We start from the raw sequence: 141,169 nt of genomic DNA on the forward strand, positions 1-141,169 counted from the left end.
TGAAAGTGCGTGATGTGAAATTGTGTTCTGGTTTTGACTTTGACAATATATGAAAATAAAAGTCCTATTTCTGCTCAGTACTTTCTCCAGTCACTTCTGGGACATTAACACTTTCAGACATCCTCATAGTAGAAGCCAAGACCTTATGAAAAAAAGACAAATACTACCCATTTATAACCCACTCATTGCATCAACATGAGGGGTGAGGCTAGGAAATTCCATTTGCCATCTATGAGACCATTTAGGTGATAAAGAGAAGAGAACCTGGTTAGATATTTGGCAAATTCCATTTAGGGCAAGATGAGAGCTGCACTGTAACAATGACTCTTTTCCTCTCTTTAGGTTGTACAGCAAAGTGTGAAGGTATGATTAGCTGCTAAAATCATAATAATTCCATCACTTTTGTGGGGTACTGAAAGACAGGTATTCCCTATCACAATACTAAATTTACTTTAAAAACTTGGGAAATCATTGACTTGCCTCTTGCCTCGGTTTCCCACTTGTACCAATTGAATTATACGCCTGCCCAACCCATGGGGCTATCCTGCTTATCACAATAAACCATACACCTACCTGTTTCTGATGCATGCAAGCCATGGGTATATGCATAATTCATGGAGGACTTCACTTCTTTTCCCCAGCAATTCCCCCACATCCTATTTCCCCTCGAGTCTTCTCTTTATGCCTTACTAGAGGGTGAGGATTATCTGTGAATTTGTTTTAAAGGAAATTTTAAAGGGATTAAGATTATGTTAGCTGTGAGTTGTACATATGGAAATAGAGAATGAATATACAGACAGAACTCTGACATATGTGAAATGCAGTAGAAACATATAAAATGGATCGATTCAGTTCCACTTTGAACAAACTTCTCACGCATACATTCTAAAAGGAATATTAAAAGACATTTGTGTGATTGGATTATTTGGGGATTGACAATTCTACTTTACGAAAATGCCATGAGAAAGATCAGGTTAATAGTAAACCTCAGCATCAGGAAGAATACTTTGGCACATTTTAGTAGTGTGTGAAATTCTGCCTTGTTTACAGCTTAGTTTTTGATCTGCCAAAAACCCCCAACCTACAACAAAAACCAGATACATACACAAATTACCATGGCCTTACTATAGTAAGGAATACTCTTCAGTCATTATCCTACATTTGTGACTGTTCTCAGCAACCCATGGGGTACTCTGCTCTCTGTCACATGAAAACAGTTGCATTCCTTCCCCTAGGAACTTTCTACTGTTACTTTCAGGCAATTTCTGCTGGTTTGAACCAAATGGCTTATTATGCATCTGCATATATCAAGGCTGGAAAGTCAATCTCATTTAATAAACAAACAGAAATACAGAAATGATTACTGGTTCAAAATTGCACTTTGCCCTCTGTTCTTTACCCTCCAGCTTCTTACACATGATCCCCATGAATAGGCGAGGATCACCATTAACCACATCCTTACAGAAGGGTCAAGATACAATCTGGATGTGTAATGAACGGCAATTGAGTTGGTCTTTGCAGCAGACATATTATTTCATGATAAAAATCAATAGGAGACTTTCTATTGCCCTCATCTGGGCATATGAAGAGAACACAAATTATGTAGCATCAGTCTTGATTGATCTATGTTAATATGCTTTACAAAATAAATTATTGGTCCCAATCATTACAATGATTAGTTAGTTTGCTTTCATAAATTTATTTAGCAAGGAATGTATTCCCAAAGACTAGCTTTAAATAATGACAGTGATCTCTTCCATCCTTCTCTGTATATGGGAAGGAGTAAAACAAGTACTACCACAGGGTGATTCAGAAATCCTAACTTATGGTCCTCATCTGCTTGCTCTCTGGATATGTTAATATTTTTTGAATTACTGGAAAGGGCAACAGGCCTCGGGTATTTTAAGTTAGCCTTTGGATTGCCTTGCCCTTCCTGTCAATAAATAATTTCTCTATTTATTTCTATGACGTTCCTAATTATTTCTTTATTTATATAACCTAAACCAATTCATAGGTTATCACTTGAAAAAAAAATTCCAGTACCTGCTTATGTTCAACACCTGTTCATATTTGATCACTGTTTCTTCTCCACACCCAAGATGGAAGGATTGAGTTGAAACCAGTTGAAAACAGTGTTTTTTACATTCAAGGGACACTGGTTCAAACCCTCTCTAAAGCCGTGTTCTTGCAAACACAGTCTTTCAGAGCACATGGGTCCCAACTACATTAACTTTACCAGTAGTTTTAGCTCTGATAGGCTGAAGCATCCAGCCCTGTTCAGCCATAATATCCTTGAATCAGTGCCGTGAATACAGCTGGACTACCCAGACCCACAATGGGAGACCTTTGCACAAGTTTTGCTTAAAATCTAAAGGGCTAGTGTGATAAGACTGTTACACTAACAAGCTTATAAGATCTTGTGGATCTTATAAGAAAGATGGGGACAGACTTTTTAATAAGGCCTGTTGCAATAAGACAAGGGGTAGCGGTTTTAAACTAGAAGAGGACAGATTTAGACTAGATAAAAGGATTTTTTTTACAGTGAGGGTTGCCCAGGTTGGTCATTGGAACAGGTTGCCCAGAGAGGTGGTAGATGACCCATCTCTGGAAGCATTCAAGGTCAGGTTGGACGGGTCTCTGAGCAGCCTGCTCTAGTTGAAGATGTCCCTGCTCATTGCAGGGGGGTTGAACTAGGTGACCTTTATAGGTCTCTTCCAACCCAAACCACCCTATGATTCTAAGCACGAGAAAGCTAAATATTGTTCTACACATTTTAAAGTCTGAGTTTACATTTAATTTCAGCATATATTCCTTAAGCAACATTTCATCTGAAATTATTTTTTTAGTTAGCTATTTTCAAAAAATTGAAGCTGACAATGCACATTTAATAAGCATAGAAATGGCTTCTGGTTTCCTAAGTATCAAAATATGCTAATTATAAGTATAACTATTCATTATTTTCCTACTTTCTATTTTTACACACATACAAATACCTCCTAATTGTTAAAACTGAAAAACAAACAAATGTACCCATTATACTTTTTATGAACCCATCCCATTGTTCAAGGAAAAGAAATTATTCTTTACGCGAAGATATTCTCTGAAACTGCTGCCAAAGAAAATAACTTTATTTGCTGCATAACTGCCACATAAGTACATTAAAGGTGCCTAGGGACAGCTTTGTCTTGAGCATGTGACTTTTAAAGAAAAAGCTTTTAAGTTCAATATTTAAAAATCACTGCCATATCCCTTTTCTTTCTCTGATTTTTAAATTAAATCCAGTTATCACATATAGGATGAAGTCAGATGGTTTTTGTTTCTGTTTTCAGTCATTTATCTAATATTGAAGGTTTGTATTACCTGGCTGCAAAAGATTTGGGATATCATTGGGATGTTAACGAAATAGGTGTAGATATATATATTCATGGGTGGGTTTCCCCACAAAACTGGAGAATGTAGCCCTGATGCAATACCTGAATAGCTTTCCTGACCAGAAGGATCAAGGCTGCCCAACTGTGAAAGCCTAAAAGCTGAAGTCCTGGCATCAGGTCTTAAGGAGAGTTATATTTTTCACATAATCAAGGAAACGTTTAGATGGGAGGTCCATAACCTAGCAGAGACTGGGTTTCAGAACTGTTAGACTTCTGGTTTTTTTCAGAAAAAAATTAATATCCTTTTGGCGAGGTAATACAACTGCTCTTTCTCTCTGGAGTTGGGCTGACCTATCTGAAAGAAATGCTATGAGGACAAACAGGGCTCTCTGGCAGAGTTTGTGGATCCAAAACACATCTCTGAAATGAGTATTTTCCCCTGACTACGTTGTAAGTGTCCCCAGCCCAAAAGATATGTATGGGCAGCGCCTTATATCAATATCTCGACAGAAAAAGCCCTCTTAATAATTGCAGGACTGTTCCAAAGTCCATTAAAGTTAATTGAGAGACTCGACACTGTGTCCTAGAACAACTATAACAGGATTATGGGGAAAAATATTTGTTAATCGATCCAAGGCAAACATTCAGCAGGCTCTGGCTTGAATCAGAAACAGCTGCAGAGTCCAAAAGCAGGAATCAATTCAGACCACACTGTGAAGGGACAGCAGAAAGAACAGTAGCAGCAGAACTTGGTCCAAAGAACAGTACTGGTTTGGGATTTTTCTCCTCGATCAATGCAGAAAGAAGTATTTTAAGTGGATTATATTATACTGTAATTCAGAACTAGAAACCTGAAGGACAGTAAGAGCTCAGGCCCTAATCAAGTAAGATGCATTTTCTCTAAAAGTTACAGCCACAGGTCCATGCTATGAAAGATACACTGTCCATAGAAATGTGATAGACAATCATATCAAAGAAACGTGGCCTAGCAGCTAGATGAGCGTCCAATGCCCTAGAACAACCACAGCTTTGAAGCAGAGGCTCTTTAGATACACAGAAACCTCACCAGGAATCTCAAAAATAGAAGAAAATTTCTTTCTAATGAAACCAAGATTTTAGGTTGAGGGGTTTGGAATATGACGCTCCAATCTTTTGGCTGAGGAGGGGAGCTGAGTGGGAAGAAAGGTGGATAGATACATCTAAACAGTCTGAAAAGGCTGTTAACATTTACTTCTCCTGCCTGCTTAATTGCCCTCAACATGCTAAAAAAAACAGCTTGGAAGCCCAGGGTTTATTGATTTTTGTCAAGGGATTTCCTGGATGGCGATTTGGAGAACCTAAATACTCTGTGGGAGACCCATTTTGGTTAGATTTTTTACTGTTCTCTTTGGATTTTTCCAGTTTCTCAGCCATTATTGCTACTGTCAGCAATGTAGATTTTTGGAACAGCTGAATGACCCAATAAGGTTCCCAACATGCAAAAAAAAAAAAAAAAAAAAGTATTGTGCTTGCCCAGTTTGTCAGGAATTTAGAGGGAGACATGGATACACTTGAAACAGCAGAGGGCATTTAGGTTCAAATTTCTTGGGTTGCCCATGCCTCCCCAACCACCTATGACACAGACAAAATAAACCCAGTCAACATGACTTAAGTAACTCACTTGGGCAATGTTCTTTTAGGGCGTGATGATTACAGGACATATAGGTTGTGTATAATAATGAATGCACAGACAGAAAAGCAGAGTACACTCTCTGTTCTATGTTGTCCTTGAGATTTAACTGGATCAGTGCAAAATTACCAGGCACAGAAGTGATTTTGACCCATGATTTTAACCACACTTTCAAAAAAACCCAAACATTTTAGTCCTTTGACTAGGGCATTACTATCCCTCCTTAAACACATTATTAAGATTCATTATCTTGCAACTTGTAGTTTGAGAAGAGAATACACTTTCAGTTGCTTTAAGGTTCATCCATAATAAGAAATGGAGGTATAATTTGGGTATATTTAAACAATCTCCAATTTAATAAGCTTCTTCAAAAGTGGTTTGTGTGATATTTCATCAGTAAGAAAATAAAATAAACGTCACATTTTATCTCTGGATTATTTCTGTTATTCTGTTGTATCATACAGAGGTGACTTGGTACCATTGTTTTTATTCGTTAAGCTTCAGATTTTTTTCTGATAAAACTTTATCATTTTAGAGCTTTAAGCCCCCAACATGAAAATTTGTGTTCTTTTTTATTATTCAGCATTTAAGAGATGTAGTAACATTTTTATAGATGTATTACCTTTCAGATTGCAACGCCAAACACAAGGTTTATTGTCAAATAAAGCATCATTTTGGTTTTTTGATTGCCTGCTTTAGAAGAATATTGCTTCTGTTCTATAATTGCCTGTACCAAATTATTTAATTGGTTTTGTTGATATCTAATTCTGGAAAGTATCCCAACCAGAAAAACTACACAAAGTGAAATAGTGTAGCCAGGCAATATGAACTGACAAAAATTATTTTGGAAGTTTCTCACAATGAAAAAAGTATCCAAATAAAAAATCTAAACAAAAATCGTCAAGCAATAAAGTACCATCCTGGTTTGCTTCATTTTCTTTTAGGTCCCCATCCAGCAAATAGTACCTGTAGTGGTATTTCCTGATGGTATTCATAGACACCAAAATCCACAGAAGTCATTCAAAATCATAAGACACTGAACATTCTTTGGAAACAGAGCATGTAGGATCATAGGATGGTTTGGGGTTGGAAGGGACCTTTAAAGGTCACCTAGTTCAACCCCCCTGCAACGAGCAGGGACATCTTCAACTAGAGCAGGTTGCTCAGAGACCCGTCCAACCTGACCTTGAATGCTTCCAGAGATGGGTCATCTACCACCTCTCTGGGCAACCTGTTCCAATCTACCAACCTGGGCAACCCTCACTGTAAAAAAATTCTTCCTTTTATCTAGTCTAAATCTGTCCTCTTCTAGTTTAAAACCGCTACCCCTTGTCCTATTGCAACAGGCCTTATTAAAAAGTCTGTCCCCATCTTTCTTATAAGCTCTCTTTCAGCATTGAAAAGCCACAATAAGGTCTCCCTGAAGCCTTCTATTCTCCAGGCTGAACAACCCCAACTCTCTCAGTCTGTCTTCATAGGAAAGGTGTTCCACCCCTCTGATTTTTGTGGCCCTCCTCTGGACCTGCTCCAACAGATCCATGTCTTCCTTGTGCTGAGGGCTCCAGAGCTGGATGCAGCACTCCACGTGGGGTCTCACCAGCACAGACTAGAGGCACTGAATCACCCCTCTTGACCTGCTGGACATGCTTCTTTTGATGCAGACCAGGATACAGCTGGCCTTCTGGGCATGCAACAGCTCAGGTCCAGCTTTTCATCCACCAGTACCCCCAAGTCCGTCTCCGCAGAGCTGCTTTCAATCCCTTCACCTCCCAGCCTGTATTGATACTGGGAGTTGCCCTGACCCAGGTGCAGGACCTTGCACTTGGCCTTGTTGAACTTCATGAGGTTCACATGGCCCCACTTCTCAAGCCTGTCCAGGTCCTTCTGGGTGGAACCCTGTCCCTCAGGTGTGTCAACCACACCACTCATCTTGGTGTCACCTGCAAACTTGCTGAGGGTGCATTCAATCTCACTGTCTATGTCATTGATAAAGATATTAAACAGTACTGGTTCCAATATAGACCCCTGAGGGACACCACTTGTGGTCTTGTCTCCCACCTGGACATTGAGTCATTGACCATTACATCTGGATGCAACCATCCACCAATTCCTCAGGCACCAAACAGTCCACCCATCAAAACCATATTTCTCCAATTTATAGAGAAGGATGTTGTGGGGGACCACGTCAAAGGCCTTACAGAAGTCCAAATAGATGATATCCATATCTCTTACCTTGTCCACTGATGTAGTCACTCCATCATAGACAGCCACTAGTTTGGTCAGGTAGGACTTGCCTTTTGTGAAGCCATGCTGGCTGTCTTAAATAATTTCTTCGTCCTTCATATGCCTTAGCATAGTTTCTAAGAGGATCTGTTCCAGGATCTTCCCAGGCACAGCGATGAGGCTGACAGGTCAGTTGTTCCCAGGGTCCTCCTTTCTATCTTCTTTAAAAATGGGTGCAATGTTTCTCTTCGTGCAGTCACTAGGGACTTCACCTGATTGCCATGACTTTTCAAATATCATTGAGAGTGGCCTGGCAACTACATCAGCCAATTCCCTCAGGACTCTGGGATGCATCTTGTCAGGTCCCATAGATTTATGTATATTCAGTTTCCTCAGGTGGTCACAAACCTGATCTTCTTTTATAGTGGGAGTGACTTTTCTCCCCCAGTCCCCATTCTGCAGTCCATCCACTTGAGAGGTGTGGGCAGAGAGACTGCCAGTGAAGACTGAGGCAAAAAAGTTGTTGAATACCATGGCCTTCTCCTTGTCCATTGTTACCAGTTTTCCATTTTTGCTCATAAGGGGGGTACACTTTCTTTGACCTTCCTTTTCTGGCTGACATACCTGTGGAAGTCCTTCTTATTATGCTTTGTATCGCTTGCCAAGTTCAGCTCTAGCCACACCTTGGCCTTCCTGACCCCATCCCTACACAACTGGGCTGCATCCCTATACTCTTCCCAGGATACCTGGCCTGCTTTCACTGCCTGTGCATTTCTTGCCCTTTAGTTTGACCAGCAGGTCTCAATTGAACCATGCCAGTCTCTTGCCTTCCTTTCCTGATTCCTTAACCTGGGCATAGAGAGCTCTTGGGCTCTATGGGAAACATCCTTAAAGATCTACCAGCTTTGTTCTTCTCCCTTGTCCCTGAAGACAGTTTCCGGGGGGGGGGGGGGGGGGGGGGGAGCGGGTGGGGAGGGCTATTGACTAACTCCTTGAAGAACTGTAAGTTTGCTTTCCTAAAATTCTGAGTCCTGACTTTACTCTTTGCCTGACCCATATTCTCCAGGACTGCGAACTCCACCACTGCAGCCCAGGCTGCCTCTAATCTTGGAATAACTGATTAGCTCACTTGCATTGGTGACCATCAGGTCCAGTATCACATCCCCTCTGGTAGGGCTGTCTATTACCTGGCTTAAGAAGTTATCCTCAATGCGTTGCAGGAGTCTCCTGGATTGCCTGCAGCTTGCTGTGCTACTTTTCCAACAGATATCAGGGTAGTTGAAGTCCCCCAGCAGGATGAGAGCCTGCGAGTGCGACCACTACTGTAGATGGAGTAAGAAGGCTTCATCAATGGGATCCCCTTGATCAGGCGGCCTGTAGTAGACATCAATTGCAAGTTTCCTTTTGTGGTCTTGGTCTCTAATTCTTACCCATAAGCTTCCAACATGCTCATGGCTGTTCTTCAGAGACAGCTTTACACACTATCCATTTTGTGACATAGAAGGCAATCCCTTCTGTCCCTCCTTCCTCGCTTGTCCCTTCTGAACAACCTGTAGCCATCAATAGCCACACTCCAGTCATGGGATTCGTCCCACCAAATTTCAGTAACAGCAACTAGGTTGTAGCTTTCTAGCAGCTTGACAGCTTCCAACTCTTCCTGTTTTTTGCTCATGCTGTGTGCATTGGTGTAGAGGCACTTTAGCTGGGCTGTCAGCCATGTCACCTTCTTAGAGGAACACCCTTTAATTCCTTTGAGGTGTTTCACTGGTGTTTCTCTATTGGCTCCTGTTACCTCAGGAGTCCCTGGCTCATCTCCATAAGACTTCAAGTATGCTCCAGTGCGACCAGCATGACTCAGACCAACAGGTTGAGGGCCCTCACTAGCACCCCATCTCTCTAAACTTGGCGTGCCATCCCACAGCTTGTCACAGGCAAGCCTGATATTATCCCACTCCCTCTTCAAGTCTAGCTTAAAGCTCTATCAATGAGCCCTGCTAGCTCATAAGCAAAGACAGCCTTCCCTCTTTGAGAAAGGTGAATCCCATCTGACAACCACAAGCCTGGTGCCACGTAGTCCATCCTGTTACCAAAAATACCAAAACTGTGGCAGTGACACCAGCCATGCAGCTATGTATTAATAGACAAGGTGTATCTGTTTCTCCCAGTGTCACTGCTTGCAAATGGAAGGAGAGAGGCAAAAATAACCTGCGCTCCAGATTCCCTTACCAACCATCCCAAGGCCCTGAAGTCTCTTTTGATCACCCTTGGACTATCCGTTGTGGCTAACAGATTCATGTCAGTTTAAGGCAGTTTGTAGCTGATCCTGCATGTCATTGGCATCAATTCACAGGCATGTCATCACTTGATGTCTTTCAACATTTCCGTCATATTGCCTTATAAGTACAATTTCAACAGCAACCCATCAGCAAAGATACTAAGGTAGTATTGAACACACTCCTTGGATATCTGCTCTCCTACCCATCATGCTTGGACCATTCTTCTTCCTGTAACCCCTAATGCAGTCAAAGCTCTCGCTGCTTCCCATCCCCAAACCTATGCTCTGAGAGAGCAACTTCTGCCAGTAGAAACTAGTAGGGGCACTGGAACCATCATATCTGAAGCAAATATGGAGTCACAATATTAATACTTGGCCATTGCTATGCCATCAAAGAGCAGAGCAATCTAGTTTCTAAATGCTACACAAACATTAATCAAGGCTCACATCGTACCTCTGAGGTAAGCAACTATTATTCCCTTATGTAGCTGTGCAAACTACAGCCCCAAAAGGTTAAGCATTTCTTCTGGGGTTCCTGGTGAACCAGACCTAGGTGACTGGGTCACTGAATCAAGCCACTCCTTGCTTTCTGGCTTCACCCTACTTGGAGGCAGCCTCTGAGTTTTCATTTCACTGTATCACTTCACATGAAAACCGTGCTAAAGGGAGAAGAAGCAGACCATAGTATCCAGGATACAACAACTCCGTGTTCACCACCTCAAGCTGCACAGGATGTGAAGATGTACCATGGTACCATTTTATTTCAAATAACAGCATTCCTCTACCCCATGGGTAAAAAACCAGCCATATCCAAACCACTTGCAGGAATTCAGCAAAAGCATGAAACAGAGTTGATGAGAGCTGTTATCTTCTTCAAAAGCAATATTTCAGTGGTCAGATGGTTATCAAGGTCTTTTATCCAGTGAGAGGCAATAGCTCTCCGCTTTCTCCACTCACTGATCTCAGCAGGAGTGGGGAGCTGCTTTCTCATTCAGAAGCCAACAATTTCAAATTGGCTGTGAAAAGGAGGAGGTCCTGGCTCCCATAGGTATGTCCTGCACACATACTTTGTTCTCTCAATATATTGGTTCTTCTGAACAATATTTCAGAAAGACTTACGTATATCCTATGTCAGCCAAAGAAATGGAACAGGCTATCCTAACACCTCTTACAAATGGAGTAAGGAAATCCTTTCACTTCTTCCTCTGAAGGAGCCTCTGGGGTTCTCACTGTCTCTTCTGTTCAGCTTTCATTGTGGAGTGGACACTAGCATCTCCATGTAGACTTCTCAACACTGTCCTGGGTCCGAGGCCAAGGACATCCATCCCCAACATCATGATCTGAGACAGCAAGCAAGTAGAGTCTCACATTGCCCCTTTAGTATCTTAACCCCCATCCTGACAATCAAGCTGAATAGGATGAATTCTCATGCAGGACTCATCCCTTTAGAATGAATTACCAACATATTTATCCTTGCATACTATTGCATCCATTTATTCAGAGAAAGGCTGAAGGCCACAACTTGCATACGGAAGATAAACTGGCAAATTAGCCTGCTGCAAGCTGCCTCCAGCCACTGTCATTCAGAAGACCACAAAGGCCCAATTGTTATTATTACTTGCACAGAAAAATCATGGCTGTCTCTTTACTCACTTTTTGAATTCCAAGTCCTTCATCCTAAAACAGGTGATCTCCAGAATTTGCCTTAGTGTGTGCCTCTTTATCCATCCTGCGTGGCTGTAGTCAAAAAGTCTGCAGCACCCAACAATGTTTTTCACTTCCTTTGCAATCTGCAAGTTACAATGAATTCAATGATCTCAATGAACAAGAAACCAGTAATGACACAACTGACACAAATGCAAGCACTGGAAATCTTGGCTAACATATAATACAAAATGTCATTTTATACCTATTTTGATAATACAGGACAAACTTCCCTGGCACAGTAGAAAATGTTACAATAACATTCCACAAGAAATGAGTATTTGGAATTTACTCAATGTCTAAGGCAATTTCCTCTTCAAATGGCATAGTAAACTTCAAAACTCTTTTAGACAAAGCAATGTATTTCAGATGTGATTCATATATTTTGAACAGAAGGAAGAGGATGATCTTTCTTCAATAACTGAAACCTAAGATTTGCTGGAAACCAGATATCAAAGATCAAGGCAGGTATACATTTAATAAGTATCAATGAAGTCCAGAATATCAGTGAATTATTTGTTCTACATATACCAAAGCATTCTCTTTTTTTTCTTCACTTAAAAAAATTTAAAAAGACCAAGAAAATTTAGGTGCTGAAAGAAAATGTATACTTGGGACAAACTGACAAATATATTAACATCCTAGCAATTGCAACTGTCTTCTCCAAGTCTGTCAAAAATCTCAGCAACTTGGACCTTAAAGTAAGCATACAAACTGAATGGAGCCAGGATTTCATATCTTGTTTGTTTTCATCAAAAGAGTTGAGATTCCAGGTCTGGTACTCCCACGATGGAGCAATTATGCAGAGTGAATAGCCTATTTGTGGCTATAACCATCCACTGATGTAAGCAAAGGTTGCCCAAAGTAAGCAGCTATGACTGGTCCTTGGCAACTCTTCCTGGCAAAAAAGGGTGGAAGAAGATAAAGCTTTTTATGTAGCTAAAGACATGAAGAAGAAAAAACAGTTTTTGTTTGTTAAAAAAGTCTTTTCCTATAGTGATGGATCTAAATCAATGGAAATTCAGATTCAAAGAAAGGATTAGAATTCACCAGAGTAGGCAAGGATTTTTCTTCCTTGCCACAACTGCCAAAACATTTCCACCACAACTCCAAGCTTTTCATGGAGAAAGAAAAACAGCAATCTTGATTAATTTATCCCTATAACCAGATTTAACTGAAATGTATTATTTAATGAGTGAAGCACACGTTTGGATACTGTGGTGTCTGGCACCAGTGGTACATTTTTCTGCCAGCTTGATATGACCATTTGTCCTTACAGGTTAGATAAGCTACATACCAACCAGTTTATGCTATCAGAATCTTTCAGCAGAGACACTAGAAGCAGTGTTCCTGTTTGTTCTCTGGAGTATTAGGGATATCACAGAACTTTGAGCAACCACAGGGCCTTGCCATTGTGTCTTTGGCATAACGTGCTTTGTTGTCACTGACACATGCCAGCTGGCTGCTGCTCCCCACCCCAGCAGTGACTGCATTTCAGCAGCATTTATGCATGTAAAGCACTTGGGGATCCCTTGGGAAGAAGGAAGACAACGAATATTTTAAATATTTTCTTATACTTCAGAAGCACAAAGGATATCCATTGAAAACACATCCTCTACAGGCATCGCAACAGGAGGAATTTCCAGACACTCCCTTATGCAGACCGCAGCTCACTGTGAGATGATTTCCTGATACGAATCACTGAAGTTCATTTTGCTACCCACACAAGTATTGCCAGTTACTGTATATCGAGGCATTTTCCCTGCAACTGTGCATCCCATGGATCTGGGCTTCTAAGGTACCACCTGCGCCATGCATTGCTTCCCTCTCCCAGTCTTTATGGAACTTGCTTGGTGGCCCAGGGTATTTGGCAATGGTGCAAAGGAGATCTGGAAAGTGGCTTTCACGCATTCCCATTACCCACCCCAAACTCCTGAATTCTGCCTACAACAATATATACCTCCTTTCTGATGCTGAATGAGTCTGAAGGAGGTTATAGGGAATCCCTGAAACAAACAGGCCCCAACCATTACAGTCAGAACAAGAATTGTGCTTTCAAGAGATGGCAGCTGGATGGCTGGATAGGGAGGCAGAGAAGTTCTGCACAGCTGTGATACAATGGCTTGCCTATGCAGGGAGATATGCATGGAGGAGACTGGGAGAGATCCAGTGTTACTTCTGCAGGAAACAAAAGCTTCTTGCCCTTGACATGAGGATCAGAAGCAAAATCTGTGTTCAAATTTGTGGTTGCTGCCCCTCATTAAAGCCATACAGTCACCCTAATAAACAACATATGGGAAATCTGGGGTTATTATTTGCCAAGAAAGCAAAATAACAAAATTTTAATGGCAGCATTAAGAAATATGCTGCAAGGAATAAGTTGAGGACAGAGTGGTAAAACATGCTGCCTTCTTCAATTTTTGTGAAAAATGTGTCAAAAATGCATAAATTAGTAAAGAAAAACACGTGCTGTAACACCTGGCACTCTCTCTGGTGAAAGAACTAGAGCTCAGATGTGCTTTCAAGGCAAACCCTGCAACACAGGACAGCTTGGAAGCTTACCACCCCACTAACTGTCCCTGAAGGGACTGCATCAGATCCACAGTCTCCAAAACACCCTTCTCAAGAGTGGAGGAGGTGCACGTGCAGCAAGCTGGCCAGGGCAGGAAAAGGAAGACCCTCAGCCACTTGGCTTCCAGTCTGTCTCAAGACAGTCTGACAGCAGTCTGCAGCAGTCTTTCTGCTTGACTGTCCCCTTCCCGTCAGCCAGCACACCCATACAGAGATGTACACTTAGATTTCCTGCCATTCATGGTACCCTGCTGTAAAAGGTACCAGGGTAAGAAAGAGGATGATGGGGAAGCTTTTAGAGCTATGGTTATATACCTCATGACCAAATGAAAGATTGCAATCTGCAAAGATCTATCAATCTAGCATATTACACACAGAGAGATACATACATCAGATTTTGTTTGTTTTGTTAAAAAAAGAAAGAAAGAAAATAAATGCCTGAAAAATATTCTTCTCTTGCTATAAACACATCAGTGCTCATTTTCCCTATATTCTACTTTGGGCCATTCTGTGTAAAATCTTTAATTAAAGTTTTTCTTTGAAATTGTCATCATCAAACCAGAAGAAAGAAAGTAAAAAACGGAAGGACACAGCTGTGCATATATGAAGTGCTATTCAGTACCAAATGAATTGGAACAAAATAAGTATCATGACTGTTATGCTCTTAGTTTTGGCTCTGTATTCTCAGTAGCACAGTCTAACTTGTCACTTTATATTGATTCCATCTGTTTACACTCTGCAGAGTATTGGCTTCCTACAGTGAACATTTCCTATTTACCAGCTGGTAAAGATAGGCCCAAATCAGATAGAAAAGAATTAGACTATTTTCAGATCCTCATAAACATAAAATCAAAAATTAATGGGGGAGGGGAGATAAGAGTAGGGGGAGTGAGGAAGATACATGGGCCTGATGCTTGTTCATATTGATAGCCCTTTACAAGCCATTAACAATTTTCAGAGACCTTGAAATTTGTGCAATCAGTAAACAAAATAAATCAATTTTCAGTCCTCTTTACATTCTGCTTTACATGAGTGGCCTTATTGTAAATGTGAATCAATCCCAGTACTTCAGTAATCTTTAAAGAGAAACAGTTGGGGTCTGAACTTAGCTAACATAATATTCCCACTCCCACCAGCCAGCTACGAGTAAAAAACCTCCATACAAAATGGATGTGCACATGCAATACAGAGCCATCTTTGCACTCCACCAAACTGAATTTCTTTCTTTTTCATACTTGCTGGATTCCTTTCTTAAGGAGACTACTATTTGGAGGGGTTGACTCACTTCAGAAGAGTCCTTTCATTGTCATTAAAAAAAACTGTTGCAGGTTGCAACCTTGTCTTGAACAAAGTTTTCTTTTTTAACATTCAAGAATGCAGTGTCATTGAAGTTGAGGATCCTTTCTATAGTCCCATGTCCTTTTGCAAGTATTACTGGGAAACAAATCCTGTCCCTATTTTTGGAGTCCTGGCAGCCACATCAGTGAATTTGCAGTCTATAAAGAAAAAGAAGGCAGATTTGCATGCTTAGAAGACAAGCTGCCTTCTATTGAATAGGTCTCTGCTGCACTAGGGCAGAAGCATAAAGCCAGGGCATCAGCTGGCCAGATGCATGGAAGAGTCTGGGCTTCTATTATGGTATGAAAGTTCTGGTTCTTGTTACTCACAGCACATAAAGTGCATAAATACCCCAACAACATTGCTGCCTTACTACCTTGAACACTCACTGAGTCAGCAGAAAAGAGCCCTTTCATGCGCCATCATTTATATACCCAGGCACACCTCCCTTCAGCATTTGGCCCACCTTCCCAGGCTGTTCTTTTCTTAGGAGGCAGCACTGTGTATCCTACACATTGTGGCCATTTTCCTACAATTTGCTGTTACTTTTCTTTCTTGATCAGTTGTGGGTTTTTTTTCATCTTTTCTTTAAACCTGCTTTTCCCAAGACAGTGACCTTCAGGAGTAACATATTATTACATTTGGCTAGAAACAATGGAAGGACTTCTATAGTCAAAACTAAATTTAAAGTTTTACCCTGGCATTTGAAATGCTCAAAATCTTTTCCTAGATTACCCACACTTTATTGAACAAGTAAGAATGACTACAAAGGCAGGAAGGCTCACTTCCAACAAATACAACAAATAACTGGTCTCATAAAGAGAGGCAAGGTCAGCCCTGGACCACCTGGTTAAGTAAACTGTCAGCATGGCTAGAGTTTCTAAGTGCAGGGCAGTGATGAGAAATCCAAGGCCTCCTGTCAGATCTTGGTTCCCCTGTGTCTCTTCACTGACTAGATGATGCTCTGAACCACCTGTTGCTTTCCTTAATTGTATTGGGTTTGCACGGCAAGGTTTTGGTAGCAGGGAGGCAGGGTGGGAGGGCAGGTGGGCAGCTACAGTGGTGGCTTCTGTAAGAACCTGCTAGAAGCTTCCCCTATGTCCAACAGAGCCACTGCCAGCCAGCTCCAAGATGGACCTGCCACTGACTAAGGCTGAGCCCATCAGCGACAGTGGTAGTGCCTCTGGGATAATGTATTTATGAAGGAGGTAAAAAGCCTACAATTGCAGCCAGAGAGAGCAGTGAGAACATGTGAGAGGAACAGCCCTGCAGACATCAAGGTCAGTGAAGGAGGGGAGGGAAGAGGTGCTCCAGGTGCTGGAGTAGAGGTTTGCCTGCAGACTGTGGTGAAGACCATGGTGAGGCAGGCTGTCCCCCTGCAGACCGTGGAGATCCATGGTGGAGCAGATAACCCCCTGCAGCCCATGGAGGACCCCACGCCAGAGCAGGTGGATGCCCGAAGGAGGCTGTGACCCTGTGGGAAGCCCGTGCTGGAGCAGGCTCCTGGCAGGACCTGTGGGAAGAGGAGCCCATGCTGAAGCAGGTTTGCTGGCAGGAGTTGTGACCCCTGTGGGGGACTCACACTGGAGCAGCCTGTTCCTGAAGGATGGCACCAAGTGGAAGGGACCCACACTGGAGCAGGGGAAGTGTGTGAGGAGTCCTCCCCCTGAGGAGGAAGGGGCGGCAGAGATAACGTGATGAACTGACCGTAACCCCCATTCTGCGCCACTCATGGGGGAGGAGGTAGAGAAATTAAGAGTGAAGTTAAGCCCAGGAAGCAGGGAGGGGTGGAGGGAAGGTGGTTTAAGCTTTAGTTTTTATTTCTCATTATCCTGCTCTGATTTGATTGGTAATAAATTAAGCTAATTCCCCCAAGTCAAGTCTCTTTTGCCCGTGATGGTCATTTCGGAGTGATCTCTCCCTGTCCTTATCTTGACCCATGAGCCTTTCATTATATTTTTTTCTCCCCTGTCCAGTTGAAGAGGGTAGTGATAAAGCAGCTTTAAGGCACCTGGTGTCCAGCCAGGGTCAACCCACCACATTGATCTTGGGCTTTATAGTAGTTATGTTGTCTAAATACAGCTATGTGTGTTTGGTGGTCCAAATGTGGCTTTCTGCCTATACAAGGAGAAAAATTTTATTCCATATTATACTGAGGACATTAGGAACTTTTTCTTTTTTTTTTTTTTCTCCAAACATGCACATACAAATTCAAAACCCAATCAGAGTCACGAATATAAGTGTATCCTTGACTGATCATGTGCATCCAAACTGAAGCAGAATAAGGTTTGGCTTGGGAATAGCCATTGCAATATTGCAGATAAATATTTAAAAGAATGCATGAACTCTTAAGCGTATCTGAATAATTATCTGTGTACATCATGCACTTACGTATCTTGCAATGCTTCTTTAACTGAATTGTTCCTGGGATATATATGCAGCAGTAACCTTGCCTTAAGTTAATGATTTTTTTTCTGTTAATATAATAAAATATACATAACAGCTCTATTTCACAATGCTGTTAAAAAATAACAAAGAACCTTGTAAATTAAATATACCTCTAATTAGGACTTTGGAGGATATTTTCAATTTATAAATTCTATAATAAGAAGATATTACAGCCATTTCTTTTGTGATAGGAAATGCTTAACACGAAAACATAAATGCTACTCTTCAGTTAGTTGCGTATAGCCAAATGAATAAAAGCTATGACATTAATAACAACTATACCAAGTCATGATTGATAGGCTTTTCTACAGCGAGAAAAGATTGTCTTGGATACAATCTGTCCTAACAGCCTTGTGATATGTTAATATTTTATTCAGACTAGAGTGAGGATATATTCAGATGTCCTACTCAGTGGAAGGGAAGCAAATGCGTTGCAAATACTGCTGCAGCCCTGAGGTGCAATAACAGCTGTGAAATCAGAAAGATTTTATTTCCCCCTCCCAAATTACAGGCCAAGCCCATGCCAAGCACAGCAGGAGGTTGGATTTTCCTTGGAATTTATATCAGGTTATGTTTAATGTATTTCTTCTTCTATGAAAAGTCTTAGGGTAGAGCCAACAGACTGTCACACAGTACTCTAGAAGGCATGGAATACTCTTCTGTGTCCTTGTAAATAATAACTACTATTAGCCATGATATATGACATTAGGTTAACTTGCAAATGCCCAAATATAATAAAGTATCATGATGTTTATAAACAGATTTTCATGGCTCACTTTGTGCAAAAATAAAACAATAAAAATCCAGGTTTCCCAGACTCACACCACCACTTCCTCCTCTATTTTAAAAAAAAAATCGTGCAGAGAGCCTTGGAGAGTCTACTTTCTTAAGTAAGTATTGTTACTCAAGCCACAAGGCATCTAGTAACTAAGAAGTAAAATCACAGTGGGACTGTGCCAGTCCTACATCAGAGATTTGTTGCAAGACTGCTTGAAAGAGAAGAGTGCTTATGGTTTTGATGCTGTAAGTGATTCACATTGCGGATTAGAGAGGCTTTCAAAATACTGCTTAATACTTCAGCATAATTAAAAAAAGCGAAACAACAAAAAAATCCTAAGCATACAAGTATGACCAGATATTCATGATACAACAGTGCAACATCCTTTTAAACATGTTACTAAAGTGATATCAGTACATTAAGAGCATCTTCTACTTACCTGAAATGAATTACTACCCCAGCCTGTGGTTTCTGTTTCCACCCTGGTCAACATACTTTCTTCCTGAGCAGGGATTCCAGCTAACTTAATGTCATTGGTTGGCAACTGTGGCTAATTTGGTTTTGCATGCATACAAAAATGTAACCATGGATCATTGTTCAATCTGAAAATAAATATAATAAAAAAGATTAGATGAACATAAAACACGAGTGCATTGATGAACAGAAACCACAAGTGCATCACAGTACCATTGAAGACCACTGTAAGGACATCAATGGGAGAGTCTTGTTTTAGCATCTGAACAACTACAAATGCAAGAAGGTGGCTTGCTCCTGCCTTCACTGTGGCTAATCTTCACAGCCCTGCACTGCTTTTAGAGAAAACCATCACAGAGCTGGATCTCTGAGCAGAATAGAAATGTAACAGCTGCTCCTCTGCCACAACCACGATGACTGCTAGTGTAAAATATTTTTTCTTGAAGGATTTTTTTTTTTTGGCTGCCATAGGGGATACAAAGGGATGCTAGCAACTTGATCTGGCCCTTGGGATGGCAGAGTAGTCCCCCCTCCTCTGCTCCTATCAGATACTCTCCAGAGAACAACAGGCATGTCTCCTCGTCCCCTTCTCCCCCAGCACAAATCTGAGATGCATTTGTCACCGGTAACTTCTAAAATTATTTTTAAAATTTGAAAACATTGCCTCGCTTTTACTTTTGTTTCTTTATCCTATTGGCTTGCATCAAGCACCAGAGCAGGTCATTTTCAGAGTTATCTACTGGACAAGTTTACTTTCACTAGTGGTTTCTGCAGGTGCCAAATTCCACTCTGCACATCCTTCTCTGCTTTCAGCCTTAACTAACTGCTTCTGAAAAGCTTTGTGCAATTTTATTCATAGCTGTATTTGTGGGATCAAGTCTTAGAAACCAAGCTCTGCCATCATTTCAGCCTCTGAATTTAGTGGAATTGCTGGAGTTTTACAGAGGGAAAGTAGCTCTGACAATGCCTGCCACCGAACTTGCCAGAAAACAGCACCTGCACTGCCCTCCCGTGGTGCAGTCCCACCGCCGGTGCCCGGCAGCTCCGACCGACCCACCGGCGCTTCTGCTCCTGTAATCGCAGATGCTCTCCGACAAGTTCCCCAACAAACCAGCCGGCCAAAGGACAGCACGGTCTAAGCGCAGTGCTTACTTTCCACATTTTAGTAAGTTTAAAAGGAAATCAAGAGTAACGTTTTATATATTCTCTTTGAACGCTGGAAGAAAATCCAACCCCAAGCAAACAAAAAGCTTTACCATTTTATTATATTGCATGTAATAAAGAAAAGATTAACCTTTTATTCCAGGAAAGATCCCTCATTTGTTATTTAATTAGTTTTCACTAATTAATTAGAATTTTTTAAGCTCCCCTGTCTCTCTGGGAGAAAGTGGCTTAGGTGCCTCCCTTTTTCTTCTTTTCTTTTGCTGCTCCTCTTCTTCCTCCTGCTTCCTTTCAAAGTCCTAATCCCATTTTTGTATCCTCAGTATTACACTCCCTCATTCTCTCTTTGTCTGGGAGTTTTCTTAGCTTTGCACTTGCTGGGAACAAACTTGGTCTGGAATTTACAGAATATTTTTTGAGGCAACTCTTTATTGAAGGCCAGATCATACAAACCCACAGGACAAACTGCAGGAAAAGGAATTTCCCTGCTGAATTTCACCCTTTATATTTTATTGGGTGGGGGGGTGGAGGGGTGGGGAAGGTGTGTGGTGTGAAAAATATTTAGTGCTCCACTAAGAAAGCTACTGTGAGAGCACAGATTTGGGGGGGCAGCTGTGGGGGTTGTATGTGTGTATGTATGTAGATATTATTATTTTTACATAGAGTATGGCTCTATTTTCCATTTTACTTCACTGAAGGTAAGAATCCAAATCAATCCCAGTTCACACACAGCTGGTGTCTTCTCAACTTTACTTTTGAAAAATTACCTGCACTGGAAACCAAGATGAATGCAATTTATTTAATCCTAAAGGATTGAATCCTGAAACATTATAACTTTCCCATTACTGGGTCCCTTGGCTTAGCTTCTGTGTTTCACTTAAAGACATGTCAAGCCAAGTGGCATGTTTTCAAATCCCTATTCAACAATCAGTTATAATTTCTTTCATACACAACAACTTTCATTGTTAACTTAGAGAACAGACTGACTAGTCTTCAAAGTTCATATTTTTCCAGTAGCAGATTGGCGGCTTAGCAGACCATTCCCTTCCCTTTGCCAATCAGGTAACATTCCTATGGCAACTATGCCAATTACACATACAGAAAAAGCGATTTTAGAAGAAAGCATATTGTATCTCTATGACACTAGAAGCTCACATTAGCAGCTAGATTCTGCCTTGAGAGCTAGATAATTCACAAGTGATTCATGACTGCCTACAATTTAGGAGCAATTTGACTACATAAGAGGGAACACTTACCTTCTGAGCACGTTGGTACTTCTGGCAATTTTAGTGAACTTTGACAGGAAGTCAAGATATGGCCCAGTAAATGTGTCAATATTTGGGATCTGTATTTCGATATACATGGATAAGTCCTAGAGTGATACCAGATTTTTTTAAATACTTCATTTGCATTACTTATTCTTCTCTTAAACAGCAAAAACGGATTTCTCTTATAATTTTGGTTTTGTTTTGTGTACTCTCAACAACTTGTCTAGAATTAAGCAGAACATTAATTTAATATCTGGTAAATCCCTCCCCAAAAAAGTTACAACCTACATGTCTTTCCATCCTGCAAGATAAAGATTTCTCAACTCTCTAGCTCTATGATCTCTCACATGTATATATGAAAGTATATTCATTCTCTGATGCATCCTTCTCTTGTTCCAAAAGACTACTTCATGTGTCTCCCTAATGATACTTCAGTATTAGCAAAGAATTTAACAGCAATCGTAGCTGAAATGGGCTTAACTCGTTACAGTTTAAAATGCAAATGTAACAGATAGGCTCACCCAAATTAAACAGGCAAACAAGACTCAAGTACATTAGAAAAAAATAATATATATATATATAAAACTTAGCCACCTACACTTTCAGGACAGAAATTTAAGTGTACAATAATGCCGGTGCAGGCTGCACGTCAGAATCCTCCCTTAGTTTTGGTAAATGTCAGTCTTGATGTCATATAAACACCCTATGTTCCTTTAAGTCCAATCTGACGATGGTTTATAAGGTAGCAAATACCAAAAGTGAGCTGAGAAACTCCCCAGGCAGACAAAAACCAGCTGATCTCTAACTCAGAGTTCACAACCTAATGTATGCATATTTATAACACCACCATGTATATGAATTGAAGCTGTCAGATCTTTTTGTTTTAATCTAAAAAACTGCTAGTAAATGGCAACTCTTTCAAACAGTGAGACACACTACACAGACAAAATCCTTATATAGACATCTAAACTGTCAAATTTAGCTCTTTACTTTTGCAAGTTTTCTATGACTTTCACTTGAACAGAAGGTTTTGACCATGTCTAGCATCTTTTTGATAATATTGGTCTGGAACCTGCTCCCATTGAAATTTTACTCTTGACATAAATAGAAACAACTTCTAAATGATTATGAACAGCAATGACGTAGCATACCTCTGCCAGCACAGCATCAAATTCAGCTTCTATTAGATGAAAGATTTCAATCACTCCCCTGAATCCACCCTTTGTGACTCTCAGGGTCTGACCAACATCAAGCACCTGAAATGCTTTTTTCAGCTCATCTTTTTCAGCTGTCTTTTGAAGTAAGATCTGCCCAATGTCCCAGGAGAATAATGCGGGATCTGGGACAGAGCTCATAGGAGTATCTGATGCCTAATATATTTTACAGCTATGCCTAAGTCTGGCAAAATCACATATTTTTTCTCAGATTTCAATACAGATCAGTTCATTCCCAAAAATATTCAAGTAAATTGGTTATTGCTTGTCCACTGATTTGAAAGCAATAAATAACCAAACACAATGGTAAATATTTAAATAAAAGATTCTAGGGTTTCTCTTTCTGCTACTACAGCCAAAACAGCAAGTTGGAATACCCACTTAAGATCTAAAAGTTAAAAAACAATAAATAAAATAAAGTTACAATGGATAGATGTGTTCTATCACAGCAGACCTCCCACTTCAAACTACAGAGAGGATCTCTTTGCCCTGTAAAATTTAGAGACTTTTTTTAGTTATTGAGCTTCGGTTAGAGATACCAAGAAGTAGTGGGGTCAATGTTCGCTGTCTGTATATGGAGTCTATAGCTGGTAAGTATTTTTGCACATGCCAGCCCCTTTCCCACTAAAAATATCACCAGCAATGGAGAGTGGAAGTCCCTGACAGTGCAATGTAGTGTACAGCGATGTCTTATATTACTTAAGACACCTCTGACTCTCATTAGACTTGAATAAGAACTAAACACAGACCAAAAGATTTGGCCTGATGTTTCTTTTGGATTCATAATGAGCCAAATTCAGCAACAGTTATGAGGATTTAATTACCTTCTACTTGAATCAAACGAGGTTTTGTACACAAGTCTGAACACTGGGGCTAGTTCATAGGCATTTTTTCCAAACTTTAATCTAGGATCTGCTCTTAAACAAAATGTAACTGCCTTCAGAAGCAGCTTTGTTTACAAAAAACAAGATGGCAAAATACAGCTTTTTGTTATTTACAGCTTTGCTGCAGTTTTATGAGAGCCAAATTTCTTCTTATGCTCATCTCTTCCTTACAATGAAAGTATACAATCATGGATGCCTTGCACATTTCATTTCAACTTCAAGCCATTCTGACAAAAGAAAGCATTCAAATTCACAGCTGGATACAGCTTTGGTGAAATCAATAGAGCTGTCACAGCTTACTCCTACAATGAATCTGACCCTAAATCTAAACCTACATGGCAGGGAGAAGAGAAAAAGTGACAGGAACCATGATGGAGGAAGCCTCGCATGATAATAATTAAAAATTACTTGCAAGAGGAATGTCCACATTGGGATTAACAGCAAATTCTTACTTGATTGGAACAAACTATAAATCTTAGTGCTCCAGAAAATGAGCTTTCCCTGGTAAATCATTTCAAATGAGCTCCCAAAGGATAAGATGTATATCAAATCTGGTAATGTGTTATAATTGGAACCAGTGATCTTGTAGTGACTTCAGAACATAAGTGAGACAGTAGCCCCAAGAAGGCCATCTCTCAAGTTCCAGTGGACTTCAGAGAAGGGAAGGAAGACCCTGTTTCCTCATATGCAAGCAGGAGGAACAAGAGTTGGGTGAGAAGGGCCATGGCTCCCTCTTCCACCCTTTCTCCATTAGTAGAACTAGACTGATTTTGTTCATGTCCACAGTATCCAGCAAACATGGTGTATCTGTGACAGATGACTTCTCTCCAAGTATCAAGGGAAATAGACCCCAAATCCTAAATAGTACAAGGGCTTCTTGCCTGCTACAGCTCGCTACATTGAAAGGCACCACTGAACCCCAAGAAAGCAATAGGACAGTGTCGTGGTTTAACCCCAGCCAGAAACCCAGCACCACGCAGCCACTTGCTCACTTTCCCTCACCCAGAGGGATGGGAAGGAGGATCAGAAAGGAATATTACACTCAAGGGTTGAGATAAGAACAATTTAATAGTTAAAGCAAAAGCTGCGCACGCAAGCAAAGCAAAGCAAGGAATTCATTCACCACTTCCCATGGGCAGGCAGGTGTTCGGCCATCCCCAGGGATGCAGGGCTCCATCACACGTAACGGTTACTCGGGAAGACAAATCCCATAATGCCAAATGTCCCACCTTCCTTCTTTTTCCCCCAGTTTATATACTCAGCATGACGTCATATGGTATGGAATACCTCTTTGGCTAATTTGGGTCACCTGTCCTGGCTGCATCCCCTCCCAATTCCCAGTGCCTCTCCAGCCCTCTTGCTGGCAGGGCCCAAGGAACTGAAAAGTCCTTGATTTAGTATAAACATCACCCAGCAACAACTAAAAACTTCATTGCGGTTATCAACATTGTTCTCACATCAGAGCCAAAACACAGCACTGTACTAACTACTAAGAAGAAAGTTAACTCCATCCCAGCTGAAACCAGGACAGACAGAAAGAATTCAGAAGATAATGCCACCTACAAGTTACACAGTACTCGTCCACTGAGCAATAGAAGGATTTTGACTTAAAGTCCCAAGACTGCGAATGCCTAGAGTTCAGTACAAATCTGCAGTTGATTTGAGCGCTGCCTGCTGTCACGCAATTATGCTCAGTTTTGTGTAGAATGAGGTCCTGGGGTAAATGTCATGCCTTGAGAGGAGGGGTGCAAGGCACCCTTCTTCTGCAGTTGTCACTTTGGCGATGGTCTCCCCTGGATTTAAAACAGGACTACAAAAATATGCTAGAATATGAGACACAAAAAGAAGCAGCGTGGCTGGCAAACAGCAACAAGAAAGACAAAAACTGATTTCTTGATATGAGATCTAATTTGCTGGTAAAAATATTGAATGAGATAACTCTTGCTCACTAACAGTGGCCAGATGAGCGGAGTTCACAATTTCTGTGGTTGTGCTGGATACTATCTCTTATGTCAGCACTTTCAGATGTGTAGTTCAGAGTAGACTAGAGTGGTAGACTAACTCCTCTACCAAATAACACGGAATTATCTCTGGAAATGTTTTTGGCCATTACTGAAGGCTATGCACATTAAAGTACTCTAAAAATCTTTAAAAACACAACCTTTTAGTTAAAAAAGCCTGCTATTTTATTAAACAGTACAGTTGCTTAGTTGTTTGTTTAGACTTTTAGGCTTTTGCAGGAGAAAAATACATGTACCAGACACCAGCTCATTACACTAATTAGTCTGTTTTATGAAGAGCTATTATTAATTTTCTGCACCAGGAAATCTGAGGCAAACTATACTGTAAGTGTAAACAGAAGAGCTAACTGGGAAAATAACAATCAGACAAAGATAGTGTTGCATGGCATATGCAACAGTTCCATAAGTGTGGCTCACTGGTGACCTGCTAGGCAATGTTAAACGGTCTGCATCTGCTCTGTGCAACCATACAGCTTGAACAGCGCCTGCGACTGCAAACGCCACCATGTGAGCTCCCGGTAGGAATGCTGAGAGCCGACTATGCTCTACCACTCGAACCGATGGGAGATGCCACCCTGGGGCTTATTCAGGTCTGATAGGGCATTTGTCTTTGCCCATGTGGAACGTGTTTTGAGTGCTAATAAAATAAGGGTGATCCAGGCGATGGTACTATCACCCAATCTTTTCCATGCCATTTTACAGTCATTAGTCACAAAAATACTTTCAAATATTGGCAGTCTTATGCACGGGATCACAGGGTAATTCTGTGGATACTTAGGTAGTTAACCCAATCAGACACTTCAAAGGAAAGATTTTAAAAGGCCCTGTTTCCTCTGTTACAAACATAATTAGAAATTTGGTTTCTCCCCAGACCGCGCGGCAGTCAGCTAGTAGAATGCATTTCCTCTTCTCTCTGACACGTGCCAATCAATTGCACTGTGCTCCTGCCATTCAATTACCACAGTATAGAAAGCAAATGTTAGCACAGGGAATTCTATGAGTTCTGTAGCCTTCTGAAAATCCAGCATGCTATGAACAAATGACAAAAGCTATATAAGGAGGTTCAGTCAATTCTCTGTAAAGGGAGTTGAGAAGTAAAATAAAGCAGACATTGCAGGGCCAAGTGAAAAACAGCAGGACAAGAGCAAGACTCACTAGTCATCTAGCAAAAATGCAGCACTGTGCAGCATTTTACACAGATAGAAAAGCCCTTCTTCATCTTCCCCCCACAAAAAAAAGCCCCAAACCAAGCCCGTCCAAAATGAATAAACAAACCCACCATAGTTCAAACACTCAGAGTTGTCATTACCTAGCTCAGTGCTTTGGACTACTAGGGAGAACGCAGGGCAGGAAGGGGAGAACACCACCTTTCTGATAACTTAAGCCATCTTCATGTTATCAAACCGAAATTAAGTAGATCTGAGCAGAACATCCTCGCTGTTTAACACACGGCAAATTAAGCAGTTGCTGGGTACTGCACTGCATCTTCATCCTCTGTATGCTCAAATTGTTAGAATAATCTCTGACTGGGTTTTAACGCGAGCTTGAGTCAAGCAGCTTCTTGGGTGCATTTCAGGAGTTAGCTTGGTCAGGAACCATTCCCAATGGGCAGTCTGCATGCAGCCATCCTGTTTCAAAGGCTGAGAAGTGTTTAACAGTCTGGACATGGGCTATGCCATGCCAGTTGGCCTCAGTGCCAAGAAACAGTCACAAGCACACTTAACTTACTAGCATAGCCCTTCTACAGCAGTAACCCCTGGCAGATGTCCTAGCTCTGTAGTCATCCATTAAAAGAAATTAGCCTCCAAGCATTCTTTCTCCACCACTCAGGTGGAAAACAACCTTTTCTTTTTCATCTGATGCATGGCTAAGCATCACCATTACTACAGTCACTTGGCTGAAACACTTGCAGTGGCAACCATGCAAGTTTGGCTCCCTAGAAACCATAAACAGGGAGGGTCCATTTCTCAGAGGCCAAGAGCTCAAATGAATGGGTTCTGGCTGCAAGATCTACCTTATCATAAATACAGGCAGACAATAAGTGTATTTGAAACAAACAAACGCAAGCCGATTCTGCCGTTGCCTCCTCAGGCACCACCAAGCTTTATCTCAGGTACTGGGGGGTTGTGCCAGCTATTTGTATCATGCCCAAGCCAGAGGGAAATTCACAGACCTTTCACTACTACTATACCCTTTTTACAGGTTCAGCAGACATATTTAAATCAATTTGTTGGCAAAAGGACCATTGCAACCTCTAAGGCAGCAACAGCTATGCGGCTTGTTAGCTAGGCTACAAAACAGTATGGTAGGTAGAAGCACATCCTGCTGCTGCTGACTTCATTAGCAAAGCTTTCTTTGACTTCAGAAAATTGGGTTGGAGCTCTGAAGTACTCATAAAAACCAAGTGCAACTGGTATTTTTGTGGACTCTAGACATTTTCTGGTAGAAATGTATGTGCATCTGGTCTATTAACAGTCAGCTTGCCTTTCTTAGCTACCTCTCACAGACCCTGCAGAAATAGTCCATAGTCCATAACAAGTCCATACACTGAAAGTCAAAGATTACTCATATAATCAAATTTGAACTTTCATCAGATACTGAGCCTGGTTCTCTTTCCACTTACACTGCATTTACACCTGCAAAATATCAGTGCCTGTATCAAGAATAACTTACCTGCACTGAATAGCTCCTGATTTATATTTCACTTGGAATTCACGCTGGTGCATAAAAAGTCATAAATCAGATCCATTGCTTATATTTTTAAGTACACTACTACTAGTATGAGGGCAAGATCCTCAGTTACCATAAATCAGAACAGCTCTGCTTGCTTTCCCATCTTCAGAAGAATTACAGCATTTATAGCCACTAAGGGATTTGCCCCTCATTTCTTCTCATTTCAATAATTTAATTGATAAGAGTTTCCCAAGTGTCTATACCAAGTTCTTGCATCTGAGGCATGTTTCACTATAGTTACAAGATGGATGTTCTTGCAAATGGCATAAACATATTTCTGGCCAGTTTAGATAGAAATGTAGAAGGCGGTTTCTAACAGAATAATGAGGATGTCTTACAGTGTTTCAGTCAGAACCATGGGACTACATCGTTTTCTTTTCTTGGAAGAATAAATAAAGCTTTAGAATAGAATTCTTTTTCTATTTATATATATCTGAATATATCTGAAAGCTTCACGATTTTGTATTGTGTTTGGCAAGACAGATAGCAAGTCTCACCTTCATTTTCTCTTAGCTCTTTTTCTTTAAAGCCTAATACATTCTATTTTATGTAACCTAAAGTAAAAGGATCACTGTAACCTTGTCCTTTATTTCATTTTATTCCCCTTGAAAGAGTGCCAGTCTCTGCAATTGTCAGGGAACAATTAAAGCTATGAAATCCCCCACGCAGATGAAGGGTGAACAGTTTATGGCTCTAACACAATTTGTTGTTCTCATGATGGGGTTATAGTGAACAACCGGCAGCAGAGCCACACCAGACTAAGTTCCTGCATGATCTGAAATGGGCTACCAGAGGCTTCCATGGTGTGGTAGGTTGACCTAGACTGGCTGCCAGATGCCCACACATCTGCTCTCTTATTCCCTCTCCTCAACAGAACAGGGGGTGGTAACAATGTGGAAAAGCTCACAGGTTGAGATAAAGACATGAAAAATCACTCACCAATTATCATCACAGGCAAGATAGACTTGATTTGGGGAACATTAATTTAATTTGTTGCCAATTAAAAATAGAATAGGATGGTGAGAAACAAAGACAAAAAACCTAGAACACCTTCCTGCCACCCTCCCCTTCTTCCCAGGTTCAACTTCACTCCTTCACTCCCAGCTCTTCTATTCCCCTCCCTGGAGCAGCACAGGGGGGTGGGGATGGTGGGTTGCAGTCAGTCCATAACAGCTCCTCTCTGCCACTCCTTCTTCCTCGCACTTTTCCCCTGCTCCAGTCTGGGCCAGTCAGAAGGACTGCTGGCTGCGGTCCTTCACAAACTGCACCTGCATGAGCTCCTCTCCACAGGCCACAGCTCCTGCTGGGAGCCTGTTCCAGCATGGGCTCTCCACAGGTTGCAGCTTCCTTCAGCGCATGCCCACCTGCTCTGATATGGAGTTCTCTGTGGGCTGCAGTGTAGATATCTGGTCTGGCATGTTTCTCTTCATGGGCTGCAGTGAAATACCTGCTTCACCATGACCTCCTCCAGGGGCTGCAGGCAACTCCGCTCTGCTGCTTGGAACATCTCCTTCTCCGACTTTGGTATCTGCAGGACAGTTTCTCACACTTCTTCCCTTCCCTTCTCTCTCTCTCTCTCTCTCTTAACAGAGCTGTGGTGCACTTTTTTGTTGGTTTTTTTTTAACCCTTTCTTAAAGATGCTTTCACAGATGTGCCCCAGCTGATGGGCTCGCCTTGCCCTGCAGTGGGTCTGTTGGAGCTGGTGGGAAGCAGCTGTATCTGGCAAGGGGCAGCCCCTTGCCTCTCCTCACAGAGGCTGCCTCTGCAGCTCCCGCTACCAACAGCTTGATGCCTACACCCAATACACAGGGCCAGTCACCCTGGCACCTTCACCAGTGTTTGTTAGCCACAGGAAAAATTCTGGCGTCAGATCACAGACTATCCACTGTAAAATGGTGTCTTTTGATTGCCTGCCTTTTCTTACTTCCCTAACTCCACTTATGAAATCCTTAATTAATATATTCTCAGTTTCCAGTTGTTACTTCTCCCTATTTTCATTCCATGGCATGGGGGGTGGGAAAGGCTGATGCTAGAAGAATCAACTACCTAGAGCCAGTCTTCACCCTACTCAGTGGGCGACCAAAGAAGTTTTCTCCTTACTCCATTCAATCCAGGGAAAACAGTAGTAGCACTTGCTTTATGGGAAATGCAAAACAGAAGCAAATAAACATAAAATCTCTCTCTAGAAAGAATGAGCAATCACTTAGATATGACATCCTCTCCTGTATGTAAGCTGTCCTGTGTGACACACTAAGGCAGAGCTTTCTGGATTCCAGCATGTGTGTCTTTTACATGGACAAACCACCTCCAAGAGCCCTGCCCCTTAAAAGGTCTAATGTTATTTAAGTGGCTGAGCATGTTCATTTGTTCCTGTGTTTATCCAACAAGGTGGTACAGCCAGAAGCATACCTCTGACAAATCAGGCAGGGACCTGGCACCACTCTAATCTGTAGCAATAACCTTCTTGCTATGGCAAATGAGGCTTTTCAGCAAATACAGAAATTTCCACTCCAAGATTTGATAAAATAGATCAAGACTGAGATAACCGACAGGATGTGCATTTATTTTGCAAAGAGAAAATTATATGTTATGAGCTCAGGGAGTGTGTAACACTGTGTCCCAAAAGCAGAATTTCCCCCAAAGTTAAAGCCAACCTGCAACACATCAAACAAGGAAGTTCAATAGCACACAGTCTGCCTCCTATACTGCCCTGTCCACAGTGTGGACACTTTAATCACTTATTAATCACCTTATTTTTCTGTCGTCTAATAATAAGCACAGCTTGAACCAAGGCAGAAGTGCTGCGTGGTTTTCTTTCACCAAACCGCTTTGGAGGCTGGAGTCAGGGACTGTGCTGGTACAAGGGCTTGCTGCAAGGGTGGAGGGAAAAGCGCCTCTGAGCTTCGTGCTCTGTCAGGGTGAGGCTGCAGGTTTGGTCTGAAGAAAATACAGTGTGGCTGTTTAAATTCTCTGCTGTTACGTTCAAGGGGAGTAAAGAAAGAAAAATTATCTTAGGAGGGAGGCCATCCCTAACTGCCCCTGATAAAGAAGAATCTGGTTTACATGTGGTTTATTCCACAGTTCTGTTTGCCAGGAGTGCTTTCGCCTTTTCTGTGAAGTACCTGAAACAGAGAGGTTTTATAGTGCAGGACCTTTTACAGGCCGGTAGTCTGTCACAATAGCTCAACTTAGAGCATGTTCTGGTAATCAGAATGACCAAATGACAGCCACACTGTATTTTCTTCAGACCAAACCTGCAGCCTCACCCTGACAGAGCACGAAGCTCAGAGGCGCTTTTCCCTCCACCCTTGCAGCAAGCCCTTGTACCAGCACAGTCCCTGACTCCAGCCTCCAAAGCAGTTTGGTGAAAGAAAACCACGCAGCACTTCTGCCTTGGTTCAAGCTGTGCTTATTATTAGACGACAGAAAAATAAGGTGATTAATTAATAAGTGATTAAAGCCCTCCCTCACGCAGGGAGGCAGGTGCCCCGCTAGCCGCCCCACGGGGACCAGCCGCCCTCACGAACAGGGCCCCGACACGGGCCTTCTGCCGCTGTGCCAGGCCCCGCTCGGCGCTACGGCGGCGCAACGCGGCTGTTCCGCCCGGACGGCCCCCGCTGCTCCCGGCCACGTCCCCACACAAAGCTGCGGCGGCCTCCGGGCTCCCCAGCCCCGGGTCGTTACCTGCGGCCCGGGGCAGGAGCGCGGCGCCCACCGGTACCGGCCCGGCTCCGCACCTCTTCGAGGCCCTCCTGTGCCGGGACGCTGTTGCCGCAGTAACAACAGCCTTCCCACCTGATTGGGCAGAGCCGCCGCCGTTCGCGTGGCAACAGTAAGGCAGGTCCCTATTGGGTGCTCGCCCTGCCGGCCCGGCCCGCCCCTCGCACCGCCGGCGCCCGGTGGGGGCGGGTAGAGGGTGGCGGGAGCCGCGGGGCCGCGGCAGGCGTTAGAGCTACCCCCGGCCCCCGCAGGTCAGGGCCGCCGCCGCCCTCGGGAGCAGGCAGGGCCCAGGGCCCGAGCCCGGAGCCTCGCGTAGGGAACCGGGGATGGGTCCAGGCGCGGCACAGGGGCCGTGACCGTGGGTGACTGTGGCCATCCCCGTGGCCGTGGCGTGCCCGCTGGCCAGGCTCTGAACTCAGGAGCAGCTGAGGGGGTGTCTGTACCTGCTTGCCCCCGTCGGTGCATGAGTGCCTTTGGTTAAGATTCCATGGAGCATTTCAGTGAGAAATTGAGCTCTTTAAGGCTTGATTCAGTAAAAAAACCCAGACCTTTTCATGGTAGGGTGTACCATCTTGATTTAAGCCCTTTTTGTTAATTCTAAAAGGACTGCGTAAATTACTGCAGTCCACCATGAGAAAAGAGGCCTTATTCTATGACATTCCCTAAGCTTTGGTGTCTTTTTTGTTCTTATTTTTTTTCTTTCCTTTTTTTCCCCTCAATAAAATGAATGAGATTTTTTTGGAAATTATATTGTAGCCATTGTCTCAAAAAATGACAGTTATCTTGCAGAGTCCAGACACACTGGCCATGCATCAGCAATTAAGCAATAACGTTTTCTGTTTTCAAAAGTCCACAAACAAGTTCAGTATTTCAGTAGTTCTTGATACAGACTAATGCCCTACAGGACATGTTAAAGCTCTGAATCCCACAAATAATTGTGTACGTAACTTTCATGTGGTCCCTTTGAATTCAGTGGCAGTAATTTAGAGACAATAACTTGAGCAGAAGTATGTAAGATTGCAGCAATGTAATGGCTGTACATAGCATCATAGTTATTGCTAGGAAAAAAAAGGAATAGTTCTAAAATTATTTCTTCATTTCAAAGACTTCATGTAAATCTACTCCAGATTACTGGGTATAAAAGTGACCAAATGGTCCATACTTGCATGGTTCAAACCCAAATGCTTACAGCTTGAATTGGCCTTTATCATATTTTTCTTCATTTTTTTTTTCATCCTGTTCAGAATACACAATCTTACCCATATATTTAATACTAAAAACAAAGTCAGAACTAGTTTCAGTCTCTAACCTCACTGGGATTTACTGAGGGAACAATGAACGTGTCCAAAAAGGTCTGGCTGTTAAGAGAGACTAACCCCTAAGCAGGGGCAGCTGAAGCAGGGTGGTTAAACAACTGAACTGGAAACCCACTGTGGATCTTCCGCTGTGTGTTTCAGTCTTGCCAACTATGGAGTGTTGGCATTCCCAGGAACTGGAAATCTTCTGCAGCATTCCCAGTATTACCTGTTTCAATAGGGTTAGAAGTGCCTTTTTTTGGGGGGTTGCAGCACCAGAAACAAGGTGCAGAAGCAAACAAGAACGGTACATGAATAACCTGGGAAAAGTTAAAATCTGGAGTGGTGCAAGCTTTGAGTAGGAAGCATTTGCAAAGGATGCAAGATGCAGAAAGAACGGTAAAGTAATGGCAGCTGACTGATTCCAATCACAGTCACCTTTGTTTCCTCTGGTATTTCCTCAGTATTTATTAAGCCCCAACCATTTGATTGTGTGATGTATGGGCGAAAATAAAATACTGCCTTCCCAGTGGAGTTTGAAATCTAAACATTTTCCTTGGTTCTTGTTTTGTTCTAATTGGTTCCTTCATGCTGAGTTCTTAGAGCTCTCACATATTTTATGTGACTCTTTTCCAAAGCCGTACGAAAGCAGATGTAAGGCCTGCGAGGGCTGAAGCCTTAGCACACTGTTACACCAGCTGTGTTACTGTTATCTGCATGTGAGGATTAAATTGTCATCTTACATTCAGTGCTGGCAAAAGCTGAGTATGTGACAGAGATGGTGACAGTGGATTTAACGTCTGGGTGGCAGTTACTTTGAATATCACTCGTACCACACATATCAAGCAAGTCAGTGTATTAGCGACTGTGATTGGAATCAGTCAGCTGCCATTACTTTACCGTTCTTTCTGCATCTTGCATGCTGTCACACAGCATGTCTTGCTGCAGCACTCCCTCCTACAAAACAATACTCCTTCCAAAAGTAGGTTTTCGTTAATTCATTCCATGTGGCAGTGTGGATCTGTCTCCCCTTCTTGCCAAAGGACACGAGTCCACCTTTGTAGACCATCTTTCACAGGTTAAACTTGGTCCATATGTGAAATAGACTGTTGCCAAGTGGAGACTGCATTCAGCCGCTTGCAGAGCTCTTTCTGAAGAGCTCTGACAAGGCTTTGGGAGATCACCTCCAAGCCAGGGCAGCACCCAAGGACACACTTTGGCTCCTTGCAGCTGCAGTTCACAAATCAGCCTATTATCTGAAACCAGCATCCCTATCAGTTTAAGTTAATATGTCAGCCTGTAAACTGCAGCAGCTGAGGAGCCAGCACACATTTGCTTCTGCTGTCTCTCCTCCATGGTGGCCATTTCTGGCAGAGAGGCAGAGTGGACAGCTGGAGGTGGTAGCTTCTAAAACTACTTGTGTGCATTGCCAGGGCTTGTCATCTGTGCACGGTGAGAACTCCAGCAAAAGTTGTTGCGTGGCTTTACAATTCTATCCATTGATCGAATGGTAAAATCCAGAAAAATGATACCGGCACAGCACCGCTTACCAAAAGAACCTCGTGTAGGTTCCTGCATTAGCAGGGAGTACAAAGGCTTCTCCTTTCTTTTCTCTATTTCACTGGTGTAGACAGCTTCAGTGTTTCTAAAACCAATTTACGGTGAGGAGTCCTATGCTGCAAACAGTAATTCCTGCATGCTGGCATCCCAAAGCACAGAAAATTGCCCTGCATTTTTGTAAACTTTTCATACATTCATTTTTAAAGACCACAGAGCTCAGATGCTTTCTGGAGGACACTGGATGTTGTTACATGCTCCTATGGATGATTCAAGCCTGAGAGCTGGAAAGAGGCACGGTTCCAGTCTGCCTGCAGAACTTGCCATCGCTCTCCCATCTTTTAGAGGGGCGATTTATGTGCAGCTGGACCAGGGCAGAGTGGCATCAGCGCTGTTGACTTCCTCGCCACTCCCTGAAGATAGAACAGCAGTTTTTTACTGGAGTATGACTCAGCATGCGAGGTCTAAACCTCATTATGCCAAAATCTGAGTAAGTTTTATTTTTAAATTAAGGTGCTCATTTTTGCACTCTCTTTCCATTGCCAGCATGAAGCCGATTATTGGTTGCATTTATTTCTATCTGTGTAATACACACCATGACAGGTAGCAGAAAATATTAATCTGCATGTTTTATGATTCAAACACAAGAGGACACCAGTCTGCAGATCCTGCAGTAAAGGCATCAAATGGGTCATGTAGTGAGATTACATATCCTTATTTCTGTACTGTGTCCTTCCGATGGGTGTGGTCACTGGTTTGGGATTTGTTATTATTTGATTCAGCTGAATCTCTGTTTAGCCTCTTTCCTTTGACTGAAGAGGCAAATGCTGTTCCTTAATCCTCCTCTAAAGCTTTGCTGGTAGCTACTAAGTGGTGTTATTTATAGCCCAGGCAAGACTGAATGGCTTATAATAATGGTGACTCAAGCCTATAAATCTTTATAATTATTGCAAGAACTACTGGTGCCATGTTATGTGGTGATGCTTACACAGAAATGCTGGGAATCTTTAATGGTTACACATTAGCTTTCTTTCTTTCCTCTTTACTTCCCAACTTCACTGAAATGAACACTTAAACCTTTTGTATAGAAAACCATGCAAAAATTTCTTACCTAGATTAGTTTCCCCCCAGTTCCTTCACGTTAATGCTTTGGAGGGCTCTTGTTGAGGCAAGTCACTTAACGGTGCTGGCATTTGAGGTGCCTCACCAACTGAAGCTGCTGAGGTGGAGAGGCAGGAGTCACAGCGGTGCTCAGCACAGCTGGGGGGCTGCTGGGGGCCTTACAGCCAAGGCTTCCCAGTACAGCGCGATGTGTGTCTGCTTGGTGATGGGCTCATCCAGTGAAGTGGTGTATTTGGTGTTTCCACGAAGGTACATGGCCAGTGATGGCTGGTTTGAACGAATGCTGAGTACTCGGTGCTTCATAGGAAAGGGGGCTACCTCTTGGTGATCTGAAATACCATTGCAATGAAGCCATCTGAATCCTCCCTGTATCTGGCAGATTTGTATCACTACATGGGCTACCAGCTGCTAACTATGATAAATCTTGCTAGCATGCTAACTTTGTGGCAGATACCTCAGCAGAAGTTTACCAAATTTGAATGCTGAGAGGAGACAAAAATAAGTCTCTTGGCTTTATGGTATTTTTGTGCTTCATTTGCAGTGCATTTGCATCAATGAGGCGTTCTCTCCAGAGACAATTTGGGGCACTTGGCCAGGGGGTGCCTGTGTTTGTACAGAAAGTCATTTGGCCAAGTCCTGGAAGTTCAGGTTGTCAAACTAGGAATGCGCTTACTACCTATGGACTTTAATAGAAAGACTGAAATGCTTTCAAGGACCGGGTAGGTCCTTTCTACCAAGGAAAAGTAGAATTTCAGCACAGCTTATGTGGGAATGGGCTTTGACCAGACTTTCTACTCTTGGATAGATTTCACCTGATAGCACAGAAAGCAACAGTCAAGGGGTAGGAAAGAACAGCTCTGGCTAAGGACAGTCTTTCTGGTCATAGTAAGCAGATTCCTAGCACACAGCAACTTTCTTGTCTAAAAGGAACACCAGCACAGCAGTAGGTGCACAGTGGATTGACACAGAGGCTATTACTCTCTATGATAAGGAAACTTTTTTTTTTTGGCCAAATTAGCAGTTCCCTCTCCAGCCTGGTAGCTGGTGGCCCTCTGTACCAGCTCAGTTTGGCAATGGCATGTGTATACACCTGGGTGTTAAAAATGTGGCCTTAGAACATTTTTGGCTTTGGGGGCTGGGGTGGTCTCCTGCTGTAGCAAAGGAGGCCAGCTGTGCCTGGGAACAGGGGTAGGATTCCCTGGTGTCTTCAGAAATAAAATACAAGAAGCTTTTTAGGCAGCCAGTAAGGATGTATTGCTCATACATCCTCGGGATTAAGTGACTTAAGTAGATTTTTGGTACTAATGAAATTTTCTTCTGACTCTAATCTGCAGGAACTGTGGGGTGATTTTGTCTTCTCTGTGGTAAGAATGATTTCTCCTACTCCTATCTTCTTGCAGTTTGTGGGTTTTGGTCTCCTATATGACACAGACTAGTAGGACTCCTCAGCATGGAGTTGCCTGAGAGGTACAAGATAGAAGTGTGTAAAACCTTGCATGGACTGAACAGTGACTGTGTCGTGTGTCATAATGCAGGAACACAGGAACACCAAATTACACTACCTGGTGACAGTTCGTACATTGTGTATTTAGATGAAGAACTCCTTGCCATGGGATGCTGTTAATACCAGCATGAGGGGAAGAAAAGCCTGCAGAGGGCTATTAAAGCCAAAGGTGCTTACAGAGTCCTGTGCTCTCTGCTGTACTCTGGCACAGGCATTAGGGACAGCTCACTGGGTCAGATGGTGGTTTGAGTTGATGCCAACTTTCTGTGGTTATTTTGTCTTAACTTAAGAGATGAGGGTAGGGGAGAGGATCTGTGGCTTGTACAAAGACCACCTGGCCTGACTAGGAGGTCTAGAAAAATCAGCAAACCACAATGCATGGAACACATCTTTTATTCAATAAGCAAGCAAGCACAGAAGTATAATGTGTAGTGCTTAATATTCATACAGTACTAAAAATATAAAAATAGAAATAAAATTTCACCAAAAGCATTTTCACTCACAAATATACAAGGAAAAGTGCTGTCAAGCCACATCATGCTACACCACTTGCCAGTTGCTGAACTGACAGTTAGTTTCCCAACAGAACTGCAACACTAAAAATCTGCTAGTCCTTCCTCACAACTTTTGGTGAGCCTGAATATTTGACTAGCAAAAATGGGCCTCCTGCAGCTGAGAGCCTAAAAAGCATAGATGTCATTACCTAACGGAACAACAACATAATTCTGGATAATTTTATAGTGATAGTAGCCTGCTTCAAGCTCTTTGTGTACCTGTCGTAGAGAATAAAAAATTTACAGAAATAAACTTGAATCCTGATTATAATCCAGACCAGTCATGGCTACAATTATGGAAACTATTCTGCATGAATATTTGTGCAATACTCCCACCTGGTGGCATATTTTTAAACTCCCTTCCTTCAGTGCTGCAGTTTCCTCTGCCTGCTTACTCTCACAGGCATATTCATCTTCCACTTAGGTTTGGAGTCCAGTAGCACAAACTGCAAATAGTGCTAAGCACCCTTAACTTCCAGTGGAACTAGAGGACATCCAGCACCTTATCTTACTGTAGCTATTGGGTAGAATTCACATCTATGCAGGAAGGTGACGTGGGTCAGAGAGATTCCTCAAGGAACACCCTGCACCAGATGCCTTGCTTTTAAGCCCCATTTTGAGGACTGAATTAAGAGTTGGGGGCTTAAGAAGCTTCTGTTCGCTGACCTTCAGCATGGAGCAGAACTTCATCTATCATGAAGACAGCTGTGTGCTGTCTTCCATGAAAGCACAGGTGGGTTTGGGGATTACAGTGACAATCACAGCTGTGTATCTTAACAAGACCTGTCTTGCAGAGTATGCCAGTGCACAGAACCTACTCAAATCATACAGATAAGGGTGTGCAGAACCTAATGTGAACCCCACTTGTATCAGTTACTTTTTTGGAATGGGATTTATTTATACTTGATATACCTGCTATAAAAATAAATGTGACGATTAACCCCTGAGATCATTCTAGCATAGTTTTGGCCTGTTACTTGTTTCCCTCTGAAATATTTTTTTATTTGGTTTACGGACGTTTATTTAGGTTCTAGTGAAAAGGTTTTATAAAACACATTAAATAATGTGGGGCTGAAAAGGTGTACATTCTAGTTGCATATATGATACATACCTTATACGTCTATAATACATTCCATAACAGCTGAATATTCTAGTATTGTCTAAGAAGTTCTTGCATGTGGATGAAGGATTAAAATACTAGAAGATAAACAGCTGTTTAGGATCAAAGATAATTGTTTTTCTTTCTTTAAATCTTGTTACACATAATAGCTACAGTAGTTTGTCCAGCAGGTAATAAATGAATGCATAAAGCACTTCTAGCTATATTTGGGTATCATATGCATGCATTTTTTATAAATAAAAATCAAATGTGAGGTCACATTTTCCCATCTTCTGTTTATAAACTAAATCAAATTTCTCATTCATCGAAACAGTGAAGATGTCTTTCCATAGCCCAACTCGTCCTGAAACACAGACAAGGAACACAAGTCAGAGAGTGGACATCACGGGACACCAAATATCTACAGTCTTAATCATGCAGAGCATGAAGTATCATCTGTGAGATGCTAATCAGTCTTAGTTTTCACTGAAAGTTCAGCAACACCTAAGGCTGTTCACTGTCTTATCCAATTCCCCTGCTACAACCCTTGCAAAGCCTTAAAATAGCCTTAAAGTGAGTACCACACACCTTGTCATCTCTATCAGCTGAGTATTATACAGGAAGAAATCAGATTTTTGTGAGATTTTGCTTTAGCCTTAATCAGAAACGAATACAGATTTTGGTTTGGGTATTCTTTTAAAAATGGGTTTCTGGTTTCAGTGCAAGCTATGGCTGTTTAATAACTTCAACAGCTAACAATAATACATTTCAAAATTGCTGTGCCTCCAGCATACACTGGTTAGAGAACTATCAGAAAGGCACATGGAATGCGAGGTTTTAAACCGATTATTTTATTCTGATTATTGAGATGTAATATTATCATTACTAATTTCTACTATTTTATGTTTACAGATAAGAAATGAATTTACATTTCTCAATATGGAGAGAATTCATGGTTTAATACAAGTGCCTGGATTATATCTATGGAAAACATAAGTGCTATGCACACAGTTCGTGCCATTTAAATTCTAGTTTTATACACAATAGGAAGCTTTCAGCAGATGAAATACGGACACTGAACACTTTATCCTTGTATGGAGTATTCTGCTACTTCACTGAACCCAATTAGTAACATAACCTGATGACACTTTTGAACCCACCAGACAAAGGTTGTGGCCCCCTTAACCACTGTTTCACTGCAGTGCAAAATTTGCTTAGCTCTGAGTCATCCAGGGTTACTTGTTAGTGAATAAGCCTCATGGAATAACCAGGCTGAGAGGCCCAATTCTCTTCTCATTTATGTTAGATATAAATAAAGACAAAATCCAGGCTTGTTCAACTGGAATAAATGAAATGAGAATTGGGACTGTGCTATCAGAGAGTTTAATCATAACAGCAAGAACAAAACTACATGCAGGGAGCTTAATTATGCATTTGATGCATAAGAAGAATACCCATTTAATTTAATTACCATTGCTTTTTATGCAGCAACTCTATAATTGCGTCCAAAGACAAAACTGTCTGAAACATCTACAAATTACATATTAACGTGATGGTGTAGTACGTGTGGCAAGGGCCATTACACGAAATCAGGATTTTCCTATAACTCCTGAAGGTATGATAGTGTTCTGGTTTGTTTTCAGGATCCAAAGATCAAAAGAACCTTAAACTGACTGAAAACACATTTATTGTTTTCACCAAATTTCTCCTGTATAAAAAAAAAAACATTAAGGAAGCACTTGCAATCATAAACATCTGATACCAATTTCCATTTTGCTCTGGGAACTATAATTGCATAAAGTACAGCACAAAACATAAAAGCCTGTATTTCCCTTTCAATAACAATAATAAAACATTTTCTTCCTCTGCTTACGGAAGATAAGCCTTTTATTTCTGAATCTCCCTAACAACATGTGTGGACAAATGACAAGTTTTATGAAGGACATATGCAGTGGATTATTTGTAGCATCTTTTTTTTTTAACCACATGAACTGATAGCTTGTCAAAAAGTCACCCACCTGGTTTATGATTTGTATCATGCAACTGTGTAAATTATGATGTGATAAGTCAAATATAAGTAACATATCTAATCATTGTTCTGCTTTCACAGCAGCTCAGGGTTATCTTCAGAGTAAAGATCAATGTGCTAAAAGGAAAAAAAATGAAGAACTAAAATAAAGCAAAATAAAGTAAAGGTAACTAATGACAAATTAAAAATATTTAAAACAAATTACAATAAGCTGTCATGTTATTGCCACCATTCTTTGTCACAGAAACTAACAGAGAACGAACAAAGCACTGTTAATGAAGCTGCATTCTGAAGTAACAATTTGTTGTAAAAGCCAGGCAGCAAAAAAATAAAAAAAAAGAAATTCAAAATAAGGATATTTTTAATAAAAAGCACACAGTGAACAAATGACAAAATATTACATTAAAATATTAGATTAACTGCTCCCTTCCTTCTCTATTACACAGCAGAGGCTTCTTTCTGAAAGGTTTGTAGGTGGTATAAATAAGAGGCTGTGCCCCTCGGCTGGGAGGTTGCAGGCTCCCCTACAGAAAAACGAACTAACACCATGTACAGAACAGTACATGCAGCAAAAGTCGGCATCACTGTTTATCTGGATGGAGATGAACTGGCCAGCAGAGACAGCAGTTAGCCTCTCTGCCTGTGGAAGGTCTCACCAGCAGCTCTGTTCTCTCTTCTCTTGTATTACAACCTCATCTGTCTTTTACAACCACCCTTCTGGCTTTCACTGGACAAGGAGAGGGGATTTTGACTGTGCATGTGGCAGTGCTGCTGCTCCACAGACCTCCAGATCATGGAAGTTAGGACAAACCTAGGTTTTTGTGTTACATGCAAGTCAATGGAGGAGAAAGCGGCTCTGTTGCTTGTAAAATCTTGCACTGACATAGAACACTTCATCCAAGGCCCTCAGGATGTTTTACCGAACTCATTATCTTGTCTTCATAGCAGAGAAGTGGGTTGCTAATCAGTTAGGCAATGTGCTGTAACATCCTACTGCAAATGAGATGGTGTGTTGTTTTCACACAAGATACAAGTTGTGCTACATGATGAATTTTTAGTTGGAAGCAGTAAGGGGAGGTTAGGATGGGAGTTGAAAGCAAGGTAACTAAGAGCAGGAAAAGACACCATTCAGTGAAGAATCTACCAGAAACATATAGGGAATATATCAGGTCTTTCAGTGACACTATAAACTCCTTTGTCTTCTTTGGAATTTTACCTCAAGCCAGCAAACTTGAGATATTTATTTCAAGAACTCATCATTACAATAACATAAGTGAACTGGGGCAAAAAGATGTGCGACATCACAGTTATGATGGAGTCTGGTTTCCAGGTCCTACTGTAATAACTGGAGTGTACAGCCCCTACAGAACATACTGAAAGCCTTTCCATACCAGGTGTGCAAAGTCACATACAGAAGCAAGGCGGTGCAAGCAATGGCTTTTTTCCACATATGACATTCTGAAATGTTTGTGCCAACATACAAACAGGACAAATCATACTGGGTCAATTATTCTGATGATAGTTTGAGCCAAGTAATGGAAAACTGACATAAGGGTCTGCCAAGAAAGATACAAAGGTAGTATAGAATACCAGTGAACTTGCTTTCATGGGAAAGCAAACCTTCTTTCAAGCAAACCTGACTGAGTGTTGGTAAGATAAAGATTTCAGTTTGACTGAGCAAAGGTGAATGCAAAGATACAATAGACTTTTGTAAGGCATGCAATTTTAGTGTTTTTTAACAGAACCGTATAGTGTCAACAAAATGCATGACAAATGAATAAACAGCTGGCTAACTCAGAATTAGTAGTCAAGAAGGACGGTCAATACTTAGTATTTTTATCAGAGATTTGAAAATGATTATAAAAATTGGAGCTGACACAATTTGCAGATCACATGAAGGTTGGCTGAGAGGTAGCATGGAAAAGGCTCCTACACAGAAACTTAAGAATGAAGTACTCTGGTCATGATCCCCAAGTAAGAAAATAAGCTGTAAATCAGTCAATCAAAATCCTTTGAAAAGGCTTTGTGGTCACGATAAACACATGCTTCATGTATGATGCTGTATCAAAAAAGTGCTAACATGGTATGGATGGACAAAAAAGGGAGGGAAAGTTCTAGTTAACACTGGATTAAACTAGTGGATAGTGATTTTATGTCTGGGTAAGGCATTTGTGCGGCTGACATAGGAACTGACCATTTTGATCTTATTCCCTCATTTTAAAAAAGAGCCGTTAAGTGCTGTAAAGCAGCCTACAGAAAATAATTTGAGGGAGACTTACTGAGTTCCCTCTTTTATGCTCATCAGAAAGACAACTGAGAAAGGACTTGATTTCTTGACATTATTAAAGGACATATGTATCAAGAGATCAACGTGCATTTCAAGTTCCTAGAGAAAGGCCTCACCAGCATAAACACCTAGAAGCTAAACGCATTTTGCACAGCTGAGGTAGACAATGAAAGTTAAAGGCTCATAAGGAAAACTACAGGTCCTCGTTGTTTCATGTCTTCAAATTAGAATTATCTGCTATTCTAGAAAATCTGATATACTTAAAAACAAGGGCTGAGGCCAGGTTAAACTGTATGAAATTGTGTGGGCTTTGACATGCCAAAGGTTAGGAGTGGTGCGGTCTTCTCAGCATGAACAGCTCAACCTGTTCAAGTAAGCCAAAGACTCTCCAACAGAGTGGTTTGCATAGTGTTGAACACAGACTGTTGATCTTGGATGTTTCCATGCTTTTCAGTCACTTCTACCTAACTATTTCAAAACAAACAACCCCCCAAATAGCACCAACAGTTGGTTTACCTCCTATCATTTACACAGCAATATTTTGCCAACACCTTAACACATCCTGAAGGTTACTAAGTTGTCAGTTGCTTCTTGCAACATCCACAATAAGAGTGTTACTGTGGGTTTAAACATACCCCTGCCAACGGGAAGTGCTTCTGCATTACAGCACTGATCAATGAGTTGATGGCAGTGTTCCACCATGGATTCCAACTGTGCTTTGTCGTAAGAAACTCCTAAGAACCTCACCAGTTGCTCAACCATTGTGGCTAGGTCCTGTAAGAGAGTATTTAAAACCAGTTTATTTTACAATATTTTAAGTGACCTTTTTCAATGAGTTTAAATACTTCAAAGTGTTATATCCTGATGAGTGTGAAAAATACAAATGCAGAAGTTGCACAAACACCACTGTCTTACAATTTTGCCACTTTCCAATCCGATGAAAATAAATAGATACCAAGTAATTAGGGTAAGGTCAGCAGAGAACATGGTCATACAAGCTCATCCCTTCAATTATTAGAATGGAGAACTGCAAAGTAATTGTGATGCTTCCCATTCAGACAACACCACACCCTTAGCCGATGACTTTGGAATACTAGTTTATTTTGGAGGAATTAAAAGTTACTTTTTTATTCTGGTAAAATAAATTACCACAAATGTTTGGCCCTTCCTTCATCGTTAGCTTTTGGGACTGCATTCATGTAGATGGAAAGGATCTAGTGAGGTGGCCTCTGAGACTAAACAGTCATTAATTTATATATCCAAACTCCAGGGTTCCTCAAGTATGAGTAAGACTCCTGGAACTGTAAGGACAAAATAGCAATATTTATCAGGAAGCAGAAAGATACTGTGATGCTACCAGATTTCAACAGTATCCTTCAATGAGCACAGCTAGGAATATATCTTTATTCAAATCCACTGGTTTGAAATAATTTCTTCTAAACTTTAAAAATCATTCTGATTGTATTACATCTTTTAGCATCCCACTCCATCAGAAGGCTCAGTAAAGCTGAAATTGTAATTCACCCAGCTTTATGGAGTTCTACTGGGATTTTGCCTTTTGGAGGTTTAGAGATAGGAGCTGGGATGTTCCTATGTTGGCATTAATTTTCCCATCGAATAAACACTTTGAAGTATTTTCATTAATTCTTAAAAATACACGATTGCAATAGGAAATAGAAACTAATGTTCTATGTATTATTTCCACTATCAGCCAGCATACTATAAGGACCCAATAATTATGGTCACCTTATGTTACACAATCACCCCTAATTGTTTTCAATCTTGTTTCACAAAAGACAGCAAGAACAACCTAACTATCAGAATAAATGCCAAATATATAGGACAAAATACTGATGCTATAGTTTTTTTCTCATTGATACAGCACACACAGCAAGACATTCCTTTTAAATGAATGCCCAGGGCTGAGTGTAGCAAGCACTGAAAAGTTACACACCTCTGCCTCCTCCGTGAGTACTTCGGTGCCTATGAGATGCAGGCAGGTTCCCAAGTAAATTACTAAGTTTGTGAAAGTGCTGAAAGTCCACAGAAGCAATTGAATACCAGTACTTTATACAAGGCATCAGACATTAGGGAGCACAAATAAGGACATAAGCAACAAATTTTGTATTTTATGTATTTTAAACAGTACGACGCTAGACATAATTAAAATACCTTTTTGCTACATGTAACCTACCTTATGCATATCTTCATACTTGAGAAAAAGTACATTGGCATCCATGTGATGCTCCCAAAACTCCTGCACGTGTTCAAACCATGAACCATATCCTACTACAAAGACATTGATTAGCATGAGGAAAATGAACATTTTTGTTACTAAGCCTTTTCAAAAAGGAAAAAAAAAAAAAAAAAGATAAAAAATAAACTGGAGTGTTTCATAGCCCCAGAGAACAGTATCTGGTTTTGACACATTGCCATGCACAGCAAGGAACTTAATTAAAAAAGTTTTTCTATCAGTTTGGAATATTCAAAGGAACTGATTTACCATAAAATGTTCAACAGAAAATGCCACCATACTTCATAATGAACCTCTTGGAGCTCAGTATCAACACCACATGACTACTGAATGGAAATTGAGCCAAAATAAAAATTACACAGATAGATTTGCAGAAGGCAAGTTTCCAGTGGCTCCAACCTGCATGAATTCCTGCAATTAACTGCAGCTTCTTTCACCTAGAAGCTAGACACAGCGTTTGTGGAAAGTTCCATAGTGCATCCTCCATTACGGACAAAGAATGGCTAACAGTCATTTCCTTTCTTAATTATAGTATTGAGGACACAGACCTATACAAATGCTTCACGGTCATTCCAAAAAATGGAGGATGTACTGACAGAATATCCTGTTTATTATTACATCTTCTGCTCCTCCCCGCTAAAATCTAAGACCCATTCTCTTCCATTGTGAGTTTCTGAACGCTTCCACACAACTTCTGTAGACATGCCAGAACAGTTTCAGTTATCTCTATTGCACAATAAATCCAGACTACAACCAGATGCCAACGAGGTGTTGAGTGCTCCTGAAAGCCCAAAGGGATGTGATGGGGTAATCACAAGTCATGAGCAGGCCCAGCATGCAGGATTGCTAATGATGAAAAGCTTATGCCTTCTACCTGCTGCGTGCCACCAGCAGCTTGTCTTCGGTTCCCCATACCGTTTCATGGGGTTTAGGACTTGAAGAGAAGCTGAGGTGCTATGCTGGGAGAGCCTGTGCTCCCAGCACCGCTGAGGCAGTGGTTACTGGAAGTCTTAACTCACCCCTCAAAACTTTCCTCCTTGTTTTTCACTTCTCTGATAAAATCCACATTTGTACTGATTTCAGTCAATTTACATGCGTCTAGCAGAGGTTCAGACACTGGTATTTATTATTTAGAAACCGTATCTTGCTGCCAACGTTGCCAGAAAGACAACATAAACAGATATGCGTTCTGCATATTTGTTACCAGTGATAAATTTCCCCAAAGTACTTCAGATAATCAAGACAGGACTTAAGCAAATATGGTGAGCAGTTTCTCACATTCTTTCCCAATTTTTTTTTGGTCAATTTTCTTTTCAGCAAAGTGGCTATATATTAGGGGTTTTAGTTTTGCATTTTGAAGCCACCTTTTCCCTTTGAAAAATAACTGTTTAATTTTGGTAAGTGGAACATTTTCAACGGACAAAGAGGTCAGTTTCATAGGAAAATTATTTTAATCAGCTGACTCAGTTTCAATTGTTAAATGTATTGGGAAAATTCCATTTTTGTTATTCCTATTCCATACATCCCTAAAGAAATTCACACATAAAGCTAACACATCAGTCAAGCAAGAAGCGTTCCTAGCTGCTCTTAATGGTGCAGGGGAGAACCCATTAAGATCTTAGCACAGTTTACCTATGCTTTATGCAAGATATTCCCTTAAGCTTTAGAGGATAATTCCAAAGAATTACACATTCGAGGCTAATCCCTATCCACCCGTATGCTTTCAAAAAAAATAGCTAATATACACTGGATTTGTTTCAAGGTGGTCAGGTATAAGGAGGGGTAAAGAGTGGGATTGCATTATTTGAACTCAGTGCTTCTTCCTCTAACAGTACTTTGACTTCTTATGAAGTTTTTTTTGCTGCTGCATTGCTTCCATGAGATGAAAACATTTAGCTAAATGCTACATTTACTGCATTACACAACACTCGATTTGCCCAATTATGGACACAGAACATGCTGTGATGTTTTACTAACTCTAGGAGGTTGTGATAAACCAGCTGCTACAAGATATAAATAACTCTTGGAATACTTATATGAAAAAGAGTAGAGAACCTTCCTCCTATCTTAGAAGGCCTTATAATGTGTCTTCTTTATATCTCTGGTCTAGAATTTCCTGATCATGGGCTACAAACAAACATCCCATTCTCAGGGAATGCAAAAGAAAAACCTGAAAGTGGACTGGAATGGAAGGAGAGCATTAACTTTCCCTGCACAAACTTGCAGGAGAAAGTAGCAATGGTTTTTAAGGCCTGTTAAATAACCTCCATTGGTAGGTTTTTATGTTTTTCTTCCCTTCAGTATTATACAGCTCTTTCAGCATCAAGTCCTGCAAATTCCAGGCTGAAGGAACGTTTGCTGCGCTGGATGTAGAGGAAATCCTGCTCTCAGAGCACAAGGCACCTGATGACTTCTTAGTGTCAAATTATGGTATTACAGGGAAAATTTTGTAGAGAAATAGAAGGCAGTAAAAATTTTCTCTTCCCAGCTAGAAAGTGTGGCAATCCATTGGCAAAAAGCCCAGTGGCAGCCAGTTACATGAGAACATGGGGCTTGCCCTCCCTCTAAGATTACTGAGCTAGTGCAATGGAGCTACTTAAGGCAGTGCAGCCCGAGTGGGATCACAGTGGGTGGGTGGGTCATCAAACAGCCCTCACTCAAAGGAGCTCCTGGGTGAGCAGCTGTTGTTGTAAAGCAGGTTACTGCATTCTCATACAGCCGCAACCGCCTTCTTACAGGGGCTCACTTCAACTTACTGATGAACTCCAGATCAATCTCATGCAAAGTAGAGGGTTTTGTGTGTTAACTGATATCTTGCAAGGGACAAATCTTTAGGTTTTGGATGAAATCAAAATATTAAAGGGATACCAGGAAAAAAAAAAACCAACGAACACCTGAGGAACAGAAAGACTCCTGAGAAGTAGCCAACAGTGTGGTACAACTAAAATCAAATGATGCTGGGATACCACTTCTCACAAGGTACCTGGTAACTTGCAAGCTGAATTTTAGAAAAACAGACCAGAGTTTTGCCTGAGCTAAGCAAGGAACACTGCTGAGCCCATGGGATCAAATATTGTAAGGTGATTATTTTTTATTTACAAGGCATGGCCATAGTTTGCATGGACAAGTCCATGCAGCGCTATCTGTAGCAACCTCCTTGCTGTATATGCAAAACAAATGCACCTTTATCCAGTTCATTTCTGTACTTGCAGAAGGAATGCAGAGATGAAAATAAATGTGTAACAGCGTGTGCAGAGAGAACAGCTCCTTACACTTGTCGTTCATAAACCTTCTGCAGAACTCCTGAAACGTTCCTCTGTAGCTCATGGTCCTTAGGGAGCGGTGAAACTGGTAATAAGACACCACCAGGTCTTTGGGGTTGCGAGCCATGTATATTACCTATGATGGGGTGGGGTGTAAAAGAAAAATAATTATCTTATTGAAAGCTTTTCCCCCACCCTGTTTCCCAAAGCACTTAAACAACTGCTGCCAATATAGTTAAAGAAACATGATTTAATTTCATTTTTACCTTTGAATTGCCATTATGGAGGTCCGAAGGCAAAAAACGATATGGTAGATGGCTTTTTATGAGGCGAGGAGATGTCAGTTCCTAAAATAAAGCAGACATGAAACACTTCTTACTGTGCATTAGTTTTTGGCACATCCTGAGCTGTCCTGAACTGTCATACTTGAGGCTCTTTAATATACTGAGTCACATTTACAAATTCACTTCTTAAATTAATAGGGGTCTGGGACTAGTAATTTGGTTGGGGAGTTACATCTGTTTTAAATATCAGAAGGCTGGATAATGTGTCGGGGGGGTTGTTGGGTTTTTTCCTCCCTTTTGTTTTCAAGGTACTCCCATTTGTAGGACCTTTTCAGGGAAAGAGTAAATAGCTGAGGATTCTTAGTGTCAAACTAACTTTGTTTCTACTGATACTTCCACCAAAATTCCTTGAGAAATATTAGAAGCTCCGAAAACCCCACCCCTAACTATTTTACTCTTGCAATTTATTTTATCCTCAGAATTGGGCCCAGACAATCCAAAGGCTTATCTGAGTGCATGAACATCTTTCAGAGTTATTTTTCTGTATTTTGAAACAAAATCGTCTTATGACACAAATCATCTTCTAGTAGCTAAAAACTGCATAAATCCACATTGGATCAAGTTGCTATCACACAGCATAGGTAGCAACATGCAATCTCAGACTAAACCTCTCACTATTGCCAGCACTTCTTTGCGTCAGGGTAGCACTGACATCTCATTGGACTAGGCATCACACAGATGAAAAAGAAAAGCAACTTCTGACCCCTAAATACTCTCGAAGCTGCAGTTATCATTGACCAGAAGCAGCTTAAATCTATTCATGCCAGCCTTAGCTAGCGCAATTCAACAAGCACTGTAGCTGTTAACAGGATGGAGCCCAGTATTTTGCGTAATCATTCCAAGATATGCCTATATCAGAAGTAGTTACAGCAATGAAAAAAAAAAAAAAAAATCACACTTATATGCCATGCCACTAGTCTCTAAGTGGTTCTTAATAGTGTGGCAGTCATTTCATGCAGAACATTTCAGACTCCTCAAACTACACCTACAGAGTCTGTAGATCCAGAGATCATGGGTCTCTTAAGGATTTAGATGTATAAATTCAGAGCAGTGGGTCTACAGATCCATAGATCTCTGTATTTGTAGTTCCTCTTTTGCAAATTCAGGGAAGGAATCAAAGCAAATTTGCCTCATTTGGACAGCTTCTGTTTACGTAAGCAAGGGAGCCCTTGAACTTTTATTCAGAAAACCCACTGGCAATATATTTAGGACATGGAGAAACATCTAGAGCATTACATAGATTATAACAAAGCTTGATAAAAGCAATTTTAAAATAACCTAATAATACTTCGAATCATTCCCATAAACTGAGCAAGTCCAGTGATGAAAAGGACAAGGACAGGATGAAATGAAATGCTAAATATGGAACTGAGGAAAAAGATATCCAAATGCTGAAAGACTTTCTTTGCAATAAATTGTACCTTGATGATGTCCAGACCAGGCTGAGGGTACTCTAGGACTGGAAGTTGTTCATCTATATTCATTAGTCCAATCTCATCTGGATCAGCTCCCTGACTCACTAGATATACCACTTCCTGTAGCAAGCCTGTGCCTGCATAAACCAAACAATGAAAGAGAACAGATTGTATTACAGTTCTTATCTAAACAGAAGCATATGAAGGGAGACCTAGACATAGAAATAATGGTAAGTTTTGACCTTAACATCTGCTGCGGACTCAGGCTGTAACTACTGTTTTAACATAGCATGTCTGCACCCTCAGTTTTGTTTTAAAACACATGAAGATCTCCTTTCACGTAAAAGACCTGAGATTTTTCTTCAGTAATAACTTAAATATGTTGCTGTCTCCAAATAATTTTACCTGTGAATTGCAAAGCATTTTTAAAGAGTTCTTCCCCTGTGAATGTTAGCTAGGCAAAATACTACTATTTCCATTTTAGAAATTAAAAAAATTAAGCAGACAGATTATACAAGTTCACAAAATGCCATTAGTGGCCATACTGGGAAACTGCCAGTGTCATCTATTCTAAACTGTAGTCAATGCTGCTGTTATGCAATGATTTCAAAGTCTATTTATACCTCCACATTATGGACTGGATAAACCACAATGCATCAATGCATAGTGAGTTAGTCATAAGCTTTAGAGGCCCCAGTTACATCTCTCTCCAGTCCGAGGACATTTACAAAGCAAGCATTAGCTATTATAGCCTTAATACCTATTAATTTTCCAAAGTCCAGTTATTCCAAATAGAAATTTGAACAGGGAAACTATTTCAAATGACTTTACCTTCAGGCAGGTAGGAAACTTTTACAACAGGCAAAGGTTCAAAAGTACCTGACAGAGGCTTATGAAGAGAAAGGCAGAGGCTTTTGTTGAGACAGAGGAACAGAACAATAAGAGAAAAAGCGAACTACCAAGGAAGAGACCCCACAGTTTAGACGGCAAGTCACACAGGCATGGGACATCCTGGATACTGTGACACATGTGACAGACTAATTATTTAAGAGTTGTGAGCAGTAAGGAAAATGAGACCAGGATTTATTCTCTCATGTCGCCTAAAGGAACCAGTAATTGTTCCAGAACTCTTTAGAAAGCCCAAGCCCACCTCAAGATCTCATGTCCTTGGAAAGATGAGCTGCAAATTCTGCGAGCACACTTTTGTTCCCATTTTAACTTGAAAATAACTTACAAGTTTTAAGTCATTTGTAACAGTCACTAGTTAATTCATGTTAACTAGCATGACTGTGCACACTAGCAGACATGTTTTGTAAAAATTCTGTAAGGTGTTCCAACACAATGAAAACTAGTGTACCGTTATTCAGATATTTTTTTTTAATCTGAGCTAGAAGAGTTAAAAAAAGCTGATGTACTTCAGAGGCTAGTTAGAGTGAACAATCAGGATGCAATGTCAAAGAACACACACCTCCAAAAATTGCTTTGGAGAGCAAATACTTTAAGATTCCTCTGTTTCCTGACTGATTAGTGGATAAATTAAAATGGGTTACAGAAAAAAAAAAAAAAGAAAAGAAAAAAGACACTTTTCCATTACCATCACCCACAGAGACAGATGTCAGATTTAATGCATGCTTGCCCCTGAGGCTGTTCACTCCGCATTTTTAAGTCCAAGCATATATTTTATACATTAAAATTAACACACATATAGTACTTCAGTATCAGTCCTTGTGACTCTGAATAAGCACAACCCTTGTCCTCATTAAACATTTATTCTGACAGAGGACACCCTGGTTTCCATAATTTATTTCTGTATTTCCAAATCTACCTGCAAAGAAAAATGCTATTACAGCAACCCTGTTCCATAAAAAGAAAAGGAATAACTGCATGGAGATAAACACCACCACCAGGATTTTCTAATTTTTCATTACTCAGCTGATCTCTAGGCAAAAACCAGCCATCTCCATTGTGCCTCTGAATACAGAAGGGCCACAGGGTTGAGGCAGAACTATGCTGAAACTTCTGAAGAGCAGCATGTTCCCTAATAGCTCTCCACAAAATCCACCAGTTAAATAGGAGGTGAGAGCCAGGGAGCACAGCCCCCATGGCCTTACCTAGTTCTGCTCAGACCCGTGGCCATGTGCTAGACTTGGCTCGATTGCTAGCAGATCCATGGAGCACTGCAGAGACAGGAAAAGGCGTATTGATAGGGAAGATGGGTTCTGATTCAGAAGGAAGTGGGCCTTTGGAAGCTCAGAAGTCTTCAACTAAATGTACATCCATCAAAAACAGTGAATCACTGAAAGATTAATACTGGGCACATGGCAGAAAAATAAAAATCTCCATCAAGTACAGGTTCTTTAAAACAGTGCTTTAAATCGGTGAACCTCAGTGCTAATTATTAGTGTGCACATACACAGATTACTGTAGTTATGTACGTAACGCTGCACATATTCCAGCACCCTATTCCAATCCACACAGCAAGCAGTATTTCTGCAGTATTTCAACAAAGACGACAACAAGTGGATGGTTTAGATGTCTGGCTTCTGGCCATTCAGCAGGTTAAAGTTTCTCCTCCCTATACCTGCAGCAGGACCACTGATCCTGATTTCTCCCACCCATGAACTCTGTTCTAGTCTTCACTTTTGTCACTCACTATATTAGCTGATTTTTTCCCACATTTACACTTAAGTTACTCTGCTTAGGATTTTCAGGGTCTTATTGCAAATGAAAACTAGCGATTTAAGTTTTGAGGGAACTGTGATTTTTTAACTTGTCACCCTTAATCAATTATCATTTATCCCACACACACATTCCCAAGAGCCCCATACAAAAAATTATGACTGACCTGATCTACTGTTCTAAAGAAAACTAAACCACCAGATGCTTATTTGTTTAAAAGAAAAAAAGCTAAAAGCTTTTATATATAAACCTCCTCACATCTCTATTAGGATTAAAAACAACTCAAGTTAAATCACAGGTATCTGAGCTGAATGCTTTTCCAGTTTAGAAATGATGGCTTAACCTAGCAGCAGACAAACAGCAGCCCGAATTCCAGACCTAGCTGCTAGGGCAAGATCGTCTAGCCCCTGGGAACACGAGCTCCAAACAAAACTGGGATACTGTACCTATGCACGTGATGAGAGGCCCAAGCCTAGACTGGGGCTAGCAGAATTTACCAAATTTGCCTGGGAGATGAATGCAAGTCTTCTGCTGTAGCCCCTGATTCTCCATCTGCATATAAAACACACAGTAATTTGCCATTTGAACCAACTGACTTAAATCAATGTCTATGGAGATGTTACGGGTGGAAGCTAGAGTAAATTGCTGAAACTAAGATTTTCAAAGATTACAGGAATAACCTCCAATAATCCCAGTCTATCACAAACCTTAGCCAGATCTAAATAGCACAAAAACTCTCTTAGTAAAAGGGAAAATACTTGTTGGAGAGAAGGAAAGATGAAGGAAGCTAAATCAAAAAAAAAAAAAAAAAGATGCAGAGCTTATCTTTATATTCCCTAGATTTTTGGCCTGTCTGCCAACAATGATTTATTGTCCCTTGAGGGTTACCCGCTTTAAGTGAAAGTAAAGGAAGGATTAGGTCACTAAGTGGAAAAGCTAGCATGTACGCACATAAAGCCAAGTTTTTTTCTTGGAGGCAGCGGATCTTATGCGTCTCTACTATTTTCCATTGTTTTCTCCTTGCATTGCTGAATGTGTGTGCATGTACATACATGCCTCTCTTGGGATGGTACAGAAAGAGTAAACAGTCACTGATAAACAGGATTAATTTGTCAGCGTTTGGGCATGAGGCACCAGATGCAACAGGCATAAAGACCCAGCAATTCTACCTTTCCTTCTTCCAGCTGCGACAGATCCACATTTCATCCTGCAGGAAGACTGCTGGTCTTGCTACCTCCAAGGTCACGTTGCCAAAACAAACATGGAATTCATCTACGCTTATCCAGTTCAAACTAAAATGGAGTCAGTCAGCATCTGAGGAACTTCAGTGCACTGTACCTGAGAAATGCTTTTCCCTGACAAGCTCTTCTGTTACGTCAATACAACACCTCAGGAGAAAACACAGTGTTCCAGTTTATCACAAAATCTCCAAAGCGACAGGATGGGAAACAGCTGTGATAAGCTACTGCCAGAATTTGCAGGTTTTTAGGGAAGCCTTTCAAATTATCCGTGAACCTGTATTTCCACTCTGTATAACACCATGTACAAAAACAGCCCAGTCACAGCAGTTTGACAGCGTGTTAGTTGGGCTGCACTGTCCTTTTCTGTGGAGCCTAATGATGCACAGAAATCAGGACTCATTAAGAATCCTATCATGCCTACAGCAGCCCCTAAGATGACTGGGAATCCTTCATTTGTACCCTTTTTCATGGCCAATGCCTCAGCAACAATAGCTGAAAGTCAGTTCATGGCCATACTGCCTCCACTTAACCAGTAGGTATTCTGCTGCAGCAGCAACCAGACAGCACAGCAAGACAGCTGAAACTCTGAAACACCGCCAACTACTCCTTTATGCTTCTATGTGTTAAATGTCTTTTGACATCAAATTTAGTCTCTATAGGAGGGAGAAATATTCCTTAGTGCAGCTGTTCTCTGGCTTCTCTTACTACTTTCTGGCCACTGACACACTCCCCTGTAGCCACTGAACCTCACAAATTTGTTCAAAGTGAAGTACCAGATATGGAAACATAAGATTTCCTGTGGAATTTTGCTTCCCTGCATGGTTTCTAATGTAGTTTCAGTTTTCTCCCCTCCATATCAGCTAACATGGGACAAACCCGCAGCTCAAGGATGCAAGGGTCTTTGGTATGTTCCTTTTATACACCCCTTGTCTGGAAAACTCATGGAAAAATAAAATAAAGAAATACTAATGTTAGTATTAACAGTCTTCTAGTGCTCCCAGTTAGGTGCACTTTATTTGATCTACCAATGCTTGATCAAGTGTCAGCTAATACAATGCAATGGAACCATTATGACTCATAATTTTTTTATAGCATTGGTAGACGCAAGTACTTATTAAAAATGAAGGTTGCTAAAGCTGTCAGATTGGCCTAGCAAGCACTGTAAGGCGATTCCCCACACAGTTGTCCTAATTGCATACAAGCTCATTCCCCTTTAACCAATTTCAGTGTGTATCTCCAGGTAAGTATGACAGATTCATCTTCACCCTACAATACTGAAGGGAAAATTAGACTTTTCCATTAGAAAACAATTTCCAAACCATAAAAATATCTCTGAAGTCCATACGTTCAAGTTCTCCTACATCGTGGAATTCCAACTGGCTTAAGAATAGGGTTTTTCATTATCATTAAGGGTTTTAATAATAACGTATTTTTATACATTGATACTGTATCTTCCAATTCTTCTATTCCTAGATGAGACTCATAACTCAGAATGAAAGCTGAAATTGTGATGTTACACTGCCAATATTTTTGACTGACCTATTAAATATGTGTTAGAAGGTCTGATTTTCAGAAAGGACTGAATACTCATTCTGTAAGATTAATGCCCCTTTTACATGGCCTAAATGCCCCTAAATTCAATAGTGACTTGTCAAGGGACTCTTGTGGAACATGAGAAAACAGAATCCAGATCTTCTGAAACTGATGGCAACAGCTTAAATAAGACTGGATTTAAAACAAGCGTTAACTGTGTGATTTCCAGCAACATTCAGTAAGCATATTAATCAGTGTATTTTTCCACTTGCAGCTATTAGCTTTAAAACTAAACCAACAGGCTAAATTCTGCTTGTCTTTCACTTGACTTGCATCAAAGAATGCAGACCATTAGGTCTGAGTTGCATTTTGAATGTTTTTCACCAGAGACTGTGAACAGCAAACTATGAAAATCATAACCTATTTAGAACTAAAATGTACTTTCCATTTGATGAAAAAAGCTGTCACTGAACTGTTTAAATACATGTATTATCCATAGAATTATTGCTACTATGTATAATACATTAACCTAAAGCACCGCTTTAGTGAACAGGTTACAAAACAGTGTTATTTTCAGCTAATGCATTAGTACTATTTTTAAAAAATGGCCTGAGTCCTAATTCTCCCTCACATTAGCACACCAACTACTCAATGGAGGACAGGATAAAAAGTGTAGAATCGACCACAGTGCATCTCAGATCATGCACCAACCGTTGAGGCATCTCCACTCCCATGCAGCGAGGCAGGCGATGCGGTATGTTTCATACCTAACACCAGCAGAAGCAGCTTGGAGAAGGCGGCCTGCTGACACTTCCGAGCACGCTGGATGCTAAAGCTGGAGCAACACTAGTAAACAGAACACACCAGGGCCTGTTCTCTGGAAGGACATGGGGGACAGCTGAACCCACATCCACAGAGACTGATTTCCCAAAACAAGGCAGCCTCATCCACAGCTGGAGCCAGGGACTGTTCCTAGGAAGCTATCTCCCACACCGTGCTGGGGAGCGCACTGTCTAGGAGAGAGCAAAACTGTCATGGAACATGCTAGCAAGGAAAGCGCATGGATGACATCCTGTCAGAGCCTCTGTCTAGTGAACTAGTTTACTAGTGTAGCCATGGTGAAGTATCTGGAATGTCTGTGTTGCCTACTTTAGACTTCGTAAAACCAGAAGAAAAATAAGAGTCACATACTCCCTTAACCATTGCATCTAACCCATGGCTACCCCGATCTGTTTCAGCAGGCACAGGTCCACAAGACAAAGGCTTCTTGTTGAGGACAGCTAGGGCAAAAAGTGTTTTTCTACCCCCCTTAATAAGCCACAACATCCTCACATGCACTGCAGCAAGGTAAGTAGTATACTAACAGCTCTAAGAACTAAGTCAGTTCACAGATTACTCAAAACCTAGGATTAAAAACAAGCCACAGGTTTGTCTTTATTTGCTTTCTGTTTGTTAAGTCATGATTTGTGTTTTCATGCTTGTCTCCATGTCCATGATTTCATCATATCTAGGTGTTCCAGATTTTGTTAGAAGTCCTTCCTTGACAGCTAGTATCTGTTGGTAACTAATATTTCTTGGTATCTCATATTCAAAGGGAAAAGTATTTCACTCTCTAAGCTTTAGCTGGGCTGGTAAGTATGTCCATGTCTATGGATGCTCATCATGTCCGCATCAGATGTCATCACCAATGAAGCAATTTGTGTGAAGTTACAAAATACTCTGCAGGTGGTTCTTTAAGAGAAATGACAAACAGCAGGCTAAGGACACCCACATCCCACACTAGCACAGAGCTTTTAGAAGAGGACATCTACCATACCCTTCGACTGTTTATCTTTCAGTTCCTATTCACTAAGCACGTTCCTGTGGCATAAGAGCACAACATCTATCATGCTAAAACAGAAAAAAAGAATGTAGAGTATAATATACCAGGAACATGAAAATAACAGATAAGACTGCTTGCTCTGTTACCAACTATGACAGAATGACATCCCTTTTCACCCTTCCCACACATATTCAAGGCTGACCAGGTTAAAGTCAACCCACTACACTCAGTTGTTTCCCCAGGTTCCTCCCTTTGATGGACATCCTTATGACCCAGTTCAGCGATACCACACCTTTCATGATAATACTGCAAGCACGTAGGGTCATACCAAAGGGTTGTCCAACAGGACAGTAATTCACAGGGGAAGAGTACTTTGATTGGCCAATATGTGCTACAGGGCAGATTCTGTCTCAAACATCTGAAAATTATTTGGCAAACTTCAGCCGTGTCATCTAACTCCTCACACTGATGGGCAAAAGGTGTATTGGCAAGTTTTCAAATCTCACCGCCTCTAAGGAGCATACGTAAGGCGGCACATGCCCTTACCCCAGTCTTACCTCAGTTGTATCCTGCCCTTCTGCTTCCTCCAGCAGTCCTATTCTCCCAGCCTTTTACAGCCTATATAAAACATATGCCTAAACTGCATCACACATTACCCCACGAGGAGCTCATAATTTCTAACAGAAAGTCTGCCCACTGTGTCTAATTTCCCTTCCTTTTCGTACAAGTGACACAACACTGTACCAAGGATAACAATGCAGAAGAGAACTTTGCTGTAATGGCAAGATGTTTTTTAAAATCACTCAAGGACTTCCTTACATGGAAGAGAAGCGCATCATTACCCTTAGTGCCACTGATTTTTAGGACAACTATCACTTTGTGTTCTGTTCTAACTATCACTTTGTGTTCTGTTCTACAGAGTCGTAATATAGTCTGTGGCTAAATGCAGAGCCTCAGTGAGCTCTGCTAGCTGAAGCAGAATCAGAAGGCAGGAGAAAACAGGGCACCCATATTAGAAACTTGTGTTGAAGTAGTTCTCATACTCTTTGTTGTGAACAAGTTCCTCACCCCATATGGTAAGCATATTTCAGAAGATGTCTGTCACTACTGAAAATGCAATTCTATGCCTCAGTTTCAGTCCTTTCCAGGAAAATTGTTAGGCAAAACCTGCCTACGCATTAATGTACATTTGCATATATTAGGTAGTTAAATTGCAAGAAAGCAGTACACCAACAGTATAATGTGAAACCACTGCAGATAAGTGCTCTATATTAAAAAGAAGCAGCACATTTTAGTTTCAGAATTTCAAGAAACACTGTTTACCCTCTATGCATGAAACTATGCAGCCTGGTCAGGCAGCTATTGCTTGTTTAAGGTCAGGGAATAAAGCATTTTGTGTCAAACAAAATCCCCCTCAAATTACAGCTGCCTTCAGCAAAACCATTCTTTGCAACGTACCTATCCCCATTCATATTTAGCATACAATCATTCCCTCTGTCTGCTAAATCGCAGTTTTAGGCAAACTAAAGCCATTTCTAGTCTATTCCTATTGCTGCTCTTCAGAATTAGTAATGGAAATAGATCTAATTGGAAATACAAAAGGGGATCAGCCAATCTATATCACCATGGGTTTTCTCAGTACTGCAGCAAAATCCTTGAAGAGGAGACACTATCTCCAATAGAAAGCACTGGTGATCCAACAGAAGCACTGACACTGATCATTATTAATGTGCACTTCAGCTATATATGCATAGAGCAATCCAATTTCAGCAAAGTCTGTAGCTGTGCTGTGCCACTTTGGCAACTCTGATCAGCAGTAAACATGCCTTTACCTGGATGGTTAACCTGGGTTTATGATTGCCTTGAATCAACAAGACACTGCAAAGCAACCAACATACTGCCAAATCTGGACGGCTGTATGTGTAGTCAGTGCATCTTCTAAACATGATTCTCACCTCACCTGCTTCACACTTGTCTCATTTTGTTGCCTTAGATTTATTACTCATGCAACGAGTGCAGTGAAGGGCTAATTCAGCACCATTGTCTATACAGCATATGGTACTCTAATGTCATTATACATCATCTAAGAACTTGCAGCCTTATAAAGGATGATGGCCTTCACATCCTGTACTATAAACAGCAGGAGGATAAAAGCATATGAAATCAGCTTGTCTTTTTAAATTATAGATTTTGGCATGTAGTGACAAAATTCCCTCCTCAGTTGTTTCTCCAGCACTCTTTGGTTTACTTTTCAACCTTCCTGACATTCCTCAGTACCCCTTCACTCCCCCCACAGGGGCTTTCCTAGGCCTAGAGCACAATTTGGCTGTAGTGTCATAATGATAGACCACTTCCTCTGCCATGTTGTCTTGTCTGCGCACAGACACAGCACAACACTTCTCTTGCTTCTGAATTTGCAATATTATTACAGGATTAACACATGACATAAATGGTTTATTTATTTGTATGAGTCTGTGAAAGACTTTGGTAGACAGAGCCGTAATTATTGCAGCTGCAGTACCCCACCTTCCTGGATTCTCCAAGGTGTTACAGAAACTCTGAATAGGGATGAAATGATGAATGCTGGGTGCTTCACATGATTAACCCTCTGTTCATTGCTCCATCCCACTGAGAGGTAAAATACATTCCTACATACTAGCATTATGTGCTCAGCTTTAATACTTAGATGCTTAATTCAATTTCACAGCCGTAACTTGCTAGCTTCTCTATGAAAATACAGATAGTAGGTGACACCCTTTGTCCAAGAGACATTTCATGTCACTGTACATGAAAAATTCTGATAGAGGAGAAATACCTCCACATGCCTCCAGTGGAAAATGCAGACAAAAAAATATTATACGACTTAACCAAGGTCACTGAATCTCTATCCAAAAAGTCATTATCACATGCCCAGCATACCAAACCTTGCATCAATGACGGGACAATATGGGGGTAGTTCTCTCCCTGCAGCATAGGGTATATGAATCCCTACTGTACCCAACAAGAAAAACATCTGCATTTAATAAAAGACTGCATAGTAAGAATGAAAAAATTAAGCGTGCTTAATCTAATTCAGTCCAATGTTCAAGCATTTTGCATCCTTTAATTAATATCTTTATTATAAAAGATGAACATTACTATGAAGTCAGAATGACTGGCTGTTGGGTTAGGATGATTCTAATCCAGTCAACAGTGATTTCATATGTCCATAATACACTTTTCACAAAGGGTAAAACCTTCCCCTCGCCGACTGCCCCCCCCCCCCCCCCCCCCAGCCAGCTTTCAAAACAAGTTCCTAGTCACAGCAGGGAAGCAATTACGCTACACTTGCAAAAGACTCAGCAAAACCTATTAGTTAGCTGGAGAATTCTTCTGAACCATTTGTCCTGTCTCTAGTAACATCTCTTTGCTGGTTTGATAAAAGGCTCATGAGAGAAACACTGCTAGCAGATAAAAATAAGTTTTCCTTAACAACAGATTTTTCTTTTCCACCTTTATTTCCTGTTTGAGGCACTTAAGGACCTATTCAATTCTACTCCCATTGAGATCAAGTCAAATGCATCAGTGGCAAACTTAACATTGCCTTCAATCACCTATTATTTGATGGTTTGATTTATCATTTCTTTGCCTAGAAGTATTTAAGACTAAGTCAATACCAGAAGGTATTTTGAGCTATACATAAATAAAACAGAAGATAGACCCAATTCAAAGGGATTTTCAAAGCACAGAAACCCAGTGGCCCTAACCCCCAGCAACACATACAGGTGTTACTTTCTGCATCTGAGTAGTCCTCAATGAAGTGAGTTTATGCAGCAGAGTATTTACTCTTCTAATTGATGGAAGGAACATGACTTAAGTCAGCAAAAGCATGAAATCAGATTAAAATATGGACCCTGTACATCAGTCCCTAAAAGGACAGCTCACAAAAACGTGTCTCCATCAGCCAATGCAGTTGGCTGCTCCCTTTCTGTTTGCCCAAGTCTATACTCTTTGGCCAGTTGGTATCAGAACTGATGCACATTCGTATCGCATTAAAACAGAATGGTATCTGAGCTTTATAAATTACTTAACATAAAGAAACCAAGTAACTGTGATATTAATGTAAAAGAAAGAAGTTAAATACCATATTCTGATTTTAAAGACACTAACTTGCTCATTCACGTTCATGAAACTAAGAGGATTCCTACCATTCCATGTCATAGGGAAAAGCTTTTAAGTGTGCATAATATTGCCTCAAAAAACAGAGGTCAAAGGAAAAGAATCCCAAATGTATTTTGTGTAAAAGTGTTTTGATTTTTACACCAGCTTCATAATTTCTTGCACCATGCCTCCAGGCCAGTAACATTTGCATACATTCTTTAAATGAAAATGGATTAAGCTCAAGGCACCAAAATCCTGCAGAAAGAATAGGACTATAAATCCAGAATAGCAGAATCTAGTTCTTTTGCAACTGCAAAACGGTTGTTACAAAATACCAACAAAACTCTTGGGAGGAGTTCCATATGAGAACAGTAGAAATTAAGGCAAATCAGCTAATTTAACATACAAATATCCATGTGGATGCTCATGTTACCTGAGGAGCCTTACCTACAATTGCGTAAGGCCATCTCAGACTTCCCATTACCAGGGTAAACCTCTGCAATCCACCACAGTGGCCTCATGTCACTACGTCTGATAGCTCCCAGCCTAGGAACTCCCACAACTTGGGCACATCCTTGGGCAACCCTTCAGTCCAATTCTCCTCTCATTTATGACTGCAAATCAGGACTGACTGTCAGCAGCGTCAGACCTATGCATAGCTGGGTAGGTGAGAATTTGATTCCTTGTGCTTAGGCTTATCAGTCTGTCCCATCATGCAGAGGCCACTACTACATGTTGGCTAGTCATGCAGCAAGCCAGGGCACTGCAGAAGTACAACTTACAAAGCCATAATGAGGGTACGCTTACAGGCAGGTAATAGGCCACTGGCACAGCAATTCCCTGACATAATACTCAATTGACACACCTCCATACAGACCTGTCACCTACTCACTGATTGCTATGGCAGAGAACTGCAGGCATGTTAGCTGTTGGGTTAGATGTCCATAGACTGCAGAATGATCCTTCAAGCATAGGTCATGTGTAGCCACATAATCTTAGTCAAGCAATTAATACTCTTTATATTGAATAGTAAGTATTATTGTGCAGTACAATAATGCTTAAAGAATCAGAAACCAATTTTCCTGGTAAATGTAACCTCACTGCCAAGAGATCATATTTAATAGTCTGCAGAAAACCATGAAGGGTAGGATTGCACAAGACAAACAAAGCAAGATTTCATACAAGGCATAGTTGTTTGGTACATTTTGTTTATGGTGTTTTTCTTAGATCAAGACATTTTGCTAGTATGTTTTTATAACATGGTCCCACAGACAGCTAAGGCTATAGGAAAGTGAAGGGGAAGAAACAAGAGGCCAGCGATAAGAAGCCCTTATACCAATTCCACAGCCAAATAAAAACTACATGTGTCTACATCCCCAATGGTTCAAGCCTCCCTTTGCCTTAAGTGTAATAACTTAAGTGCTGTGTCTGATCAAAGAATATTCTAGATATTGATAAGCAGAAGTCTATTAATTTTACTGGAGAATGAGACAAACAAGAAAAGTGGGGTTTTCATTGTGGCCTCTATATCTGGTTCACAGCCCAGCAGTTGTGATTGTCACTGTTGTAATGGTCAATGGATCATACAACTGTTTCCCCATAACAGAAGAAAACCCTGGGGCACATAGTGTCCCTGGCATGGAAAAATTAACAGGGATTATAGTACCAGGGAAATGGGCCATGGAAGAGTGCAGACAGAGCCCCTGGCAGAGAAAGAGGAAGGACAGCGATTCTCCCATCAGACAGGGAAGGGATAAGGGCATGCCAGTGTCCCAGCAAGAGGAGGTGTTGGATTCAGGAGTGCTGGAAATAGAAGAGGATAAAAAGAGCGGTATGCATGCAGTGGGAGAGGCACACGAAACAGGAGGAGACAGAAAACCCACAATGCACGCAATGCACTCAACCAACAGTTGCAATGAGAAGCACGACCTTCTTCTGTACATAGAGAATGTTTTAAGCAAATAAAATAATGGACAGCTCGATTTAACCTTCTCTGGTTGATTTCATGTAACACCAGAGGTAAGCGCTAAAGAATTTGAAAGAGGAGAACTCAATGAATGTACACACACAAAAGCTGTCCTTGAACTGATCTGCAAATTCACTGCTGGCACTTCATTAAGCCAGAGGCCTAGAGTCAGCCATCATATTCCCTACAAGCTAATGGGTTGTTATAAGAATCCAGTGCTGCAAGGAAAATTCAAAAAGCTGTCTATAAAAAAAAAACAAACCACCTCCAGGCAGATAAAGACCATATCCAGCACTTGCTCTTCTGACCTGTTGTCTGGTGCTAAATGCAAGAGTTCTCATGAACTAGCTGGACTTGAAGCTAATACTTGCCCAACAACTGACATTTTCCCACACAGAATCCCAGAAAATTATTTGGCAAAATAAACAACATGGGAGAGACAGCTTCATTACTAATGTAAATAGTTCACTTTCTCAAATTACCAGTTTTACAAAAGGCATTAATTTGTGGGCTTTGACCCAAGAATGCAAAATGCACATTCATTCAGAACAGATGCAGGATGGTGTTGAGAGCTATTGTACACCACTTAGGAGTAAAGCAAATGGACAGATCATGTACAGTAGCATTGTAAGATACAGCAAAATAGTAAGTGAACCTGGACTTAATACTATACTTCAGGGACTGATTTAATTCCATTGAAATTATTGACCTTAATAGACAGCTAATCTAGCTCTTGGCATGGTGACTGAGCGAATACTGAAAAAATTTTGCTTATTCATTAATTCCACAGTTTAAGTTCACAGAGGAGAATTTTAATTTTCATGTAGGGTACAAAAAGCACACAGTATGAGAGGATCCAAGCAAAGCTGTGATAGAGGTACAGTGTCTCCTATGAACACTGCATTTGTATCTTACTTGTGAAGCAACCTGTTGTATGAGGTCCAATTAATTAATTTTAGAGTGGTATTCCATTTTACACTTACAGCTGCTGTAAATCTCAGTGCATCCCATTCAGCCTGCCCATTCTGTACTACAAAGTTACATGAAAGACACAACTTGTGACTTCCATTTCTTCAAGAGCAGTAGCACACCTGATTTTAAATGATACATCATGATAAAGTTTTCTGTAATTGCAGTTCTACTGTATGCATACATAGAAGTATAAGTACCTCCACATATTCACATGTCTAAATGAGTCTCCGGGTTTAGTCCAGCAGCTCCCAAAAGCTGTTACCATTGATTGGACACAGGTGTTAAGGATAATTAAGATACAAGGAGTATCATTACTTAGCCATCCATCAGTGGAAATCACACTAAAGCAGAGCCATTTCCCATTAGGCTTATTACATTATTCCCAGTAAGGCCACTGGTACATTCAATTTTCTACCATTATTGGACCAGCTTTTTCCTGGGTCACTCCCAATTTACCAGTATCGGTAACTATTTCCAAGCACTATCTCCATTTCACATTTAGAGCTGTATTGTGTAGTCTTGCGGAGTATCACATCTTCAAAATGGCATACATACTACTTCATCAGTCCCTAGGATTACTGAAGCAGTCCTGACCCTATAAGCCACTTGTGTAATTTGTATGTCAGATAAACCAACATACGGTCACAACAGCTACTGATGGAGCCTCCTCCTATTAAATTCTAGCATAGGGCTCCGAAGAGCTAGAGGCTCTGGCCTTTCACACTGCTAGCAGACAGACTTGTTTGCATCTTCTCCGCAGTCTGAGCAGATGGAGAGCTGGTGAAACACTGAACAAAACCAATTTCCTTAGAGAACAACAGAAGTTTTCCATTGAACCTGTCTGACATTGGTGCATGTTTCACTTTCCTAAAATTCTATCAGAAATATTCTTGAAATTTTGTTCAAATTTAATTTATTAACAGAAACTAGATCAAGAGTTCCAACCATGTTTTACCTTTAAATATTACCAAAAAAAAGCCAAAATATTTCACCCCAAATATAATTTGTGCATGAAATCTGTTTTGTAAACTTACTTTTTTTTTTGATGACAGCAATGTTACGAAAATTTTCATTAGCTTCAGTAAACAGAAAAATCTTTGTCAGTGTTATGAGAGGCAGTAGTAGATGTATGATGAAGTTGTAGTTAAGGAAATACAGAGGTGTTTGGGGTTCTGGATTTGATTTCTGGTTTTGTTGTAGACTTCCTGCACGACCTTGGCTAAATCAATGGGAACCATATTAGGGCAGCCTAATTTCTACTGAAATGCCTGTCCCTAGTCAGCAGACCCTTTGATAATTGATTTAGAAGCCCTAAATAAGGCACTGAGCTGTAACCCACACAGGATCAGCTGACAAAACAAGTTCCAAGGGTCTCTGTAGACTTCAGGCTACCTAAAGGTGGAGCTTGCAGGCTTTATTACTGTCTAGAGCCTATTCCCATGACAAGGGTATCAGATTCCTCAAGACTTCAGTATTGCCTTTCCTGGCAAGTAAAATAATACGGCATCTATTTTGATCCCAGGGCTGTTCCCCCAGCTCCTCCACACAACACTGTACCTTCAGGTTTGGTGCCCCAGTTCTCAATCTTCCTATTCTCTCTTTCACATTGACTGTTGGTAAATCCTCTTGTAGCAAGCCCTGCCAGTAAAACAGTTTTTAAGTGGACAGTTCCCTGCCACCAGCCTCAGCCAGGGTCCCAAGAGCCCTAGTCTGATGTTGCTATATTCACAGCAAATTAAATATGATTATGCAAGCTGGCTTTCCACAGCCAACTATATAGCCACCAAAACTAAGCTATTGCCAACTGATTTATTAGCTATATTGTGCCCAGCTGCTGAAAACCGAGGTTAGCTGAGGATATTTAACAATCTGCCAATATGAAGTTGGGGTGCAATACTAACACAGGAACACCATAAATCTAGATTCAAAAACCTGAGATCTTAAAACGGAAAAACTTAAATAGCATTATTGCTGTATGCTATAAATCTTGAAGAAGACAGTTCAAAAGAATGATAAAGATGTGGCTGTCTGCTCCTAATACTAGCATTTCGGGAACCATCTGTCTACATACTATCCCTTATCTAATGTATGCATCTATCAAGCTCTAGCCAGTCTTTAACAGCATCATTAGTAATGGAGCATCAAAAAAATGTGAAGACAAATATTTGAAACTGCTTGAGAAATGGTAACATAAATAGATGCTGCATTGTAGACAATTTGTTTGAAGCAGCACACCAGGACACTGAAAAGCATTAGCCATTCATACAATAAACAATGAAGAATGTCAGAAACCTACAATACTGAAAGATTGTTTTACAAGAGTATTTACAGAGCTAACATCTGTTATCTCCAGCGGACTTTGAATTTTCTAGAAAGACTCCTTATTATCAGGAAAAAAGTCACTCAACGTGCTTAAGAAAAGTATCTGGTTTTATCATGTGGGTTACAAAGCTACCATATTGTCTGCCTCTTCGCAGGCTGCACTTTATCCATGTTAATTCTGTTCAAACATTTTTGCCTGGAAATGGAGAGGGCAATAAATAGGACACTAAAAGCAGACACCCGAATGGTATAAAACGACCAAAGGATATGCCTACATGAGAACTGCACAATTGTACCGCCTAACGGGGGATATTTCTGGTAATTCAGACCGTGCAGCAAGGGTTGCACTTGGAGCACATGTTCTCCCAGAACAATCTGGGCGGCCGGCTCGGGAGTGCAGTACGGAGGGCTGCAGAGCTGACAGCAAACCTGTGTGCCACATCAGAAATCCGCACGCAGGCATGCTACACACATTCCCGCTTTTCCGCATCTACACCGAGCAAGACCTCACATCCCCGAGGGAGCGCCTTTACCCCCGAGTCACCTGGCGCTGGCTCGTACCTCAGCTCGGTGGGCAACCCTGGGCAGGGCCGCCCCAGCCGTGCCCGTGGCCCAGGGCGGGCGCCCCCCTCAACTCAGAGGGGCTTCCGAGGCCGCCGGGCCCCCCCCAGCCGCACGGGCGGCGGGCGCAGGCCCGGGCCCGGCCTCCCGCGGGGACACGCCGCCGCTGCGCGCTGCCGCCGGGCGGGGACGCGGCCGAGCGGGCACCTCCCAGGGGCGGCTGCCCTGCGAACCGGGGAGAGCGGCCCCCAGCCCGGCGGGGAGGGGAAGGGAGGGCGCCCGCCCGCCTACCTGATTTGGGGTAGGTGACAATCCAGACGTCGCTGTCCCTCACCGGGAAATTGGCGATCTCCTCCATCTTCCCCCGGCAGAAGGGCGGCAGCCGCACCCCATTGTACTCGAAGTACTTGCTCTCGAACTCGCCGGGCGTGCTGGGGGTCTCGGCCTCGCTCTCCGCCATCCTCCTCCCTGCCGGCCGCGGGGGCGGGCCGAGGTGCGGGGGCGGCGGGCGCTCCGGCGGGGCGGGCGGGCGAGCGGCGGCGGGCGCGGCGCGGCAGCCCCTGCCCCCGGCACGCCCCCACGCACGCGCGGGGAGGGGGCGCGGGGCTGGCGGGGCCGCACCGCCCGGCGGCGCATGGGCTGCGCGCGCGGTGATGTCATGCGCGGGAGCCGCTGTGGCGGGTAGGGGACGGCCGGGTGCCTGGCCGCCCCTCGGCCCCTCTGCGGGCTGGTAGGGGACGGCCGGGTGCCTGGCCGCCCCTCGGCCCCTCTGCGGGCTGGTAGGGGACGGCCGGGTGCCTGGCCGCCCCTCGGGGGATGGCCGCCCACCCCTCAGCCCCACTCCGGGCAGGCCGCCTCAGGTGCTCAGCGCAGCGGCCGCAGCCGGCAGGGGACGGAGGGCAGACATGCCCTCCCCGCTTCACCTCAGCCCGCGGCTCCACACTGCTGCGGCAGCGGCTAAGGCCCGGCCTCAGGCGGCAGATGGCCGGCCGGGGGGGGCGGGGGGCGAGCAGCTCCGCTCAGGTGCACAGGGACTCATCCCCGTCCTCGCACTGCGCCCAGGCACGATGCGTGGGAGGGAGGTGGGTAAGAGCCAGTAAGGGAACACACACACACCTTTTTCAGCAGCACAGATAATTTCTCCAGATCAGTGCTCGAGTTTAAACCCATACCTGTGTTTTAACACAGCAAGCTTTTCACTCTGGTCCCCACCTCCCAATCTCTTGGACGTGACCTCTTTGCATTCTGTAGGGTAACAGCTTTCGTTACAGCATGGGGCATCTCACAGGTGGGGTCCAGCCCGAGCATCCAGCCCCTGCCTAGGCAGATAGCCAGCACATAACCTGCCAGCCCTGACTTGCTCACTATACTTCCCAAGCTGGCATTAGAACTGATTTATTAACCTACCTTGTTTGGTGGTAATTAGGCAGCTGAAACCACCCCTGTCCCAGCACTGCTGGGGGCTTGGTTTGTGAGGTTACAGCCCTGTCTGCTCACCCTTAACACAGGAGCTCTAACCTTGCTGCTCCTGGAAGTTCAAATGAGGCCTGGAACAGAGCTCAAATAGCACTCCCAGTTGGGTTTATGGGCAAGACATTCCAGGTGCTGCTGTTCAGGGTATTTAAGGCCTATTTAGTATCTGATGGGAAGGCATAAAAGCTCTAACCTCTTCTTAAGATCTGTTTGTACTAAAGAAATCAATGCTGTTTGGTTTGGCATGAATGAAAAGCTAACAGTTGTTCAACAAAGTTAAGACTCCTATTGCTTCCAGAAAGGTCAGTGAAGAGTTTTGGTTAGTTTACTTTTAGAAACCTTTTAACAGTTACTTTATTTTGTGTTTAGTTATATATGCTTTAGTAACGGTGCTAAAATACAATCGGAGAGGGTTTTTTGAAAGCTTTAGATACAAAGTGCTTATATTAAATGTGCGTTTGAGAGAAAAAATAAACATACGAAGAAGCATTAAAGTCAGGGAAGAAGGTACAATGGCTTAGAAACTACACATCTCTAAGTACTAGAGAGTAAATCATAGCTAATTTCAGTTGAGTTTACTGAATTGCAAACAGCAACCAGCCAGAGGTTGTGTCCTGTCAAACTGTCTATTCTACAGGAGCAACCTTAGGAAAAGCAACAGTACAAATAGTTCAGGACAGTCATTGATTTCAGCCTTTAGAGTTCCATCTACTAGCATGCGTAGATGAACACTTTCTCTATAGCTTACTTATGTTTGTTCACATGAATAATAAACTGCAGACATTAAAACTATGGTTAGAGCGGGTAGGAAAAGTACACCAAAAACTAACATCAAATGTGTTGTTTCATTGAATGAAAAACCAACCTTTGAGAGAAAAATTCATCCTAGAGTCAGTGGTTGACTGGTAGAGACTTGCCCTACAAACCGATAATGCAGGTTCAAGCCCCTGTAATGCTATGTTTAGTTTTGAGTCTACTTCTTCAAGACACTGGAATCAGAATTATCTGTTGATACCTAAAATAAGTTTTCCAGTTTTAAAAAAAATTTTTTTTTGAGAAAAATTGACCAGAATAACAGGCAGCTGGGCAGTTGGTGTTTTGTATTTTAAGGCGATATTGTAAACCCAGAAGCAACTGGCATTCTAGCACTGATGCCTGTTATTCTCTTTCCTATGGTGTTTTAAATGGCCTGATTTCTTATTTTCATTGTTTAACAAAATAATTCAAAATTGCAGTTTTCCATGGAACCTAGAGTTGTAGGGTTTTCTAGCCAACCTTTGAAGCAAAATGTATTTATTAGTCTTCTGATGTTCTAAAATATTGAGCTATACCAGTAATAAATAACTTTAAAGTCCAACAAAACTGGTAGACTTGAATTCTAGTTTCTATTAATATTTTTTTTAATTTTAATTTTTTTTTTTAATATTCCTAACTTTGTCCTTCAGGCATGGATATGGTCTCTGCTCAATACATCAAGTGGAGGAAGCCATATTGACAATTGAAATCTTCAGTTTCTGTTTTCTTTTTAAGTTAATAAGAGTTGTAGAAATGTGTCTTGGGGTGGAGTATCAGCTTATGTAGAGCAAAAAGCCAGGCAGGCATTACGGGATGCAAAAATAATTGCAGCTACCTCTTTAGTAATGGATGCTTTCACTTCACAATGTTTCAAATGAAGGAACAATTGGAGCCCAATGTGGCTGAGAAACCAGATGCCCTGCATTATTGCACTTGGAAAGGTCATTCCTGTGTTACCAGTGCAGTAAATCCTGACGTAGGGATGTTGGACCTATAGTGCACAAATTGCACAGCTGATCTATGTGTGTGGATATTAAGCATACAGGATTTGCTGCATGCAGGCAGATCACCAGCCCAGTGCTTACTCAGATCTGACATATCTGAGACACATCAGATTTGCTGGAATTCAAATACAGATGAACCACAAAATGCATGAAAGCTGTTTAGGAATTCCCTGTAAAAAAACCGCTAGAGTCAGTACATTGTGCTCAGAGGCAGTGCATCATTCAAAAACAGGGTAATTACAACAAAAATAGTGAAGCTGGTAGACCATCATTCAGTTACTCAAGGGTATATGCAAACCACCAGAGGATGATTCAGTATTAAAGCTCAATAAAAGTCAGATACTCTGTAACAGATGAACCATGCTGGAGTGTTTCACTTACCCTCAAACCAGAGAGGAGTTGTAGAGGGAATCAGAACATGTACCCTGCAAAATAATTTTTGGTGGATTGACTTTTTTCTGTTTAAAAAAAAATAAATGTTTTGACAGTATCTTGGTCTGTTTGAATGTGTTCCCAGCCTTTTCTGTAACACTTAAGTCATTCTGTAATGTGATTAATCCCAGAATGTATAGCTATGTGGTGTCCTCACGAAGCAGGAGGGAAAAATGTACGTGAAATTTTTAGATTCTCTCACAATGATGTAAACTGGAACCAACTTCACGGAAATCACTGAGCTCCCCTCCATATAAAACTTAGGTAAGAAGAAACTTGGGAAAAGAAGGTTTTAGAAAAAGAATGAAGCTGACCTTAGGGAAATGTTGTCATTTTAAGATATGCAAAACTAGGTTTTAACCCTGGAAACAGACTGTTCCTATGCTGTTTTGGTATGTCTGTATTTCTGTGGTCTGTCACTACAAAGTCCACTCCTATCCCTTTGTATTCCTGAAGGGTTTGAAGGTGTCTCCTTGTCTTTGCTGTTGGATGTGCCTACTTATTAGCTGAAGATCTGTAAAGAATGTCCCTCTCTTGAGATGTGTGTGTACTGTTGCATACACAAAAATGGAGTTTCAGCTTTCAAAAGTCTGTCTGAGGAAAAGAGATAAAGTTGGCAATGTTTTGTTTTACCTTTTTATTAAATCATTTTAACAGCAACCTGCATCAAGGTTGGAGGGTCACATTCAGAGGAAAATAAACTTGTATTCACATGTTGAGGTGCCAATGGCAGTTTAGGTTTAGACATGAAATCTATAAATGCTGTTGTACATATTGCATGAAGGTGATGTAGTGATACCCTAATAACACACGTGATACTGTATTAATGCAGTAAACAGCTGTGTAGTAGATTGGCATTTATGAAACACTGCTGTCTGCTAGTTGTTTACGTTTGTTCAGTGAGTACACATGAACTTTCAGGAATGTTTCTTACTGACACAGCCCAAATATGACCCCTGGCTGTGTGAGGTTGGAGCACATGATCCTGTCACAGCATTTAATTCTTCTACTGAATGGGGTTGAGGATCAAGTCATTAATCAGCACTCACCATCTTTTTGTTTGTTTGTTTTGGTTTTGCTTTGTTTCTGGTACCTGAAACCAGGAATGATTGCTCTGGCCTCATAGCCAAGATGCTAAGGAATCTGATCCATTTTCTACTAGCATTTCTATGGAACCCTAACTAATTCAGTCTTCCCGTGCTTTAATTTCCACCTGTCAAGACACTGCTAGTACTGTAATCCACCTCACAAGGCTATAAGAAGATAAATCTCTTGCTTCCCATTACCCGAGCACAAGATTCATGGTCTTTCTTGGAGGCAAGATTGATGCAAATCATGATTTCTTTGATGTGATCCTGATGAATACAGTCACGATCAAGGGTCTGCATTTCTCTCAAAGGTGTTCATACCTTGTACTTGAAAGAAACAGTTGCTCAGTGTCCCAGGCTTCAGAAAACCACTCAGCATTAAATTCAGCAGCAATGTCAATCACTCAGTGTACCAACTCTGAAGCAGGTCCTTACCATATGATATTTTCCACAAAATTATAGTGCTTCTAATACTATACCCTACAGCATTTCAGATTCAGAATACTTGGATCATGAGTACCTGTAAATCTCATGTGTCATCTTTATTCTTAGCACTATACTTCCCAGCAGGCCATGTAGGGAGACACTTTCAGACAAGATGAGCTTGCCTTACCACCAGCCTAAGCAGTATAAGGAAATGTGTGATCACTTTGGTGATGCATCATATACATCCTGCATGAAATGAGAGCAGGAAACACAAAAAGGCACATAACCAAAAATAATCAGCAAGGCTTGGTATCGCTTCAAGGGAAAAATGCAAGAGGTGCACCAGTATTTTCAGTGAGTTAAAGCAAAGATCACATGAGAGGAAGATGAGCAGTAAATAAGTCAGCATGGCAGATTAATAGCTTTGCTTTCCTGAAAGGTCAGAACTGCAGTTTTGTAAACCCCCACCACAGACTGTGTGATGATAATTACGCTAAATAAGACAGTAGGGGATACCTTGCATAACTTAACTAGCCACACTGTAAGTATTTCTGCACTGGGTTGTAGATTGCTTTAGCTATCTGCGCATTTCTTTTTCTATCTCTGTTCCATCCTCCCACAATTTTGAATTTGTGGCTTTCTTTAACAGCAACTTTTATTCAAACAAAAAGGCTAAGTTTTAATTTGGAATAATTTTTGTAGCATAACTGTTAATGGCAGGGACTGAGCCATAAAGAAGGAAAATTTCTAACTTAATCTGCCCTAGGTTTCATTGGAAATGTTCACAATGTGGCCTTGTAGGCACAATGCTGGCCTGGGATGTAGGGTACCTGGATCCCATTGCAAACTTGCCACTTCTACAGGTGAAGTTGGGTGAGTTACTTTGCCACCCTTCGCTTCAGTCACCTGTCATTTTAAAGGAAGACAGAGACAGTTGATCATAGTTGTGTTCATGGGAGAAAGTAAAATTCAATATTGATATATAACAATACTATCAATTATGCCTATTAATTATTAGTTTTATGTTCATTATTTGTGTCATTATTAATTTTGAACAGTTAAGACATAACTTCAATGATCACTGAGATTAGAGCACTGACGGCAAATGATCATTTAAAGGCAGTAATCAATGTGGCTTTCACTGTATTCTTATAGGAACTATTTGTTAGTGTTCAATGAGTTAGGAGAGCCAGATATCCGAGTGGCCTTTGGATATGCAGGTTTCATTATCTCTGTGTAATAAAGGTTGTGCAGCTATCTCATATAAACCTGGTTTATTTCTGAGGGACCTGATTTCAGTGATCCAGCACCACAAAACCAAATTAGTTTTGCAGGAGATTTTGTGATTGTTATGGTTGCAACACCATAGAAACAGAAGCCTGATAGGTGATGAACTGGATGTGGCTGCTTTAGTGCTCTGGAATGAGAGTTATTTTCCCTTCTAGATGACTCTGAATTTATCTATCTCAAAGCAAGCTGCTGTAGAAATGGCACAGATACAGTTGTCCCTGATGAGAATCAGTGAGAAAAATTCTAATTTGTATTGTGCTTCTAAAAGTATATCAGTATTTTTTATTCTAAACAAGCACATAGAAGTATGAGGATGGATTCTCTTCAAGTCATGGGCCACACAAGACTTAATGAATTTGTGAGTGGACTTTAAAGTGCGTGCTCTTGTATCAATTTTCTGCTGTTCAAACAGCTGCAGAATGTCATGTCCAGCTAACTGGGAGCATGTGTACATGAAAAGACAACTCTGAGCTGAGTCTGCAGAAGTCACTTCGTAGTGTATGTAGCCAGGTTTGTGTAGTGGTGCAGGACAGCTTCACTGTTTCCAGACAGCAGCTTCTGTGTGTGGTTGAGCAACTGTGTGTGAGTTTAAAGGCTTGGGATAGTATTGGACTAGGGACTCTGTGCTGTGCTTTGCAGTGCCTACCCTTCAGGCACTTTTGTAAAACCACTCAGATACCTGATCAACATCTAGCAATTACAGCTTTATAAATCTGGCCTCCAGGACTGAAATTTTTTAAAAAAAAAACAAACCATTAAACGAAATTAGCTACTATAGCTGTGCAGTCATTTTTACAATGAGGATGTGTGTAGCAATAAAAGGTCATAGCAAAGAAAGCTGCTCAGCCAGGCTTCTGAGAAGTGTCTAGAGTTGCTTTAGTCATCAGCAGGTGTTGATCATGGTTCTAGACTACTTACCTCAGAAGATCGTAAATATGTCATCCTAGACAATCACCTGATTTCAGAAAGGTACTGAACAACAGTCTCTGCTACACATTCGTTGCATCGCATCAACACAGGGAACCAAATGGATACACTCAGCTGTGAAGCCTCATTTACTAATTAATTTCTGTGAGAGGAAAGGCCAGGAGGAAAGAATTACAGAGACTGAGAGGAAAGCATCAAAAAAAGAGAAATAAATCTCTGCCTGTTGAGGTGAGCAAGCTAGAATGTCAGAGAAGGCACAGGACAATCACAGAAAGGCAGTGTAAATGTAGTCAGTCTAGGAGGAGCGGAAGCACTTACCAGAGAGAGGTGGAAGGATCTGGATGGTGAAATGAATGTGCTGGGTTGTTTGCAAGAGTAGGTAATGGCTTAGTACTGAGCCTGCTGCAGGCAGCAGCATTAAAGATCCCAGAAACATAAAAGACAGAAATTGAGGGGGGTGGGAAATGGAAGACCACACAAGGGGCCTAAAAGAAGGTAAAAGCAGATTCATATACTACTGTGACCCATACTAAACTACCTACATGTTTATTAAGACTTAAGATGCAGACACTGAAGAAATATGTTACTTGAATTACATCAGCATTAATACAACTTTTCACATACTTAAAATGATCATGTGCTATAATACTTTATTTCACTGATGTGTCAATAATAAAGGTGTTGAAATAGATAAACTTTGAGTGGGAAGTGGTAGTAGTAATGTCATTAGTGACACAACAGACATAATGTTCTGTATGTTCATGCCTCTGTGTCATGTACATATTAATGTATACATGTACACTTAACTAGTCATCTACTACTTCGGAATGGTTTTCAGTCAAGCTAACTGTGATGATCAAGAAAATAGTTGCTGTTGATCTCAGTCCTGGCAGTTCCTCTGTCAAGTTGTTCTACTGTATATTCTGTCTGCATGTGAGCACATACCCATGACAGCTGTCAAGGTTAGACTTGTTCTCAAAGGCATTCCCAGAGAATCCGGTATTGTGAGTTGTATCACCTGAGCCTCAAAGCATACGCCTCAGGAAGTGCAATGAGAAACACTTTATCTAGGACACTAAGCAACTGGCTCACATGGTTCTCACAAATATGCCTGCTTCTTATTTTTAACTCCTGGGGCAATCCTGTGGTAAAGGACTACTTTTGTTCTATTTGAGACACTAAACAGTGAAAAAAATGTCTATCAGGTAGACAGCCTGTTTGTAAGAACATACAAACATGCTCCTTCCTTCTCTTTGGTCAGCACTTTGGAGCAGGTGGTACCTAGTAAGTTGCCTGTGAACTTGAGCTACAACAGTATTGCCATCCAATATTGTCCTCAGCTGAACATGTCTCACATTCTCAAGACAAAGTAGGTAGCACCATACATGATTTATCATACAACTAGAGTAGTTCTTTTCAATATTCAGAGGAAGCTTTGGATTTTTTGTTGTCTGAGTCTGAAATTTGTCTCCTGAATTGTTTCCTAGTCACTTGTTTGGTTCCTAGGCGTGTGGTGGAGAAAAAGGAATTTTCAGGGACGATTTCCTCTTCTGTAATTGTAGGCAGTCCAGGCAGTCCTAGCAGCCTCTGTAGGGTGAGTATTGTGGACACTTACCAATTACTGCTGCTGGAGCTGCTCTGAGAAAAAGTGGCTGCTAGATTCTAGCAGAACACTCAGCAGTGGGAAAGCGTAGTGGCTCGAAAGAACTTGAGAAGGCAGAAGGAATTGTGGTGACAGATGCCTTGAGGAGGATAGCTACTCAAAGCATCAAAATGTCATTTCTACAGCTCACAGTGCAGAGAGTACAAGTTGCAGGTGTGGACCATGATCTCGCTGCTTGGTGAACACAGGGCAAAGTAAATTCCCCCCACAATTATTCCAGACACTGGTGCAGTAGCAGGCATATACTGGTGAAAGGGAATGAGATATTTTCTCATACAAGTGTTTGAATGACATTTCTTATTATGCAAATGGAATGCAGACAGAATAGCTGTCAGCACTTCAGAAATTGTAGCCTAGACTTTCCCCATGTTTTGCTAAGGCTTCTTGTGTGAGTGGTAGCAGCCACTGTAGTATTCTTCAGACGTGTCTTCTTTTTGATCCTGCCTGTTTCTTCTTGTGCAAAGTGCGCTCCCTGAAGGCTTGTGTGGCACAGGAAGGAAGAAGCCAGGCTCTTCCTCTATTCCTACCACAAAACGTCTGTTCAGCAGGGAGCAGGAAGAGATGTGAGCAATACCTACAGCATTGCCTGCATGGATGGTGTAAGGCATAGGGAGAACAAGCCTCAGGTACCCAGGAGTGGCTATACAAAACTGACGGAACCTTCCCTGTGTGTAAGACTCCATGAGTGGTTCTGTCAGAGCAGCAATATTGATTCATAGTGGCCTAATTGTGCCCAGGTGTCTGTAACAGATTAACAAACCACATTAATACTGTGCATTACTATATGCCAGGCTCCAAGGTCGCTCTGCCTTGAAGTTGTGAAGTGATATACAAGTGGAAGAGCAGGCTCTTTTAGTGACAGTATATTCTGAAATGAAGCAGTACACCTTTCAGCTGCCAAATCCACGTGTTGACTATTGCATCCATCAATCAGGATTGTTCCATCCCGATTCTAACATTTAAAGCTAACAATATGGTTCTTCAGACAGTCACAAGGACTATGGTACAGTGCCTGCTGTCATGTGGCCATCATGATGATTCTGGATGTATCATCAGCTGCATCATGAAAGCTCCTATGAATAGTTCAGCTGTAAGATGTCTTCTGCAAATGGCTGCAGTCATGTCCTGTGGGTGGACCTGTAGTGAGGACAGAGGTCACAATCTTTCAAGAGTATGTCATATGTTCAGGTGTAATATGACTTATCTTAACCAGACTCATTAATTAGGCTGGCAAATAGCTCTATATGTTTTTCTTACACTGTATATTACACCTCCAGTAGCAAGCCTACCTGTTTCCTAACACAATTTGGAGCCTTTGGAATATAGTAACCTGCTATTATTCCTAATTACCTTTATTATCATAGTTTAGGTACTGAGTGCTAAGAAAGCATAGGTGCTGGGTTAAAAAAAAACCAAAACAAACCAACAAAACCATGACTGCAATTTAAATGCTTGATCTTGACTCTTTTCTTACTAGTTTCTATGGGACTGATCATATGAATTAGAGATGTAGGCTTAGTCTCTAAAAAGAGAAATAGTGCAAGTCAGATGTACTCCAGGAGAGAGAGCATTGTTCTGAAGTTTAAACATGTGGATGGGAACTAAAGTCTTACTTTCTTATCCCATTTTTGCTCTAATTTACTTGACAATCCCCACTCAAGTTCTTAAACCTCCTCTTCCTGTGCTTACAAAATGTAGCAAATGTCTTTGTCTTAGTGTCTTAGAGCCTTTATGATGGATTTACTAAAGCTTCTTTCCTTATAGCAGCCTCTTCTGAGCTAAACGTGTTTACACATGTCCAGTGCTCTGTGCTTCCCACCATAAACCCCAGCTCCCAATACTTCAGACTTGTTCGACCTTCAGTTACACAGCAGAGCCACAATGACTTTGCAAGACTGTTACAACTTATTTATCTTACTTGTCTTCTCCTGCAAGCTTAGTGACTCTGCCACTAGGACATGTATGTGTGACCAGCTAGTGAGATGAACGGTACAATTCCACTCAGGGAACACCTGATGCCCACACATTTAGTATAGTTTGTGTAAGGTGAGAAGTGGTCATCAGAGTAATAGGAGAAATTAAGACACAGGGGAGCTGCTTTGATGACTTAGGAAAACTGAAAAAAACCCTACTTCTGGTTGAGAGGCAGCTGCAATGAGCACGTAGTTAAAATCTTTGGTGAGAATGATTTGGAGGAAATTAAGTTTGTTTGTGTCAAGCACTGACGGAGAGGACAATTGCTAGGGACAGTGGCTGTTAAAAAGAAGTTATTGCCCAATGAGATCTGCACTGACAGGCCTGGGAGTTTCTGACCTAGTACTGCAGGCTGTCCTGGTTGTGTTCAGTACCTCGCGTGGCTCGTGCAGGAAGCCGCTCCAGGAGCAGAAGGCAAGGTGTCTGAGCCAGCCTGTGTTCAGTTGCCATCTGAACCGACTACATTAAGCCTCACAAATAACTCCCACTGTCTCACAGATGAGCCTTTCTTGTGTTTGCATTGAAGGACCTTGAATAAGGGCCTGGGCAAACAAAGATGAAAAACACATTTGTGAGAAAGCTTAAAATCCCCATCATCTGTCTCCTTGGACTGCAGCCTGGTCATTGGGTTATATATTGGCTAAGAATGAAGGCCCCTGCCCGCTTCCTGCGTATGCTGCAGACCAGAAGAGTTTTGGGGCCAGGAGGAGGGAAAACATCAGAAGTACATCCCAGGATCTTTGGCTTCTTTCCCCTGGTACTGGGCAAACAGAGCACTGGGGGCATTGGCTGGCTTAGTGAAATGGTTGTGATCAGGCTGGAATTTACTATGCAGTTCTAGGGCCCTACAGGTAATGCTTTTTTATTTAATTTGTATTATTTTTTCATTCTCCTATTCTTAAAAGTTATGGTAGAGAGTTTCTCAAACAGACTGTCTTGAATTGCACTGAATAGTCATAATAAATATACCTCAGGCCATAACTGAAGATGTTCTGCACATAATTGAGGATGATCTATTTAGCAAAGTGTTAAATAGCAGAGAGAAATCAGGATAGATTGAGCTGTCACTGAATCTTTGCCACTCCTTTGAAACAGGTAGTAAAGGAGACTTCTTTGGATGCGTATGAGAAATCAACATGAAGTAAGACAGAAGCCAGTCCTAAAGGAGCTACGTGCAGGTGAACGTGAAAGACTTTCAACTGTTCTTAGTACAAACAAAAGCCTCCTGGTCAATTTAACTCCAAGCCAGTGGCAGGAGGAGTAGTTTCATCATAGAGGTGATTTTGTGAGAGGTTCACTCCAACTGCAAAAGCAACTCCAAGGGTCTTACACACTTAGGAATGTGTCAAAACCAGAGAAATAGGATAATATGAAAAAAGCTTGTCAATCCTCATTCAAGCTAGCATGCTATGGAGAAATTTGTTCTGTAATTCTCTAAATACCAAGCCAGTGTGCCTTAACTTCTTATATCATAGCTGTGATGTTCACATTGCTAATAGGTAGTGAGATGCAACTGGCACTGATGCGCCAAGCATCACATTTTACAAGTTATGTTTGATTTTTGGAACAGTCATGAGGGGAAGGAAATGCACAGGGGCACTCTCTAAACATTTAACAGTAAAATTGTTCAAGTCCTTACTATTCTCTTGCTCACCTATAGTTTTCCAAAGTACACCTGGGGGGGGGGGGGGGGGGGAGGTGGGGTTTTTTTGTTTGGTTGGTTGGGTTTTTTTCTGAGAAGCTCAAGCTGAAGGTATTATTCTGGATTGCTACTGTATGTAAGGCGATTGTAACAAGGTTGTAACAAAGGATGCAAAGGCTTCAGCTGTGGGGGTACAATTGGGCAGGAAACACTCTTTGAGAAGGTCTGCTCTGCCTTTCACATATAGACCCAAATCCATTATTGAGCTTCAACTTCTTATTCATAATGGAGGGCCATATGTTCAAAAAACATTAATGTTTCCTAAACTAGTTAGATATATACATTGAGAATTGCATTGAAACTGTAGATAGCCTGTAGAGGTTCTCCAAAGCACCACTATACATTTGCTACAGGCTGTGCTGAACAAGTAGCATTATTCTTGTCAAATTTCATTTTCAAATGGAGCACTATCTTTGACCAGAGTCACTGTTTACTCATTCCTGATGTGACCTGCACCTGAAGAAAAAGCCATTGTTTCCAAGTCATGGGGAGCTGCCATGTTTTGGATGGGTGTTCCTGCTCCCCCAGCCAGAGTCCCGCAGTAGCAACGTACACTCATTGTCTGAGCACTCCTTGGTCTGCTTTACTACTAGGTCATCCAGGCTAGCTCAGTCACTCTGGCATTTCTTTAGCAAAATAAACCAAAATGCATGGCTCTGCATTGAAGCAAATAATGTGTGCTCCCATTGCTTTTACCAGCTTTGCTGTGGGAGCAGTGTTGTCTAGAAAGGGGTAGCAGGGAGATGAACAAGACACAACTGCTCCATAGATTTACACTGTGAACTTGTGGCCAAGCTAACGTTTTCAAACTAAATAACACATCCTTGGTCTTCAGTGATTCCATTGCTTTGGGTTTGCACTGCAATAGTCATTACCAGAGTCAGAATTGCTTTGTTTCAAAATGAATACTTTTTTCAAAATGAATACTTTTTTTTGGTAAAAATTAATAAGGAATTATTCACTACTCGTATTTAATCTGGCAATATTTCCAGTACTAGAGAATACACTTAATAGCAGTATAACTCCAGGCAGTTAAAAAAAAGATGTACATTTTCCTACACTGTAATTTCAGACAATGCAATTTGCATTCAAAGACTGAAACTGCAATGACTGATGGAACTTCAGATGCTTCTTTCTTTTTCAAGGGGGTGGCTTCCAACTGAGGGCTACAGCTGTGACTACCAGATGTCATCCTTCAACACTAGGGACATGTTTAGCATAAACTGCATTGCTTTTCATCTCTCTTCTGTCACAGGGATGAAGCAGTCTTGGATTAAAATATGGATTTAAATGGATTTTGTTTTAAAAATGACATCTCATGGCCTAAGTAAATAATACATACAAGGAGAAAGCAAATAAACAGAAGAAAGTATGGCACTTTAGCTGTAATGGGGAGCCTGGTTTTCTTCCCAGTTCTAGGTACTGCATGATCTAACCTTTGTAACTCTTATTGAAACCATCCTTTAATTATACTGTTGCATTTGCAAAAGCCAGGCACATGTTGAATGATGCTGTCAGAATTTAGCAAGAAATGCAGCCTGCCAAACTTTGAAAATCTGACCTGAAAGAGAGTGTTCCTTCTTGCACAACAAGCTAAATCCATTTCTAGTTCTCTTGCACCTGGCTTTTCTCTCACTTGATTTATATCAGCATTACATTCCATGCAGTACATGCAAATGAAACTGGAAAAAAATAATAAAAAAGGAAAATTTGTCTTAATAGGTCTGGCTTTGGTATTGAGAAACCGGAAGCCCCATTGCCTGTGTATATGCATTCCAGCTACTGAGACTATAATCTGTGTTGGGAATAGGACTGCATTAATTTGTGCTAGACCTGCCTTCTAGATTACTGCTGTTGGCATTACAAAGGAAAAGCTGTAGGATTAAGCAAAACAATAGTTACTGGACTACTCGTCACATATTTACTTGTAAATATGTAACACCATTCACTTTTTGCTCTATGACAATTTGTATCAGCTAAATACTTGCGCACTATCTTTTTCAACCTGTAAATGTCTAGTGATACACTGCCCATTAGATCTTAACAAATCTTAGTTTTAAATGCAAAACCTCAACCAAAAAAGGTTTGTTTGTATATATGATTCCTTGTGGCTTGCAGGAAGTGGGTGAGCAGTTAGGTCTTAGATCTGCTTTTTGTTCCTTCTCTGGAAAGGAAGGCAAAAATGTTAGAATAAGAAAATAGGAGTTACATTTTCTACACATGATGTTATGCTAATAATAATGAATACAGAAATAACATTCTGTGGTCCTTTGAATCTGCTGTTATATAGAGGAAATCAAACTATTGAAATACAGAAAATAGACTATAAGTCAAAAAAACATTCAGAGATTTTTAACTGGATCTTATGAGCTGCAGCAAGCATTTATTTTATTACTATGTAGATTGTACTTGCAGATTCATATATGCTTGAGATATATGCTTCAAAGAACTTACAAAAATGACAGTACTGCAATGAGCATTCTCTGCTCTATAATCTTTTCTGATAATTTTAAGAGTTGTTTCAAGAATTAAAGGTCATTGTGTACAGTCTTTCTCTATATTGTACTCTTTTCTAATTGTGAAATGAACATTTGACAAGCTTGGTTGCTTTGACATGCTTTGCAGTGTTGCTGAGGTTCTAACTTATTTTGTCATTCTAGGAAACTACAAATTAATCAAGCTTAGTTGACATCAGGAATGTTATTAAACAAAAAATAAAATCTTTAAATAGAATTAGGACTATCTCTTAAACTCAATTAAAGCATCTATTTTGTATGCATTAAACCTAACCATTCCTGTTGTGAAGTGATGACAGCACAAAACCCTGATCCCACAAAAAGCTTAGCCTGTTAAAGAACAGCTTCAGAGTTCAGTTCCACCATACTGTCTCTCGATCTCTTACGTCCCCATCTCTTTCTTTTCCTCAAACTCAGCTGTTTGTTCTTGCTTATTTGCTTCTGTGCCAGGTTCCGAGTTATTTTGACTGCTTCTGTGACTGCTCATTCACCTTGCAAAATAGACCATGATGAAAGAAGATAAGCTGCAGTCTTCTGTTAAGTTCAGGGTTTTATTGGGAGGAGGAAATAAAAGGTGTGAGGGTGTTGGCAGTGAGTGCTTAATTGAGAATGATTTTCTATTAGGGAATCGGGCTTCTGGTTGGCAGAATATCAGTAAATGAAATAAAGAATTTATACAGAATAAGATTTTTCTTGACAAGAAAACCAGAAATATATATGTATACCAGAAATATATATATATATATTGGGAACAATGCAACATAGAACCATTCCCTATTGGTGCTTCAGGGCACTGTTTCTTTGACCTAGAATCTGCACTACTGACGGGTCACAGTACTTGAAAGAGAACAGAGAAATCTTGGCAGAAATGGAAACAATCTCACGTCCATTCCATTATGGGAAAATAAAAAGATTTCATCATCTAATATTTAACTGTCAGTACATGGTGACCAGGATGGCAATACTGAAAAAAGTTCCTTAGGTTTATTTGAAAAACATTTAAGTGGTCATTCAGTTATCTCTTGTACTTTTTAAAGGTCATGTGGGGATCTGAGGAATTACTCAGCTGCAACTGGAAGATCACAATGAGACGTGGGGACACCTTTCTTTTTTCCACATTTTTTCCGGATGTTTCTTAGGCAGCTGAAGCGGAAGTATGCACACTTTCTTCAGAGCTAGACAACCTCAGTCAGGAGACTTGGCAAATTTTGAGGACATCTTTGGTCTGGTTTGATTTCTCAGGAAGGGGCAAGGAATAATGGAGTTTAAACAGAAGACTGGGACTGAAGTTCTGGATTCACTAAAGCTAGCAATAGTTAATAAGGAAGGGAATGGATGCATCTCCTCAGCAGGGGATATCACAGCCAGCTCACAAGATTGGGAGCTGTAGACGTGTTTTATCTGGGTTGGTTGCATTTTGAATGGCTTTTTGAGGTCTTAGGCTGAAAGCTGACTGAGGTCTCTACAGCTCAGAATAAGGTGCTTGTGCACAGTTTGGGACATGTATGGAGCAAGCTCTGTACAATAGGCCTTCATATGGCATTGGACCTTTTGTACTTATGTATACATCAGTGAGCAATTAACATCTGGACAGCCAAGAGCTTCTAGCTGGATCTTCCCAACACTATGAGGGACATTCCCCCACATGCTTTTTCCGTTGGACATTGGATTTGTATGTCAGTTATATGCAACTGTATTTCACAAAGAGATTGGTAACTTTAGACTTGTCTAAAGACCTTTTCAAACTAGCTACACCCCTACCCCACCAATGATCTGGGAAGAATTATAGAATTATAACTGATCTCAGTTGACCCATCAGGGTGACCTATATGAAAATATTTTTAGCTGTAGACTCAATAAGCCTCTTAACACCTCTTTAAGAAGGTATCCATGAAAAGTTTCTTATTTTGGATTTTTAATTTTTTATGGGGCAGACAGCCCTTGGAGTGTTGATGTCAAGGGCTGGCTTTCACAGCTTACCCAGCTATTCACGGCTATTGCTAATAGATGTTTTCTATGAAGAGAACAGATTTCTTGCTCCTGACAGCATGAGAAAGTCCCACGTTTATCAATTTTTCCACTTTGAAAAGCCTTTTGGGCAGATTAACGGGCACAGAGCTGCAGCGTGTGCTGGAGGAAGGCTGGAGTGCTGCCTGGTATTATGGCAGCAGAGCAAAGAGTCTGCCCACAAAGGAAAAGGGCAAGGAGGAGGGGCATTCAAGGACAGGCAGGAGTGCAAGTGCTGTCCTAATGCCAGGAAGATGGTAGTCCTGGTAAGATGAACTCAGCTGCTGTCACCTTCTCTTCTAGCAGTTATTGTAATGAGTCACCAAAGAGAGCAGCTGATGGCTCCTGAGCAGGTGCTACAGCTTGCACAGCTACCTAGGGTCATGAGGAGTCATGCTGCTTCGTTGGCTTTCTGAGACTAGAGGGCAGAGCCAACTGTCTACAAAACAGTGCTTCCAAGACTGATCTCTTTGCCTTTCTCTGATCTTCACTCTGTCCCTTGGCTAGCTTTGTCTAGCTAGACATGCCCCTAGGCCAGCTTCCTTGCTCCCTTGCACCAATATGCCTTAAGCCTCTGAATCTGAGCATGCAGCTATCAAGTACCTCTTCAAGAAATAACCTCTCATAATGTCTGGATAGCAGATAGAAGCAGGGAATTTTTACTTCAGTTGTTCCCTATTATAATTTTACTTGTGCTACTAAACATACCTCAGCCTCAGGAACTATTTGCTGTGAAATGAAGCCATTAAATGTAGACCCTTGGGATATGAAAAACTTGCTGTAGGCTGCAGTGTGATCTCCTGTATGTTTAGTCTATAGCAAAGGCCAAAATCGAATAAACAGCCCAGCGTACATGGACTGAGACTGCCACCATTGTGGCAGCTAATCATGACTGAATCTTATATTTCCAGAGACTTCACCCTGCTCTTTGGGGCCAGGATTTCCACAGCCCCACACAGAACAGCATTCTCTTGGTACTCATAAAAAGGCCAAAAAGTGTAAGCAGACACCAAAGTTAGAAAGTGTGTCTATAAGCATCTATGTGTCTATGTAGTTAAACCATTTATGCTAATAGTTTGTGATAGAGTAACACCTCAGTTTATAAACCTATTATGCAGGGAAAGACCTAAAATTGTGTTCCAGTGCTTATGCTGTTAGTTGTTCGATAGATACCAGTATTAGTTTTTGTGGTACAATGGAGGCAGACAAAGCCACAGGGAAGTCTTCTCTGAGTAGAGAGATATCAAAATATGTTCCTTAATTTATGCCAGAAGAAGCTTACCCTGATGATACACTGAAAGTTCCTGTGCATAAGGGATGATTACCTGGCTGAACTTTGAAATGCCCCCATGAAATTATGCCAGGCTTCTAGTTTTGCTTGGCAAATTTAATGCAAGATAAAGATTAAAGCTATCAAGTGTGTTGTCTTTTCGTTTCCGAACATGCAGAACTTATGCTTATGTTGATCTTGGCAACAAATGAGATTAAAAGAGGTCACCTAAAGATAAGATTGCTTATCCCAACTACCTGTGCTCTTTCTTCCTTCTAGTCCCTCAGCTAATCTTCGCTTATACTGCTTCATGCCTGTGGTGAGGGGGGAAAAAGCAATGGTGTTGCTTCTGAGCTAGTCTAGAATTATCTTCCCCCTTCCGTGGAGCATCCAGAAATGATGAAATGCTCTTGCTGTGGTAGGAAAAAAACCCCATTGTGTTCAGAGAAAACAAACCTACCAACCCAAAAAAGAGCTTGCTACCGCAGAGTGAACACTCTGGCACGTGTTGCAGTTCATATGAGCTTCCTGTGACCTTGCCGTATTTCCTGGGAATAATCAGTATTAGCTTCATCTCTTGTTCAGTGCAATACATATTATCCCCTTTTAGAGGTGGCAAAGACGGGATTGATCTACTAGCTATCAGAGCTGCAGTGTCTAACTCCAAACATCATCTTTTGCTGAAATGAGAAGCACAGTTCTGCTACATGTAACGGGTTTGGGACTGTGCCTTGTCTAGGTGTGTGTGCACTGAGGGCTGAGTGGGAAATCGGTGGGCAGCAGTGCACCCTGGAAGAAGGGTGGAGAGAAATAGGGGATTTTGTTATTCAGAACTTGACTCCAGTGCGATTAAACTTTATTCTTTGCTTTTGAAATTGTTTGCATTAACCAAAGTCAGCATTTAGATAGGGAAAAGACAGTCATTATATTTACTGCTATTTTTACATGTGGTATTTCATTCCACATGACAAGTCAGGGCCAGATCTATCGCTGTGGGTAAAGTTGAAGTTAAAGAGTTTCTCTGAATGTACCAGCTGGGAGTTAAGATCAGTCTGGTTGTTTCACAACATCACTGACATATCACTCCACAGCCAAATTCCCTACAGCAAGCCAACGTTCAGCAGCTGGGAGAAAGAAGGGGGGAAGTGGTGAGTACATGTGGTGTGACACGATGGCCCAGATTAGTAAATTAGAATGGATTAGGGAAGGGAAAGGGAGAAAAGGATTTTGTGCCTTCCTAGTACATGGATGAGAACTTAAGGCATGAGAATTTGACAATTACTGTTTTGTACACAACTTAAGATGGTTAAAAATGTAAACAGTGTGGTCCACTGCAGCATTTCTCAGAAGGCATGCATGCAAACATCAGAAGTGCATCAGAGGGCATCTATACATGCCTGGGGACTACATACATGGAGCAGACTGGGGGAGAAGGGGAGGTGGACAAAGACAAAAAAACCCACATTTTCATCACTCTTATCACAGCAGAGACAGAAACTGCAAAAGACTAGACTTCTGATAGAATCGAGGGCAGATAGGGCAGCAGCCTGGCTTCCATGGCATGGGTTTTTTTGGAAATGGCAGAGGGAGGTGAAGGTCAGTCTCTTCCTGTGCCAGAGGCGGCTGACTGACCCACTAACCAGCTTGGCTGGCACTGTGCTGTGCCCTCTCCCTCGCACACCCGAAGGAGGGAAGCGGGGGATTCCCACAAGTCACAAGATGAGATGATTACAAATGTGCCTTGGCACCCACAGCCTCGCTGCACTGACCCCCATCTTAAGGTGAAGTTACGCTACAGACAGAACCAGTCTACTAGCTGGCTTCTGCCGAGAAGTAAAAGACTGCCTCTGGTGCTTATTTAGCTGCTCCTTCCTAAGCCAGTTCAGCTTTCTAACCCAGCAAACTATTCACTTCTGTCTTTCTGAATTTAGCTAATTGAATTGGCTAAGCCTAGGATCAGAGAAGTGGCAGGAAAAGGAAAGCAAGGCAGGGAACATACAAACATGGAAGCAAGAGGAGGAAAGAACAGAGAAATCATGACCAGGACAAGCGGCAAAGGGATGAAATATGGAAGTATCAGGAAGTGAAGAGTCCTTGGTCTTGCAGTAGAGCAGAGCTGGGAAGATGTCAGTACCCCTGGTCCAAAGAAACACCTATGATAAGCTGCATAGTTTAATATTTTAGAATAAGAAATCTTACAAGTAAGGATAAAACAGTGAGGAAGGTCCCAGAGCACAGGGTGTCCCTCTGCCTGAGGGGTTTGAGCAAATCTGACTGAGAAAATGGACAAAGTAATTATTACAAAAAAAAGGAACCAAAAAGTGATAAGCAACCACCCATACGTCCTAGGAATACATTCACACATTTCTACTGTGAAAACAATGGGCATCTGTAGATGCAACCGGCTATTACTAGAGTGAGGAAAGGACAGCTGGCTTAACGTGAACTTTCCTAGAGGAAGAAAGCTGTAAAATCATGAAAAATGGAGCACAAAACAGCTATAAGAGGATGTATTGATTCTGTTCTCATTTTTCAGCTTCTCTTTTGCTGACACAAGAATAGGATTTATCACATCTGACTATCAGATCAAGAGAAAAAACATACTAGGGAAAGGTTCATATCAAACTAGCAAATATGTAAATGAAGATCAGATGCTGCAGTCAAAAAAATTCAGCAGAGCATCAGCACAGTGTATGAACTGACTGCTTGTTTGGGAAATCTGCTTCAGTCTTCAAGAATTTAGTTAAAAATCTTTGTGTGAAGGTATTTCTCTAATGACAAATTCTGAACATATATGCTTATCAAAGTATAATCTGTATTAGAAAATGCATATTGCTATGGGCTGTTCATGTAACACTAGACAGTGAGCCCTGTAGCGTGAATTTGACTGAACTAATTGACTCAGAAGTAGAAAAACAGCAAACGTACAATGAAAATGTGCATGGATTTTTTCCTTGAGAAACGTCAACAAAATTTGGTAGTAGTCAGCACTGACCTATAAAAATAACTCTAATATGAACTCACTCTGTATACAACGTCAAATTCCTGGATGAGTTCACATGAGTTAGATTCAGAATGATTCAGTTATAACAGGGACATGAGATGCTTGTGTTTTATCAGTTAAATCTTGGGGTGGGCTGCATTTTAGTCAGCTCTTATCACCACAGTGTTTTAAATGAGGCCTTCAGTCTCTTCCCATGGAGGCCAATAGAAGTTTCTCAAATGATGCTAACATTGCTTATAAATTGTCTTTAGCTGAAGAAGGAACTCTAGTTACATTTTCATTATAAACATTAATAGCGTACGGGGGCGGGGGGGGGAATCTATCTTTCATTTGTCATCTTATGTGCTCTCAGATACCTCATTAATTTGTTATGCTGAGTTACTTGTAAGATTGTTGCACAATAGTGAGAGAAGTGCTAAGTCCTGACAAATGCTTGCTTTGTAGAGAGATGATTGTTTAAACTGTTCCTTCACCATCACATCCTACACTGTTGTGTGAAACCCAAGCCTTTATTCTCCAAAGCTTTATGCCCATGCTTAAAGGATGTACTCCAGGGTCTCTAGTCAAAGGGAAATACTTTCTCTGACCTCACTTATCACTCTAAGATTGGAGTGTGAGTTTGTGTACTATGAGAAATTCTTTTTCATACAGCTGTTTCCAAATTGATAAGGAGTTGCACTGGTCTGAGCATACTAATCATTGACTGGGGACATTGGGCAACTTCTTAGCATTGTACATGTAGAAGACAATTAATGGGACTACATAGATGTGCTCAGTTTCTGCTTTTACTGTCTGCCCCTACCTTTGTTCCTCCTCTTTGCTGTTTTCTTTAATCGAAGATGAAGCTAGAGCCCCCTTCTCTGGACATGTTTTAGCAGAACAGAATGGCAGCAGTCCCCATCCTGTCATTCATCACCCAGGGTAGCATGTTTGCTCAGGATCACAGCTCCCTCCTCACATCAAACGATACCACAACTACACACAACTTCTCCTTCAGTTATCCCTGCTCCACAGCTGAAGTTCAGGCAGCCATACCACACAGGTGGCATGTCTCCTTTCACTTAATCCCTGCTGCCGTATTTTGTGGGTATAGAATAACAGTTTGTCTTCCCAGTACAAATTTTATACTATTTTTCTCACTGGAAAGCATCACTGAAGTAAGGGTGACCACTCAAAGTAAAAGTGTTATTTGAGCATAGCAGTTCACTGATTTCTAAAACTAAACACAAATTCACCAGCAGATTTGAAATGTGAATACATTGATTTGCAGCAATTGAGGATGTGCGCATGTCATGTATTTTTAAATCCTAATACCAAAGGGATAGGGAGTTGTTGATTTATAATGGCATTTAAACAACTGGTGACATTGGAAGTCTACAGTAATATTCTTGCTGATTGTGAACTGCTGTAAGATTCCTGGTTAAGCTGGGAGCATAACAAACAGGTTCTCATTGTCTGCTGTATAGATTATTTGTCTACTAAACAAGTAGATCGTATCTAGTGCCTTTTAGATTAAATTGAAATGGTAATTACACCAACAAAAGGAATTAGGTTTGTTACATTCACCATTTCATCAGCTCTCTTGAAACACTTGATCCCCTAGGATAAAATTTACACCCTAGAGTTAAGGCTGTGCCTAAACTTCCTGTGCACACTTGGGAAGAATGGTGAATTCTTCAAAATGGGATTCCCAACAGCCAGAGCCTTGCACAGTTAGCTGCCTAAAATAACTGTCAGGAGGATGATGAGGATGGATGTTTCCTCTAAGCCAATGAGAGATGCATAGTTGAGATGCCTTCTTCACTGACCTTAAATAACATCCTTCGTGTATAAACAAAAAGAAAAAGCGCTCTTTTCCTGTTAAAGCAGAGATGTAGGACAAAGGGCTTTCCCCAAGTTGTCCCCTTAATTCAGTGATTAAAACAGAGGTCCAAGCTGAGGAAGGTCACTTATGACAACTCCTGTAACACAGGTGGTTGGCCCATAGATGGAAGTGTAGCCAGGTTTGATGGTTTCAGCCACTCCAGCTATGTTCTGGAATAGCTGCTCCAAACTTCCAGCTCCAAAACCAGAGTCCCCAGAGAGCTTTTGGGAAATGGCAGACTCTCTGAGTTGTCTCTTCTTTCCTCTTCATTTTTAGGAAGCCTAGAGACTACAGAATTAATTTAGTGTGACTGGCTATGATAGGCACTGGCCGATTGTCCAACATCTTCACAACACAGGGATAACTTTCATTAAGTTCCTCAGATCTCCAATAGTTGATTTGAACAGAAAGGTCCCTAAACACTGTGCAGCATACAGTATCTATCACCCCTGTCTAGGCTGTCTCCCCTCCCACCCCCGGTGTCTCTGCTGCCCTCACCCTCTCTTACATGTCAGTGAATGCCTTTTCCCAGGTCACCTGGCTTACCTGAGAAACAAGGAAGCTTGTCCATGGTGAGGCTGCAGGTGGGTAGCTGTTCAGCAGAAGGATGGTTTAAGTTGAGAAACACCCCAGAAGAAAAAGTTATTTCCTGGCAGCATAGTCCCTCCAGCTGATTCACTGTGCACGGATGCTTGTATGAGCACAGCCAAGGGTGGCAGAGGGTTGGTAGTGACTGCTCATGTTGGTATTGCTGCCAAAAAGCTGACTAATAATTTTTGCTGTGCAAGACAAACTGTGTGAACTCCTTTGGACAACCTTCTGTGGCACTTGTGAAGTCCCTGCTCCTTTTGTGCTGGCCTTATGTGGTTCTGTCATCCAGCCTGTGGGCTTGGTTTAGCAAGGTGCAGCTGTTTGGTATAATTTTCTTCCCTTCTCCAACTGGAAGGAAAAAATCCAAGAATTTCAAATCCCTGGTGTTTAAAGACTCAAGGGAACCAAGACTAATGTAACAAAGGCATTTATTTATGCAAAGTGCATATGTTTATTTCCCACACACACACTCTGCTGACAGCATCTTCACCTACGTTCAGCTCCATAATCTTCTCTCCAGAATTTCTTACCACATTTTCATATGTTAAGAAGGGGCTAATGCATGCTAAGCAGCTTACTGGTTACTATTTACACAAGCAATTATTTCATTTTATTACAAATGTTAGTTCCACACTGTTCTCATGAGTTTCTACCTCTCAGGGGTGCTGAATGAAGAACCAACTGTTTCTGTGTCCACAGTTTCTCTGCAGAATGGGAACCTCTGTAAGCAGTGAATGAAAATAACCTTCATGTGTATTTCCTGACTGATGGATCATTGTGCTGCAGGATGAGATTCAAAATGCGTCATAACTCTTGGGAAATATTATGTCAGAGAAATTGTTCCTTATATACTTATCTATCTCTAGATTAATCCCCTAAATTTTACAGGTATTAGAGCTGAGAATTCAAATATCTAGTCCTCAGAGCAATAACAGGTTTAAAGTCTTTTCTTAGGTCAAGACCAAGGAGGAGGCTTTGCTGAGAATCTATCTCAGCAGCTGTGATAAGGTGCTATTTATTAGGACTTTAAATGACAAGATATTAGGTCTTTAAGATGCAACATTATTTGCTATCTAACAGTTACCAGATACAGTAATATCCATAATTGTAATAAAAAATAATAATATAGTTAATGTAGAAATGACAGCTTAAGGGAGAAAACAGTGGCTCCATTACAAACAGAAAAAAGAACTTGTTCTCTGCAAGACAAGCAGAAAAATCTAACTCCAGTGACTATCTGAATTTCCCCCACAGTTTGTTAGCCATACTCTTCTTTTCTTAGTTTTCTGTCTTAAAGAATAACAAATCCTTCAAAAGTAACTAATAAAAAAAAGCTAAGGTTGCAAGTTAGCAATGGGCATGGTCATTGCTGTATCTCATTTTCTAGGATATATAAAGTTGTACAGGATCTTTTGCAATAAACTGTTGCCACATACATATGAGGCCACAATGTTATGAAACAAAAATAATGTGAAAATATATTTTTTAAAAAAAGACCATGTTCATGTGAAATAGTATTAGGCTATTTTTTCTGTGCAATAGTTTTGAAATTATGAAGAGTAAAGGCAACGGTTGTGATATCAGACCTGAGAAGCAAATTGTAACTCTCGGGATTTATCTGTTTAACTTGGAGAATGAAAAACACAGATCACACCAAGGAATTCAAGATACAAAAATTCATTGTTTCTCCTACCAGAACCAGTTACACTTGTTTCCAGCTACCCTCCAATATGAAAAACATGCTAACTGCTGGAGGATTTTTCCTGTTTTTAGAAATAAATTGACAAAGCAAGGCTCTGGTCACAGAATTCAGTCACTGTTTTCATTCCTTTACCACGAGGTGGATAGCTCTTGATTGGTGGTGAGTGGATTACACGCACTGTGGAGTAACTAGACCCTTGCCAGCAGCACAGTGATGCTGAGTGCATGATGCACAGCATGTAGCCTTTGCACTGTGCTGTTCTCTACCTGCTGTCATTTAAAACACATTATGTTCTTGAGAGAGACCCGTTTACAAACAAGTTGGTCAAAGATAGGTGCCTTTTCTACATCACTTCCCTCCCACATCACCTGGAGTAAGTGAGGGTTGGCAGCAGAATTAGCACTTCAACAGACAGAATTTTTAGTACATGGGATGCATCTAAACCAGAGACCCTCCCATATATTTTGAGATTCAGCAGTAGTTACAATACCAGCCAAAGGAACCAGAGAAAGTACTTTGGATATAGCTTCCAAAATGAAATCTCCAGTTTTCTAAGAGCATACAGGTTGAAACGGGGCCTGTGAAGACTTTTTTCAAAAGCTAGCCTACTACTCCCATGCCTCAGCCATATCACAAAGAAAATAGGTGTCTACCTCTACAGAATGACTTAGTGTTGGATCCTAGCCAAAGGTATGTGAAATGGATGGTTGATTTTTTTTTCTTTTCTTTTCTTTTCCTTTAAAAAAGATTATGGCAGAATCCTACAGAAAACTCTAGAGGTTGCTTTAACTATCTGATTTTAGATTTTTGTATTGCTTTCATACAGATCTTCATAGTTGATTTCCCCTTGCCCAAATGAGAGCCTGCTAGTCCACAGTCACAACTAAAACTCAGAGAACAGGCCTCTTATCTTAGTTCAAAGAAATCATTAGGATTAGGCTGTGAAGCTTGGAAGCCGCACTACAACTGATCAAACTGTCAGCATCTACGGTATTATGTATACAAGCAAACTTTTGAGATCATACTCTTAAATTTCTACACCTTTACTATGCTCTACCATAATCACTCAGGAACATAATCACCAGACTATTCACCCAAACCCCATAATGTTGCTCAAACTCTAGTAGATCAAGCCCAAGGGAAAAGGCCATAAGTAGCTTTCACTGAAATGACCTACTTTCCATCTCTTGCCAAAGAAACCTGAGCAGTTAACTTGAGACCTTTGCAAACTTAATAGGCTGTGATATAACATGCAAAGAGGAACAAGGCCCCACAGAGTGCCTGTGTTTTTGCTGGTTGATGTCACTGTTTTAAACAGAACGGGAAGCCAATAATGGAACAAGAATGATGCCTGTGCCAAGTATAGTTTCTCTGTGAATGTTAGTATTGAGTGTAGTGAAGGCATTTCAGTTGATGCTGCAAACAGATTAAATACTTATTTTGGCCAGGAAAACTTAAATATCCTGTCCTTGTCGCTGCTCCCCAGCATACAGCCCTGTGGCAGAAGTCGGTGAAGAGAGCGGTGCAAGTGTGCATGTGGGGCATTGGCATTGGGAATGTAATGGGATTCCTTGTCCAGGTTATGATCGGTATTTGTCCTCGGCTTACCTCCCTCTGTAACTCAGCACTTCTCCGTTCCTGCCCTGTGGCTGGTTCCTCATGCATTTTAAACAGTAAAGGCTGTTTAACAGTCTTCTGGCCACCAATCCAGTAGGATTTCCCTTATGATCTGCCCAAGTAGGATGATCATACAGAATGATGATACAAAATGAGTAAAATCAATCTCTGTTATCAATTATAATTTCTGTGGAAAAACTGGCATTGGTCAGGGGAACATAACCAGGAGTTGCCTGAATAACAAAGACAGCATAGCTCCTACTCTTTCTCCCCTGCATGCGTTGAAACAAGAGTTAAACTCACAGCATCCCATATAAGACATCTCAAAGGGAGTGTAAGTGGTCCCTTGATTTTGATCTTTGGATACTTTTAGGGAGAGGAGAACAAGGCTTTCTATCATGAGACGAGGTTGCATTATTGCATCTGAACTACACCAACAAATGCTTTGTGTTTCTTCAGAAGATTTTCACAATAGAGCATTCCCAGAAAGGTATTAGGCAGAGAGGATGTCTTGATGTTTTTAGTTTAGGTAAATTATCACTTGATAAGGCCAGAATAATGTCACAGACACACATGACAGACTGTACTAGCAAGTTAAGGCAATTTTCCTGGGCTCCAGAAAGTCTAGTAGGTACTTTGTCATCCTTCTGGAGAAGTGCTAGGCTATTGACTTGGCTTAGCGCTCAGTAAATTAGGCTTCTCCTCTGACTTTGAAACTGGCCTTGCTGAGTGACCCTGGACCAACTTCACTACTATATCCTTCCACCTCCTCCATGAAAATGGCTGTCGTGATACATCAATCTCTTCTAAAATGCATTATGAAAAGTGAGAGACCAATGATTATTAATGAATCCCTGAAAGGCAAAAAGATCACAGAAAACATTCGCTGTTTCCAGTCAGGGCTTAGCAATCGTCTCTTGGCGTTCATATCCTTCGCCTTCTGATGACAGAAATTCTTATCAGATTTTCAAGGCTGGCCAGGATCTCAGACCCAATGACTTATCACTAGTGCAGTAGTGCTCTTGCTACCTCCTGTTGGTGCTCTGTCGTATGTGGTTCCTTTTCCTATAAATTCTATGCCTCCAGCTATTCTAGTACTTAAATGGTTCCTTTCTTCAAAGGAGTTAAAGGTGCTTTACGAGTGTACTATCAATTTCTCTCTTTTATAATAGATTTGATTTAATTTGTATCTTAGGAAGTTGGCATGCCTATATTATGATTAACATGGTAGCTAGACAGAAAGGATTAAGGGAGAAGCTTTCAGTGATTAAATGATGGACACATGGCATGCTTGTTGAATTTATGTACCAGATATTGGGTAGGATTGTACCCCCATCAAACTATATTTGATTTTCATCACATTGCCTTTCAGGTCTGTCTGTATTTTCCTGGAATTATGGGGAAATTATTATGGACTGGAATCAGTAAAGAATTTGGGATATGCCTGCAACACAGATTGCAGCATAGTATGTGTCGCGATTCTTGAGATAAATGGGACAATCTTCAAACTGCGTATTGTACAACTGCAGTAGGGTTAGTTGGTAGTGCTTGTGACGAGGTTGCATCAGCTTTCTCAGAGGTCCCAGATTTTAGAGCTAGCTCCAGGATCTTTATCCTAAACAGCTATGTGCAGGGCAGTAAAACCTGCAGTTGGAAATAAACGAATAAACTGAAAAATGTGAGGGGAAAAAAAACCCACACCTAAAAAAACTGAAAGAAAAAGAAGGGATTAGAACAGGTTTTGGGAGGAAGGACAATTATCTTTATAGGCCTGGAGATAAAAGGGAGATGAGATAGCCAGTTACTAGCCAAAGGTTCAGCGTGTCAAACTAATCTACCTTTCTGATGAGACAGCTGCTTTTCCTGGGAAGGGAAGTGGGATCCATCCTGTCTGTATGTACCTCAGCTGATTTTTGTTTTGTTTTGTTTCCAGCACGAGAAGCTGTTTGCTAAGATGGGGATGATGTAGTGAAGAAATTGCAAGGTCTGCTAGGGAGCAACCTAAGACGTAAAAACAGGTACTGAAAACAAAAGGCGTATGCAGGAAGGAGGATCCAGCATTGGGAACAGACTTGGTGTTGTGTACTGGGGAACTGCCATACATTTTAAAAAAAAAATAATCATCTAAGCTGAGATGGGGAAAGACCTGGATTTATCAGCTGATCATTATATGATTATAAGTAATCAGAACCAGTAATTCAGCTTCCCTAGCAAAGACCGTGTAAGGCTCTAGTGAAACCTGTCTGAAGGACTGGTTACAACACTGGTTGGGGAATGTTTGTAGCACCTTTCTCATGAGAGGGAAGCTAGAGGAGCTCAGCTCCCTGAGAATCACAGAATGATGGCTGGCAGGGAATAAGGCTTATCACTCCAAACACTGAGTGTGACATATAGGAGATACTAATGGAAAAGGACAAAGTGCAAGAGCAGGTGGTTATTAACTGGCTGTGTGTAATTTTACAGTAGAAGTAAGACTCCTCCTAACTATTAGAGAAACGAGGTTCAGGAACAGCCTTCTAGTGACTATTCAGGGATAAAAAATATTTTTAAACGGAGTTGATCTCTACTGGCAAAATTGAGATTAGCCCTGAAAAAACCTAATGATGGGATAATGCTCTGCAAATCCCCTGCTCCCCTGCCATTTAATTGGCTCCCCCTGTCAAATTTCTGTAGATGTTCAGAAATGCCCCTCTCTGAACACCTTAGTGTCTCTCTTCCAACAATACAGATTAAGAAATGGTACTCTCCTGCACTTAAGCTCTGAGTAAATAGCATAAGAACACATGTGGAGAGAATACGAAATACAGCAGAGGTGGCTGGCCTTTTCCTTTATAAAAGAATGGAAAAAGGTAGGGGTCACTGTCACCTTTTTAATGAAACAGGACTCTTCTAGGAAGTGTAGGATATGGTTTCAGCTCTCTCCTTCCCTGTGAACTGAAGTGGATTCAGTCTCACACCTTCCTCTTCCCTAAATGAAGGGAAGTGTCCGAATGACAGGCAGGATTGGGATTAGGACACTCTCTGTTCTGCTCATTGAAATGGTAAAATGATGAATGGATGAAGATGCATGGCCCAATAAGACAGGTGGCTAGAGAGCTAAGTTAGAGGTGGGAGAACTGGAAGCATGGCCAATGCTTGTGGTGCTCACTTAAAGATAGAATTTAGAGTTTCCCATCATGCTGTTTTGTCTGAGGCTTGCTCACAATGTCCGCCGTAGAACTATTTAGTGATTGCTCAGTATTGCTTCAAGAGAGCTTGAATCCTGCTCTCTCTTCCCGTGCTTTCTGTAAATAAAAAAATTGCACAACACAACCTCTGTATTTGGAAAGTATGAGCTCCTCTTGGACTCTTAAGATGTTTTTAAATCCCAATATTAGGATACGATGGTGAGCACAGGTAGCTAAAGAGCTTTTATGCAGCCCGGAGTGAGGCAATTACATCCTAGAACATTTCAGACATGTTGTCCTCAGTTTGTTTTCACAGCTCAGCTGGGGGGAGGAGCTCCCCGCTGGGCCAGGTAATTGTGAATTCCCTTCTGAGCCATGAAGTCTCTATCAGCATTACAGCCGTAGCCTAATAGAAACTTGGGGATTTGTGGTGATGGAGAGGAGTCGTGTATGAATAACAGTTCCTATTTCAAGCTTTCAGGTTTTCTAAAGCTCTTCAGGTGCTTAAAAACTGAGACCCCCAAAAGTCTGCCTGGTTTCGATGGATCAGACAGCTGGGAACGACTGAGACTGTTTGGGGACGCTGTTCTAGACTGCAGATGATATTTTGCCATTTTGCTTGAAATTCTCTCTGTAAAGTGTTGGTAGAACATGAACGCACAGAATTGTGTAAGTTTTCTGAATATCTCAAGTCACGAAAAGCAGATTATTCTCTAATCTTCCCTTTGTAAGCTATGTATTATCATAATGAATTTTCTTAAAAGTTTTATTACAGGATTGCTAAACAGTGCTGGCTCTTACAGCGGGTCAGGAAATACAAGTGACAGCACGGGCTGGCACGATCTGTTCCTGTGAGCCTCGGATAACCGGGGTGATTGCCGCGGTGACTGCCGGCCCCCCGCCTCCCGCTGCCCGCCCGGGCCCGCGCCGTGGCTGTGCCGAACCCCGCCGCCCCTCCGCGGCTGTAAGCGGCAGCAGAGCGCGGCGCTGCCTGCCTCCCCCACCGGACGGCGGCAGGGCGCGCCCGGCCGCACCGCAGCCTCTCCTGCCCCAGCCGGGCCCCGCTTCGCGCCGTTACGGCCCCACGTGCGGGGCGCCCCGGGCGGGCACGGGGCCGCCAGCCGGCGGGCGGGCCTGGCGGGCGGCCCGGGCACTCGGACCACGCCCCGCCCCGGCCGCGGCCCCGGCCCTGGCCCTCCCTCTGGCGGGGGGAGCGAGCGGAGGCGGGGCGGCGTCTGCATCTGTGCCCGGGTTGGCTGGGGCGCCGGGGGCCACCGGAGGGGCGCGCGGGATTGGCTGCTGCGCCGGCCGGTGGCGCCGGGCGCGGCCGCCATCTAAAGCCGCGGGACGGCCCTGCCGCCGGCGCCCCAGTCGCTCGGCAGCGGCGGCAGGAGCAGCGCTGTGCCCGGCGGCCCGCCCGCCCCGGCCGGGACCATGCTGGACCGCGAGGGCGGCTGGAGCGTCTCGTTCGCCGGCTGCGGCTTCCTGGGCGTCTACCACATCGGCGCCGCCACCTGCCTGCAGGAGCGCGCCCCCCATGTCATCCGCGACGCCCGGCACATCTACGGCGCCTCAGCCGGGGCGCTGGCCGGCGCCGTGCTGGTGGGAGGCGGCTCTCTGGGTCAGCGGGGGGTCCGGCGGCTCTCTGCGTCAGCCCGGCGGCAGCGGGGGGTCCGGCGGGCGGCGGGGAGCGGGCCTGCGGGAAGGGGCAGGTGCGGCACCGGCATGGGCACAGCCCCGGGCAGCGCCCCGGCCCGGGGAGCCGGCGGTGCGGGCTGGCGGGGACAGCCGCGGGGTGGGCGGGGCGGCGCTGTCTCGCTTCGTTTTCTGCCCCGAAGAGGAGTGTGACAATTCTGTGGTGTTAAATTCGAGCAGGTTATATGGCCCAGTGGCTGCCGGGCTGCCTTTTTTCCCCTGTTCCTTTACGTCCCGCCGCGCACGCCTCCCCTCCGAGCGCAGTGCGCGCAGGCCGACCGTTCCCTGGAGGGCAGGGGAAGGGGCAGGCGGCGGTTAGCGTGTCGCCACCTCGGGTGGGCATTCGGTAACCTCCCGGGCTCAAGAAACGGTCTTGGCGGTGCCTCATCCGAGCCCCACGCCTGCGCGGTCAGGCGGCCGGAGTTCGGTACCTCAGGCACGGGGACGGACCCCGGCCCGCGTGGGGGCGGGCCAGCCGCCCTCACCCTCAGCGACCGCGGGAGGCGGCCGGCAGCGCGGGAAGCGGGGCAGGGGAGCGGCGTCGCCCCGCCGTCGGCCTCAAACGCACCGTTTACCCATCATCGGGAAATAGCGCTTTTCTGCCGTAGGTACCTTTGCGCACCGAGTTCCAGTCAGCTTTAACTTGCTTCCTCTAAAGCTTCCCCTTTCTTGGGGTAGGGCTAAGGGAGTTAAGGTCAGGGCTTAGGTTAGCTTTAACATGCTTTTCCTCTTTAATCTGTGCGCAGTGTGTATTGCATAGGTCACTTAGGTATATGATTAGAAACTGGATTGATTAAAATCACTGATTTTAATTGTGATTTAAGTAATAGGGTTAATCTTGTTTTGTATTTATACCAGATAAAAGATGTTAGTTCGCAACTAAATATAGTCTCTCTTGTGAAATAAGCGCATATTTTCTAGCCGTAGGAGAAGTATACCTTTCTTTTACCTATTTTGAGCTCATGAGAACCCAAATGCAGGTTTATCCTAGTGAGTTAGATACGGTAGGCATTAAAGCCACCTTAATACAAGTAAAATACCAAAGTGTTTAGGATAGTGACTGGAATGGAGGTAAAAAAGCGTGTTAAATATCTGGAAATGTGAAAATAATTTTCTTTTTAACCAAAGAAATCCACTGAATAAAACCTTCTCTAGTTCATGATTCAACACTGACCGTTTTTGTTAATGGTACCCTTAACAGCTTTAGAACTAGAAGGCTTTGTAAAGTCACATTTCATTTTACTTACAGATGGAGGAGGAAAACAACAAATACTTATTTTGAATTTGGAGACGGTTTGAGTTTTGCTTTTAAATTTCTGAGGGATAAATACTGACTGAAGTGAACAGAAGTTCTCTCTACGTGCAAGAGTAATATTGTGAAATGCTTGGCCTTGCTGCTTAGCCGCTGATGTCTAACACATGCTGAATTTCTTCAAAGCTTTAGCGATAAACTTGTGCTACTTCAACTTTTTAATTTTGCTGTAATGTCCTAACGTACTTGAGTTTTATGAGCCTAATACCAGCTTTTAAAACAAATCATATTTATCCACAATAGCTATCTATTTTTAGAATGTATCCAGTTTTAAGTCTTAAGTCATTGTAAGCGATTTAAGTGGCTTTGAATTTTTGAAGTGCTCTTAAGCACAAAAAACTTACCTTGTTTACCTGAAAGTACATGTTATTAACAGCTTTTAAAATTTTGACCATTTTAATAATTGAGACTTGCAGACTTCAAATTATTCCCTTGTCTTTCTCTTCTATGAGAATTGAGACTTCTGCTTTTCCCTAATAGAATAGTTAGTGTGTTTGTGATCACTGCCCAAGGTACAGATAAGTGTATTTCTTCTGTAAAACTTTTTTTTAAATAAACAAAAACCCACTTGGGAATTTTGGAAGACAGTTCAACACCAGCCATGTTCTAAAATCTGTCAATCGTTGTAGATTTGTAAAACTAAGAATGTATTTTCTTTTAGTTAATTCTATATCTTTTTAGCTGTTATTTTTTTGAGTTTCTGTGAAAGCGGAGGATTGTAAATAAGCGCTAAAGAAACACTTTGTGGTATAATAACTTTTTCTATTTCATTAGTTCATATTGTATACCTCCCTTACGTTGATATACTTTAATATACAGTATTTGTTATTTCTGCAGTTGTGGTTATAAGTCCACAATACCATGTGGTATTTTCACAGTTGCATTTCACTGTCTTGGAAGACAGCAGCAGACACTTGTCAGAGATGGGTAGTGGAAGTGTGAGAGGCAGCAGACAAGCTGAAACAGGGCAAATTCTGAATATAAGGAAGATTAACATGAGGGTGGTAAAATACAGGAATGGGTGCCCAGAGAGGTTGTGGGATCTCCGTCCTTGGAGGTGTTCAAGACTTCACTGGATCCAGCCCTGAATTAGTATGCTTGTTGGTGCACATAAAACTCTTGAGTGTGCGTATATATATATATGAACAGGGTTTTTGACTAAAATTGATGTGTATGTTTCCTCTCTTACAGATTTGTGGCTGACTTTTAAATAAAGGGTTTTCTTTGTGCTTCATGTTACGTGTTGGATAGGCAAACTGAGAGTCTGTAGAATTTCAAGTTTCAATAAATGTAAACATTAGGCATTGAACGGATGAAAAAAGAAAGTGTACTTTTCCAGATTGAGAAAGAAGTTTCCTTCATTGAATTTGGGGGAAGGTAGAGGGAGAAGATTAGAGGTGACTTTATGAGGATAAAGTACATTCCAGGCTGTTTCAAACTGGAACTGTGAAGTTGCACTCCTCTTGTTAGCTCTTCCCCATGGATGTCTTGGAGGACTGGTATTTCGATGGCGATGTGCCCACCCATTCTAATGGGGAACTAAAGAGAACAGGTTTGGTGGGGGCCGTAAATAGGCTGTCAGGTTTTACTCTGTGGGAAACGAATTTTTAACTGTTAAAAATAAGAGTATAGAAATCTAACTAGGAATATAGAAATATTAACTAGAAACAGTTCACATCTAGTAGGAATATTAATTTATTTAACTGTCCTGCATCTCAAAAATAAAACAGATGTACCAAGATCTGCCTAAAATCCTAGTCTGACTTGATTGAGCTCTAGCCCCTTGTCGCTTTCTGAGAAGATCCCGTTTTGATACACCAGCCTAAGAGGCTGTATTTTAGTCCTGTTGAGGATAGAAAGGAGAAGGGAAAACAATTGGAATACTTTGAAGTCTATTGAATTAACAGCTTTTTAAATTTTCAGTGTTTTAATATCACATACTCTTGGGTAGACACAACTTCCTCTTTTCTCTCACTTTTTTGTTGTTTTGTTTTGTTGGGGTTTTTTTGTTGGTTTTGGTGGATTTTTTTCCTTAGGAGCCCTTCTCATATTTAAAATAGGTTACGGTAAACAAAGTATGTAAACTTGGGTTTATTTTTTTCCCTACAGACTACATCAAGTGTAGAAATTCTTGTATGTGGAAGAGATGGGTAAACTGTGAAATCAGTTTTCATTTTGATGGGTAGTTATTTTCTGAAAGGAAGTTGAAATGAGGCGTTCAAATCTAAACTGTTAGAGGTCCTTAGTTTTGCTGCCCTTTAATAGGGTACGGAAAGTGTGCTGATATTTACTTGACATTTTTTATGGTGAGAGGTAAATAATCACAACACAAGGTTTTGTAGCGGGCACTAGTTTATTTTCGTTCCACAGAAGCAGGCCTGTAGTGCAAATAAGTGAAGGTGTTACCATGCTTCAAACTGAAGTAATGGCTTGAGCTTCAGTTTGACAGGACATTAGCTAGAAAAACAGGGTCAAGATCTGGCAGAGAAGTGAGCGTGTGTATTTGATCATGTGTCCATGCACCTAGTGCTCTTGGTCTGGTTTTTAGAACAAGCAACTCACTTGGTGTGTAAGTTTTCAAAAATGTACTAATTTTGCAAGAGGACGTTAATGTATGCGCTAAGGCTGCTGTTCCTGGGCAGAGTTGTGGTAGTTCATTACCTCAGACTCCTGCAACATGCCTGATTCCCCTCTTTAGAAAGCTTACAAGACTGAACATTGATAAATCGGTTTAATAAAAAAAGGGAGGTGGTAATTTATATTTGAGTGCCTGAGAAACAGAACTGTCTACATAGCCACTTTTGGAAATAACTTCTTCACTTGCCAGAATGTGACTTGTGCCATTTTTTTAATTTCATGTAAAATATGTTTTACGAACATAAGCATCTGTTTGACCATGAGCAGTGAGCTGTGCCTAAACTTTTTGCTGTCTTCTGGGGTGGGAGGTGGGGTCAGACTACTGGTATCAGTGGATTCATGGCCCAAGGCTTCACTCTGCAAGGGGAAAAAATTGTAGTGGTAAAAATGGAGTTTGTCTGATGCCTCAGATTTTTTTGGGAGATAACTCTTTTGAACGTAGACTCTTGGTTTACTGTGTTAAAAATGAGAAAGGTTTAGGTATTGCTATTTGAGGGGTCAAAAGTGACATTGTACAAAGATAATATTTTGCGAAATTAATCTAAACTCAAAAGCTTAAGCAGAGTTGTTTCCAGTGCAGTGCTCACATTTAACTTTAAGTTGAATCTTGTCTATTCTAGAAAGAGTCTATGTAAGTTAAAATAGGCAAGTTCTGGAAGTATTTTTAGATGACCTTGTAGCTATCGTTCAGGTTAATAACCTGCTACTTTGACCTTCCTCCCCACCCCCTTTCCTCTACCAAGTTGACAAGCTTATCGGGCAGTTTCCTCAAAGTATGCTTTGGAGGAACACGACATTAAAAAGTCAAACAAAACACTGCGGGTAGATGGACTGCTGTTCTTACTATTACTAGGTGTGTGGCTGGTACAACGATTTTAGTATTCTTTGGGAACAATTGTGTCTTCTGTAGTAGTTTGATCTAGTTCCCCAATGCTGATTTAATTGGAGAAAAAACGATTATAGTCTGTTACATATTGGTAAAAATGCACCTATTTAGGTGGAGGCTTGTGTGAGAGGTGCTACAGATCTCATCCACATTCCTTATGCACTTCTTTAAAAACTTCATTCCTGATGCTCCTTACCACATTTAATGTGCCCTTTATTGTGTTTATGTATAAATGAAGATCAGTGTGCCCTGAAACCTTAAGTTTGGTTAAAGTCCAGCAAGGGTTGCTAGCTGTGATGAACCCAGGTGCTGTGATGAACCCAGGTGCTCTGCTTCTTCAGCAGACACACTGTGGACCTAAATCTGTGTGTCATACACTGTAGGTTTTTATGGATGTTGAATATGGAATATGTCCATGCATACATACTTAGAGAAGGTCACTCATCTTTGGTTTTTTTCTTAAATAATGTGTTTCTGGAATGGGATAACCCCTAATGGAAGCATCTGAAATTGGTATTTTACACCTTACAGCCTGCATATAAATCAAAGATAAGTAACTTAGTGGCTGGGTCTTCACCAGGATTTCTGTTTAAACATCTAAAGTGACTTCTTTTCTGCAGAAAATTCTTAAACTCCATCAAATACTACTGGACAGTTATATTATCTGTTAAAAAGCTCTTGAATTTTCATGCTAGCAGTCAGAGAGAAAAGTTAGAGATCTAGACTTCATTACTGGCTCTAGTGCTTTATTATAGGGAGTGTTGTTTTTTGATTGTTGATGTATATTTGTTCTTAAATTAAATGCATTTTATTTTCAGCTCAGGCTTGTGCAGATGTTCTGGCATTAGCCAAAGAAGCTAGAAAGCGAAATCTTGGTCCTCTTCATCCTTCCTTTAATGTGATAAAGATAATAAGAGATGGACTGATGAGAAATCTTCCAGAAAACACTCACCAGTTGTCATCGGGCAGACTGTGTATTTCACTAACCAGAGTATCAGATGGTAAAAATGCTTTGATATCTAATTTTAACTCTAAAGAAGAAGTTGTCCAGGTACGTTTATTATTGGCAACTTTTAAAAGTTTCTGTAATCTTAAGTCCATTTAATGTCACCCATTGGATTTCTTTTCAATAGTTTTGAATATTGTGACTTGGACAGTATCTTCAAGATGGGGTCATATTTCATTATAATAAATTAACTTAATAGTTTTCCCAGTCAATGTATCAGCAAACTTTTAGTGAGTAGGTGTGAGGGATCAATCATAGAAAGGATAAATTCATTTAACTGCAGTGTGTCTAATGAAATTATATCCTTAATGAGTAAGACTTTTTTTAAGGTCATTCTTATAAAAGCAGTGATCAATGAACAGTCAAATAGCTTTTTAAAATTCTTAGTATCAGTTACAAAGCTAGTTTAATATGATCCAAGAATGCTGATATTTGTGTTCCTAGTTAGTTACTTTGTTTACTCAAAAAATACATAGCTTGCATGAACAATCATAAACTTCCTTGCTAATTAGCATTTCTAGAAACAGTCTTTTAGTGAGTCTTACAATTTTTTAGTTGGGGCACAGTTACATTCTAAAAAAGAAATGTGCAATACCCTTATCCTGTTTAAAATAATGTTGGATAATAACCTCCCCACTTCTTTTTATTGAAGTGTACTTGCTGGGGATTTTTTTGGTTGCTTGCTTGGTTGGTTTTGCTAGCATCTAAAGAGATAAATATAATTTATAATTTCAATAATACAACAGTTACCATTTAATATATATGGTCTCATTTTCCTACAGGCTTTAATCTGTAGTTCATTTGTTCCTATTTATTGTGGCCTAATTCCACCATCATTTAGAGGTGTGGTAAGTCTCTTTTGTTAATAATTCTAGCTATTCTGAAAATATTATAGAGACAATGCGTATGTTTTTTCAGTTATCCTACTGTAAAATAAAGACCTTCTTCATAGCTTCTAGTATGGTAGCTGTATGTTACAACTTTGCAAAAGAGCAAGGAAACACTAAATGTGAGGAATATCTGTTACATATTATTTCTTCTCCACTCTGCAAAACACACACTCTCTCTCTTCCTGCCCTCCCCCCCCCCCCAATTGCTTGCTTGTTGATGCAGAAATGAAAAGAAGAGTATTCTAAGCTAGCAAGTGTTTAACTTAAGGATGAATAGTAATTGAAGAAAGCGATGCTCATTTATCTGCACAAATTTGTAGGCAGTGTCACTTACACTTCTTTCTTTAAAAAAAATTGATCTTGTAAGGTAGTTTGTTGTGTATCTTTGTGTTCTTGCTGTAGGTAGATCCACTTTACAACTGGATTAAAGTACTGTGTTCAGTTAGATATAAACAAAGATGTTTAATGTCTTCTGTCATTTGTATTGAGTGTAAGAAAGGTTGCTTTTTAAAGGTAGAGTGTCAGTGTGTTAGTCTAGTCAGAGAACTATGAGTTACAAAACCTCATAATACTTCATGGCTATACTGGGTTTTCTAAAATCCCCCGTTAAAGGGGCAACAACGGTAGAAAAGTTGGTGTCGATTGGTGGTGTTGTTTTAACAGCTCTGGAAGCAGACATGCACTTCAAATCAAGGCAGTGACATTCATAGCTTTTTGTTACAGTGCTGTATTAACTTGCGTTTGCTTTGCTTCCAACTTTGGTGCCCCTTCCACAAGGAGAGGGGAAGAATACTGAAAGAAAACTCAAAACATCTGTCACAGTGGTTGATTACAGCCTGTTCTTATGGCAGTTTGGAAGCGCTAAAAGGTCAAGGATAGATGTGAAATGTGTTTTCTTCTTCATGCTGAAATTTAAGCAAAAGTGATTACAACTGTATAGGGATTTTTCTTTATCTGTACTTCTAAACCTTGTGTGTCTCCTTAAACTCTTCCAGATTATAGGTGTTATGAAAACAGGACATTGGACTGAATCCAAGGTTTAGGTGGATCCAGGCTAATCTGGCTATTCAGTTCTTGTCACCAGACAACAATGTTATTTTAAAAGGCTTAGTTCAGAGTACGAAAACGTGCAAGTGATGCTTTATTTGGTCCTGTTTTGAGGGAAGGGGAAGGAAGGAATCATTGTATCCTTTTGATCTTTGCAATTAGTTGGTATGATTTTAATGCTTAGGAGGCATTTTTGATGCAACTTGGCAACAATACCACAGTCGCATGTGCTTTGCGTGACTCCTGTAGGGTTTAAACACAGCAGAATGTCATGTATATAAACTTCGTAGCATCTGGCTGTTCACTGGCTTGGTGCTTTGTGCCTGTACGCTTTAAGACAGACAAACATAACTTGCAATAAGTGTATCTAACTGCCAGTTGTGAATGTTCTGGGTATGGTGGATTTTGTTTGGGTATTTTTCCCTTCTCAAACACAGCAATGGTGTTAGATTAAAAAATTACTAAAGGGATCAGATAGGCAGAAACTAAATAATTAAAACTTTTTACCTCTGTAGAACAGTGACTTAGACATGTACTTCTACCTTTTAATAATTTCACGAGAAGGCTGCGGGCCCAACCTGTTGTATTGTACTTGATACTTCCAATTGGTGATTGCATTATACACCTATAGGAAATTTGTCAGTATCTGCATGCTGCTGGGTCTAAAGAGTGTCCAAGAGCATGTTGGATAAGTGCTCTGAGCTGTCCTCCTAATTCCTAAATTTTTTTTCTCAGAATGGTCGGGGAGTCAGTATCAAGGCATGTGAAACCGGTAATCCAGGTTGCTCCTGCTCAAGTCACTTGCTCTGTTACATTTACATTTTACAGGGACCTACAAGTTATGTCTGTTGTCTACTGAGGAAGAAGGAAAATGCAGCCACTAAATCAGCAAAGTTGGTGGTCTTTGCCACTGGCAGAGCAAACTACCTACAATTGGCCCTGCTGGAAAGGTGGCTGTTGTGGGCAAGTGGAGGAGTTGCCTTTAGCAGTAGCAGCTGCTGCGCTGTAGATTAGTTACCCTCACACAGAACTCTTCAGTTCTTGGATCTTAAAATGTCTGAGATGGTGATGTACTAAAACTACAGAAATGGGCAATTCAATGCACAGGAGACAAAAGCATAACCTGGAAGAACTTCTAAACTTGCACACAAAGTAGAATAGGTATTGGTGACTGTTGGCGAGGTTTCTAAAGCATTGTCCATTTTTACTTGCAGTTTCTTTATTTCCAAATATTTTTGATGCTTTTATTTTAAATTCTAATTACTAAGACTAATTTTAAGTTACTGTTATTCTGACTGAAGGGTTTAATAGCACAGAATTTGAGCTTTGGTGTGGAGAGCTCTTCTTTTACTTGTTCTTTCTAAAGAAGTACCTTGGCGGCTTTTTGGTTCGTTCTGTCCTTTGGGGAAGAGGAGGCAGACACAACTGTACTACTTTTTCTCTGTGTGTTGTGTAGGATTGTGAACTTTAAAATGGACTTGCTTTTTCTTAAACATACAGAAAAATCCCAAATAGAATACTCTTAGTCTATCTATAGATAGTCATCTAACTATAGATGGAAATGTTTTTTATTGGTATTAGAGGACAAACCATGCTACTCAAAACGTTTAGCCTGGGAATGCAGGCAGAGAGTGTTCTGTTGCAGTCCTAAATGCTCTGTAATTCTTGCATGGGAAATCTGCTAGTTAGAAATTTTCAGCCTTTGGGACTTCTTATTTCTGTTAATTTTTGTTAGCGCTACGTGGATGGAGGAATCAGTGACAACTTACCTCACTATGAATCTAAGAATACAATCACAGTTTCGCCTTTCGCTGGGGAGTGTGATATCTGTCCAAAGGGGAATTCTGCCAACTTTCATGAAATGAACGTGACTAATACCAGCATTCAGCTCAGTTTGGGGAACCTTTATCGTTTAACACAAGCACTGTTTCCACCAGAACCTAAGGTAAGTCACTGTTCTCATGCAGTTACTAAAGTCTATATATTTTATATGTATAGATGCGTATATATATAATATATATCTACTAAAATTCCATATAAAAGCCTTCCCTTTGCAGAAAGTTACAGTAATCTTATCATTTCATCTAGTCATATAAATTTTTATGGTGACATTTCTCTTCTTTTTTCTATTTTTTTCATAGTTTGTCGTCTTATTTTTAGTCTCAGACTAGAAATGCATTTCTTGCTGTTGGCTTTCAGTATTTATTTGGGAATTACCTCAGGATTCAATCATAAAATCAACACTGCTAAATTAATAACTGTCAGTTTGTAGTCCTTTCATGTTTAACCTGCTGACCAGGTGCTTCAGAACTTGAAGTTCTAAAGCTTCCTGATTTTGTGAAGTTCTGAACTGATACTTCACACAGGCAAGTTGCCTTTAAACTTTGCTAAGCACTGTTAATTGTGGATCTGATGAAGGAAATGCTCTTGAATTCCCATTGTGGAAGCTGAACAAATGAAAACAGATCTTGCCATTTGGCTTGGGATAGCCTACCGAGGAGAATGAACGTTCCTGACTGATATAAATATAATTTTTTTTAAGTGAGGGCTTTTTGACCACTTGAAGAAAACTGTTAAATTCTACTTAAGTAGGATTTAATTATTTTTTTTTTGTGTAGGTGAGCTGGTGTTGCATCTGGTGAAAGATATTTTCATATGGAAGACTAAGCCTTGAGTTTGAGCATGAGAATTGCACAGCTGACTTCTCATAGTTTTGGGAAGTGGAAAGGACTGGGAGGGAAGGAGGGGAACTGGCATACTCCAAGCCATCCTGTTTCATTGTTGCTTGCACCTGCTGAAAGGCTAATCAAAGAAACAAAAAGGGAGGGAATTCTTGCAAGCCATTAGGATGCTGTCCTTTTAGGTGAATAATTCTGTGCATCTGTAATAGCTGAAAGATAAGTTCATGTATGCATGATCATGTATTATCTTCACAGCAGGCATGTTAAGCTAAGTCTGTTGAATTATAGCAATTGTTAATGTAAATTTTTCTTAAAAATGGAGGGTGGGTGGAGGTGGCTTTTTATTCTGCAAAGTGTGTTGATCTTAAGTTGAATCTCGTTTTATTTGTCTGACTAATTTACCCTATGCTTGCAGGTACTAGGAGAGATCTGTGAGCAAGGATACTCAGATGCTCTTAAATTCTTGAAAGAGAATGGTATGTTACACTTGTGGATAATTACTGTTGATATGGTTTCAACCCAAGTTAAAAAAAAAAGTGCGGGGAGTTATATGTAGCTAAGAAGGGGCTAGGTCTTTGAGGCTTTTGAAGAGATCATGGTAGGTTTAGCTGTCATAGAAATAACATAATTGTAGTAACTATTCACCCGGGTTAAATTGTGCTGCGACACAAAAATTGAACTTTTGGGGTTTTGTCAAATTTGTGTGAAGTGAATGTTAAGGTACTGTTAAGTGAAATTACCAAAGAAGCCCAAATTTAGGGAAATAATGTTATTAATTTATTTTGTGTTAATTGTGAAGAATAGGAATAGGCTATTGTTTCCCCCTCCTGTGAAACCTGTATCTTCTTACGACCTCCTCTTTGCTGTCATTCAAGTGTATTTCTAGGTAAAGACATATAGTCCAGAACTGGGAGCTGGCTAACAACAATATAAACTCAGTCACAGACAAATCCTTACTCTGTATCATGAAAGACTTTAGAAGAAGATGACTTGTAATGTAGCAGTTTTGGGGACCCAGATAAGTTTAGGAAGAAGAATTGAAAAGTTGTTCTACTCTACTCCTAGATTTCTAGTAATGTATTTTATATTAATAAATATTATTTCTCTGCATACTTTGAGACAAACAAGTTACAGTAACCTGATAATAGCATGAAGTTAATCGAGGGTGAAATACGCCTAGCCCCTGTAGTCTTTGGTTACAGAAGCAAATTTGTACTGTGTCTGATGAGAGGAATGGAAACTGAAATGTGATGTTTGCAGTACTACAGATAGTACCAGCTGCAGTACTGTAATGCACAGTCATAGATTGATGTGCTCACTGCTGATATTCTGTTACAATTAAACGTTACATGTCAAGTTTTCATGGGAAAATTGTCTTAAATGTTAAAGATCATCATTCATTAAGAGTTTGATTTTCTTAGTAATATTTAATGCTTTATACCTTCTACCAGGTGATTAAAAGCATAAGCTATACAAAGGGCCTATAATTTGTGGTTGTCTGTGCTAAAACAGGTTGCGTTGCTGTACTGGACCTGCAAGTTTCCTGTCTGCATGTTTCCATCTGACACTAACATCTGAGATTCCTTGCAACTCTTCCTTGGTGTCTTTCCCCCACCCCGTCCCCCGTGTATTGCACTGTTGTCCTCCTTTTCATGCTACTGATCCTGTGTCACCTTTGTTCTTATTCTGTCACAGGTTTGTCTTGCTTTCAAGCTTAATCAGTCATAATTATAACCTTTCCAAACTCATTCATTATGCACCTCCTTTCTTGTGAATTTGACTGTAGATACTAATTTTTTTCCCCATCTGTAACACTTCAGATAACCTTTTTGCTAAATTTCCTGTATATTCTTTTAACATTTGTATTTTAGGAGTAATTGTAAGTACGATACAGATTGTGTTGTATGTAGGTATAAATCCTAGTCAAATTTGGTAGTTTGTATATAAAAATAGCTTTATAACCATTTTCTGGAAACTGAGTATAAATACCCTTCTTGTATTTTTCATTTTGTGATCATTACCTAGTACTTGTTTTGAAGGTGACTATCAGTGCTATTTCTTCATTGGCACCAGTTTTGCAAGGCAACTGATGTTGATTTAGATTGGTACTTTGGATATATCTTAAAAACAGTATTGTACACTACTCGCTTTCCTTCTCTGCCCTGTTGTAGCAGTGCCTCAAAGTACTCACGTGATACCTGCCATGTCGAATTTCACAAATGTCTTAAGTGGTTTAGGTGTGTTGTTCCAAATAAATACTAAATCAGTTTTCCTCTTCTCCTTTAAATCATTGGCTTTCTTGCTGGAAAACAGCTTTGGTAAATGACAAGTTTCCAGTGCAGTTTCAATTAATCACTTTTTTCTTTCCTTTAGAACTTGTTCTAAAGTAAGACCTAAACTTGCAAAAGAGTATTCATCAGCATGATTAAAAGTTTGTGGGATTATAAGAGCAAGTGTATTTGACATTGTGTAGATAATGTTCCCTCAGGACAGGCCTTTGTACAGATAAACAGATTACAGGTACTACACAGGTACTCTGAAGACCTGTGGATCAAGCCTAAGTGGAAGCTCTTGACTCTTTCAGGTATTCTGAATGACTCAATTTATATCCACTTGTCCTTCACAAAAAGAAATCCTCATGAGGCTCCACAGCATGTTGACAACATGAAGAAAAAAAAAATGACAGAAAATAACAGAGTAGAAACCTTGAAAATGGCAGTATTTAATGACCAGCTGAAGCAAAATCCATGGCCTTTGGAGAAGAGCATATTTGAGAGTCTACCTCCTAGACTTCGTAAAGGTATATGCTACAGACTGTTTCCTGTTACTTTGAGTTGCAAACTTCGATTTATTTTTTCCCCTGTTTACTCTTACGATTAGCATAAGATGCTTTTTGTTTAATCTTATAACTGCCTGTGATGCTAGAGACTAGCTCAACCCAAAAAAGTTCTTCAAATGCTTATTACATGTGAACATGTACATTTTGATTTAGCTACAGTAATAAGATTGAAGCAGGAGGAAGGAGGTACATTAAACACTGCAGGGTCATGAATTGAATTCTCATTTGATTTTGGATAAACTTTGTACATGCACAGTATTTCTGTAAACATGTATTTCACACCTAAGTTGAACCTCAAATCCAAACACTGGTTATCCCCATCTTATTTTTAAAACATATTTCTGTGGATTTCTAATTCTTTGGCTTTCCTGTCTTTTTAATAAGCTGTTAATAGACCAAACCCACTTCTGATATGTCTTTGTAACTTTTACCAAGTTTCTTTTGTGGATGCTGATCAGAACTGAGATCTGAAATTTGCGATCCCAGTGCAAAATTTGAAGTGTGGTATTTCTTACAACTATATGTAACCACTGGAATCTGTAGAACTCCAGAATTTATACAAGCTCCTCAGAGTTATAGAGTCTCTCGACAGGACAGGAACGCAATCTAAAATACATAAGTATTTTTGGAGAGGTGAATTTTATATCCTCTTATTACAAATTAATTCTTAGACTTATTGCATAAAAGTTCTGGGTAATGCCTTTTGTCCCTGTGGTATGAGTCTGTGTTTCCTATGTTTTAAAATAACACAGAGAATGTTTACGTTAAGAGTGCTTTGAGATTAATTCTTTCATTTTCTATCTGACCCTTATTCAGTAACACTTGATAATGTTGACTGAAGATTACTAAACCTTGAGCAAATTATTTCAACTGTTTTCAAATAGTCTAACATACTTTTAAAAATAATCATTCTTAAGCACTGCAGGAAGCTTGTAAAGAACAGAATGGATTCTACACTCAGTTCTCTAAACTCTTCCCAATGCGGGTTATATCCTATCTGATGCTGCCGTATACATTGCCAGTGGAGTCTGCTTACTCTGTTGCTTTACGGTAAGGAACTTCTAATGAACTATTTTAGAATTAATGTACTTTTGGAAATTTACTTGTTGAAGGCTTATTCAGTGTTGTAGGCATTCTGGTACTCTAGAATTCAAGTGGTAACCGTTCAAAGGCTATTATTTCTACCTAATAGCCCCAATAGGCTAAAGCTAGATAAACATATTAAGAAGATGCCTAAACAGTTTACTCTTTCTACTAGTAGCTGTCTCATAATTGCTGAAAGGAAGCACCTTTACTTTTGCTTTCCAGGAGCACATTATTGCTATTACTGTATTCTGCAATGTTCAAACTCTATCCAGATACTTCTTATGCTTTAGCTTCTGTCTGAAGTCAGGAGGCAACTCCAGTGTTTACTCAACATACACATTTTCTTACTAGGTTTGTTTAGGTTGACTGAAAGTTATGCTCTTGGAACAGGGCTTAATTTTATAAATTTTTCAATCCTCATAAAGGAGAATTTTTGCTAAATAAATGCAGCATGAACCCTAAGCTTTGTGCTTGCTTAAGAGAATTCCAGTCCTTGAGCAGATGTCATTCCTATCTTTAGAAAACACTTGAAAAACAAAATGTTCTGTAAGTGGAACTACATGGAACTCCAGTAAAATATTTTGTTTCTGTGCCACTTAGTATGTCACTTATGTGTGGGTTTTTTGGTGGATGGGGAGGAAACAAATGTCAACAGAATTTTTATGTGGGTTTTCCCCCCGCTGGTAACTGACTTCTGTTGAGAGCATCATAAGGAAAAAGCTATACATTTGTGACATTGTTCTGTTTCTGCCTTCTATTTGTTATTCCGCTGTATTTTTCTTCTGTTCTTCCTTCCTCTTCCACCTAACTTTAAACTGACCAGAAAGTTCCCACCACAGAGAAAGAGGTCTCGGAGACAGGAGTATTTCGCAGGCTTCCTAAATGTTGATCGCAGGGTGTAGCACACACATACTGGTCAGCCCCTCAGCATAGACAGAGATCCAGTGGTCTGTACTGCCTTTTTTCTTGGCTTGCAGAAAAGAGGAGAGTAGGCTAGATGGGATTTCAGGGAGGTTGGGAAGAACTGGAGACTCTGGTGGGGGCGTTAACTTGGGAGAATGAAAACTGTGTTGTTTGGTTGGATTTTGGGCATGGTATGTAAAAATATAAATTAGATCTACTGCTTACAAAACAATTGTATTGTTTTTTTGTTTGTAGGTTAGTAAACTGGTTTCCTGACATGCCTGCTGATGTTCGATGGATGCAGGAACAGCTCTGTCGGATTGCTGGTACAGTTTATTCCCAGGCTAAAAGCAAGCTGTTCTGTACATCCAGGTAAAGTGGACTGCTGCTGCATGCAAATAATGCATTTTTAGAAATTCTCTCTCTTTTGCCAGAACTTCAAGTACCAAGAAGTTTCTGTCTTAAAACAGGATTTAATAATTTTCTTGAAAGTGACACAAAACAGTTCTCAGTGGTTCTAATCCTTAGCATTGTTTCTGAAGTATATTTCCTGGTGCTTCTTGTTTATAACTGATCAATGACTGCTACATATTGTACATGAAGAGGTGTTGCCTATCGGTAGGCTTACGCTGTTTGCAGACAGGGATGGGTTATGGAGCAGGCATTGGACTGAGAACAAAGACTTTGTTTCTTCTCTGCTCCACAGTAGCTGGAGCAATCAGGAGGAAAGGGTTGCTCAGGATGTTCTAAATCAGATGTAGCAGGTAGGAACTGGAAAATACTGGAGAAAGACTAGACCCTTAGGAGTCTGGACAGGAAAGGTTGTAAGTTAAAAAGCAGATGAATATGAAGGACAGTCTTGTAAGATAGTTGGGAAGAATTAAAATAAGACATATGGAATGTTTTTAGGAACCTCTGTTTCTGTGGAAGAGAAACCTCTGCTCTAACCTGGCTGTAACTAGGTTCATTATGCATCCCTTACCAAACTGATGTGAGATTTGGCCTTTCAAATTTTTACTTCTGTTAAAACTTTGTAGCACTGTGTATATGGAGGAATCTGTGACAACTCACCTCTGTATGAATCTAAGAATACCGTTACGGTTTCACCTTTTGCTGGGGAGTGTCGTATTTGCCCAAGGAGCTCTGCAAACTTCCACAAAATGAATATTAATTTGGAATTGGTGGGTAGGAGGTAGAAGAAGGGGGGTGTGGGGGCAGACAAATTAGTGCGAAAAGCTATTAGGAGTGAACAGAATTCTTAAATTCTTCATAAAAGCTTCCAAGAGATAGCTGTAGCACTGGAGACTTAACTGCAACAGTTATTTCAACTAAAGCATAAGAACATTCCATCTTCTATACGCAGCACATTTTTAAATTAGAACGAAAAATACCCTTTTATTCAAGCCAAGAGTTCTTGAGCTTTTGTGTTCCTATTTTCAGTAATAAAATTAGATAAAGAGGAAGATAAAAATGTTCTTTTTCACCCTGGCAGTGCTATACAATGACCTATCAGAAATTCAGGTTTGATATGTCTGAGGAGATCTCTTTGATCCTACTTAGTCATAAGAAGCTTTGCCAGGTTCTGGATTGGCATCATGAAAGATCCAATTCATACCCTTTATCCCTTGGAGGCACAGAGTAATAAAACTTGCTGTTAAAGGTTCTGGCTTAATGGAAGACTTAATGAGGTTGAAGCTTGTGTTTCCTTCCCCCCTTTGGAAGTATTACATGGTGGCTTTAATATTAAAGTTTTAAAGATACTTTTTTTCTTACAATATTCAGTTTTATCCAGAATTCAGCAGCATTTAGTTCCTGTATGCAAATAAGCTCTCTCTTCTCCCTTTCTGAAATCAGTTAAAGCCTTTTCTTGTGTAACACTAGTTGGCTTTTGAGGCCATCTCCCTGAGCAGAAATGTAGTAGTTCTTGGTATATATTTGCTATCATCTTACTGTCATCTCTTTGATTATTTGATACCACATGTAATCCAGTGTCTTTTTTTCCTTATTTTCTTGAAGATATTTCTGACTCCTTTGCATGATAGATTTGGGTCTAGTCAGCTTCCTGCTTTACCCTTATTCAGCAGGTTCTTGGTGTTGCTGCTATTCCAGCCTTAGCCATTGTGAGACTCTTCATCTGAAATGGGTGCTTGGAAGGCACGGTATCACGAGTCTGTCTCAGATCTACCTTCTCAGAGGGTTACTTGGTCATTGAGTCGTGATTAACCAGAATCATTGTTTCTTTCCTCTTGGAAAACCACAAGAAAAATATGGTGGTCATGTGGCTTTTGCTGTATGCCTTTATGGTCTTCCCAGACCAGCGTCTTCAAGGTGATCATCTCACACTGACCTGTAGACACTGTCAAACTTCCAAGTTTTCTGAAGCTTTCCTTTAAGTGGATTCCCTCTTCAGGTAGCTAGATCCCAATGCTTTGTGTGTAGAATTCTGCATTATATTCTACAGGTGACTCTTGGTGGGCTTTTACTTCGTTTCAGCATCCACCAAGAACTTACTGCTGCTTTTGCAGAAAGTAATCCCCCCCTCCCCTTTTCATGCTCTTCCCCTTCTGTCACCAGATCTAGCTTCTGTTTTGGAATCAAACTTGAATCTCATGAAAATTTGCGCTGTTTACAGTTTGAAAATCCTTTTAGGAAACTTAACCTGGTGGATGGTATCTTCCAGTGCACCTAAAGTTCAGGTATGGAAACTAGTGTTGAAGTGTGTGTATGGTGAGTTGTGTTTGTGTGTGAGAGGAGGTGTTGCGCATTGTTGTGGGTTTTTCCCCAAAAGCACTGCGAGAGAGGAGAGAGAACTTTAAAGAAAAAACTGGGTATTCTAGGCGACAACTTCAGCTTTCTGTTTCTCAAACTGGAAAAGACTAACCTGGTGATTCAGGTGCTGTTTTAGAGTGTAGGAAAGTTCTGTCCCAGCTGTTCAGGTTGGTGATAATAAACTAGATGTAAAGTGGAATGCAGAGATGGCGTTTGGGAAGTTGAACGACTGTTATTTGCTACTCAACTTGTAAATGTTGAGACTATTCTTGTTAATGTTCTGTTAGTGCTGTGATTGGTAAATCAGCAAATATTCCAAGTGGATAGCTGGGGGGAGATCAGGACTACTTAAGAGGTAATGTACGAGCTGTGTCTACCCCTCTGAACTCATCAAAATTGTGTGACTTCTAGTGTAACTATTTTATACTTACTTCTGAGAACAACACATAATGGCAGAGTGCCCCTCTTTTGGATATGACAGTTTCAAGCTCCTTTTCCTGTTGTCTCATATCCTAACTCACTAAATGCATTTAGAATTAATTATTTTCCTCTAGTAGTATTCCTTATATGAAGATTCCCTGTCAGACATCTGAACAGTAATAGGAACGTCATAGAAACACTAATAATCTTTTTGGGTTTATTTTTTTTTTAACAGGAAAGACAATTATGCATCACTAAGAAAATGTCAAACTGTCCCATCTACTATGGAATTTCATTCTTCATACTGCCACCTTAAAATGCCTCGCTCTTCTGCAGACCTTGAAACCTGGCTCTGGGAATCTTCATGCTTCATGCACTCAGCTATGAAAAATGCTTCTGCTAACATGCAGGAGCATTCAGGCTTAAACTCCCATCCTAATTTTCTCCCAAATTCTGATGAGTCTGGGTTGGAAATAGATTTTGACTTTTCCTCAGAGACAAGTTTCCGAACTGCTCCAGAGTATTAATTTGGAAGTAGATGCCACAGTTTCCAAAATTCCAGTTTGGCAGAGAAATTTAAGTCCTAAAGGACTAAAGATCACTTTATTGCCAATAAGTCTTGGAAAATCATTTGTTTACAGCTTCTTGACAAATCTGCCTTGGGAGTTCTACTGTTTTAAGGATTGTAAAAACAGTGGCTGCTTAACAGATTACAATTCTGACGAAGCACCAGCTCAATCAGCTGTGCTAAGACTTGTAGTAAACTGTCTCTCTGGAAATAATTTTTTAAAAAATACACTTTCAGCATAAAAATGTAAATTCTTTAAACACTGTTAGACAAGTGTCGATAACAAAAGCTTTTTAAAAATATAGTTCTTAAAAGTAATCCTAACACATAATACTGTTACAGCACTTAAATGAAATTGGACTTTTAATTCATAAAAGGAAATACACAAATGAGCTGTTTAGTGGCCTCCAGCGTCCATTTGCCTTATGTTTAAACATACTGTTGTGTTTATGGAAGAGTTGTCTACACAAGATACTGTAGTGACAGTATTATGCTAGGTGGTTGTATATATTCCACAGTTCATACTGCTTCTCCTCTATGACTCCTTCCCCCCTTGATATACTTAAAGGGAAAAAGACATAAGAAATGGGACACATTCCCCTGAAGTGTAAACAAGTACAGTTTCAGTGATTTTGGAGGACTTTATTTGTACTTAATAAGGGCTTAATACTTGACTAAGTATTGAAAAGTAGGTAAAATAGTGACTGATTAGTAGCAAACAGTAATTTGAGTTGGTGGTAGACTTCACAGAAGATGCTATATGTTGATTTTTGTTAACAAGTGGTGATGTTTAGGTCTTCTGTCCAACTGCTGACCGTTCTTAATTTCTGCCCCACCCTGAACTTGCGAGATTTTTCTTCCCTTCTTTCACATCCCTCTTGCTGAAGGAGGGAAGAAAGAAGGGGTCCCTCCTGTCTCGCTGAGGTATGATAACCCAAAGGAAGTTGGGTTAAGGAAGTTGGGAAATCAGAATACTGATTGTTACGAGAAGCAAATCTGTAAGACTTAGTGGAAGTATCCAGGGAGCTGTGAAGGTCTCAAATAATGGGTTGAAAGTCAGCCAAATCATATCTGTATTGAGCGATGAGCATTTTAAACGCTTTCCACTACAAAGGTTCTGCATAATTTTAATAAAGACAATGCATTAGTGTATGAATACATCAGGAGAAGTAAATAACTGTTAATATTAACAACTTTTCAGATGTTTGATTATCATGTCTTTTACAATTTGTTTTAAGTAGGTGGAAATAATGATGGCTTTAAAATTGAGTTTGTGCAAGTGTTTGGGGGCATGCGTGTGACACTTAAGCTGCTCATTCAAGAACGTGAATTCTGTGCAACTTGGGTGCAGTGCAGGGAGCAGACTAGATGCTTCCTGCGAGTATCTTGTACAAGGAGAAGCAGGGATTAATTGTGCTGCTCAGGAGTGGGAACTTTGGTATCCAGAAGTCAGTCCAATAGCAAGATGTAGCACTTCTGAATTGGACACACTTGTTTCTGAGTTCTGATTTCACTAAGCTTGAAGTGCTAAACTTTTACAACATGAAAACTGATTTTAGAATGGTGGGGGGGTGGGAGAAAGTGTCAGGCTACCCATTTCTGTACTACAGAACGCTGGTGCTATTTTACTTCAGCTCTTTTGTTCATTTCTTCTGCGTGTGCATCTTCAAATTTGCGAAAGAAGTTGAAACAAGATCTGTTTTATATTGTCTTCGTTTATAATTTTAAGCTTCCTATAGTGTAATTTTATAACCTGCTGCAAAATGTTGGGTTTACTAGTTATATGTTAGAATTTAAGCAGGAAGGCCAAGTTTTGTCTCCTTTCTGTATACTGGAACAGCTCTGCTAACTACAATCAACCTCAACTACTTAACTCTGTTGTGCGCAGCTCTAATTTTGTGTCCTTTTTCTAAAATAAAAAGACAGTCTCTTCTGTTACCATGTTTTCTTGAGTGTAATTCACCTAGTGTAAGTAAAACAAGCATGTGGTAATTGCATTGAATATTGAAAGGACTTAATAAATGCTTGCAAGGTGTCCTTTTTTTTGTTTTGTTTTTTAAGAATACCAACTTAGGGTGCTACTCTGATGGATGCTTGTTCATGCTCCAGCTGCACCTGAAAGCTACCATCGTTTAAACCCTTCTTTCTTTGCAATTCATTAGTTCACAAGTTACTCTTTGTATTTGATCAGAAGCAACACAAAACCAGAGAAGGAGGAGGAAAACAAGCATTGTCTCCTCAGTTAAAGCTCAGTTATTTACACGGCAGAGGCAGCAGCGCCAGGTAACAGGCATATGCTGTGCAGAAGGGAGTACTCGCCCGTCACCGCTCCCCTGAGGCGCTTAGCGCCCCTGTCCCGCGGGGGCTGCCGCGGTGGCCCCCACGCGTCCCAGTCCTGCCCGCCCTTTCGCGGCGGAGCGCGCCCCCCATCGCGCATGCGCGCCCTCTCACCGCGAGGAAGCACCGGGGGGGGCACCCGCCTCTTCCCGCTCCTGCGGCCAATGGGAGGCAGGGCGGGGCTACCTGTCATGGCCGCCCCCGTGTCGCGGCCTTGAAGCGGCGGCGGCTCCCGCTTCGCACGGTCCCGCTGCCCCCGGCCGCCGCCTCCCCTTGCCGCCATGGGCACCGTGTACGCACGGGTAAGCGCCGCACCGTGGGGCTGCGGGGAGGGGCTCGCCGGAGAGCGGCCCGGCGCTCGCCCCCGCCCGGGGCCTGGCCCGAAGGTCGCTGAGGGGAGAGCACGGCCTGAGGGGAGAGCACGGCCTCAGCGACCTTCGGGCCAGGCTCGGGGCGGGGGCGAGCGCCGGGCCGCTGGGGCTGGGACCAGGATCGGGCCGCCGTGCCGTGCCCTGACTTGCCCGAGGTTCCCCACGTAGGCTTGGGTGGCAGCCGGGCCGGTAAGCGCTGTCCGGCCGGGGGCCTGCGCGGGGCCGGGCTGGTGGCAGGCGGCGGGGTAGGGACCCAGCCGGGCACGGGCTCGGCCGCCGCCGTGCTTGGAGGGGCCTGGCCCTCCCTTCCCGGAACTTTCCTGCCTTCCTGGCGACGGTCGGGGCTGACCTTGCCGCAGGGGCCTGGAGAGAGCCTGGCTGTAGGAATCAAAATAGAAAAAAAAAAAAAAAAACAACCAACAAATACCCCCTAAACACCCAAACCACTAAGCAATGAGAAACTGCCCCACAGCTGCAGGCAGCACGGTGAGAAGTGGAGGTTGTAGGTTTGCACTTCCCTGGTAAACAGCGGTGTTGCTTAAAGAGCTCTGTCCTGTCTCGCACCCTGAAGCACTTGGAGACCATCCTGATGAGCTACGTGACTCTCCAAATCCATATACCATTGCTTAAAGAAGCAGCTTAAAGGTTTAAGTGTTTGTTCAGATAGGACAAGAAGTAGCGTTTGTAATGGCAACAGGAAAATTGTGTTTTAACTATCAGAAAATAATTTCAAAGAGTAAGGATACGTAGGCTCTGAAGTACTTTAGGAAGGCAGTGGGTTCTCCATGCCTCAAGGCTTTATTAGAGAAGCATTTCTCAGGATATTCTAGATTGAGCAGTCTGTTTTATGGAAAAGTGTAGGAGCATGTGTAAAACAGGTTGTGAGAGAGTCAGGCTATATCAGTGTAACGCAGAAAAAGGTCAGCAGTGCTGTTGACTGTAAAGCAGAGGAATTGCAGAGCAAATGCTAAGACCTTGTGAACTTAAAAGTGCTTGCCCCTTAAAGTAACCGTGGGGAGCCGGCACAGGGGTGTTTAAAATTGTGATGTAGATAATTCAGGAATGATTAATGAGTGACTGACTTATTTGGAGTCTGAGAATGATCTGGGTGACTCCTCAAGATCCCAGGTACAATTAAGTCTTTTCTGTGAGCCGGTTGAAAAGCAGCAGGCTTTTACATAGTGTTTCATTAGACTGAGGGACAGCTGCCGGGTGCTTGTAAAGGCTCCAGAGTATCTCATTACCATGACTAATTTAATTTTGGTTTAAAATTTTTTTTTCTTGTATGCTTGGGTTTTGTATCCATCTGTAGTATAAACTGATACACAATATTGTGTGGATGCAGAGTGTTTCATGTTTGCCTGAAAATTACTGGGAGTGAGAGAGTATTGTGTCCTCATTTAACTTGATTCTGATATGTAATAGCAATTTACTATTCCAGCAAAACAACTATCCCTACATAATACGGCAAGTACTGTATTAGTCACTTAAGACTAAAAGTAGATTTACAGAGTTATCCAATCCTGACCTCTGCTTTTGCAGGTAACCCTCTGCTCATTCATGCTTGAATCCTTTATTTTCTGATAAGTCTTATTCTAGGACTCTTTCAGGTATAGTAAATAAAGCCATGCTGTGCTGGAAACCACTTTGATTAAAATGCACACTTCTGATGGATAGGGACTGAGGTTCTTGAGCGTTACTTGGAAGGTTACTTTTAAAGGAAATATTAAAATATAAAAACATATAAATATATGTGAAGTAACATGCTGAGAACACCTTTTGTTTTTTTTTATTGTTCAACATTAACACTCCTCTCCCTCCCCAAAACCCAAACTAAGTAGTGGCACCCTGATTTTTTAGATTTTTTTTTTTTTTAAAAAAGATAAAATAGGAAGCATGCCTTAAAAATAAGGTTATTTTGTGAAAAGTGCAAAGTATTTTTGAGAAATCATTTGGCATGGAAGCTATTCAGCTATCGTTAAAAAATTCAGCAAGCAGGTAGGTAGCAAGTGTGCTGGTCGTTCCCCTCATTTGGGTTCTTCTCTTTTGCTTTTTTTCCCCTTAGGATCTGAACAAGCACAGTATCAAGAACAATACATTTTTTTCCTTTGCAAAAGGCATAAATCATAAATCCACATACCATATTAAATGCAGTTTTCTTTTATGCTTTCAGAGCTTGGAGCCTCTTCCAATGGGTGGGCCAGACTTTGGTGCCTTGGGAGAGGAAGCTGAACTGGTTGAAGTTGAACCTGAGGCCAAGCAGGAAATTCTCGAAAACAAAGATGTAAGTACCTGTACAACATGCTCATTTTTTTCTTAAGAGAAATGCCTTGACACCCTTGTTTGCATGTTTTTCCTAAGGGAGCTTTCTAAATTATGGTTTGAGATGTGGAAGAATTAAATTTAATGCTGTGAGTTTAATCTGATGTTGTCTAGTCTCTGTTATTTATTTTTTTTCCGTACCGCAGTTGTTACTAGAATTCAGCTTTGAGTTACTAGACTTGTTTCCAGATGCTGCTTTCCCCTCTCTCTCATAAGGGATTACTGCTTCTGCAACACCGCTTAGGTGCAAACAAAGCAACTGTCCTTAATCTGCTAGAGTGCAGTATTAGCCAGCTTCGGGTAAAATGCCACCAACATGAATTATGTTGCTGAGGGAAATACTAAATTCAGCAGAGGATGGTAACTTGTTTGTTTGTATTTTACATGTAAGAGCATGTCTGTCATGGCCCATGATATATTTAGCCAGGCTAGAGAGGTGAGATAACAACTGTTATCTTTTTAAAATTTTCCTTTCCTTTGTGCTATTCAGAATCACACTCACTAGAAGCTTGGTAATAATGATTTTATTTGATTATGGTTATATTCTGATAGGTTTCTTTAAGCAATTTGCAGTAATGCTAGGTTGCTCTTATTCTGCTGTTTTTATTATAAGTGAATACATGAAACATTTGCAGTTGTTATTTTTTACACCTACTCCTAAAATTGTATACACTGAAAAGGTTGAAAAAATAAGGGAAATGCAATCACTGTAGTCTATTTGTACCAGCTAACTTGGAGTGTGTTGTGATTTTTAAGATAAAATTACCTCAGATGATTATATAAAACATGAATGATTTCAAGAAAATATAAAACCTCATAATGGAAGTGATCTTAATGTGCATTTTAAACTAGAATGCTCCAGTGGCAGTGATAATTGTAATAGTTAGTTTAAATATTTATGGCTTGATGGTTGATTTGTTTTTTCCTTTAACTCTTTGCTTATATGTAGCTGATACAAGAAATGACTAACTACGTTTTGTCTTAATGTGTCTTAATATCTGGGTGTGATTTCTGCAGTGACTTTATTTGTCCTTACAATACTTATGACTAAAATCCCATCAGCTACAGTTTGTTACTGTCTCTTCTGTTACAACCAGTATTAGCTTTGGTGTTAGAGTTCTTTTTCTTTAATTTTCATGTTAAGGGAACAACTTTCCACGATTGTCAGTAGCACTGATTTCTGATAATGTAGGTTAGCAGTGACTATCCTAGGAATCTATATGTTTTTTCCTTTGGACAACAATATTTTTTTGTGTGTTGGTGATTTTTGATACTCGTTATTAGATTCAAATTAAGTATTTGTGTTTAAACATCTGTTCTGTTTAGGTGGTAGTTCAGCATGTGCACTTCGAAGGACTTGGAAGGACCAAAGATGACATTATAATGTATGAAATCTCTGATGTTTTCAAGGCTAAAAATCTCATTGATGTAAGTACTGTAGTAGTATCAGACCTCCTGTTTAAAAATTCAGGTTACTATTTTCTCTTTTTCCTGCTTTTGGGAGACTCCCTTCAGATGTGGGGCAACTTTGTCAAGTCTTATGATGATTCTGATCTTGTGATATGAAAGCCAAACTTAAATATGAAATACTGGCAGGTCCTGCATTTTCTGATTTGTTCAGCTCACGTTGTGAGGTGGCTAACAGTACTCTCAGATACTTTCTCAGCTTCATTCCTCCCATTTGAGAATTGCTAACCGTGCAGGTGACATTTTCAGTTAATTTGCTAAAGATGAATTACTGGATCTCAGCACAGATGATTGATACCAATCTCCACAATGGGTCAAAGTGTGAGTTAGGCTGTACGTCCTTCCACTTTTAGGTGGTGACTCCTTCTGGAGTATGGCTGGCAATTAGACCTGTAAATTGGTCTACATTTAAACAGATTAGGGTGTTTGGGTTTTTTACCAAAAGCATGGGGCCTGTAAATAGATGTATAAGTTTTAACTGCTGAAACCTGTTTGAGTCATAGGTTTAAATATTAAAACAATTAGGAAGCATACTAGCAAAAGGTAGGAATTAAGCCAGATGCTCTGGGTTTAATTTATTTATCAATTCAAGTGTTAAAAGTGGCTGTGATATGTTTTGAAGGCACATATATGTGTCTTTGTACACAAAATCTGTGAATATTGTATAACTTAGCTGCATTTTAACTATTTTATCCTAGTTATTTTTTGGGTAACCTGAAAGACTCAAGTGGAGTAGATGATCTTTGGAGGTCCCTTCCAACCCAAATTATTCCATGATTCCATGACTAAGCTACTTGTCTCATCCTGTAGGTGATGAGAAAATCACACGAAGCGCGTGAAAAGTTGCTTCGTCTAGGAATCTTTAGACATGTAGATGTTCTGATTGATACCTGTCAAGGTATGTATCGCCTCATGAATCCTCACCTGTTTTCTCACACACATATGGACACGTGCTTGCTTATAATTTATATTTCCCCGTGTAAGAGGTTGGACATTTTTTGTGTATATAACTTACTTTCTCATATACCTTTACATATCTCACATGTACGTTTAGGTGTGCTACATATATGAATGTATGTGTCTACATCCATTATCCTTATGAAGATGTACTTGCATATGTGTCTGTGTATACGTGTGTGCATATAAATACTACTTGTATACATGCAAAAATGAGTGTATTTCCAGCACTAAAATAATTACAGTACACATCTCTCAGTCCGGAGTTTCAGAGGAACACTTGAGGAAAAACTTGAAGATGTGTCCTGTACTTCCATGTATTACACATCCCATTACTGACATTATATCAGCACATCCTTGGTGCTTAAGGAAATGCTAGTAACTGTATCAGTGCTTGTGCATAAAAATTGGCTTGTATGATATATGGGGCAGTTGAATGTGTGCAGGCTTCACAGTAACGCTCAGTTGGTATTCCCAGGCTTGTGGCTGCTTTTCAAACTCATTGTTGTTCTCTTCAGCAGAGAGGGAAGTTGTGTTTCTGAGAAGGAAATGCATTGCAGTCCCACAGGTTGCTGGTGATGGGATTCTGTCCCATTTGCTTCAAGGAGAATTAGGTACCCTTGACGGGTGTGTTTTGGAACAGCTGCCATAGCCAGAGCCCTGAGGGAACTGGGTGGTTTCTGTTGATCAGCACTTACCTGCAAAATGCTGGGAGCCCTGCCCTAGTGATAGCATTGTTCTTGCCATGTTTTTAATTTCTGTTTATTCTAATATAAGAAGTTGTGTACATCTTTTGTTTTTAGTGGGTAAGTAGCAAACAGGTGTTAACTATTTCATAATTAAACTAACATGTTGATGATTAAAGCCAGGCATGCTATGATGGCATGTATCCACTCATATCCAAAGGACATCTTTTTCTCAAGCCATTTTTCTTTGTAATGTGGACTTTTATTGTAATTTAATTCAACCAGTTTTCAAGTAATTCAAGTCACCTTCTGTGGTTTTTGAATATCTCTTTAAAGATAACATACTTTTTTTTGTTTATGTAGGAGATGATGCCCTTCCAAATGGTTTAGATGTAACTTTTGAGGTAACAGAGCTGAGAAGACTAACTGGAAGTTATAACACTATGGTTGGCAACAATGAAGGCAGTATGGTATGGATAATTTCAAATAATTATTAATTCATTTTGATATTTGTCTGTCTTTTGTGTTTCAAACCTAGCAAGGAATTTGGTGATCCAAGCCAAATTATTTTCTTGATCCAGCTTTACTGAGGCTTGGCCAGACCCTTGTCTCTAAAGAGTCTTTGTATTAGTCAGGCTTTCATTTAGCAAAAGCCTATTTTGAGCTAGGGAAGAATGCTGTAACTTCCAACTCAGTATGTTAATTCTTAAAATGATTTACGTTATTTCTTGATAATGTTTAAGATGCTCTGTCTACTGGAGCAATTAGTAAGGAGTTTAGCATTTAGTTTCTGTGAGATCTATTTAAAGTGTTTTTCTTCTCAGTTGAAATGCTTTGTATATGACTTAAAAATTGTTCTTGTTTTTCACTGTTTTAGCCCAATACCAGTTATTCTGAGCTGCAAAGGGTAAGGTTTCCTAGAACCATATAAACAGTGGAACTTGTTCCCCACTGGATTCAGTTAAGGATGCATCACATTAAAAATCTTGTGTGAAAAATGTTTACCAGTTGGCGCAAAAAAGTAACAGCCATGCTGCTGTTCTGTTAATGTCCTTTTAACAGAAGTGCTGGTGTAAGCAGATGGTGCTTTCAGGTGCTCATTCTTGCACCCTTCCTACCTTCTCATGTGCACAGTGCAGCTGTGCCTGGGACTGGTAGATAAGCCAGATCAAGGGACTCATCCTTTTCTTCTTAGAGGTATTTTTAACCTGGATAAGATTCTGTATGACTCAGGTGATGGTATTTTGTAGGTGCAAGGAGAATAGGAAATTAGTGAGTTGAGAGCTGCTTATGCAGCTCTGCTGCTAAGAGCAATGTCCAGAGCATCATGACCCAAATGAAACCAGTGGGGAGTCCTCCTCGTTGGTTCTAGTATCTTTGAAAACAGCCTGAAAGCTACTTTGGTTTCTTTTGTGCTCAGCTTCCCCTTACATTTGATTTTAATTCTACAGCAAAGCAAAACACTTGAGTGATGTAAAAGCATGACTCTTACATGCTGGTATTGGCAGCAGAGATTGTTTCCTGAAAAGTTGAATAGATTTGACATTTATTCTAATGCCTAAAATTCATCTGAAGCCTATAGATCTAGTATTTCATCCTAATAGCCCTTTCTGGTTAGTTGGATAATTGCATAGTAGCCATCATCACAAAGTTCAGGTGACTGTTTTGCTTCCAATAGCTGTTAGACAAAGGCAGTCAGGATTTGGTAGCTTTTTTATGTTCTTTTAAAATAGAGCACTCCACAATAGAACAGTCCTCATAGTGTCCGTGCTTGGAGGAAACCTGCCCTATCCTTTCTGCCAAAGGGCCAAGTACTGCCAAAGGGATGTAAGAAATTTATGTTGGAACAGGCCGAAGTGTTTGACTAGTTTCTGGAGAATTGTAATGGTATGTTGTAGTGCCGTCAGGACTGATTGCAAGAGTATCTTGTTACTAGAAATAAAATATGGAGAAGTGGCTCTGTACTGATAATTTTCCATTGGGTTATTGCTGAGGTTCCAATGAACCCTACCTGACGGGTACTTTTCCTGATGATCAGCTGGAAAGTCTGCAGTTGGTAGAGCAGCTGCTTATTATGCCAAAGACTTATTCTCCTGGGCTTTGAGACTGGCTGGGATATTTTTCTTGACGTAATAGCAGTACTGATGGTACACCAAGAATGCAGATGAAGTCAGTAGCTACTGGACAGCAATAAAAAGTGGATGATTAACTGTAACTTGTGCTGTTGTGATGGCTTTTGCTGCCAGTGCAAAGAGAAATCTAACTTACAAGAAAAACACATTCAATTGCAGCTATTTTTAATGTCTTCATTTTTCATTCTCATCATAGATATGCTTGCGTTCAGCATATGGTTAAGGTGCAAGACAACAAACTGTGAAATGCTGTGAGGGGTTTTTTTATTTTCTATAGGTACTTGGGCTCAAGTTCCCAAATCTCTTTGGACGTGCAGAAAAGGTAACCTTCCAGTTCTCCTATGGAACAAAGGAAACTTCATATGGCCTGTCATTCTTCAAACCACAGCCTGGAAACTTTGAAAGAAAGTAAGGGATGCATTTTTGAGTACTACTCTTTTTTTAGTGAAGGAATATAAAACAATTAATAAGATCTTCCAGTGAGTAATAATTAAATGTATTTCTTTCCTGAGGGTCTGTTAATTATGTAGCAGAGCTAGTTTCTTAAGTTTTTGTGATAAACCTCCACTTAATTACATAGTTTCACTTTCAAACCTACCAGTAATGTTGTGTTTCAGTTTTTCAGTTAACCTGTATAAAGTAACTGGACAGTTCCCTTGGAGCTCTCTTCGTGAAACGGATAGAGGAATTTCAACAGAATTCAATGTAAGTGTAGCACAAGGGTTTGTGGAACACATGCTTCATTTAGATTTAATTCGGGTCACAGTTGGCTTTCACAAATATTTGGTTTACTTTTTTAATGATTGAGACACTTGTGCACAGGGCTAACTTGTCATTATTTGAAAGAGGTCAACAATTTTAAAATGACAGAAGTAATACACCTTAGTCTTTCTGCTAGAATTCAATCTTATTTTGGCCATATAAAAATACCAGTGTGTTTTTCTCCAAATTTTTAATGTTTAAAGTGTGATTTCAGAGAGGCAGCTTGTTGCCTAGCTCACTTTATCAGCCCAATTCAAGATACTTTTCATTTGGGTTGGATTAAGTAGTGTGTACCTACTTGGAGAAACTCTCTTGGCTGGAGCAGAATTAGTATTACTCTGAAATGAAAAAGGGTTTCTCTCAGATCCAAGAAGCTTGGAAAGAAAAAGCATAGAATCTTATAAAAAAACTTCAGAGAGAAAGATTTTTCAAGGAAATGTTTATTTTAATTTTGTAGCAAGATTTTTTTAAATTTCTTACTTAATTCTTCATTTGTAGTTTCCAATCTGGAAGACGAATCACACACTGAAGTGGGAGGGCGTGTGGAGAGAGCTTGGCTGCCTTGCTAGAACAGCATCCTTTTCTGTTCGAGAAGAAAGCGGACACTCTCTTAAATCTTCTCTCTCTGTAAGACTTTTTCATGATAATTTTTAAAACACATTATTTTGAGTCATCTAATACTTACGAATGAACCGAAGGAGCTTTTTGTCTTAGTGGGTACTGTGTTTTACTTCAGACATCTTTTGCTGTGTTTGGTCATTCACACAGAGCCATCCAGGAGGTCCAGAGAGAAAACGTATTTTCATAGTTGGCTCTTGCGTTTTGACTGTGGCATAGGCTGGCTTGTTCTTTCTGCAGGGCCTCCTTCTGTCTCATCTGCTATCTCTTTTTGCACAATTGTCTTATTTTCTGGAAGATGAGATCAGTAAATTTCCTCATCCTAGAGTTGCTGTGCCCTTTGTAAATATTCTTTCCTACCTATAGTAGTTTTTGGTCACTTGCCATCTTTAACTTGTAGCTTAGAAATTGTAGGAGATAAACAATTTGCAGGTTACTGTCACAAAATTGATGATTTACACTGGGGCATTGTTGCTGCTGTATTTCTGGTGTGTACCATGCCCAAAAGATACAAATGTATGCATTTCATGTAGCCTCTAAATTCAAAACTAAGTTAGTCTGTAGGTCCTGGGTTAACAGTTGGACTTGATGATCTTAAAGGTCTTTTCCAACCTAAATGATTCTGTGATTCTACATTATTCGCAGATCTGTGAAGCTGCACTAGCCTTAGCTGGAGCTGTGGTTGTCTTCCACTGTTTGCACAGGTTTTGAAGGAAAATACTAGTGTCACTCTGCGGTATTCAACAGATATGAGAACCTAAAAATATTTTTTTGATTTTTTTTTTTTTTTCAGCATGCCATGGTAATTGATTCCCGGAACTCCTCAATCTTGCCAAGACGAGGGGCTTTGCTGAAAATTAATCAGGTAGTATTAAGTGACTTATGCTATTACTGTATTTATATCTGTAAGTGTGTTTGAGTAAGTCTTAATTTACCTAATTGATGTTCATCTTAGAAATGTCTAAAGATAGAATTCAATCGTAAATTGACTAGGAGACAGTGATGACCGGTATTTACTTTTTATTTTTACAGTGTGTGACACTTAAAATCATGAAACCTTTTTTATGATGACAAATTTTCATTTGTATACCATTTGGTCAAACAGCACCACCATTTTATCTTGCCATTAGCATTAAATTATTTACTTACTGAGATATATTATCCCTTACAGTATTTACTCTACACTTTCCAGTAGATATTAGTCCTTGTTTTCTAACACTGTAATGTGAGACTACCAGACCGTGGTCCTGTTGCTACTTACAAAGTTTGTAAGTCTTAGAATTAAAAATGAGAGACGGGGTAAAAAGAACTCTCAACGCCATACACATGAATCATTTTGGCACAGAAAATGTTTTTCACTCTTACTAGTTTCAGAGCTTTTAGAAAAGCTGGCTTTTCTACTGTATGGGTTAAGACTTCAGAAGCATTAACTTCTGCGATGCTTTAGAAGCAGATTGTTTTGAAATGCCATTGGGACTCTTTTAAGTGCTACTGTTCCTGTAAGCAACAGTGAAGTATTCTGAGTCAGAAAGGTGGTTATAATTCAGGGTTTAGATAACAAATTATTTGTTAGATGCTGCCTCTAACACTGATTCAGTCACTTCACTTGTTATTTTCAAATTGCATTGGTGGAATGCAACTGTCTGGGTCTTCAGCCCTGCTTTAGTACATTTGAAATCTTATTCGGTCTAGGTAAATACAGTAAGAGTTTTGATTTTGGGTGCTGAATTTTCCTGCTCCATTTTATTTTGCTGTCATATACAAAAAGGCTTAGAAAGCAATACCTTGGTTTATTATTTGGAAGAGAAAAATGCAGCTCATTGTTCTGAGGGTCATGCGTGGTTTTTCATTGACCCAAAATTCTGTTGTCTTTCCATACCAGTATATCTGTATTTCTTGTACAGAAAACACTGCCTATGCTGATGCAGATATGATGAACCGTTAGAGAGAAGAAACGTGTAATATCCATTACAGCTTTCATAAACATGTCTTTACAGGAGTTGGCTGGCTATACAGGTGGAGACGTGAGCTTTCTGAAAGAGGATTTTGAATTTCAGTTGAATAAGCAACTCATCTGGGATTCGGTAATTTTTTTAAGGATATTTTAGTAATTAATCTGAGTTAGCAAATTAGATTATTGAATCTGTGTCTATGATGATTTTTCACCATGGGTTAGAAAAAGATTGTGGAAGTAAAAGATGGATGGCATAGATATCTTGATTTGTTTTTTTGAAAGTGAAAGCCTCTTATTTTTAACCTGATGTTCCTGGCATGTGCAGTCACGTGAGAAGTGGGCATTCTGGAAAGAACAGCTTGTTTGACAGTTAACCATATGAACTCTTTTCCTTTCAGAAGTAATGTTGGGCATGTCTGTTCTTTGTGATCTTTCTTGAGTGATTTTTCAAAAACTTATTACAGCCTTGGTTATGAATATTCTGACTAATCATGGTTTAGATTTCTTTTGTCATTGTAAATTATGAATATATGACTACCAATTTTGGTATCGTGGCATGTAATTATTTCTGCTATATAAAATTATTGGGAAAGAATGGGAAGACTGATTTCACTACAACGCTAAGCTTGCACTACAACATTTTGTGCACAATGAAAAACTTAAGTTCCAATAAAAAAAACATGTTACCATGAGAAGTTTGTATGAGACCCCAGTCTGCCACCCCATAGGCAGAACACGTCACAGATTTTATGGTGTGGTGTCTGTGTTAGTGCATTGGTTTGCAGTCACTGCATGGTTTTGAAATAAATTCCTATATCATCACTTAAAGACTGGGTTTGGTTGGCAGAGCAGTTCTTGTGTATACTACCTAGATTTCTTTCAGAGGAAATGACAGGATAACTCCAAGTTCATGTTTAAAGAACTTCAGCTGCTTATGAGAACATAGAGACCTTAAGTTTCGAGTGGCTTTAACAGCACAGACCTAGTATTGGGTGGAAATATTTTTTTTCTGCTTAGTGAAATCAGAATTTCAATATATCCTAGAAATACTTCTGTCTGTATTTAGAAAGAAGTTCTTCATCACGTGGAGATGGTGCAGTAAGTTCTTGTCTCATAGCTGAAGGGGAATTAAACAGCAGCTTCTGTTATGAAGATTAAAAAATCAGAGGGTTACAATATTTGCATCCCAACATACTGACAAAAAACAAAAAAGCATTGAGAAGATGTCTACCTCTTGATAGTTTTTATAGAAGTACACTAATGATGAAGAACTTCTAGGAGACTGGAAGAATCTTAACATTATGCCAACAGTACAACTGAAAAACTCCAAACTACTTCCATAGTGCAGATACTAACCAATTGATGCTGGAAGGATCTGTCAGTCTGCTGTTTCCTGCTTTTATTCTGAGGCGACTCAGTGCAATGAAGTTCTTGGGTTAGACCAACGAGGCCAACACAGAAGGGCATTTTAAGGCTCTTTGCTATACCCCTTTCTTATTACATTGTATTTGCACCTTCCATATGGTGGAAGAAAGGGCGTTGCCTGATAAGCGTACTTGTAATCATCTTACATTTATTTGCTGACCTTCAGCTGAGAAAGATGGCGTATTCTCCTATGAAATAATTTAATGGCTTCATGGCTTTGCTTTTTCCCATGACTGCTAATATGCCTACATTGTGAGTGAAAGTGAAGCATGTCTCATCACATGGTGTACATACTTTTATTATCACTCATTGTTCATGAGTGTAGACTTGTGTGGAACTGACTTTTGCATATGCTGTACGCTGCCTGATGAGCTTATATCTGATAATGGCAGGCAGTATTTATCATCTGCAAAATTTTGTATCATCTGGGGACTCTCAGGGCAGAAGGTAGCAGGAGGGTGCTGTAAAATTAGAGACATTATCCAATACCTTCAGCCTAGGTATTGACAATAGATCTTACCATCTGGCAGTAGTACTTCTACTTGGTACGCAGGCAGCAAGCGATTAAATGTATTCATTATAGTGATTAGCTCCCAAGAATTACTGTATAGATAACTAGTTAGTATATGTGTTTGATGTCAGTACAGGGAGTTGCAGAAGGTGGTTTCATTTAATTATAAGGCTAATTTACAGACAGTTAATAATTGTACGGTTTTTGGTAGCTATACGTTGGACTTAGCCTCCTGTGGGTTTAAAATTGCCAGGAGTAATTTATGTCAGCAGTGTATTCTTGAAAATGAAAAAAAGTCATGAAAATGCATAAAAAAATAGGAGCTTGATGAGTGTTCCCTTCAGCTATTGTGAAAGCAGCACTTGGTTCAAATCTGCTGCATTGACTTCTTCAAGATGTAGCACCATATGAAAGAAAGAGGGCAGCAATGATCAAGAGTTCCCTGAAAATACCATTACTGATGGTGTGATATCCATGCGTATGCTGTGATCATCTGCAACTTTGTCAGACTAATGAGAACTCTGCCAGTTACTGAGCAATGAAATTTTACTAAGAGTGTTTTTGGGGAAATTATGTAATACATATTAATAAACAACTTCTTTTTCTCTCCAAAGGTATTTTCAGCATCTCTTTGGGGTGGAATGCTAGTACCTATTGGAGAAAAGCCATCCAGTATAGCTGACAGGCAAGTTCTTTAAATGTTTCTTTATGTTTTTCAGTCAACCCAGGTAATGTATAAAGAAAACTCTATAGTAGAAGAGAGAAGCAGTAGTAGTTCTGGTTCTGAGGAGATTAAAATGTTTCTAGTTAGCTTTAATTGCATGTATTCAAGCCATGCCTTCTGGTTTTGATTTTTGTATTAGGTTAGTCTAAATTTGTGATTTGCTACATGGTATCTCTGCCTGCCAATATTTGTCGTTACAAAATGATATTTACTATCTGCAAAATTTTGTGTCAGGCATATGTAAAACTGTAGGTGTTTTTAGAAGTAAAGCCTATTGTAACTACGGTGGCTTTTTAGACAATTTTGCCTTCTAATGCCTGTGTTTAAATAAATCATTTAGACTTACATTTATTTACAGTAAATACTAGGTGTTAACTTCACATGTGATAGATCTTAACTACAATATTTCTGATTCTTTGGTGCTGAGAATCTTTCTGCTTTGATCTTTGTAAGTAACGGAAGATTGATTTTTATTTTTAATACTTCTATTTATTTTGATTTATTTGCAAATACGTGGTTTAGATTTAGATATGATTTTTTGTATTTCTTTAAATAGACTTTACTAAATGCGTTACAAAGTTACCTGTAACTCTGAAAAGCAATGTTAGAGGTATGGCTAGGTATTTTCAAATACATCCTTTCAAGTGAAGCATTAAATTAAATTTGACTGTATTCACTAGGTTTTACCTTGGTGGACCAACAAGTGTGCGTGGATTCAGTATGTACAGCATTGGACCGCAGAGTGAAGGTCTGAAACTTTTACATCCTGCTCCTCTGACAATACTGTAAATATCAGTGTGTGACAGTCTCCAGTTCTGTCCCCAAGCTTTGTATATCTTAAAAATCATTGCACTCATTCTGCACTTTGAATCTGAGAAGTGTTATGTCTTTGATCTGTCCTTATATATTAGTTCACAATGGAATAAAGCCCAGTAGTTCTTCATTAAGCCATAAGTTAATTTTGTAAACCAAGTGCGTTGTTCAGACTTGCATACTTCCGGTATGTCACTTTAATTAGTAAGCAGTCTTCAAGTTGAAAAAGTTCCTGAATGATGGTTATAGCAACAGTCACGTTCAATCTCTGTGTGATACAGCATATGTTCAGGGAGCTTAGGGGAAAGATTACATGATGAACAAAGGTGTTTTGACAGCCAGAAGCTTCCTCAGTTCTATTCCTTACCCTGCTGATGACCTGCTGTTATCAGTGGATTCAGTATTCAGTATATTTTAAAACTAATTACTTAATTGCATAAATTTCCCATTTTTAAAATGAAGGCAAGTATTTCAGAGATGTTCAGGAGGTAGTCTCTGATGAACCACAAGTAGGTGTGTGCCTCAGGCTGTTCCAGTGAGGGAATGAAGCAAAAGGGCACTTCACTTGGTAGGTTTAAAGAACTGTGTAAGTGTTAATTTTTTTACTTGATAGTGGTGAGGTTGGAGAGAGCTAGAAGCAAATGGCAAGAGTTGTAAAGGATAGAAGTGCAATGTAAAACAACTTAAGGATGCGTTCTCATACCTTTAACAGCTGGTTCTTTTAATATATTCCACAGTAAATGTTTTTATCTCAACATTTTACCTAAATAGGTGATTACCTGGGAGGAGAAGCCTACTGGGCTGGAGGCTTGCATCTGTACACCCCTCTGCCTTTCCGGCCAGGCCGGGGAGGGTTTGGAGACCTTTTCCGAACACATTTCTTCCTTAATGCCGGAAACCTCTGCAATCTCAATTATGGTAAGACTTGATAGAATTGTATATAACAAAACCTGCTTGTCTACATATATAAAAGTAAAAAAGATGATGAGAGCTGTTCTGTGCCTGTTTACTCAGAAGCAGTTTGTTTACTATGTATATTTTGGTGCCTGTCAAAAAGCTGCTGCTATTAACTTGTATATTTGACAGATTGGCAGTAATTTTTTTAGCTTTTTACAGAAAGTCTAGCACAACTTGTGGAAAAGAGAGCTAGGGTGGTGACAGTAGTATCTGTGAATTGGTGATGTTCAGAGACCAGTGTGGTAATTGATTTACACCTGCTGCTTACACCGTTCTGAAGGGAGATTGGAAGATGATGTTTTAGTGGGATTCCAGTGTTTACTGGGATTAACTAAATAAAAAGTGGTGGCATTAGAGTGTAGGTGCGGGTGTGGTAGCTGATGTGCCTTCAGGGGTTTTTTCTCCCATCACCAATTGTGTATGACTTTTCAATATAATTTCAGTTAATTTTGGGATATAGTCTTTGATGTCTGCCTCGCTTGATGGAAGAGAGGTGGCGTCCGTAGGGGAGTGAAACACTTTATGCACAATTGAAAAGCAGATTAATTAACTTCAAAACTAATAGAGACTCACTAAAGACATTTACGTGTTTGGTACTTGTTTCCAGATTCATGCAAGTAGGTACCCTGCGATGGGAAATGAAGATCAACCAGCAAAACCATAGTATTTTGAGTCCAAGGTACTTGGCATTTGAGAGTTGTGGGTAGTACATACATTTTGAATCTGCAGGAGATGCTCCTAAGTAGTGTGTCTTCTAGCTCTGAAAACCCAGTTAGCCTTTGACCACCCTGACAGTCAACTTTGATGCTTGTTCTGCTGCTGGTTTGCTTTCAGGTGATGGTCCCAGAGCTCATCTGCAGAAGCTGGCAGAGTATATCCGGTGGTCTTACGGTGCCGGCATAGTGCTTCGACTTGGAAACATTGCTAGATTAGAGCTTAACTACTGTTTCCCCATGGGAGTACAGTCCGGTGACAGGTTAGTTTTTTACACCAATTTTGTTAAGTGTTAACTGGTTTTAAAGGCTACTGCACTTCTGTCTGGTTTTGTCAGAGAGAATTGCTGCCTTTTAATTTTGTTTGCTCTTTGCCAATTTAGAGATTTTTCAGCACTTGATACTCTTCTTTCAGATCTCTGTATTCCTGTTGGTTTCACAGTACTTCTTGGTTTAAGACTGTGTTTGTCAAGTTTCAAAGTTCAAACTTGAGATCAGCTGTTGAAATGTATGAATAGCTGTGTAGCAGATTTTGTTTAGGTGAAATGATCGCTGAAACAGCTCATGGGATTTTCTTGAGCCTTCCAAAATCAAATGATCAGATAAATACCTAGTTTAATATCTTTGCTTGAAAAACAAAAACAAGATTAACTATAAAGAGAAAGGGAGAACAAATTAATTTGTTAGCAGCCAGTTATCCTACATCAAGCAAATACTACAGTACACAGTAAAAAAAGCTTCAAGGAGCCTGTTCTTGCCTGTGAATACTCTGTGAGATACTCTGTATTTTGTATAGGACTTGGATTATGCTTCTACTTGTCATTCATGTGAAACGTGAATAATGGCAATTTGAAAACTATGGTTTTTACTTTGCAGATGTGAATACTCCATATGGATGACAGATTGGCAGGGTATTTATTTTAAAAAGCCTTTATCAGCTAGTATTTGTATTGTAACTTCCCAAAGATTGAAAAGCTTGGGAAATTGAGGATAGGGAGAATTGATTTTAATTTCATCAGTAACTTACATATCACTTACATTGTTTATTATTTGTTTCTTTTCAGGATATGTGATGGTGTTCAGTTTGGAGCAGGAATCAGATTTCTATAATACTGAAAAACATTTTTACATCATTTTATGAAACCATGTTCTGTAATTGAAATCAAGACTATAATGTATCTCAATGTGGTCTAACTTTTTTCTTGAAATACAGATACACATCTGAATGATTTACCTCTCAGACTCCACAAGAAACTACATTAAAGAATTATGCTCTAAAGGTTCATTGTATCTCTGATTCTTATCAAAGAGGAGGGTGTTTGTAGGGTTCTAGCTACTTTGACTTACAGCCTTTAGGTGTTGTTGTTACTTGAATATATTAGAGTTGTGTCAGAAATTGGCTCTTGGATATGGTTCGCATGATCATAGATGTCATTGGCCTGCATAGCCTTCAGTCTTCCAACCACAATTCTCACAACTGGTGGGATGACCAAGTGTGAATATGGGTGGAGCAGAAATTAAGGGGGAACAGGTTTTGTCCATCATCAACTTCTGTCAGCAGATAACCCTGAAAAAATTCTGTTAATGCATCAGAAACTGTTTTGGACCAGTAATGACTGTAAGTGAACCAAAATGTTCTCATTTGAATATATTTCTTTATTGTAAATCATCTATATTTAAATACCTCCTACAATCTGAATTGCATACTGTAAAAATTCAAGTTGGCGCTCTAGCACAGTAAATACTAAAATTCAAAAATAACTTTGAAAGGTTCAGGGGTCTCAACTGTGAGGCAGTTGTGAATGTTTTAGTGTTCTTAGTGAAGCCATTGATGTGGGTCTTGTGAACATCTTTTTGTAGCAGTTGCAAAAAGGGATGTCTAGGCATGTGATCATGTGATACTACCTGGTTTGCTTTTGTGTGAGAGGCATGCCTCTCTACTGACTTATTTCACTGCTAATTTCTCTTAAAAGTGACCTCCTGCTTTATCACTCGGCTTGTATTCCAGTTTCTGTACGGTTGGACTAATTCACTAGTTTCGTCCTAACAACTCATCTTTGAGGATAGTTACGTACTAATTTTTTTTTACTATGTATTAATCCTGGGATGTCATCCTAAGAGGATCTGAACCTAGAATTCACTTTCCCTGCCTTTAAATTTACTTTTTTTTGGTTATTAAGTGTTGGCAAATTTAAAATCTTACTACAAAGAAGATTCTGGGAGAGTAGAACAGAAATACACAAGCTATTATACTCCTGATTTCTTCTACTGAGCTGAAGACACAGGCTTTGGACATACTGGCATGCTACTTGTCTTGGCTGAATGCTGTCAGAACTGTCATGAAATCTTGCTGCCAGTCAGGCTGGCACTAAGACTCCACTCCCGTTAGACACCACAAGTTTTATATTGCTTTAGCATTGGTATGATTACTGTTGCTGCAATATAGTAACTAACGGTTTATGTTGGTAACTGGCTTCCTAGATCTGCCTAGTTTTGCAGAGGTTCGCTTGACCTAACATCCTTCCCTTAGAAAGTTGCAGCAGCAGCAGGCTCGCAGATGTTCAAAACAGAAAATTGTGTGAATGATGGAAGTCAGGTCTATTTAAAATACCAAAATTTAATATACACACACCCCCCCCCCCCCCTTTTTGGTGTGTGTGTATCTAACAGCTACTCTAGCAAATACATAGTAAACAAAACATTTCTGATGATTTTTATTGTTACAAGATAAAATGTGACACTATGTCAAGAATGTCAACAAATGTTACTAGTTTTCCTCCAGCACTTATCTATGTTTTGACATACAAAAATATTTTTAATGGGAAAGTTTAGATACCATAATACTGTTAGGATTTTCTCCTAGGAGTTCAAAGTTCGTTTTGCTCCTTTTCATAAAATGAGATTTATTCTTTGCCTTAAGAATGTTTTCCCGTGCACATTGTTTATCACTAAAGGCTGCTCCAGTGTAGCACTTGGATACTACACAAGAGTGCCCTCAGCAAGTATCAGTTGCCCATTTCAGAGAGCACAGTAGTCTTTCTGAGTTGGGCAGGCCTACAGAAACAGCCTTCACCTTGGTCTGCATGCTGAGAAGCAGCTAGTCCACAATTAAGTTTTGAAAGAACTGTGATCTATAAGGGATGAATGGAGGAAACTGCTGAAGTGTGAAGAGGCCTTTCAAGCGCATCCTGACAGACCACGCTGTACCACACCCCATGGAATTGTCCAGGAAGAGTAAAGAGAGGCAAATGTTACCTTTACCTGGGTCACTGTTTCCCCACCTGTATTGCACCACATTGAAAGGTAACTTTTTTAATGGTATATAACAGGTGCACAAAAGCTATCACAGTATCTAAA

At 40.7% G+C, this 141,169-nt stretch overlaps 3 protein-coding genes and 1 long non-coding RNA gene across 10 annotated transcripts; 2 read left to right on the top strand and 2 right to left on the bottom strand.

The window, feature by feature from the left end:
• Positions 1–11,202: 11,202 nt before the first annotated feature.
• LOC129784817 (uncharacterized) lies at positions 11,203–31,887 on the bottom strand. Its single transcript, XR_008747929.1, has 3 exons — positions 31,818–31,887; positions 18,817–18,979; positions 11,203–11,328 (listed from the first exon to the last, which is right to left on the bottom strand). It is a non-coding gene; the product is annotated as an uncharacterized LOC129784817 (long non-coding RNA).
• Positions 31,888–37,708: 5,821 nt separating this feature from the next.
• Positions 37,709–68,396, bottom strand: SULT4A1 (sulfotransferase family 4A member 1). 2 transcript variants are annotated; one of them, XM_055809053.1, is made up of 7 exons: positions 68,104–68,396; positions 50,583–50,713; positions 49,084–49,164; positions 48,827–48,953; positions 45,495–45,589; positions 43,936–44,074; positions 37,709–39,348 (listed from the first exon to the last, which is right to left on the bottom strand). In XM_055809053.1, exons 1-7 carry the CDS (start codon positions 68,270–68,272, stop codon positions 39,236–39,238), a joined length of 855 nt encoding a protein of 284 aa, XP_055665028.1. In that variant the 5' UTR covers positions 68,273–68,396; the 3' UTR covers positions 37,709–39,235. The 2 variants fall into 2 exon arrangements, with proteins under 2 accessions (XP_055665028.1, XP_055665029.1); XM_055809054.1 differs by lacking the exon at positions 37,709–39,348 and adding an exon at positions 41,003–41,130.
• A 31,232-nt stretch (positions 68,397–99,628) lies between these two features.
• On the top strand, positions 99,629–121,001 carry LOC101917296 (patatin-like phospholipase domain-containing protein 2). Of its 6 annotated transcripts, none has more exons than XM_055808397.1 (10): positions 99,630–99,945; positions 105,673–105,905; positions 106,643–106,708; positions 109,533–109,742; positions 110,894–110,954; positions 113,063–113,278; positions 114,235–114,367; positions 115,562–115,678; positions 117,939–118,002; positions 118,731–118,945. In XM_055808397.1, the coding sequence occupies exons 1-10, from the start codon at positions 99,759–99,761 to the stop codon at positions 118,809–118,811; spliced, it is 1,368 nt and encodes a 455-aa protein (XP_055664372.1). In that variant the 5' UTR covers positions 99,630–99,758; the 3' UTR covers positions 118,812–118,945. The 6 variants fall into 6 exon arrangements, with proteins under 6 accessions (XP_055664371.1, XP_055664372.1, XP_055664373.1 ...); XM_055808398.1 differs by having other exon boundaries at positions 117,881–118,002; positions 118,731–118,863; XM_055808399.1 differs by having other exon boundaries at positions 117,956–118,002; positions 118,731–118,863.
• Positions 121,002–121,548: 547 nt separating this feature from the next.
• SAMM50 (SAMM50 sorting and assembly machinery component) lies at positions 121,549–139,091 on the top strand. Its single transcript, XM_055807379.1, has 15 exons — positions 121,549–121,702; positions 123,945–124,055; positions 125,420–125,521; positions 126,371–126,458; positions 127,567–127,673; positions 129,613–129,743; positions 129,953–130,040; positions 130,596–130,724; positions 131,509–131,580; positions 132,713–132,799; positions 135,220–135,290; positions 136,010–136,077; positions 136,914–137,060; positions 137,934–138,075; positions 138,877–139,091. Exons 1-15 carry the CDS (start codon positions 121,682–121,684, stop codon positions 138,920–138,922), a joined length of 1,410 nt encoding a protein of 469 aa, XP_055663354.1. The 5' UTR covers positions 121,549–121,681; the 3' UTR covers positions 138,923–139,091.
• Positions 139,092–141,169: the final 2,078 nt, after the last annotated feature.

Source organism: Falco peregrinus, chromosome 6 (genome assembly GCF_023634155.1).
Source record: "Falco peregrinus isolate bFalPer1 chromosome 6, bFalPer1.pri, whole genome shotgun sequence".
Taxonomy (NCBI): Eukaryota; Metazoa; Chordata; class Aves; order Falconiformes; family Falconidae; genus Falco; species Falco peregrinus.

Bases quoted from the DNA above. Each gene is read 5' to 3' on its own strand.
- SULT4A1 (XM_055809053.1), bottom strand. From the start codon at position 68,272: ATGGCGGAGAGCGAGGCCGAGACCCCCAGCACGCCCGGCGAGTTCGAG. The intron at 48,954-49,083 runs GTAAAAATGAAA...ACCCCATCATAG, and splicing joins TCCATAATGGCAATTCAAAG to GTAATATACATGGCTCGCAA. The intron at 44,075-45,494 runs GTAGGTTACATG...ACTCTCTTACAG, and splicing joins AGTATGAAGATATGCATAAG to GACCTAGCCACAATGGTTGA.
- LOC101917296 (XM_055808394.1), top strand. From the start codon at position 99,759: ATGCTGGACCGCGAGGGCGGCTGGAGCGTCTCGTTCGCCGGCTGCGGC. The intron at 99,946-105,672 runs GTCAGCGGGGGG...TTTTATTTTCAG, and splicing joins GGTGGGAGGCGGCTCTCTGG to CTCAGGCTTGTGCAGATGTT. The intron at 115,679-118,730 runs GTAAAGTGGACT...TTTTTTTAACAG, and splicing joins AAGCTGTTCTGTACATCCAG to GAAAGACAATTATGCATCAC.
- SAMM50 (XM_055807379.1), top strand. From the start codon at position 121,682: ATGGGCACCGTGTACGCACGG. The intron at 130,725-131,508 runs GTAAGACTTTTT...TTTTTTTTTCAG, and splicing joins CTCTTAAATCTTCTCTCTCT to CATGCCATGGTAATTGATTC. The intron at 135,291-136,009 runs GCAAGTTCTTTA...TGTATTCACTAG, and splicing joins CCATCCAGTATAGCTGACAG to GTTTTACCTTGGTGGACCAA.